Raw genomic sequence first — 144179 nt, 5'->3', positions numbered from 1 at the left:
AGCAGCCATCGCCTCCTGTCCGCCTTGAATCCCAGAACTTCCTATCCTGGCACCAGCCGCTCAACTACCATACACAAAAGCCATTGCACAGACTGTCCTCAGAGCAACACGTTTTCACAAGCCCTGCTTGTCCACCCTCCCCTCACTATCCGTGTTTCTCTCCCGATGCCCAGCTTTACCCTCCTAGTGATATGGCAAGCTCATCCAGGTATGGACGGATAGGTGATGTTGGGTCACATCAGCCAGGAGTTTGGGGCTCTTGTGGTTCAAATAATGTAGACAGTTACGGGGAACCCCTGCAGACACTCCCTCTGTCCTGGCACATGGGGTACCTACAGGACGCTGGGCCGCAGCACTGCCACAACACACTGTGATACACACTCATGGACTCTTGAGACTGTCAAAGGCAAAACTGACAGCAAGAACTGGGAAAATCACTGTCAACACCTGTAAACAGGTGCATTTCTGTGGTTTGGTTACTATTGGAAGAATTGTACATACTTTGAATGTAATTATAATTAGTGTTTAATGCATTAATAGAAACTTACATGTAAAGAGCCAATTATATGCGATTTGCAAACATATTGCGTTAGTAAACAAAGGACAAGAAAAGTTTGTTTAAAAAAAATCTCTTTGTGCATCAAGATATTTGCATTTTACCGTTGTAATAAAATATGCAAAACAGTAACACACAGTCTTCTTCATGCCAAAGTTAAGCATTTAGAGAGTATTTCTGTGTGCATATGTAGCAATTAAGTGCATTATGTGTTTGTGTGCATGCAGAGACAAAGTGTCTGTTCCCTTCTACTCATTTCCGAAAAGTGGAGCTTTGATCTTGTATGAACTGCTCATTCTTTTCAAAACAGGATGTAACACATTCTGACGTAGCAAGGATTAGCAGAAATCCCATTCATGCTTGAGTCTGGAAGAGTATGTGCACATTACCATGTAAGAATTTTCAGTAACTTTTATAATATATAGACTATGCATCAACATAATTGCTGAAGTACAAAATTGCTAAACTGACAAAAACAAAAAATTTTATACTCACAAAAAAGAGGAAAGCATACATAAAAAGAGGAAAAAAAGAGGAAAGTGTACAATCAGTTAAAGTGCATTTTTTACAATATTTCTTTAATACATACTGTACATGGCAATGCTAATATATATATATATATATATATATATATATATATATATATATATATATATATATATATACTGTATATATACACTGTATATATAGAATGTATCAACATTGCACATAGCAAATCTTTTATTTTGAATCATTTATTTGACCTATGTATCATTGCAACTTAGTTGTAGTTGTATTATTATTAGCAATATATTTTAAAATATTAGGTGTGATGTATTATATTTGCTATTTTTCAATAAAAATTTTTTTTTTCAATTAATGCCAAATGTCCCTTTTTAAATCTGTAGATGATTCTAAAGCAGTCACGGACTGTCCATTGTTCTTGTTGAATAGACTATTAACTATTAAAAAAAGAATATTAATAACTCAGTCAAGTGCTCATAGAAAAGGTGAGGGACTTGCCTGTTTGGGTGGAGTTGGAAAGATCATTCCACTAGCGAACAATAGTGGAGGTGGTTTAAGGTTTATTAGACCATTAGCTTGTGTTTAGGGAGAGATTTATGACCTCACAGGAAGGAAGTGCAAGCTCTGCCCATAGAGAGAGCGAGAAAATCCTCCCTGGTCTCTTTCCGGCAGCCCCGTGGCGACTGATCGTACACGTGGGACTTTTATGGGGAGACCAGCAGGTGTGTCAGATCGGGCTACATAAACAAGGTTGAGGGTGAGAGAAAAGAGGAGACGGATTGTCTTCTTCTTATTTCATCCACAGACATGAATCATGGAAATCCCTGACTCACAGCAAACGTGCTGAGTGACATTGACGATGAACGTGTTGAGTGATGGTGACAACATGTCTGTCGTCCTGCCTGCTGTGGCACTGGGCCAGTCAGGCTTCATTTGAGCACATCGGCAGGTTTATTTGTTGTTTTCTGCAGTGAGCAAATCTTTCCCGTCAATCCGGACATTGCTCATTTGATCCAATGCATTTATCATATCTGTCAAATAAAGATCTGTAAACAGTTCAATTAGCAGCAGGTAAAATAATCACCTGCTAAGTGGAAGCATTTGGACACTAGAGGGCAGCACGTTATTTGTGCAGACTGGACAATGGCAGGACTTTAATATAGATCAAAATGGAATCTTTATTATTAGCCTGAATTCTGATTTTCTGGGGGGTTCCCCCGTCTAAAGTAATTGATAAATTGATTTTTTTTTTTTATCCTGTGGTGGAAACAAGCTTCCATAAGAAAGAGTCAATGCCGTCAATAGTGATTTCATGTTGACTTGAATAGCTTTCTGATGCAGCTCAGAAAGATGAATGAGCTTATGAGCATTTTTAATGCAGAGATTTGAATGCAATGAGTCATCCATGGAACGATAACACCTCATAACACTCATAAACTTCACCAACTTCAAACCCACGCTGATCTTCCAGGCCAGGTCTGGCCGGGCCGCACCGCCCCCATGATGTCTGCGGTGGGTACTGTTGACAGGAGAATGTGCAGGAGAGCACATGCCAAGACACTGAGCACATGAGAGCGAGAGATGGCAGATGACTCACCTGCAGCCTCTCTGCTGCTTGCTAATGATGAAAGACACATTCACACGTACACACAAAGGCCAAAGCTAAAGTGTGATCGCGGAGGTTAGCATTTTTGAGCATTTTGATGGGGTTCTGGCATTTTCATGGACATAGATTTGGTTTTGGACCAGAGTAGATGCATGTAATTGGAACAATGCTCTGGGACAGTGTCTGTGATCCGCTAGTGTTGGCACATAACGTGCTGTTGATTTTGATATTCATGTCATATGCTATGATCTGCCTCCTGACTATCATCCACATACACCACCAGCAGGTGGTAACAGAACACCATAGCGCTGAAAACCAACCAAGCAAAACCAACTGCTGTATTGTGTTGATAGCCTAGAAAAATCAAATATTTTGAAATGGAAAATTTGTATAATTATTTTCTGTTGGGTATCATATTTGATACATCAGGCTTTTATGGATCATATTGTATGACATATGGTAGGGGAATATGGAGCTCACATTTGAGCAAGAAAAAAAAGCAACTTTTCACAGGCTGAAACATGTACTAGAACCTGAAGGTGGATGTCTTTAGAATTATACCTTTTGTATAAAGGAACGCCTCATTCTACTGCCAAAACCCGTCTTTTTTTCCACTGCTCTTAAAAGCATGAAATTAATTTACATTTAGCTGGTTAGCTTAAAAATTCTTTGATGGGGTGTCCATGAGCAAAGATGTAGAATTATAGTCTCGGAGTCAAACAAAATCAGGATTTCCCACCATCTGCTGAGCATTTATAAAGTTGTTTATCTCTCCTACTGAGTTAAATGTCAGCGGTTAACGCAGCTTTGAGTGTCAGGACTGAGAAGAGCAATAACTCATCTCTGCAGTGATTTCTGCTGTCTGCTCTGTTGAATTTGCTCACTCAAGTTCTGTCCACCTCAAGTGCTGCATCTCGCTCTTTCATCATATTTTCTCTTTTTTTTTCACATCATTATTTCCTCATCCTAAACTCTCAAATAAACTCTTCTAGTTTATCTCATCGTACTTAAGGTTTCTATATAAACTGATTTGCAGGCTGCAGACTGATGCTCTGCACATTTTGGTTCTGTTAGATAAATACAATAAACCTCAGAACTGATCTGCATGAAAATCTGTTTATCCAAAGAAAACTGACTGGGTTTTACTGTACCATAACCATAATCCTGACCTTTTGACCCCTTTGTACAGACTTTTATTGTAAAATAATCTGTATTTGGTTAGATCATAACTTTACAATTCTATATTCATAGTGTACCCCCCATCTGAATTTCTGTGGGTTGTTTGGTTTATTCTGAGGGTTTGATGGGGGTTATTTGAATTTATGAGTACATTATATAGAGCCACATTATGCAGAAACAAAATTTCACTGTTGTTTTTGTAAATAAAACTGTTTCAAAGATTCACCTTCCTATTACAGGGACTGATGGCACGAATAACTGACATTTACACATCAGGGGCTTATTAAATGGCATTCATTTAAAAAAAATAATAATACAATAAAACCGTAATCACCAACATAAATATGGCATATGCATCTTTTCAGACTGAGGACATTTGAGGGACTCAAACACAACTATGTAAAAAGATTCAAACATTCACTGATGCTCCAGAAGGAAACAAGATGCATTAAGAGCTGGGGGGTGAAAACTTTTGGAATTTGAAGATCAAGGTAAATTGTACTTAATTTGTGTACCGGGAAACATACAAGTATCTTCTGTTGCTTACGAAGGGCAGAACTAAATGGAAAAAAATTATATTTCAACAAAATAAGACAAATTTGGCCATCTTCATCGTGTTCAAAAGTTTTCACTCCCCAGCTCTTAATGCATCTTGTTTCCTTCTGGAGCATCAGTGAATGTTTGAATCTTTTTACATAGTTGTGTTTGAGTCCCTCAATTGTCCTCAGTGTGATAAGATGTATCTCAAAATCATAACGTCACTGCTGGAAAGGGTTCAAATATGCAAAGATGCTGGAAAACTGAAGAATCTGCCGGACCTTAAAGATTTTTCTGAAGAACGCTGCTCAGTTTAACTGTTCAGAACAAACAAGGGACTCATGCACAACCATCACAAAACAGAAAGACAGCTGTGGATCATCAGGTAACAGAACACAGTACTAAGAACCAAGGGTTCCCAAACTTTTGAGTGGGGTTATTTTAATAATTTCAGCATTTATTTTGTCTTGTGGACTAAATATTATCTTTTATGTACAATATCTTACTCAGGACAGTACTAAATAAAATATAACATGCATTTAGTATGATCTCTCTTATTTTTTGAAAATTACTCCCATTTTCACAGATTCTGCAAGGGGTGCCCAAACTTTCGATCCCCACTGTATATATATATTTATAGTTTAATAAAACAGTGAAATATGAAATTAAAGGTGCTGTACGAAAGATTGACTCTACTAAAGTATAAAAATACCATAATAAATTGAATGTCTGTCTCTGTTTTGGTTTGTAAAATCCGCTCAGTTGCCAGTTGGCGGAAAACATATTTAATTTAATTCACCATCAAGTGCACTCGTTCCTGTTTGTGTCGTCAATCTGGCAATCTGTGTGTGCTTCAAGTCTGAGGAGGAGGGGCCAGGTGAAAAAAAACCTTTTCAATATTTTGAATTTGGACTGCAATGCCTAGTTCAACCACTCTGTGTCAATCCTACCTTCAGCACCTTTAATTAAATTGAATACTAAAATATACTGTACCCATATAAATTTATTTATGCATTTTAAATTTATGCATTTAGCAGATGCTTTTATCCAAAAGTGACTTACAGTGCATTCAGGCTATACATTTTTACCTATCATGTGTTTGAACCCCCAACATTGCACTTGCACGCAATGCTCTACCAATTGAGCTACAGGAACACATTATATAGTGTTATATATAAACACTAGAAAAACTAAATCAGCATTTTATGTATATTAGAGGTTTGCATTATTCCTCTAGTGTTTGTATTGATTCAATAATCTGATGTGCTTTCCACAAGGAGCTCACTAGGTTTTAGAATAGAGCTAAAATGATCAAAGGAAAAACAAAGCCTGTACCTTTCCTAAAATGAGCATTCTGCATTGATTAGAACATTTATGGCCACAGCTTGTTCATGAATTTAGAATAGTTGCTCTTTTATCGACAACATGCTCCCAGTAAACACCACAACATGTCTCATTCATTGATTCTGTTCTCATAAGCTCTAATGAGGCACTAGATGTGAAACTTTATGGTTCCTTTGAGGGAAACAAAACAAACACGGTTTCTGAAATACGAACGGCCAGTTAGTGTTCCTCTACTAACAGATACTGCTAAAAGCTAAAACAGTTCTCAGATTCTGAGAGAAGAAGTAATATTGGATAAGCTGGCATACCGAGTAAAGCAGGGTCCAATGTAACAGAGAAAATGACTTACTGATTGCCCTATATTTCTACTTGTTTTATGTGTTGCTTGCCCACACAAAACTCACCACTACAATGCTAAAGTGTCTAGATGTTTGCCAGGAAATTGCCACATGCACTGTTAGAAATAAAAAGGTACAAAAGCTGTCACCATTTCAAAAGGCACACATTTGTATATAAACAGTCCATATTGATACCTTACATATAGTACCTAAAGTGTACATATTAGGAGGGGCCAGGTGAAAAACACTGAAACATGTGAAACACAAAAGTGTACCTTTTGAAAAAGGTACCGCCCCAGTGACAGATTTTGTACCTTTTTTCTGAGTTGCTACAGTAGGCTTTTTAAAGTGGTTTCCTGGTTGTTCAATGTTCAGAATGAAACTCTAATGGAAATAGCCATCCTAACTAAACCGATATGATAAGATTCTCAGTTAGAATGTGGTAATTCAACCTCAGATTTAATGTTTCAAATTGGAAATTGTTTCTTTTATTTTATTGTCTGCCAGGCAAATCACAGCAAAATTTGAGATATCATTCATCTATGCAGCATGGATATTGTTGGTGTGGAACAAGTTAAAAGGGTTTATAGGTTAGGGGTTTATATTTAAATTAGAAAAAGTAGCGCTGGCTTTAGCATCACTTATTAATTATACATGATATGTGAAAATATTATTAAGTATATGGTCTTTTTAAGAACACGCCTCTTCTGCAGCAGGTGAAATCACAGATCAGTTTTAACAGGTTCCTTCTAGACTCTCAAAGAGCATGTCTCATTAATGGAATGTGAAATGTCATGCTGATCTTTCCAGAGAACCATACAGACATTTTGGCACATACTAAACATGAAAAATCAAACATGGCACATTCCCCTAAAAAGCAAACAACCTACGAACGGTCAGAATAACAACTCATTATAAAAACAAAAATTAAAATGTATTTTTTTTTTGCCTCTCTGTCTTCTACAAACGATTAAACGCATTCGGTAATGACTTCACAGACAAAACAAGACTAGCAGTTGTTCAACAGACTGTACACTAAAGTTTCAAATAAACAAAACATTAACATCACTGTCAGGGCTAATAAATGGGTCTGAACAAACCACATGCGTAGATATAGTCTACTGCACACAAATATGGATGGGGACATCATCATGAATAGACAGTAATGATCAGCAAAAAGATGAAAAGTCAGAAGGAAGAATGAAATAGACCTGTGTTGAGGCGAACAGACTGTAGATAATTGAATCTTATGGGCTTTTCACACTTGAAACTGTCAAAAAGGGGTCATTTTAACTCTGGGCACAGTGTTCAAAACAATTGCACAGCATCCAATTTGAGTAAAAACTGGTTGCCTGGTAATGTTATTATAAATTGTAACATAAAACATTGGATTAAATTGAATTGCCAGAATGAAAGTGACATGCACAATTAAAATCTAAGAAATACAAATTGTCTATTAAAAATAAAATGTCATGATATGTGAGCTTTTTAACAGCTAAGTGGAAAATATATATGTATATACACAAATAACAGGTCTACATTTTTTCCTGTTATAAATCAACAAAGCTGTCTACACTGCAAGTTTGTGATGTTGCTTAAATGAAATTATGCAAATTAAAAGGTTTAATTATTTGGCAGGCATCTCAGTGAGTTTGTCACTTTGTGAAAGAAGATGTCAAAACTGGCATCCAGTGTGGATGCTAATTATAGGAGTCCTCATTAGTATTATGGCAGGGCTATTTGAATGGATAATTGGAGGCTCAAATTCACACAATATTCAGCACACTGCAAATACACATCTTAATTGCTGCTGTCACAATGTGTGATAAGTCTTTAGTCTGTGATTTTTTCCCCCCAGAATGTACATGCAAAACTGGGCTTTATTGGATAAATTTAGTTTTCTGACTTTTAATGTTGTGTTTTTGTGTCTTAACAGTATGAAAGCAGTTCTTTAAGAAAGGAAAAGGGAATGAGAGGATTATCTGTCATGGCTGACAACTTTCATGAATTCTCATCACTGTGTGGGATAGTGTCTGCAAACATCCCAGCAGCCCATTGTGATTGAAATTACAAAGGATGACAAAGAAGAGAATAATAAAGAAAAAGAATAACAGCATGTGTCACAGTTGCCGGAAATGCTGTACAGTTATGACTGAGGAAATACAGTTTTAATAAACTCTACCTCCACCCAATCAAATTTCCTTTAATAAAAAAGGCGAGTGAGATGGAAAATATTTATAGCTAGTTCCACGAAAACATAAAAGGAAAACTGCGTTTGCATGCAACGAGGTTTGAGCGCTGAGGTGCCATCGCCCTGACAGCCAAAGAATGATGGGAGATTTAACCTGATACTAATAACTGATTATGCAGTGCTTGTATTGTTGTAAAAATGGCCTGAAATGCAAGTTACTTGATATTTCAAGGTCTATAGTCAAATCACAGTTTAAATGTACAAGGTTTAAAGGTATAGTTCAGCCCATCAGTTAATGAATTATTTTGTGAAATTAAAAGCATGTGTGTGAGAAACAAATCCATTCATATAAAGGGATTTTTAACTTCAAACCTCTGGTACTGGCTAATATACATGTCCTCTTTCACCAGTGAAAAAAATTCTACTTATTTGAGTCAGGAGAGAAATACGGTTTATAACCTTTTTAGCTAAAACGGTTATAAACAAATACTGTATGTTGGTGGATTTTGATGTGAGAGGACAATAGGAGATAGACATTTTCACTGGAGGAAGAGTCATCACAGATATATGGACATTTTAAAGTTAAGACATTGAAAATAGCATCTTCAAATATGCATCTTTTTATTTTGTGTGGATTACTTGTGGATTATTGTGATATTTCTATCAGCTGTTTGAAATATCACTCTGACGGCACCCATTCACTGCATATGATCCATTGGTGAGAACATTTTCAGGTCAATTTAATTTTTGGATGAACTGTTCCTTTAAATATAAAGGGCTCCTCTTCAAATAAATATGTGGGCATGAAATATTAATGCGGTTTTAATTGTTAAATAATTGTAGTCAATCAGAATTGAGTTTTCTGGAGAGACATATAATAAATAATTAGTTTGTGATTATATATATTCATAGTAAGAAGTAGCCATATCAGGTAAAGATCATCTCAGTTGGCCCTCTTCTTCATAACTTTAGGTGGATTTCTCTGAAATGGATGACTATATAACATCTATCTAAAATAAATGAAATGCTGCATAATGTCAGAAACCATAAACCAGCAATAACAGGGTTGACTGTGGCTACTTCTTGAAGATAAGAGAGGCTATACATTTCCCCCAGATGACTCATGCTCAGATCACATATGTGAATTATCTGTTCTTCTTGTCATAACATTGAATTTATGATCTATAACCAATCATTAGCCGCTATCAGAGGACCTGGGTTCTTCTTCTTTCATGGCTAAAATGGATTATGTGATCGATGGCTTCACTAAGACGAGAAAACTACAACAACAGAGCAGACGATAGCACATCTTTTCTCCTGGGGCTTCTGCTACGTGTCCAGCCAAACTGCTGTAAACATACAGCTGAAATTATACTTTTTTTTTTGTTCTTGTACCAAAACGTATAAAACAAAATGAACAGAAAATAACTGGAATAAACACAGCACATGCATGGCATAATTATGTTCATTTGTAAATTGGTTTATTCTTCTTCTTACATTAACCACTCACTGCTTGCATGTTCCAAGTGATGAATTTGTGTGGTAATGCAATCTCTTAATTGAAGTGCACATAGTATCAATAAATCAATACAACACTGACAAGAGTGTGCACGTGTCAGCAGGTATATATATCATTTCACTGGTGTGCATCTTCTAGATGGTCCTCAATATGAGGCCATTAATCAGAGAGAACAGGTCTGTCAGATAGTTGTATCATGTCTATGTCATTCAATTCTCTGATCCAAGGTCACAGTCGAAGCAGCCAAGAAGAATAAGTGTTGAATTGAAACAGCGATGTTTAAGGTCACACTCAAGAGTATAACAATTGGCTTCACTATCACTGACAAAATGACAAAATTTTACTATAATATAAAAGGGATAGTTTAGCTAAGAATGAATGGTATTTCAGAAGGATTTCAGGATATTTCATAAGTTAGTAACCCAGGCTCATGGGAAAAATGTGCCTGTGGCGACATTTCAGTATTATTGCATTACTGATATTACGTTGATTTGTGCATATTTCACAACACTTTAAAAAGTGAAATGTCCAGGACTGTATGTGGTATGCTCATTTTTGTCCACAACAGATTAACATGAAGCTGGAAATGTTTTATAAAGCTGGTTGCTGTACATGGCAGTGGCAGTCTGAAGACGAAACATCTGTGGTGCTAAAAGGTTAATGTGGGTTTGCAAATAATGTACCACCTATACCGAACTCTAGTCTAAATGCTAATCTGACAGTGTTGTTAACAAACATAACCAACCATCCCATTTTTGCTTGCTTCTACAAACCTTTGAGTTTTTTTCTTTTACCATGTCTCATGTTATTTGGGACTTGTACCCTAGAGCTCCACATCAAGTGTAATGCTGTAGCAGGTGAGCTACTGAGCAAGTTTACATCAGAAAATGCCATAGATATGGAGCTGGTTATGTGATGTAAACATCAGAATGTGTTTGTTTACATATGATGCACTATGGGAAAATGTTTTGAGGTCATAGTTCTGTGCAAGGAACTACATGAAAAGAAGTCTTTATTAATGAACAATCTGCCCCTGTAATCATTCCTCATCAATTTGTGAGGAACAGAACTTGATGTATTGCCAACAGTGTTCATTTCAATTGGAAACTACTGTGAATTGTATATGTTTTTGGAGCTTTACAAAAATGTACTGTAGGTAGTAGCACATTTCTCCAATGAGCCTAGATTGGTTTATTCACAATACAGCACACTCTTATTGCATAACTAGATTAATGTTTTTTTGCGTGAACTACAGCTTTATCACATCTGAAATATTTCCTCACTTTACACTCATAGAATTTGTTGAGTGCCCACAGTGCTGCATATATGGATCATTTCACAGCAGATTTTTCACATCTTTGGCACTACGTTCATAACTTTGAGTTTTATACGTTGATAATCACTTGCATAAGCTGCTTGGTGAAGGTTAATGGCACCCAGTGACATCACTGCCGGTCTCATGCCACTTCATTATTGAACTAAGCCAATAAAACTCAGAAAGGCAGGAGCAAACAATTACAATTTACCCAGCTCAATCGTAAACCAGTCGTGCGTTCTCTCATTAACATCTTAGCTCCCAAAAATACCGTGTGTTAGTTTAATACAGTTTAAAGACTGAGGCAGCATCAAACAGAATTGTGGGGAAACAAATTAAAACGTGCCTCTACCTACATTGTGCAAAACTCCAAAGCACCTACAGTATACATACAGTTCACTGCAGTTTAAGCAGAGGCAGTTAAACAGCAACTTTTATAAGCTTTTCAAATAGTATTCTAGTTGCTTCATAAAATTCAGATTGAACCACTGATGACAGGTGAAATATGCTGACAATGTCTTTCATACTTTTCTGATGCACATGAGTGTTTCGCATAATACTTGTATATAGATTTGCTATAGATTTCATTTTCTGCCTATTTGAACTTAGCATTTTCGTTGATGTTTGTATTTTAAATTGCTTTCCTGGAGGACGGCAGTCCACTTTTAGTCTTTGACGACTTCAACATTAACCTGGACAAGCCTTATGCTACAGACTTCTATTCACTCCTTGCTTCATTTGATCTCAAATGACTTACCACAACAAGCACACACAAATCAGGAAACCAACTTGACTTAATTTACACATGTAATTGTAATGCAGACAACCTTCTGGTAAAACCCCTACATATCTCTGACCATTTCTTCATTATATTTAAACTACAGTTTGGTACCTGTGTGTCTCCACCCCCCATATCGGTTACTTTTAGACGAAACCTTCGCTCTCTTTTCCCCTCCCATCTTTCCTCCGTAGTATCCTCCTCTCTTCCCTCACCAACCCATTTCTAATCTCTGGATGTGAATGCAGCAACTGACACTTTATGCTCTACATAAAACTCTTGTCTAGACAATATTTGTCATCTCTACTCCAGGCCAGCACGGGCTACCCTTTCTAACCCCTGGTTATCAGATGTTCTTCATGAGCACCGGACCAAACTCAGGGCAGCAGAGAGAAAATGGTGCAAATCAAAAGATACATCAGACCTCAGGATGTACAAGTATCAGTCTTTGCTTTCATCTTTCTCTGCTGAAGTCCATACTGCAAAATCTTCATACTTCCACAACAAGATCAACAGCACTCCAGACCCAATCCCCTGACACCTCCTCCAAGCAATATCTCCTACACTTTTACAAGCACTCACACACATCATCAACACATCTCTCCTCACATGCACCTTCCCCACTGCATTGAAGAAGGCTCAATAACCCCACTGCTTAAAAAACCTACATTAAACACTACTCTTACAAAAAGCTACAGACCTGTCTCTCTCCTTCCATTCATAGCGAAAACCCCTGAAAGAGTTGTTTTCAACCAGATATCATTGTTTCTTTCACAGAACAACAAACTGGATGCTAAACAGTCAGGTCTCAGGAGTGGCCATTCAACGGAGACTATGCTACTGTCAGTCACAGGAGCCCTGCAGCTTGCAAAAAATGATTCCAAATCATCAGTTCTTATTCTGCTGGATCTATCTGCTGTTTTTGACACTGTCAATCATCAGATCCTTCTGTCTGCCCTCTCATCAATGGGCATCACAGGGATTCCACTTCGCTGGTTTGAATCCTATCTTACTGATAGGTCTTTCAGGGAGGCTTCGAGAGGGGAGGTATCCAAACCCAAACTTGTGAATGGGGTTCCTCAGGGATCAGTTCTTGGACCCCTCCTCTTCTCTATATACACATCATCACAGGGTCCCATCATCATTGATTCTCTTACCATTGCTATGTTGATGGCACACAGCTCTATCTTTCATTTCAACTAGATGATCCATCTGTAGCTGCACAGATCTCAGGCTGCCTGGCAGACATCTCCGCATGGATGAAAGAATATCACCTACAGCTCAGCCTGGCAAAGACTCTTGTCTTCCCTGCAACTCCAACTCTACAGTATGATTTCTCCATCCAGCTAGGCTTTTCTACAATTTCCCCATCAACTTCGGTCAGAAATCTTGGTGTAACCTTTGATGACCAGCTGACCTTCAAAGACCACATTGCAAAGACCGCTCGATCTTGCAGATTTTGCATTGCACAACATCAGAAAGATCAGGCCCTTTCTAACGGAGCATGCTGCACAACTTCTTGTCCAGGCCCTTGTCATTTCTAGGCTGGACTACTGCAATGGTCTTCTGGCTGGACTTCCATCAAGCACAATCAAACCTACTAAATACCTACAAAATGACTAAATGAAAGTGGTCAATTCTGTTTTTGGTCTCAATTATTTTGACATTCTCTTCCCATCTAATATACTTAGCAGATCAGATTTACTTAGCAGACACAATCTTTTTTCTACCAATGTTTAAATTAGATGCTTTTTTAAATTTACAGCTGTAGATTACTCTTATTTATGTTGGTCGGACAATAGTGTAGGAAATATAAAGCATCAAAACAAACACATGGAGATAAACAATTGAAACTGAAAATTACCAGTTATTTCCCCCCCATTGTCTCTATACAGAATCATTGGGAAAAGTCTTGAGCCTTTTATATCTCCAGCCAAGAGTTTGCCATCAGTATAATGAAGCTTACGGTTTCCATACGGCTTATCTCAAATGGAGGGCATGATTTTGGTATTAAACACAATGCAATTCATTCTGTTCCACAGTAAACAGCTTATGGATTTAGCACAGCATGAGGTCAAGCAATTAAATGACAGGATGTTCAGTTTTTAGAAGACTATTCCTTTAAGAAATTCATATTCAGGAAATGCAAATGAAAGTCCTCCAGTCCTTTGAAAAGGGGAGCTTATATTTACAGATATTAGAAATCACCTTGGCTCCGGATGTTTTGTTTACTTGCATGACTTTAAATCACATTTTTTGTTTGTATGCCTGTGTTTCCCAGGAACCCACATGAAATGGTTTGATTTTTTTTAAATGCTGCAGAGATAAAGAACAGCTTGTAGTGGTTTCAACTAGAAGTGGCCAAAGGCCTCTGCCTGTTCTATTGTAAATTCATTTGAATTCCAGGCCAATATTTTCCACAAGCCTGTGTGTGTGTGTGTGTGTGTGTGTGTGTGTGTGTGTAGAAGGACCTGAGGCATCTCCTCAGTAGTATAAAACATAGTCGGGGCATGACTGCCATCCAGATGAGACAGAGACAGCAGGACCCCTCAGAGTACAAAGAGGGATCTTTCTCATGTATAAGGCAGTCTGTCTGAAGAGTGAGCCCAAAACACAGATGATGAGATCTACTATGCAATAGCGGCAATCACTCTTTCACCTGAATTCATGAGGACAAAAGTCATTCTCCACAAATTCAGAGATGTTCACCGGAGCTGAAACCAATGAAGATCTCCTTCCAAGAATCTTTTGTCTGGGTGCAGGTTTAAAAATGATGTGACCCTAAATATAACTAAAACAATAGAAAACCACTAATATAAAAGTGATGGGTAAATGGGTAGAACGGATGAAATTCAGATATTATAGCATATTATATATTTTGGAAGTAGGCATATTTTGAGCTAGCAAAGTAATTTGTTTGAGAATCAGATCACACTGGTTCTTTATGTATATGATCAAAGTTGAATTGAATTGTACAAGTTGCGTCATCAATTCAGTGATGTAATTTAATAGCATTTTCTTCATTGCTAGTCTGTTCATTAGCATGGTTAGTGCTTCCAGACAGCAGACGCTCAATAAGGAATGAAAAAGTCAGAGAAAGAAACACTCCTCCACTGGCTTTATTCACTCTTTTCTTCTATTTCATTTACAGACAGACTTGAGCACACAAAAACATTGTTCACTCGACAAAACACCAACATGAAGGCAGTCTTTAACTGGGCTTTACGCATAATTACTGACACAAAAAGAAAAGGATTTTAAAAAAGTGCAGATAATAATAGTCCATCGAATGTTCTGGCCTAATAAAAGCGTTTTTCTCAGGGTCACTGGGTGAAATAATGCAACAGAAAGTCTGTTGTTAAAACTCTGTGTTCTGTTCACATTGTCACTTCAGGTGCGATTTACTTGAGCTAGGTAAACCTAACAGTTCTAAAGTGGAGCTTTGTTTACTGGATTTTATTCTTATAAACCTTTAAAAACAGATATACTGTTAGTAAATACTAAGTTTGTTAATCAAAGGTATATACATTTGTTGCATCCATCTGTTCACATTATTTCAACATTTTTAATATAATCATGCTTAACACCTGAATATGTGGTGAAAAACTACATTACCTTCATCATTTTCTTCATCATTTTTAATATAATTATGCCATTCGTAATGCTTCATGGTATTGTAGTTCTTTCCTTCACTAAAGCTGTCTTGTACCCATCTCTTTTTTTATTGGCTTTCAATTATTTTTTTTGCTTCAAATTAAAATTTTGTAATGTTGTGATTCACCTCATAGCTGGTTGGTTTGGTCCTTGGATTAAAACGCTTTAATGGAGAGGTTTTTTTTTTCTTTATAATTCTTATGAGAAAAAGGAATGGAAAAAAATGGACACTAAAGCACTCTATTGTACATGCATGTATGACTGGAAGGCTTTATTGGCCAATCAGCATCCAGGACTGGATCATATATTATATAGTAAGTAAAAAATTGTGTCAGTTATTTCACTTAGATTGTGACATCTGGAGTAAAGTTAACACATCTATAAATAAGAGCAAAACAGCAAATTTTCCAGCCTGAGCCAACAAGAAAAATTAAGCAGGTTATCAGCATTTTTGATGTTTAAAAATCGAGCCTAATCATTTCACCCAGGTCTAGACCAGAAACCATGAGAAGTGCACAGAAAATGATCTGCACATTTCTCGCATGCCTGAACACTAATTCTGTTTGACGGATTGTGAAAGTCACATCAGATGCTGTTTTTGAAACAGCCTAAGAAAATTAAACGGTCGCAAAAAAAGAGAGTGTGACAGTCAGAGCAAGACATACAGCCTTTTAGGGTGTGTATGGCTCAAATCAGAAAGGGATGTGCAGGGCAGCTGATTATCTGCGGTTAGTGCCTGGAGCCCTCAAGTGTGCGGTCATCAAGAGATTTTAATCTGTTTTTCCCCATTGGGCCAAGCTGCTAGGACCAAATGGAATCAATTTGTTGACTGCTCCCTGACCTTGAACATAAGTGCAATATAATTACTTGAAAACATCACACACTGCTCTGCAGTCAGTGTTCCTGATGGTCAAACCTCAAAAACAGATTAACAAAATGAGTGCAAGGCACACAAGCCCCTTGTGGACATGAGTCACTCATATAGATGACTGCTGCTCAAAATTACTCTAAATATCTCAAATTAAGGAGAACAGTTTTATGGAACGTACAATATTTTGACATACTACAACAGTATTGGGCAAATATAATTATGTGGCAGAAACTTACACACAGTACTGGTTGTGATGTCACAAAATTGCCAAGGATATTAAACATGCTCAAATATTTAAAAATGATCTTTTACAGTTTCACTGTGTGTATTTAGAATAGAGGAAGAATAGATGCATAAATTGCCAGACATTTATATAAGAGTGGGGACAGAATGTGTGAGTTGTCTTCATTTTGTTCTGAGGTATGATGAAGTGTCAAGAAATTTCATCTCAGTGAGCTGTATAAGAGTGTGCTTGTTTGTCTCCCTCTTTATTTTTAGGGTCTCTTTCTAAATTAAATCAACAATACACAAATGGTGTAATGCTTTACAAAGAGGCATTTTGAGAGCTAGAACTGTTTGAGTGGGAGGAATAATACAGAATGAGAATTGTAAAAAAAAAAAAAAAAAAAAAAAAATTACATTTTTCATAAAGCACCATTATGATTCTCATTACTCTTATGCAGAAATTAGAATCATCCTGTCCAAATACATTTTACAAAATAGATTTTAAGGCAATACAAACTATAATACTACCATGCCGTTGGAAACACATTTCCAACACATGGAATATATATATTGTGGTGGGAGGAGCAAACGACAGACACAGTGGGAGTGGCGTCAGGCTTCGGAGAGGCTTTTGTTAACAGAAAAAAAGTAAAACATGGGATAAAAGTGGCCAAATGGGAAAAGTGTCCAAAACAAACAGAGGATCTGGTGTCCTCTCCGTGCTGCGTGGTTCGTGTGGGTCGGGCAGTGTTCATGGAGGAAGGGTCCAGATAAGGGGCGGTGTCAGGCGGCCGCACATGGTCCCCTCTCCGGGCCGGGCTGCGAGGGGCGGCGGCTTCTTCTAGCTGCTGCATTCTTCTCGTTGGCCATGGCACTTGCAGGGGATAGACGGCCCAGCATCCTGGCACGAAGACCATGTAAGGTGCGGTTTTCGTCCGGACCGCGGGTCCGGCAGCTCACGTCCTGGTGGCGCGGGAGTCCCTCAACGCACACTTCCTGGACCCCCGAGGACACCAGTGTGCATGCACGGGGAAGAGACCAGTCTCTCAAGGAGAGGCGCGTTGGGCTTGTAAACAGCCGTGGTGATGAGGCTCCATTTCCATCATGTGTGCCCCATCACACGCCGCCAGCCCTGGCTCATTCCAGCACCCCTCCTCTCTCACACACCCACACCCAGGAGCCTGGTCAGGGATGGCAATTTAGGACGGGGTGCCGATGATAATCAGGGAGGAGGCAGCAGATTCATCACATTAAGTGTAACATGGAGTCAGAGACGTTCAGATCCATATAAAGTGGTTTATTATCAGAATGATCAAACAGGCAATGATCAAAGGACAGCGTCAGGTATGTCAAGGGATATCCAAAAACAGAAACAAGCTGAGGTCGGGGCAGGCAGCAGAGAATCACAGTCGGTATAAACAATCCAAACTCAAACACGGAAGGAACAAACACTAGGAAAACCGCTCTGCAATGCCAGACAGAACTAAACAAGACTTCGCACTATTAGAGAGTCCAAACACAGTTTATATAGGGGAGTGGTAATGGGGAACACCTGGTGGTGGTTATTAGCCCTAAGCATGGGATTATGGCAAATGGAGTTGGGAATGGAAATACAAGAATGTCAAGAGTCCAATACATTGTATTGTGTGTGTGTGTGTGTGTGTGTGTGTGTGTATATATATTTATTTTAATTTTTTTCTTTTTTTTTGCATTAATTAAAATTTGTTGGAAATGTTTTCTGTTGTTATGTTATATGACAATGCTACAACTATTAAAAATAGGTTTCATTTTCTCTATGCAAGATATAATTTGTGGTGAGGGTGAAATATGACATGTTTCAACAGAGAATCAAACTCGAATCATTTGCTTCAGTTCAAGGAATTGTTCAAAGCATTATTCAAATTCAATTTTCTAAAAATCTTGAACCATTATAATGTTATAGTTAATGTTCTTAATAGACATTAGTATGAAGTGCAATCAAGTAAATGAGTGTGTGTGCAGAGAGTCTGAAGCAGGTGTAAAGCTTGACATCAGCGCCTGCTCTGTCACGAGCTCATCTAATCGCAGACGTTCAGTCCATGTTTTACACGTTGCCAGGGAACAACAACGCAGTTTTAAGTCGGTAAATACTCGGCACGATTCTCTAATTTTTCTCCAACGACTTCAAAAGACGCAGAGACACAAAAAGTCGTCTCGAACTGCAGGCGATTTAGAAACCGGTAAACATGCGACGAAAACATTTCTTTGTAATCGACAGATAGAGTTAAGCATCGGGGAAGAGCTGGTGAGTATTTCCATCCAGTCAGTCAGGAATCACCGACTCTCTTCAGGGGAAGCGCGCGTCCGAGCGCGGGAGACGCACAGAGCGCGTGAGCTGGACACATTCGCGTCTGACAGATCCGAGGCAACACACTCACAGAGGTAAACGTCTCTTTTCTGAGTAAATAATCTAATACTCTTAGATGTGTATCTGAACGCGGCTTAACACATAATTTACTAACAAATATCGTACTGAATTCAGAAAGAGCACAGGGAAGTCTTCTCTCGCTCTATTTTGTATTAACGGTTGACATTAACGGTTAATTTAACGTTGTCTTCTGCTCACAAGGATAACGTCAGGTTAATGATCTGAAATGGCAGTAAATTAATAAAAGTCTATGTGAAGCTGTGCGTCAAACTCAATTGTCTAAACATTGAGTTTAGTTTCTCTTCAAGTTATTGACAGTTTGCGTCTGGACAAATGTATAGATGAATAGATGAACACTGATTCGTTTTTGTGGTCATAACTTATGCTTATTTTTAACATTTAAGTGCATTTTTAAATGACCTTATAAAAGAATGTTACTTTTTTCTATTGCAGACTGAAGAAATTCAACGTATTCTCTAAATAGATTGAAATTTCCTGCCTTACTAATATAATAACAAACAGATGTAGAGTTCTGCAGAGATAAACAAACCCTTACCTGACTAAAATATAAACTAAATAAACTAAAATAAAATTTAAATCATTTCTAAATACATGCTGAGTGATGTGTTAAGCAAACAGAATAAAGAGAAGGTGCTATAAGAAGAAGAAAAAAAATAATAATGTGCTGATTTACAAACAACATGTTTTTTTTATGTTGATCATCAGACAGACCTCTCATTCCCATCAAGAAGATAAAGGTTTTTCAATCAGAATGTAAATGATTTCCATTTCTATGTTAGGCTGCACAGTTGACTGCAGGGATATAACACAAGTCTAGAAACAAGTGCTATATTCCTGGAGAATCCTCTTGGCACAAAGACAGTTTTCCAAAGATTCTACATGACATGAACTCTCAAGCATTTCAGATTGGATGATTAATTTAAACAAGCAGTGCCATATGCCGTTTGTTTCGCTGTTATTTGTAGAATCCTGATGGAAATTAGTAATATATTAGGAGAGAATGCTATCAAAATGATTGATCAGTTTAACTTTAAACTTTACAGAATTAAAAGGAATATTCTGGGTTTAGCACGAGTTAAGCACAATTGATAAAATATGTGGCACAATATTGGTTACCTTATAAAAAAAAAAAAAAAAAAAAAAATTTTTTAAAAAAACTGCAAAGGTTTACAGTGACACACTTTTAAAATGGAAGCGATTTGAGCCCATTTCTGGGAGATTTAAAACAGCAATATGATGTTTATAATGTTACAAACGCAATTGTTCTGTTACAACTTTAAATAGTAATTTTTACAGTCATTTTGGGGTTTGATGATTATAGTGTTGTCATGACAAATAAGCTGTAAAATTGTTATAGTTTTTTTAACAAAATTGTTAAACAGAAAACATTTATAAGTGATTTATACACTGAAATCATGTTAAAATACATCTTGTGGCTATACTATTGCAACAATTAGTATTAACATTTAATTTAAATTTAATTTAACATTAACGTTAGGGTTAACATTTACAGTATGTAATTCACGTACAGTATAAGTGCCTCGCTGTAACATAGATTAGAGATTGTAACATAGATTCCTAAGTATAAAATGTTTATTTTTTTCCGCTAATCAAATACAGATAGTATCAGATTTGAGATCATTTCAGTTGCAAAGCATACGCAATTTTTTTTTAAATCTGTAACATTTACGGTAAAATATCGGCAGCTGTGGTCGCCAAATTTTACCCGCAAAAGATACATTTCAACATTTAGGTTTTACTGAAATGTCTTAAATTCACAGTAAAAAAAAGTATTCCATTAACTGATATAATGTTAATATACCAACCTATTGAAATACTAATATCTATTATGTACCATTCAAATACACTGACAACACCCAAAAACAGGTGGTGATGAGAAAATCACATGATGGAAGCTCATCACAAACAGAAGGGAAATACTGATATACAGTATAGGTGCACAGTGTCATTCACACAAACACTAAACACCTTCATGCTAAAACATAATACCGAAATAATGCAATAAACATTAATTTAACAACATTAGGTGTTAGATAAAACCTTAATGTACATAACTGATAAGAAAAAAAGATTTTTTTTTTAAACGAAAAAACCATCAAATGTGAAGTGTCATGCAAGGAATTCTGCATGTCAATTAATATTTTTTGACTTGTACTTTTTCACTTCCAAAAACCATCATTTTTAAAGTATTTTACTGTAAAAATGTTAACATTAGATGTAGACAGTTATTCACCGTTTACAGTATAGAAACTTAATGTTAACCAATGAACAGGTTTTTACTGTAGCATTTTACAGTTTTTTACTGTAACATGATAATTTTTTTCAGTGTAGGCTACTAATACTCTGACAAAACAGATGATTTCCTCCGACACATTACTTCATAACTGACGAATCTCGACATCTTCTCGCTGTCAGCAATATGAATGATCTCTATGATCTGTGACATGAAGTTCAGCTCTCCCCTCCCACGGGCAGAAATTTCATCCAACCCATCACTCTGATGGACAGACAACTCACATCCCATAAACCTCTAGGCACAAACAAATAACAAAACACAGACAATTCAGAGATTCCTTCTGTAGATGTTTTCATACCTCATACCTACTAGCAGGTTCTCTTCATTTTCCTGGTTGTTTCCGAACGTTTAAATAAATCAAAAGGGAAAATGATCATTAGACTCGATTCATCAACTAATAAGCAATTGATCACAAACAGCTCATTAGCCCCAGAGGGCTGAAGCCTCTTCTGGGTCACAACAAGCCTTATCAGCATCTTCTGCTGAGAACGGAGAAATACGACAAGTATTTCACTATTGTTTTATATTAAGTGTTCAGATCTGAATGAAGGGCATTAATCTAAAGAAGAACGTTTTTATTTGATTGTCTGATCTTGACATACTTTTCTATTTATTTCAGGTCCTGTGAACTCTTGATGCTGTCGAGACCAAGAGCTAAAGGATGAAGATCAGAGAATATATAATCTTGTATTTATTTGTCCTGTATACGTAAAAGGATCTTGTTTGACATCCATCCGGATGGTTTGAACCAGGATGGCCAAGCCGTTCTACAGACTTCAGCACTTTTTAAGGCGGGCTCAGCTGCTTCTGTTTTTTCTGGGTGTGGCTTACATCATGGCAGGAAGTGTGTTACTGCTTCAGCGCTCCATTGTGGTAAAATTTCAGAAAGAAACCGATACCGCGCCGCTACTTTCACTAGCAGCGCCACCTAGATCCATGGAGGTACCTGCTACCAGGTGGTTGTACAGGAGGACTGTCATCCGAGAGATGGACAACCAACCTCTTGATCAGACAGAAAACAGAAAGGACCTGAAGCACCTCAGATCTCGTAATCTAGAGATCAGGCATCTGAGACGTCACTGGTTCCATGGTTATGCTGAACAGAAAAGCTCTTCTGAACACAGTCTGTCACATAAGAAAGACAGACGTAAAGGTAATGGTTTATAAAATAACCATCTTAAACTGGAGATTTTTTTAAAAACGTATTATTCTAAACGTTTTATATTTATTTAAAAAATCTTTCTCAAGGGACCTACATCGGATGTTTTATAAACAATGAAACGGAGCATGCACTCAGTGGGACCGTTCTTTATGATTTCCGCAAAATGACCAGCGCCTTGTGTCAGGACACCTGCTCTGAGAGGTAACGTCTTAGAGAAAGTACCCAGAGTAAATGAAAGGAACCCTGTTCTTTTTGAAGAATGTGTTCAGTGTTTATCAACAGAAGCAGGTGGCAGAATTTGAGCCGGCTGACCTGGAATTCATCCAGAGAGTCACAGTCAGCATTAGAAAGGGTGTTAAAAACATGTAAATGCTTAAGCCATTTCAAATACAGAAATTCCATTCTAAAATAATCAACTTGGAATATTCAAAGTCAGAAAAAATGTAATCACTGCTCAAAACATGCTTCCTTCAGGAAATGCCAACAGGTACTTTGTGATGCTTTTCTCCACCTCATTCTTCAACGCAGAAGTATTTCCGACCAGATAAGACTGGTAAAGCAGGATAAAATAGAAAAGAATACAATAAAATAGCATATTCATGTGCATGTCTATGTGAATTCCCTCAATAGTTCACACAAATCAAATGTGATCATTTACTCACGCTTAGTTGCCCTAAACCTGTATTCTTTCTTCTGCTGAACACAAAAACAGACATTTTGAAGAATGTAGGTAACTGAACAGTTGATGATTCACTTTGACTTCTGTAGTAAGTAGAAAAAAATACTATGGCAGGCAAAGGGGACCATCAGCTGTTCAGTTACCCACATTCTTTCAAATATCTTCTTTGTGTTTATCAGAAAGACAGAAACTCATACAGGTTTGGAACAACTTGAGGGTGAGCAAATTACAATTATTATAATTGTTTTTTTTTAAGTGAACAATCCCTCTTTGCAGTGGGTTCCGGTATGCTGGGCTGGAGTATGGAGCAGAGTGCCATTGTGGAAATCGGGTCTGTGCCCAGCGGGCTCGGGGTGAGGACTGTAATCTGGATTGCCGTGGAGAGAAGGGATCCCCCTGTGGAGGGGTGGGACGCATGTCTGTTTACAGAGTTGAGGATCGACTTCCAGGACAGAGAAGATGTTAGTAACATCAAAACAGAACACGATTGCAATTGTGCATGAATGGGCCACACACATATGACATGCTTAATTATTATGATTATTTTTTTTGTAAATAATGAAGAGAAGAACTAATTTAAAGGACAGAACCCATGACCAAAATAGACCTGGATAGAGTATGATTCGATGAGCTCACCTGAGGCTTTGTGTAAGACGACATCTGTTTTCTGTTCAATGTTTCTTAGACAGAGCTGTTCACTACCATGGCTGTTACAAGAAGCCAAAGAACTCTACTGATAACTTCCTGATCCAGACCTCGGAGCCAACACACACACCTCAGCAGTGTATAGAGACCTGTACAGATCAGGTCCAATTCACAAATGCTTGTATCCATCCATAAAAGCGTGTTTTCTTTAGGGTGTCATTAGACTACAAAAACATAATATGTTTTACGAATAATACTACTAATACTACTTCTGCTACTACTAACACAGTGCCAACCACTAATAATGGCACCCTTGGTAAATATTAGCAAAGGTGAGAGTGAAAACAAATGGTTTATCTTTTTGATCTTGCATTCAAAAAAATTCTCAAAATTGTATTCCTGTTTATACCAAACACATCTGGTGGGTTTTGCTGTTTTTTTTTTGATCTGACCATAGAAGCCAGTCCCATTCAAAGTTCTAATCATTTCTGACAACTGAATATGCTAGAGTTTGTTTTTGGATTAGTGAAAACTTCCTGAACAACTGTTGTGTTGATGTGTTGATGTAGGGTCTGTTTGTTTTTTATTTTTAGGTTTTCTGACCCCAAGACTCTACTAATCTCTGCAATTCTCCAGCTGTGTCTTTGGCCCATTCAAAGTCTCCTCCCCACCGTGCATTAAGACAATATAACCAAACCTCTTCTTCCACAGACTTGTAATATCTTTAGTTGATTGGAGCTTCCTAATTATTGCTCTGATGGCGGAAATGGGGATTTTAAATGCTTTAGCTATTTTCTTACAGCCACTTTCTATTTTGTGAGGCTCAACAATCTTGTTCTGCACATCAGAACTATTTTCATTGGTTTTACTCTTTGTGATGGATGATTAAGGGAATCTGGCCTTTGTGTCCTATTTATAATCCTGTGGAACAGAAAGTCATGGCTGGAGAATTTCATGCTCGTAGTCACCCACACCATATATAAAGAAAAAAATTAAGTATGAATGGGAATATACTTTATATTTTACTCATGAAAATTTCTAGGGGTGCCAATAATTGTGGCCAATATGCATTAGAGAAAAACATTGATTTCATAATGTGAGTTTTCACCCCATTTTAAATTGTTTTAGTTCAATGATAGGATCTTTTGATAGAAAGATCAAAAAGAAACCATGCAGATTTATTTTCACAGCCACCTTTGCTCATATTTACTAAGGGTGCCAATATTAATGGTCAGCACTGTAAGAATATATTAATAATAATAATAATAATAATAATGATAATTTAATTCCTTTATCTGACACCTTTAAATTCTGTGTGACCTTATCAGGACCTGCCATTGGCCATTTTGAGAGGGCACGACTGTTTCTGCAGCCATGTCTCGTTTCTCTTCACAGTCCAGATGAGTGAACAGGAATACATGTGTGAGGGGGGCAACCAGACAAATCACACCTCTCCTTATGACCTTGACTACTACTGGGTGTACAGTACTCCTGTGCTAGGTAACCTACAACATGTTACTCAAACTTTATGTCTCTTTAAGAACTAATGCTGCAACAGAAACCATCTGTTCTATCAGATGCAATGTGCAAAGAAAGGAGATTTCTGCCCCAGAAGTCCAGCACTCTCGTGGCCCTGTCCAGCTTTCCAGGGGCAGGAAACACCTGGTTACGTCACCTGATTGAACTCGCCACTGGATTCTACACCGGCAGCTATTACTTTGATGGATCGCTGTACAACAAAGGTGAAAGTCAACTAATAACAGTTAAAAACTCATCACTTTCAGTTCTGAGATTTGTTATGAGTTTGAAGGAGTGAGAAAATGAACTCATCAGTAACGCAATTTTAGACATTGCCCATAAGAAAGACAATCAACAATGACATCTCTTTAACCTCTCCAATGGAGACTCAGCTCAGATTTTTCTGAATGGAGATTCAATCTCACGTCTCTGCAGGTTTTAAAGGAGAGAAGGATTACTGGCAGAGCGGGAGAGTCATCTGTGTCAAGACTCATGAAAGCGGCCAGCGAGAGATCGAAATGTTCGACTCAGCCGTCCTGCTGATGCGAAACCCCTATCGCTCTCTAATGGCAGAGTTCAACCGCAAGTGTGCTGGACACCTGGGATATGCGTCAGATGTTCACTGGAGGAGCAAAGGTGCTAATGATAGAAACTGCATTTATTTCATCCTTACAGTATATTCAAACATTTTAAAGCAATGGGTCTCATCCAGGGGGGCTTCAGCAAACTGACTTAAAATAATTTACAAAAGCAAAATAAAACATTAAAAATCAAGATACTAATTATTTCTCCTCCTCCACACCTGTTTTTATTTTCCGTATTTTTTGGACTATAAAGTCGCACCTGAGTATAAGTTGCATCAGTCCAAAAATACATCATGATGAGGAAAAAAACATATAAGTCGCATTTATTTAGAATCAAAAACCAAAAAAAACATTACCGTCTCCAGCCACCAGAGGGCGCTCTATGCTGCTCAGTGTAGACTACAAGAGCACTGAGCAGCATAGAGCGCCCTCTCGTGGCTGGAGACGGTAATGTTTTCTCTTGGTTCATTTGTCTTAGTTAATTTCTCTTGGTTCATGTCAAATTAATTTTGATAAGTCGCACCTGACTATAAGTCGCAGGACCAGCCAAGCTATGAAAAAAAGTGTGACTTATAGTCCGGAAAATACGGTATCTATTATATTTATTTTTAAATCGCAATTGCATTTTTTTATCATAAAATTCCCTATTTGTTCCATCCCCAATCCATGCAGTCCTAGATTTAAGCTTGTGGGAGATGCTAGTTTAGATCTAATAATTATGCTTTTTTTCCCCTTCACAGAGTGGTCAGAGTTTGTAGACAGCTATTCATCCTGGTGGGTGTCTCACGCTCTGGCCTGGTTGCGGTTTGCCCACCACCTGCTGGTGGTTCACTTTGAAAATCTACAGAAAGATCTAGTCCCTCAGTTAAAGACCATCAGCGCTTTTCTGAACACCAGCATTTCTGAGGAAAGACTACTGTGCACTGAGAGCAACAGAGATGGCCATTTTAAACGCTCTGGATCCCGCAGCCTGACATTTGACCCCTTCACCCCTGAGATGAGAGCTCGTATAGACAAATACATCCGTACAGTAGATAAAGCCCTCAGAGACAGAAACCTCAGCGGCCTGCCACAGGAGTACATGCCCAGGTGAGGATTTGGGAACGCAGCTGCTGTTGGACACAAACACAAAGTGCCTGAGTAAAAAAAACGGAGTTCTTGCTGTCTGTTTGTCTGTTGTTTTATTTGTGCTCTGTGTTTGATGTTGCGTTGTCACCAGATTTGATAGCATTGTTGAGACTGTGTCTAGTTAGTATGTTTCATCATTAAATTGATCAGCTTTCATAGTATCAGTTTCACTTTCAAAATTAATATTAACCTTAAGCAGATTACACTGTCCTTGGCATGACAGGTGCCTTTATACTTAAAATCCAAAGTGTATTTATTTGAAAACTGTGTTTCTGATGCGCGTTCGGAATCTCAAGGTCACAACATCTTCAATGAACACAGATGCATTCATTCCATCAGGGAAAGATGTTCCCTCGTGAACAATGACAAGACGAGATCTTGCTCTTGTGTGAGGAACAGTTTGTGTACTTCTGTCATTTTATTACTACAATGTAGCAAAACCATGAATCTTGAAAGGTTACAGCACTGGCATGAGCTTATTTAGAGAAACTGGAATAGACAGATAAGATGAGCAAGGAAGAGCAATCTTCCTGAGTGTAATAGGTAAGTGCTGGGTATTTATTTGCACACAAAACCAAAATTTTTTATTTTTAGCAGGGGATTGACTGGATAAATGTATCTGCTGATGCACTATTTTCTTCTTTCTCTATAGTGGCACTTAGGAAGCCATAAATCTTTCATTTTGACAGCTACTAAAGAGTGGTAGTGTGCTGTGATTTTTCAGAGTTTTTAGATTTAATTAGTTAGCACATTAGTCCTTTAGATTTGAGTGATTAACCAATTATAATTTGTGCTTAATGTCACTGCAGCCTGAAAGAAATACGCAGTGTCTGCAGAATTATTCTGTGCATGACAGGTTTTCTCACATCACAGGGGTCACCACTAGCTGCATTTGCAGGGGAGGCCTAAAAATCTGTTCACAGAGGACCAGCATGCTCCGGTGTTGATCTGAGCTATTACAAAGTGTTTATCTCTGAATACATGCCAGATAATCATATTTGATCTCAATGTTGCAAACTTGGCATCTTGATTTAGCTACATGCAAGTGTAATAATCCATTAGAGAGAATAATTAGTGCGATTATTATTCAGAAGTTTCAAATCTTTATGAAAAGCTGTGCATATAAAAATTTTACTCACGGTTTTTGAAAACCAAAATCACAAAAAGATTTATTACATTTGCATCAGATTTAATAACAGATGAAAAAGCTGCTCTAACAAATGGCACAGGGGAACCAATGGATCTTATTTTAGCTTCTGGATATGTCATACAGAGAAAAACAACTCCACGAAAAGGATATTAAATGTGCAGAATGAACCTGAAGTTCACTGATTTGAATTTGTTTTTGTTTTTTCTCTCTATTAGCAGTTCAACAGTTCAATACACAAGAGAACAGCAGTCATTTAAACTCTTGGAGAAAATCCAGCTTTCATACACAGAAGCACTTCAAAATTAATATTATTCAATATAATTAAAAAGCTTGATCAATCGGTAAAGATTATTATTATCAGCCTTTCTATCTATCTATCTATCTATCTATCTATCTATCTATCTATCTTAATCATTTCAATAATTACTTACAATATTTCAAAATTATATTATATCATAATCTAATCTAATGTAATGTATTTATATATTTGTGATTTAACTTTATACCAAAAACAAACATAACAGAGTATAAGTCAATGTAAAAGGTACAAAGCTACTTTAAAAGGCTTTCAGTGGAATAAGGTGCCTTGGATATTAAAGTTGCATATGAAAAACTAAATTTACACTGGAGCTTTTTATGGTTTTCAGTGCAAGCAAATTAATTCAGAGAATTCTGCCATTAAAATATGAACATGTTCCTGGTCTCTCTCCTGCGGGGTGCTTCTAAGAATCTGAGAGGCTGACTGAACTTTGGCATACGGCTGCTCTGTTTGGTCTCTGCCAAACACATCCAAGACACACTAACACAACAGTCCGTCCATCTGTTAAATATAGTGTGACGGTAAACCTGCTGGAACAATCCATCACCATGTGACACAATTCACTGATTTGATAATGTCCTGCTGGAATTTCCCCTTGCAGAGCACCAGTAGGGTCCAGGACTACAGAAACAATCTGTGAAGTTTGAATTACGTATTGTAAGCAAAGGAGCGAAAGATATACATAGAAATAATCGTGAAAAAAAAAAATGCAAAAATGGAGAATGTGCAAAAATAGCACAGAAACGTAGATTGTTACAAGGCAGCAACACAAATTAATATCAGTAATATTGCTAACTGCTAATGTTCTAGAACAGTGTTTATCCAATGAACTTATAAAATATGGAATTAAAATATAATGATAAAAATATTTTTATTGCAAAATATATATTTATATATTTTTTATTTCATGGTATTTAATAAGATAATAATTTTACAAATATATAAAATAGTAACATCTAATAAATATTTTAAATATAATAATATAATAACAATCTGAAATATAACAGGATGTCATGTTTGCTAAAATATTCTCTTTTAAGTCAGCGATATTACCGTATATTAATATTTTTCTTAGATCACATTTTGTTCATTCACACCCTATATTTCTTGACATACTGTTGTAGAAGTTTGGCCAACATACTTTAATATACTGTAAAATCACTGATAATAATATTGACTTTTAAAAAAAAACAATAGAAGCAAAAGTCATTTGGTTGTTGGAAATGGAGATACATGTGAATAGTAAGCGTATGAAATATTAAGATGATTTAGATGCTTTGAGTGTCTCTTAGTCAAAAGCAGCTCTCGGTTCATCCCTCGGTCCTTCAGTCTCCCATCCTGCCAGAATCAATCAGTCCTAATATGACTAATAAAGTACAAGCACCTTTTAGTCTAATATAGTCTCCTCAGACAGAAGCAAAGAACAAATCTGTCCAAACAGCACATCAGTCATAAATCGAGCCTGAAACTGGCAGCGTTCAGAACACACACAGTGTTTGAATGGCTGAACATTACCAAGAGCTGTTTAGAGAGGTAGAGGAGGGGAACGAAGAGACAGTGAGAACTGACACTCATTGACACAAGACTATGACACTTTATACTGAGTAAGGCTTATAAACCTCTGAGGACTGTGATGAAAGCCTGAAAGAGGCTACGCTTGAAGTCACCTTGATCAAGGGCACTAGATGACATGAGTGAGTCTTCATTAAGATTCCCGTCAGCTCAAAGGTTGTTGTTTTTTTTCTGCTCTCGGCTAGACTGTCCTCTAAACCATATCGGTTTTCATTCACTTTAAATGCTGCAAATATATTTGCCAACTAACAGTAATAATTATAATGAAATACATCAATGCAAAAAATACATACTTTGTTTATTTTATCAAATGTAAAAATGTTAATAATTATAGAAAATATTTTGGAGCCGATTTCATATTTTAATTAAACAACTATATAATTGAACTCATAAAATACAAAAAACAAATAATAATAATAAATTATACCAATACTGTGATATGTCTCTTAATTTTTCATTGTATTCCGATCTTACGTCTCATATTCTCAAACATGCTCTTTACTAACACTTGTCTCCTTGGTAACCAAGTATTACTAGGCTAATATTTAGGGAAATTATGCCGCAACTGACAATCACAATTTGTCATATTTCAAAGCAATACATACTGAAATGGCTTGTTTATTGAACTCTTGGTTTAGATCATCGTGTCATATTTATCTCTGTTGCCTCAGTCTATGCTTTTTGTGCTCGATATGAATGGTACCTCTATACAGTACAGACCAAAACATGACTATGAAAATTGTAGAGTCACACTGAAGGCATCAAGGGCTATTTGAGCAAGAAGGAGAGTGATGGGGTGCTGCGCCAGATGACCTGGCCTCCACAGTTACCGTCCTGAACCCAGTCGAGATGGTTTAGGGGTGTGCTGGACCGCAGACAGAAGACAAAAGAGCCAACAAGTGCTAAGCATCTCTCGGGGAACTCCTTCAAGACTGTTGAAGACCATTTCAGGTGACTACCTCTTGAAGCTCATCAAGAGAATGCCAAGAGTGTGCAAAGCAGTAATCAAAGCAAAAGGTGGCTACTTTGAAGAACCGACAATATGACATATTTTCAGTTGTTACACTTTTTTGTTATGTATATAATTCCATATATAATTCCACATGTGATAATTCATAGTTTTGATGCCTTCAGTGTGAATCTACAATTTTCATAGTCATGAAAATCAAGAAAACTCTTTGAATGAGAAGGTGTGTTCAAAGAGAGGAGTACTGTTATTGTTTTAACTGATTGAACTAAAATACTGGTGTAAAATGGAAACACCATCAAAAATAATAATGGATTTTGTTTGTGTTTGTTTGTTTCACTCGAGCAAGTAAATAATACAGTATTTCAGAAAACAGATCAGATCTTATCAGAGTAAAGCCTGTGGGACGAGCTGCAGCCTCGGAGACAATGCAGCAGGTGAGGCGTGAGATTCATCCAATCCATATTCATGAATACAGATTTATTTATTTACAAACATAAAACAAACAGATGGTGTGCCACTGAAGTGTGGTCGGTCTTAGCAAAAATGCAACAGTATGTATAGAATAATCTTATATAAGAGATGGATGATGAAAAATACTACTATTATTATGGTTTTCACTTGTAAATAGCTATAAGAAAAACTGGATTTCTTTTTAAATAAGCATGATTAAAAACCTCTTTAAAAAAAAGGCATATTTGAAGAAACTTCCTCTAGTTTTATGTGGCTCATAGTTTCATATTGGCTTACAGCCATTTCACGCACCGAGAGACAAGTTTTTTGGTCCACTAAGGTTATCTGCAAAGATCAAATGTGCCAAACTCATCTCAGATGAGAGCAAATGCAATACAGCTCAGAGTCATTATTAACTTTTAGTCACAATGACTATTAAAGAGAAAGAGAGAGAGAGAGAGAGAGGTCATGTATTAATTATACTGCTCCAGTCACTCTGGCAGTAGTCATTTTACAACAAGAGAGAATCCATCAATATTGTTGCTTTTTATCAGGTCCCCTGTAATAATGTTATTGATGTCTGGAATATTGGCGAAGTAAACAGTCCAGGAATAGAGCGTTATGATTCTCAAAGGCTTGGGATTTAGGCTGCATAAAATACAATTTTGTAACTAGAAATCCAAAAATCCACGTCTCAGATGTCTCACGTACAATCTTTGGGTGCAGGTATCTCTGGAAGCATATAGATACTGTAGAAGGAAATGAATATTCCTCTAATCTGCAGAAGATGTGAAGGGAAGAAATGGTTGGAGACACATGAACAAAAAAGCCACCTACGAACCAGCAGAAGATTAAAGCAATTCCTCTCGGCTCTCATAAAAGGATCAAGGGATTCTTAGCATCCCAAACATGGCTAGAAGATCTTGACACTGAGAAAGATTGAGCGAGCTAAGAGTCTAAGCTATTAGAAATGAACAAAATTACTGTTTAAAGGGATAGCTTAACCAAAAATATAAATCCTATCATCATTTATTCACCCTTCATGTTGTCCCGAACCTGTATGGCTTTCTTTCTTGAGTGGAACGGAAGAATGTGAAACTGATAGTCTGTGAAAATACAGTACATACAATCACGAGTTTAACACTGAGGTTCACTCATCTTCACTTGGAGCTAGAAACGCAGATATATGATAAAAATACATCAGGTCCAAACTTTCACTAGCTTGACAAATCCCATTTTCAGTTTTGAAAAGTTCAGGAGCGATGGAAAGGTGAACAGCAGACACCAGATTAGATGCTACACAAACTCTCAGAGCAAAGCATCCTAAAATCACCTAAAATCCCAACACAGGGACCACACAGTCATTAAAAGCAAGAAACAGAAGGGTTTAAATGACAAAATTGGGGAAAAAATAAAAAGAACATCTGTCAGCTTGTGTAATTTGGACCAAAGCATGTGTCTCGCCTGCAACTACGAGAGCTCAGTGGCGCTTCAGTCATGTCAAGCTGCCTGCTCTGTTCTTCTGTCAGAAAGCACCACAACGGCTGTTTGATCACCATGACAACGCTCATGGAAGCTGGGAAGCGTGCATGCAGCCCGCCGCCGAAGACAGCCGTCACAGGAAGGGAAGCCTGTATTGACAGTCTTCTCATTAGAAAACACACCCTGCTGATGATACGACTGAGATTTTTGAGAAGATTTCTAAATGAAACCTCTCTCTCTCTTCTCTGTTGTTTTGATGGCAAGTGAAAGACAGGCCATTCTAAGGTCAGATTAGGAAGCACAGTCGCTCATGAAAGACTGATCCATACAGGTTATCACATCTTTCTACCGGTTTACATTTCAAAGACGTGTTTACTTATGAGAAAGGCTACAAAACGGTGCACAGATCCATCCGAAAATCTGTTTCTTTCATAGAGGAGAAGAAAATAAAGCAGAATACTTCTAGATGACAATGCATGTGTGCTGGGACAGAGGAGAAAATAAAACTAAATCTTCTAAGAATCACTTAAAGGTGCTGTAGGGAACTTTTGTAAAAAAATATTTTTTACATATTTGTTAAACCTGTCATTATGTCCTGACAGTAGAATATGAGACAGATAATCTGTGAAAAAAATTAAGCTCCTCTGGCTCCTCCCAGTGATCCTATTGTCAATTGCAGAAACTCCATCGCTCCCGGTAAAAAACAACCAATCAGAGCTGCGGTCCGTAACTTTGTTTGTGTTCAAAGTGTAGAAAAATATATATAATAAGCGAGTATACCATGAATCCAGTTTCCAAACCGTGTTTTTGGCTTGTCCTGAATCACTAGGGTGCACCTATAATAAGTGTTTATATTCGGACTATTTTAGATTGCTTCGGGGATACCTGCGGCGGAGTAACCCAGTACCTTTGTGATTCTTCATAGACATAAACAGAGAGAAGTAGTTCCGGCTACGATGTTCTTCCGCAAGACGCAAGCAGTTCTGTTTGTTAACCGCTAGAGCGTCAAAAGTTCCCTACTGCAGCTTTAACGACATATAAAGCACAAAAATAATGTTACCATTACCGTGTTCACATGGTTTGGCCTGCTGATAGAGATGGGGTGCGAGTTTGCCTAAACGTTCATACTCCAACACCTGAGCTGTCACATGACCATCCCAACCTGAAAATGATGAGGGGTGTGTCTATATTAGCTAAGTGTGTTATCACACACACATCACTCAAACTCTATAAGGATAAGATATACTATTGAAAAAAAAGAGATGATATACCTGAAATGTGAAGGAAATATCAATGGTGATTTATATAGAAAATTGAATTTCTCAGTGTAACCAGTTTCCTAAATTTAAATGTTTAAGTATGAATAAGTGTATCTATCCTATAAACATTCAAGCATTTTTACCTTATAAATAAATAAGATTCATACAGGGAGCCATTTTTCACCACAAAATAAGTTAATTAGTAAAGGTAATTGTGACTTTTATGCTAAATAGACTTTTTCTGACAATTCTTGGAAGCCCTATTATTTAATTTTTTTCTCAGAACTGCCAACTCACAATTTGTTAAAATCAGGGATTCTGAATGTAACATGCAATTCTGGATGTTTTATTTTTTTTTATTTAAGAAAATATTTTTTTACTCGCAATCCTGGCTTTTATCTGTTGTATCTGTTTCTATAGCCTATGAAAAGTCAGAACTGTGAGAAACTGAATATGAATTGTGAGATAAAAATCACATACTGGACAAGATGAAAAGTCATATTCAGCTGCCCTTGACATTTTCTAAACATTTTTTCCTCATATATTTGCTATATTTCCTCTAATGAAGAATATTATTGGCTGCGGTGTGACACCTATGTGTGTTTGAAATCTGGAAACAGAACCAAACCAACACAGACACGCTTGTGTTCTCCATCTGCCACCACTTCAATCAGCCCGTATAATAATCATTTCCTCTTTGAATTAGAGCCATTAAAATGCAGCAAACTGAAGAGAAGTTGTGCAGCAGTTATTCTGAGTGCATCTGTCTTCATCAGACAGACTGACAGGCCGCATAAATCAGCACAACCGCTGGGAATGAACAACCCGAGAGATCCGGCTCTAATCAATTCCTATTAGTTTAGCATTTCTCATGCAGCCAGGGGCCTCATGGGATACATAAACGGCAGATCAAATCTGAGCAATATGTTTGATGAAATGATGAGACAGTGTGTGCGGTCTCTGAACTGCACGTGGCTGTGTGTGAAGGGTTGCTGGCCATTCATCACCAATTTCAATTTTAATTTAAATGTCTCATCCATACAGAGGTTCTGTTTTATCAAACCATCCTTTAAAATTAGTGTCACATTATCAACGACGGGGAATGAGGAACATGTTTTTCTTACCAGGTTTCTCAGATTAGACGTTATTCATATTGATATGAATTATTGCAGACTGACACACTTGCTGCCCCCTTCTGGACAGCGGGAGTTCGTGCGACACCAAACCAAAGCAGGCCAGACAGTTTATGTTAATCTACTAATAAAATAAAACATCGGCATTAGACTACTTGACAGATAACCATAACACTGAAACAGCAGCCCGTGCATGTTAGCCTATCAGAAAACCTGGAGGCGCCTGTCAATCATTTTACGTGCTCGGATTTGCTCACTGGAGGGCGGGGTTTTAGTTGAAGCGATGGAGATCTGGTTTTGATTAATATTAATAAGCATAATTACGTTACAAATTGTAATCAGTAACTCATTCCAAATTACATGACAAAAATTGTAGTTTGTAACTTAATCCGTTACATCACACATCTCAAGTAATATGAGACAACTTTTGACTTTACTCACTTATAACGTCTATTTAAATAGGATAATCTTGTAGGTACCATATTGATATAAAAATAAAAAAAAGTAAGAAAATGTATTCCATTCGTTGAAATTAACAACATAAAGTGGATTAAACATTACATTACAAAACAGGTTTCCCAAAATGGGGTTCGTGTATATATAACCTATATATAATATGCTTACCTGCATGTCATGTGACCATTACCCACCGTCAGAGAACCATAAACATGCAAACGTGATACTTATTAAATATTTATTTTTAAATCTCAGAGGTACTTTAAATAAATATAAAGAGGTTCAGATGACAAAAATTTCCGTTTGGAAATGCCTGCATTACATATAAATAAGAAATCATGTGAATTTGTGCATTTTACTGTGTTTGAAAGACAAATGCCTTCCAAAGGCATTGAAATAGGTGGTTAAATAAGCTACTGAGTTATAATTCGGATAAATATTAATGTAAACACTTTTCAATTAAATTATGAATGTATTGCTATTGTATGAATAATAATAATAATAATAATAATAATAATAATAATAATAATAATAATAAACTTAATTTGACCAATTAAAAACCAAGATCACAGGCCAGTAATTCTGCACGTGACTCATTTGAAAATCTTTAGCTGTTGTGTAGGATATTTATGGTGCTTAATATGAAAATGTCCACTAGATGTCCCCAGTGTTTCTTTTTAATAAAAGATGACCTCCGTCAGAGTGCCCTGGCCTGAACAAGCCACAAGAGAGACATAAGTTGAGCTCTAAACTTACTGACTCTCCCCCTGAACCAGTTTAAGTTTAATGTAGCTATTTTCACAGCACCATGTGAATAAGATCCAGTTTGGTCCAGACAGGGAGACCTTCCTTTCTCATTGTTATGTCCCATAGACATACACTCAGTTTGAACTACTTCAGCAGTAACATCATGGATTTTTAATTGTAATGTCTGTGACTTTGTTGAACTGAACACAGCACTACCATATGATAGCCAGATCACAGCACAGACTGCTTTATCACAGTTTTGCTTTGACATATTGATAAGCATCAGGTTATAGAACACGATCAGCATGTTTGTTTTGTTTTAAATAATTGCTGCATGCCTTTTTGTAGAAAGCCATATTCAGGTGATTGAGTTTCATAAACAGTGCATCACACCTGTCCAGTACATCCTTCTCAAATAGCAGGGACATCTGCGAAGAATCCTCCAGAGAACAGATTTCATGTAAATTAGGTTAAGAGATGAGGGGTAGCTATCTATAAGACTGATGTGTATTAAATGTCACTCCACTAAACAAGAGAATGATTGGGCTGTAATTCCATTTAACTGCTGATCTGCTGGCCAGAGGTTAGTGTTTCTGCTGGAGTTTGAAGAGCGGATTTCTCATCAGTATGAGTGGTCAAACAGAGCCTGGGGTCAGGTAACTCACCTGTGCTGACCATCATCGCTGCAGTGGTTCTGCTGCCATGGCAACACAAACTTCATAATAATAATTCTGGAAAAGTGGAAGCGTAGGCCAACAGTCTTCAGGCAATATCCCACATCTTGTATTGCACATTAAGACTCCTTTATCTTTTCCATCGTCTTAAGAGACAATATTTAAAAACATTCGTAATTGATTAAAACAGTTAAATGTATAGCAAATCTTAAAATAAATATCCATTTTTAATTCTGTATATAATAATGTTTAACTTTATTTTTTGTATCATTATTATTATTTTAAATTACTATAACGTTTTTAAATATTGGTCAACTCTTTATTGGTCAAAATAATTATCAATAATAAAAATTATTATCAGCTTATCGGTAGAAATGTAGCTTGTTCCTCTTCTCTCCGCGAAGGTGCGAGTCAAAACGATGATAGACTTAATCTCACAGACCATTAAACTTTCACAGCTGTCATGTGGACGGGACACAAGCCTCATGTTCGTCCGACGGTTCCCGAGCCGCCACAGCTGGGTGGATGCGTCTGTTCGCATGCTGTAAAGTTCTCCTCGTGTTCTGGCTGGGCTCGGCTGCTCATGTATGTTTAACACACAGCTGTATGAGTGTTTGTGTACGAGCTGAGCTCCAGTCCAGCAGAAGAACAAGGCATTGCTGCTCTTCTCCTCGACGGAACGCAGGAAAGCCCTCCTCCTGCCGGCTGTGACTATCGATGCTATAAACATTAACTGTCACACTGTTTTGAATGGAGAACCGTGTCACCTTACACGTGCTGTCGTGAGACTGGTGTGGTAAAATCACTTGCCAACACTGTATATGTCCAATCAAATCATGTAATCACAAAATGTAAATCTGCCTAATTTTGACTTGTATTTGAACGTCCAACAATATAATTGGTGCACAATTATAATATTAACTAATATTATTATTAGCACAACTGTGGGTAAAATGGCTTTAGCAAGTAGCCTAAATAAAACAACTTTTATGGTGACTTTAGCATCTAAACTGCAAATTATTACACAAAAATGCACCATTAGAGGTCTATAAAGGAATGGATTTTTATGGTATGTGGAATGTTCCTCATTAAGCTATCAAAAAAAAAAAAAAAAAAGTAAAAATGATCACATTTGTTGTCATACATAACAACAAAAAATAGTTAAATAATTATATTTATTAAAATGAACAAACAGTATATATAGAGCTCAGAAATAAATATCTATTTTCATACTGTACATGATATTGTAATAACTAAATTCACTTGTAGCTTTTAAAAATGATAGATTTTTTTTGTATGTTACTTTTTAATTTTATTGGATACAGTTGTAATCAAAAATGAATATAATTAAATTGTATATCTCTATATTTAAATATTTAAAATATTATAAATGAACAACATTTGAAATAACTGATGTAAGCTAAATAACAAAAAAATGCAAAAAGGCAGTTCCATATTTTCTGCTTTTAATCATTCCACTTATTTTTTTATTTTTTTAAGTTTAACACATGAAAGTTATTGTCTGATTGATTGTCAGTATGGTACATATGGTTATGTTGTTTTCTTACAGTAAGACCTGATCATCTGACATGTGGTATGGATTTGGACACTCAGGTTTAAGAGTTTACTATGTAAACATTTTCAAACATCCAGATAACACATGAAGAGCCGCTCTCATGCTGGGCTCTGTGTCTGAGCACATCTTCCTCCTGCTCGCCGCTGTCTACTTTGGACTCCAGGATTCATGCATTGGGTTTGTTAATCTAAGAGAATGATTGTTTAGTTTGCATAAAAGATAATTCAGTTTTCCTTTCCTCATTTTTCATGGGAGATCCCTTGAAGCTGAACTTCAGAGGAAAGGCCAGTAGATTTTGATAACATACGAGCAGAGCATTTGTTTTACTCACCCTTGAATCAAAGTTTCCTTTGTGTGTGGGACCGGATCTGTTCCCCAGGCCTGCAGACTCAGGAGAGTCCTTTGGGTTCAAAACAACAAAGAGGCCTGCGCTAGAACAAAATCGCCTGTCCTAGCACACAGAAAAACAGGCAGATAGATGGGCAGCAGCCTCTGTGGATCTATGGAAAAATAAAAAAAACCTTCACTTGCTCCAAAACAAGTTTCCAAAGCAAAGCTGGCTGGGGAGTGTCTATGTTTCGGAATAGTATGTAATGCTACCATTTACTGCCTATTACTTTTCTTTTTATTTTAATATATGACTCTAAACATTTCAAATCGTAATATTCTACACTGTCATGAAGGTTATTTTGTATTTCTAAACCTAATTTTGTGTACAAATTACAATTTTTGGCAGCCTGATCAGTTAAACACTCAAGAAGGTACAGTAGGTCATTGTTAAAGCACATTGCATTGTGGGAAATCATACTCGGTACAGTATTCTATGCCTGTACAGTATATTGCATTACTTGACCATCTGGGTATTCTATGCATACACAAATGTGCATATTCGCACAGTATATGCATGGCATACTGCAAAAACTTAGTATTGTACTTTAACTAGTATTAAGTAGTACTCCAATTTGTCATTTTGTGGCCATTCCAATGGTTTACAAGATCAGACAGAGAGGAAGAGTTTCTAACCGATAGGTGAGATTATCTTGTTTTACCGTCAGTAACTTGACCAAGGTGAGAGATCAGATAACCTAAACATTGCTCTTTGCTTAATGTCTAAAGGTAAAGATAAACCAAAAGCTGTAAATAACTCCTTAAAACTCTTTAATAACAAGACATGTGTCTAATTTGAGTTTGTCATTAAAGTTCAGTTTTATTTTGGATGTTTAGAACATACAGGAGCAGCAACAATACCTGTTAACAATTACCTGTGATAAACACATCAAGGCAGCATTTTAAGGATGTAGTTATGTTAATGTATGCATAGCTATCTTAACACACTTTTCCGTCTTCCAGTTAATAGCAGACTCTATTGAAATCAGTTGTGAGTCAAGTCTTTATTTGTGTTTGCCTTATATTTTTGTTCTTATTAGTGTAGTACACCATAAGTGTAGCAGCAAACCATTGAAATCAGTTGCAAATCGAGTCTTTATTGTAATTTGTGAGGTGCTTACTGAGCTGTCTTGGTGCATTCAAGTCATGTTCGACAGATTGCTGAAAATTGACTCAACCTCAGGCTATCCAAGTTGTTGATGACTTGATTTTGATTTAGTATTCAGCATTACATTACCTGCCCACCAATGGATCCTCTGCAGTGAATGGGTGTCAGTCTATCAAATAATGTCTTGTGCAGTGAAAAGCTTCATGTTTGTAAGGCATTTTAACTTTAATCAGTTGCTTCTGGACAAAATGCATAATAGTCCATAATCCATGATGGAAAAGTCCATTCCCTGTTCTTCTCTCACATATTTGTTTAGAAATCTTTTTACTTGTAAACTGAGCTTGATCTGTGCATATTTCTCTCCTGATTCAGAATACATTTTCATAGGAGGAAACAATATTATGGATGGAGGACTTGTCTGAGGTTAAAACATTTTGATGAATTTGTTTCTTACAAACACACTTCACTTCACAAGATGTAAATTGATGGACTGTAATGTGAATTACTTGTGAATTATTATGGTGATGTTTTTATCAGCTGTTTGAACTCTCATTCTGACGGCACCCATTCACTGCAGAGGATCCTTTGGTGAGCAAGCAATGTAATGCTAAATTTCTCCAAATCTGAAGAAAAAAACTAATCTACATCTTGGATGGCCAGAGTACATTTTCAGCAAATTAAAATTTTTGGGTGAACTATTCAAGTTTCTGAAACATGTTGGATACAGCACCTGAATGGACAGTAGATTTCCCTTTTTTTCCCATTTATAATAAAACTAAGTTGCAATGAAAGAAATGTTATAGTATTTTAAAATTACTATAGAATATGTAATGCAAATTTAATTTGCAGCACATTCATGAAAGAAAAACATAAAGCAGCAAAAGAAAAATGATGCACGTTCTTTAATCATCATTTTGTAAAAGTAGAATTACATTTTTTTTTTTGCCTCTGACCAAATTACCTGAATGCAGACTTCCTTAATTCATAAATATGAACTTCAAATCAGTCACTCATGATATTCCACTGTCTTAAAAGGCAGCTGACTCTGTAGGCAGCTCACTGGGTTTTGAAACAGAGCTATACTCTTCAAAAACCACAGAAGCTCTGAAGGATTTACATCTGAACATACTTTGCATGATTTCAGCATGTCTCTCTGAGACTGTGGTTGGGGCGTTTTGCGTTAACATCAGCTAGCTGGCTAAAGCTCTCTGCTTTGTTCTCCAATCCTGAGGTTAACGATTTTCCGTCGTGGGAGGCGGGGGAGAGCAGCGGCGGAATTAGGATTCAGCTCCCATCCTCAGCGCCGAGCGGCTGTCTGCTGCCTACCCAGCAACCCTGGCGCTTTGTGACAAGGAGATGGATGATATCTGCAGCCTGGCTGGCCGCTCTATGGATAAAGGCACACACACACGTCTGCAAGCACACCGAGTCACACACACACACACACTTCCCAAAGCCAGCAAGGTTTTACGCACACACTTTCACACATGTAACTAATGCTGTGATGCTGCTGCTACAACCTTTAACATGGAACACCGAACAGCAAAGCTACATCCAGGTTTCATTGTGATTCTTTGCTTAATTTGCACTTACAGTTATGGAGGGAGTACTGAAAATGTGTTAGGTTAACGATTTCATGTGTTAAAAGAGTTAAAATATACAGTTTATATACAGGAGAAGAGAGATATACCATAAATGAGACAATCAATACAATAATATCAACAATTTATTAGAAAGTCTTAAACATTTACAGCATTTAAATATACAAATGTGCAAGGGATAACAAGATTAATGTGCATTTGTGATCGGAGTGTGTGTGTCACTGGACTGTGTGTGAAAGCAGAAGGTCAAAGGATCTGTCTCTGTTCTCCGCCTCTTTTAATGCGGGAGCGGATTTGTGTGTCAGACTCGCCTGCTGAAACTGCATACTTATACACACACACTTGCTTCCTCGCACTGAATAAAGAAAGCTATAGGTTTAATCAGTACATTTCTCTTGTTTTCCGGTTCGAATATCTAGATGAACGCAATACAATTAAAATTTTACAGATAATTATATCTGTATATTATATTAAATGAGATTCATTCGATCAGTGTTATTTTAGACACTCATTCACAGCAGAAATTGAATGCGATTTTTATTTATTGTTTTTAATATGAGAGAAACAAAGAGAGAGACACTTCATTTTAGGATACAGATAGGTTTATATTTCCGCCAGAGCTCACTGTGTGTTGAAGAACAAAAGGAAGTCTGGGTAGTGTGTGTTTGTGTGTGTGTGTGTGTGTGTGTGTGTGTTTGAGGATTGCTGGAGTGCTCGCACAGTTTTTCGTCCAGGTAAAAGGAGCACCTGCGGCCACAGCTACCCGCCATCCGACGGGTTAAAAGCTCTGACTGGAGGAAGACGCTCAGAACAGAGTCCCATCGGCTGAGAGAAACCTGTGAGACAGAAGCTAATTATCCTCTAAAGCAAAAAGCCAGTTGTGGTTCAATAACTCCAGCGCGCTGCCAGCCTGCGTTTCCTTGGCAACGCCTCCACAGCAGTACTGCAGACATCACAGAGAAAGGGTACACAGGACAGGATGAATCGGGGAGGAACGACTTTAAGAGTGACGGGCCGTGTGGAGATACGTCCTCTAGACTGATGCAGGCCAATTACAGGCCATTACTCTGTTCTGAGATTGAGTTGCTTTCTTTACGCTTAGGGACCCAGAGATGTACTGTATGTATGAAAATAATGACATTTTCAAAAGTACTCCTTGTTTTCTCTTCAGATTCTTGTAATATATGTTTCTGACTTATAGAGTGCTTTCACACCTGCCTCATTTAATTAGTTTGAATCAAGCATGCCGAGACCTCCTTGAAGAGGTGGTCTCGGCCCAGTTGCAAACGGACTCTAGAGCAGTTCGCTTTTAGTGACCCAACGGACCAAAGAACCAAGCCGGATCATAATTCATAATGGGAAATATGCTATATAAAATGCAGCAGCCAGTGTCTGATTCTGTGAGTGATAAATAAATGCAGTTTGGCACGCTTTGCAATGTTGCCTTGTGAACGTGAAAACTGAACCAAGCGGAAAAATGCAACATTGTAACAAATGAAGTCCCCGTTTCAGAACAAAGCAAACGGTCTACAGGTCTAAAAAGAATCAAACCCCAGCAGACGGATATTATCAAAGCTTTAACTCTTGGATCACAAAGCTGATGAACTCTTTTTTGAAATATGATTATCAACTAAAGGGACACATGGCAAAAACACAATCATTTGTAGCTGTTTAATTAGTTTCATTTCTTCCATTTTGATGCTTGATGCATGTTAACAAGTTTAGAATCAGTTTTCAAATGATTGGGGAAAATGACGAAGTAACCACTCTGATAAATCAAAGCACATTTTGAGATGTCGGCATTATCACACTGAGCTCTTCCCTTTAAGATCCATGGAACCATTCCATATACACCTGGGTTTTTATAGTGTTAAAAGGTTCCTTTAGCTTATTTAAATGTTTGTCACATTTAGAAAATAACGCTTTTCTGTCACTGAAAGGCTCTTTGAGGAACCCAAAATGGTTGGCATCAATGCGAAAACCAATGCTTGGAACCTTTATTTTTAAGAATGTATGTTGGAAACCAGTATATCAAATGTAGGTCCATATACAGTAAATTAACACTGGGTAAAAGGATTTCTAACAAACTCAGTATGACTTATGCATGGCTTCCAGTGGCTAATTGCTTTAATAAAATGGTGACAACAAATAACGATGAAACACCCTAATGTTTAACACACAGTTGCATTTATTAACAATAATCTGAATGAACAAATCTTACGGGAAGTAGCATGTTTAAGTAATATGACTTAAAATGTGAAAGAGAATTGATCTATTTCACCAAAATATTTTTGTTATTGCCAATAACCAATATGATGCCTGGAACGGCATTAGAATCTCAAATCAAGTTTTTTACAAGTGTCAAGTGAAATCAGGAATTAAAACAATTTGAATGTACAGCACAGATTATCAATACCCCTTTAATACTTTTGAGGAACTAACAAACTAATATTGCCCACCAATATTTTTTAAATATCTATTATGAACAAGTGCATTTGTTCTAATAAGCTGAAGTGGCAGTATTCATCATTCTTTCGGTGTCTGGATGTACGCAGATATTCTGAGAGGCTGTGTGTGTTTGCACCTGTTATTTGTACCTGCACTGAGCAGTAAGAAGAACCCACTGTTTCCACTGACCTGCCCTGATAACATGCACCACAACAATCCCCGTCAACCAATGGAAGAAAGATTCCTGTAATCCTGTAAATTCACCGGCTCCTGCAGCTTCTCCTGCCTGAGCTCTCAGTGCTTAATCTACTTTCAGTACCTTTATCCCACACAAATGTTAAGTTTATTTAAACCACATGCGGTTAGCGAGAACACACACTCATACTCACACACCATCAGCGGGCTCTTTTAATTCCTCAGTGGCCGATCTTTATCTCCTGACATTTATCAAGGGAATCCTTCTAGAGGTCTATAACAAGGACAACTCCATGATTTTTGAGTGAACTAAACCATTCGATATCAGGTTAGTTTCAAAATGTTATATTTCAAAATGCTTGATTTACTGCTGAACATTGTTTCTCTGTGTACATTTCTATAATACACATTTCATATTCAAAGTACAAGCATATTTTAATACTGCGATACATTTCTTCAGCATTTAAGTCTTGCTGTCCAGTGAGATGAATTAAATATGTCTGAAAAAAATAAATAATAATCTTTCAAAAGTAAATAAACATTTCTTTTAAGGATAAATACAAAGTCAATTTAACTAGGTTTATGCACAGCTTAGTAGAATTATATGAATTATTACTTATCAGTCCATTAATAAACTTATTATAAACAGGTAATGTAGACATATACATTTTGTGTATAATTTTAAAAAATTTCACATTGACTCAATCATTGTTGGCATGTCTATTTGTGTGTCTGTCTTTCTGGACATCTGTGTCCGCCTGAAAATACTCGTCAGACCCGTCAGCCAGAAAACAAACCTTTTTTTGATCTGATACACACTAATGAAACTCAGTCCGATGTGCTGTCTGCCAAATATTTAAATATGAAACCATGTCAGTGAGGCTGAGACATCAGACCCTGATGTCTGCTGGACCATTCAGAAGTCGGGCCGGTTATTAAATAAAACAATATGAATTCCTGGCTGGATCCAACTTTTGTTCCTTTTCTCATCTAGCCGATTAATTGGTCTGTGAGTGTGTGTGTGTGTGTGGGTACAGATTTGTACAAAACCTGACAAATTGCCAAAAACCACCTTTTGGGGACATCCTAATTTTTTTTTTTTTAATTGTAAAAATGCAGAAAGTTTTCTGTGTATAACTGTCTGTATATAAAACAATAGAAGTCTATGTTATGTCCCCATTTAGATAAGCTAAGTAAACGTGTGTTTGTGAACGAGTGTGGGATGAGGGAGTATTTATGTGCAAGCTCTGATGAATAGTGTGAGCAGCACACAAGATTTTATCTGTGCGTTGGCACTGCCAGCCTGAGCCGAGTGTCAGACGGATCCTAATAAAACTGTCTGACCCCGCATTGGGCACCAGGCTGGCGCTCGCTGGTTGTGGCTGACTGCTTGGTATGCACTGAGCATGGTAGAGCTTCAGCTGTTGCTGGGAGCTTTGTGGCACAGACCCAGCCTGATTAGTTGGCATCGGCCATTGTTCGGAGTGAAACCAAGCAGGGGAAAAATATAATTAGAGAGAGAGAGAAAGAGGAAGAGAGAGAGAGCAATAGGGGGAAAACAATTGTTTTGAAACTACATTTCTAATGTGGGTAATTTAGCAAAATTAGGTTTTCAAAAGTTAAACACTCCAGGGAGATAAAGAACAAAGCCAGGCGTTAGACTTAATGAGTTTACCTCTTTAAAACAGGAAGGAGCCCACAGCTCTGTGCCAACCGGACCCCATAAAACTACCATCCGTCTGGAGTTCAATGTCATTTCTGCTCAAAAACAACATGACGACACACTGAGATCCATATCTCTGTGCATGCCGTGCCTATAAACGCAGTACTCTGCAAGCCGCATGTTCTTCTATCAGCAAAGTCTGGGCTTCAAGAGGTAATGGAGTCTATTCATAGAATGTTTTTTTTGTGTAAATGAAGGTGTCAGCATATGTTGGTTCAATATGTCGCTTGTTTTTTTTTTACACAGACTCTTTTGGTTATGAATCAGACAGATTTTATGTTATTGGATTAAACAAAAAATTACATCTGGTGGATACATGAGGATAAAGCCAAGCAGACTTGTTTAATAACAGTGCAGGTGCTGGGATCTTCTATCAAGGGCATCACTAGAAATGATTTACCTTCATTTAAAATAAAATCTTTGCAGAAACCAAAAAAGATTCCTGAATTCAGGATTTAGTGTGGGAATAACTGATAATACCGGCCCTTCCTTGTGTTGCCAATGCGATAAAGGTCATTTAGTGGCGACCAGACAGCCAGACAAAGTGAATAGCATGACGACCCTCTCCTGCACCCCTCATCCCAAAGGAAAAACACCTCAGCAGATGTGCATGGTCAAGTTTTATTTAAAAACCATTAGAAACCATCATCATCATCATCAGGCATGTGAACATATTGAACATTTAATCTCTCAGACACGCCAGTGCCGCATCCGCTCTGGTCCACCGTTTCACTGTCTTATCTCTCACAGACATCCGTCCCGCGTCCGTCTCAGTTGGGACACAGCCAGGGGATTGAGTGCTTTTGCCCTCTGCCCAGGTCCCAAGAGCTTAACCTGTGATTTTTAGCACACAAAGCTCACAAGTTAGGGTCTCAGGGACCAGGAGGAGTGCAGCGGTGTCCGCACAGGTTAGTCACAAACACACACAAACATGTATTGCACACTCACGTCCTCTTTCATCCAGCATAACGAAGATTATTCTGCTAATAACGTTCGGCCTATGAAAATAAAATGTGCCTTTTTTGGTCTTCATTGCAAAGTTTAGAGCCGCAGACACGCAGCGCACAGGCATATCATGCACCAAATGGCATGCACAAAAGCAGACGGAAAAAACCCATCAGGTAAGAGGAAATCAGGACGAGCGGTTGGATTTGAAGCTGCCCGTCGAGAGAGCCAACAGTCAGATGGTCAGTCTCTCTGTCCGTCTTTCTCTGTCTTGTGTTTCTCATCCTCAGGATCTCTGGTGAGCAGAACCGCTGGCCTCTGACTGCAGCTTCAGACATGAGCGTCTGTATGTGTGTGTGTGTGTGTCTGTCTGCGTCTCGTCTCCCACCACTGACTCCATTACATCGAAAGACATGTAGCAGCAATTGATCAGCCACTTTCAAGAGCCAGTAAACTGGCGTTGGGGCAAAATTAGCAGAAAACGGCTTACGCAGCTCCCTGCAAGACCACCCCACACCCACCCAGACACGCAGCGCCTGCGATTCCCCCTCACTGCTTTTCCAATAAGTTGTCTTTTTTTGTGACTTTGGGAGCACAGACGAGATCATGCGTCCGCAGAACACTAACTGCAAGCAAATCCGATAATGCACACGGCAGTCAAAACATGCATGTCATTTACACTGCAAACGCAAAACTGATGCACACATACACACCTTGAAGACTCCTCCTCCCCCCACAAACAAGAAGCATCGTTCATCCTCAGGGACCAGACGGTGTGGACACTCCCGGAAATGAGAGCAACCGCCACGTGCCTCACACACACACACACACACACGCACGCACACTGTCTACCTTCAAACCTGTGCCGACTTTGTTATCTTCAAGGAAAAAGAAAAAGAGAGAGAGTGAGAGAAAAAGAGTGAGGAAGGTAAAGCATCCTCAGACAGTGAGATGTCACTAAAAGAAGACACTCTTGAAAACATCATCTTCATTAGAACCACTGTACATCCTCTCATCACTGTCACTCTCCTCACACTCGTCAGTCTGACACACACCTTACACTGGCAAAACACACTCACCCGCACATCCTTCACTGGTCCGGACACCTGTCCCGGGCATCTGTACCCGTACCTGGGCCGTATGTGAGACCCGCTCTCGCTCTCTCGGTGTGACTGAGTGCCAGCAAACGGCAGATTCTGCAGCGAGAGTGATTCCCCCCACCCACCCTCCCCTCCGACTCTCTCCTTCCCTCCCTCCCTCTCTTCATCTCAGCTCCACTTCCCCTCTGCACTGATCAATCCCTCACTTTCTCTGAAGGCTCAAAAAAAAAAAAAAAAAAAAAAAATGCAGCCAGCCAGCAGCCATAAATGGCGTCATGCTCTCTGTTGCGCTCTGTGCAGCCACACAACAATCTGTCTGTCACAATATTGTGACAACATTTCCACAACTGACTGAGGAGGATCATCCACCAACCCACCGCAGAAGCTGCGGAAAAGTGTGTGACCGTCACAGTAAAGCATGTCATTTTTGTAAAATTACTCAATATCTAATGATCATCTTAAAAAATTAAACAAAATCAAAATAAAATAAGGAGATGAAACAACTTAATAATGAAATGATAACAATTTAAGAAGAACAAGCTGATGAAACAGAAAAAAAAATGGGGGAAGGCCATTAAAAACATCAAAAATCTAATAATAAAAAGCAATTTAAACAAAACGAGGAGGAGAAACAGCAAAATACAGAAAAAAATAGAAAACAAAATAAACTATAAACATGAAAATGTAAACAAGGAAAGAAACATCAAATAGTCATAAAACAATGGCAATTTGAAAAAGTAGAAAACAAAATGAAGAAAAAATAATGAAACTGGCAATTAAAGCAAGGAGACAAAAAAAATATATTTAAAATTTGACAAAATGACGGCCATTTAAAAAAAATGAGGAGACGAAACAACAAAAAACTATTGTAATGTAAACAAAATAAGGTGAAGAACAAAAAAACATAAATATAAACAAACAACAAGATGTAAAACAACAGCGTGAAAAACAAAGCAAATAATCATCACCATGCAGCTGATGGAAAGTCTGCAATGTGAATCAGAAATAATGGGCCTCATGAGACATTAGCATAACAATTTTTCTGCATAAACTGCTCTAAAAAAACATTTGACACTTTTGGTTTATTAGTTCCTTCTCATGTAATTCAGACCGAATGACATACACTTTGTATTTCATAAATCAGGTCCAATGTACACAAGCTCATATTAAATTCAATGCAAGCTTATTTGTATAGCGCTTTTCGCGATACAAATCGTTGCAAAACAGCTTTACAGGAAATGTAGTTTCTACAATATATTTAGTAATATATATATATATATATATATATATATATATATATATATATATACAGGTGTATCTCAATAAATTATAATGTCGTGGAAAAGTTCATTTATTTCAGTAAATCAATTCAAATTGTGAAACTCGTATTTAATAAATTCAATGAACACAGACTGAAGTACAGAAAGGTTATTTTAATTGTGATGATTTTGGCTCACATTTAACAAAAACCTACCTATCTCAACAAATTTGAATACTTCATAAGACCAATAAAAAAAAAAAAAAAAATAGTGAATTCTTGGCCTTCTGGAAAATAAGTTCATTTACTGTACATGTATTCAATACTTGGTAGGGGCTCCTTTTACTTTAATTACTGCCTCAATTCGGCGTGGCATGGAGGTGATCAGTTTGTGGCACTGCTGAGGTGGTAAGGAAGCCCAGGTTTCTTTGACAGTGGCCTTCAGCTCATCTGCATTTTTTGGTCTCTTGTTTCTCATTTTTCTCTTGACAATACCCCATAGACTCTCTATGGGGTTCAGGTCTGGTGAGTTTGCTGGCCAGTCAAACACACCAACATCATGGTCATTTAACCAACTTTTGTGCATTTGGCAGTGTGGGCAGGTGCCAAATCCTGCAGGAAAATGAAATCAGCATCTTCAGAAAGCTGGTCAGCAGAAGGAAGCATGAAGTTCTCTTGGTAAATGTATGCAGTGAATTTGGTTTTCAAAAAAACACAATGGACCAACACCAGCAGATGACACTGCACCCCAAATCATCACAGACTGTGGAAACTTAACACTGGACTTCAAGCAACTTGGGCTATGAGCTTCTCCACCCTTCCTCCAGACTCTAGGACCTTGGTTTCCAAATGAAATACAAAACTTGCTTTCATCTGAAAAGAGGACTTTGTACCACTGGGCAAGAGTCCAGTTTTTCTTCTCCTTAGCCCAGGTAAGAAGCCTCTGACATTGTCTCTGGTTCAGGGATGGCTTAAAAAGAGGAAGACGACAGCTGTAGCCAAATTCCTTGACATGTTTGTATGCTCTGATCCCAGCCTCAGTCCATTCCTTGTGAAGTTCACTCAAATTCAATTTTGCTTGCCCATCCTTATCAGGCTGTGGTTCTGTCGGTTGGTTGTGCATCTTTTTCTTCCACACTTTTTCCTTACACTCAACTTTCTGTTAACATGCTTGGATACAGCACTCTGTGAACAGCCAGCTGTCAGATCAGCAGTCTTCCCCATGATTGTGTAGCCTAGTGAACCAAACTGAGAGACCATTTTAAATGTGAGCCAAAATCATCACTATTAAAAGAACCAAAGACTTAAACTACTTCAGTCTGTGCATTAAATTAATTTAGTAATGAGTTTCACAATTTGAGTTGAATTACTGAAATAAATGACCTTTTCCACGACATTCAAATTTATTGAGATGCACCTAAATATATATATATATATACATACAGTATATATAATAAAATCATGAACAACATGCATTAGTGATTATATGAGATCCATATAAACATGGGCGCCTGTGCTAAAACCAGACGCATCTTTATGTGTGTGGCAGTGGCCTGAATGACCTCTAATCCCTTTGCTTGCACTGAGGGGTGTGAGGGAGATGTGACCCCATCATAGAGGGGTGCTGGGTGCCGACTACCCACCACACACATCATTGATTATGAGCTTATTGCAAAACTTGCCACGTCTGTTTAACTGCAATGCAGAGCTCCAAACACATAAAGCAGGAGAGCTCACAAATCCACATAGATTCAGTGTTTAAACTCACGCCATCTTGGGCAGCGTCTGAGCACAGGTTTGTTGATACGAGTGAGCAGCGTACAGGTTCAAGTCTATCATGCTGTAGGATAGAGAAGTGTGTATTTGTGTGTGTGTGTTGGGGGTGGGGGGGCTGTTGGGACCAGCAGGGACTGAAAGGGAATGATGGTGATCAATCAACACACACACACACACACACACAGAGGCCATCAGCCGAGCGCTGTCACCACATAGTACCAGGCAGCGCACACACATTTGCACAACAAGACACAATGAACACTTGACAGAAGGGAAAACACCATAAACCATTACACAAAAAGAAACATATTGGGTTTGATGTCCGTCTCTAATTAAACTGTGACTTTACAAGACTTCAGACATACTCAGAAATCTCTTATTTCTCATATCCTGGAAAACAATTCCAGTTATTTCAAAACATAACCATCAGATACAAAAATACAGACTCCAAAGATGAGGATCTCTGTTAATCACAGACAAACATTCTTTATCTACAATTTGACATTTTGTGAAGAAAACATGAGTAGCATTACGCAGTGCAAAACTCACCTCCAATATACCATTGTTTTGCTACAGAATGTGGTTGATAATGTGTTCTGGGTGGCTGCTAGGGTGTTCTATAGTTTTTTAGGTGGTTGCTTACTAACTGAAGTCAAAAATACCAACCTGAAGTATATATTTACAAGTATGGATTTTTACCCAAAGCAACTTAGGCACACATTTGATCAATCCTTGCTTTTTCAGGGAATCAAACCCATGACCTTGTGAGTGCCATGCTCTAGAGTTGAGCTACAGGAAGGCTATATGGCTCGGATCTCTTTTTTGACATACTGTATGTCTATTAACTTTTCAACCAATTTTTTGTCCGCCAGTTGAAAATTGTATATCTGATTACTTAGGAAAGGAAAACAGCATGTGTCTCCACAAAATGCCAATCAATGTGAAATGTCATTCGTACAAACAATACGAATAAACAATGCGGGATGAGTTACATGTTGAACTGTAACACTTAACATTAGCGGTTTGTACAAATCTAATAGTGATGCTACCTTATCAAACATCTAAAGACTATTTATCAAATTCATAATAATTCAGAATAATTGCATCGGTTTTATCAACAACTTACAATCGTGACAACCAAGAAGACCCTTACAGAGACCATCTGAGTGCACAGACATAGCGTTGCTGAACGCAGCTCTTTAACTGCTATAACATCTCATCTGACTGGCTGGTGGCCCACCTCACAGGCCCCTCCCATCTGAATCGAACTCATTGATCTCTTATTCAGGGTCAGGGGTCAAATGCGTATCGACTGGAAAAAGTGTCATCAGCAGCAGCGTGGCCCTGACTCCAGACAGATCAATAACACCGCTGTCTGCTACGCTTAGATTACTCTTATTCATCTGTCATAAATCTCAGCACCTCATCACCACAGTAACGTCTGGCGGCTCCTGATGCAGCTGTGGCCCTGTTAAGGTCGACAGCAATCTGGGACCGGTAGGTCATGTTCATCAGTGCTCCGCTCTCGTGTACAGGGGGCAAAAGGCTAGACGGCCAATTGCAGACCTTCTTATCAGAATCAATAAGTAAGGTTTGGTCACATGTCGGGAAGAATTGGACAGAATTGGATGACACAAGACATTGGGCCTCAAATATCAATCTAACGCAGAAACAAGCGCAGATCCGAGTGCACAAACTTATGACAGTGTGATTCATGAAACATTTGTATTCCGCCAATCCCATCGTATGAATGATTGTACGTTAATAAATGTAGCAGACGAAAACAATCGTCATTTGAATATCACGCCTCTAAAAACACCTCAGTTTAAAAGGCTTGTCCCTAGAGTTTACAAGATGTAAAAATGTAAAACATCTCAAAGAGAAATTGATCTTACTCCAAAAACACCCATTAAACTTGTAATTGTAAACAAATACATTAATTTATATGTATATTAATACCGGTAAATATAATAAAATATTTACACACATTATAAACACTATTTAGCTTATTTCCCCTCAGTCTACAACAAAATAAAGATAATGCAGTAAGAGTGTCACAAAAAGTGCGTGGACTGTACTTGTCACAGTTTTTTTTCCTTTAGTTAATATGTAAATTACTTAAGAGAAATATATTTTGCATAGTGTTATTTATTTGAATTTTATATATCCTTTCACAGAAGCATTTCTAGACTTTCTAATCTTACTGGTTAATGATCAACTAATGGGCTTCATGAATCATTCTTCAATTCTCTGCCAGATTTTCTGTGCTGCATGCAAGTTCAGGCTAATTCAAAAACTTGAAGAGCTGAGACCTGTCGTACGTTCATTTTGTAAGTGAAGATCATCCTATCTTAGATAACTGCACAACAGTGAATTTAAAGACAACATGAACCTATTTATCTTTGTTACTGTGCATCTGTGCATTATTTCTGGACTACACTGAAAAAAGGTGTTTGAAAATGTTTAACAAAGTACTTAATTTGCACTTTCATTCCTTTTGACTCAAGATAAGGCTGGGAAATTAACAGTCACTAATAATCATAGACTAACATATGATGCAATCAAATCCTGCCCTCCAAAAAGTCCTGCCCTATGCGTTTTTTTCCAATTGAATATTACAGAAGTTAAACGGATCGCAAATGTCACCGTGTTGTAAGGGAATCTATGAATTGCATATTTCAATATATCGTACACATTTGTTCACTTTAGAAGCAATTTGAGCATAAAGTTTACAATTAGTGTGTTTGACCAGCAAATGAAAAAAAAAAGATGAAAAAAAAATACTTACATTATAGAAACCCAATAATGCAAGAAAACCATGTTTATACAAGATATTCCACCATAAATTATCTACCATATATTACCATATATTAATTAATTTTCTCCTCAATTTTGGCACCATAACACAAACAGATGTGTGCAGATTGAATAAACAGACAGAATGGTGATAAATGTCTGTATACAGCCAGAGCAAAATGGGAGTAACAGAAATCTATGTGTGTTGGTCCATGGTCGTTTGTTTTTTTCAGATTAAAATTTTTTTTTTTTTTACATTTTATTATTGAGCATAATCAGTGTAAGACTTTGTAAACATACTTTGTCTATGGATATATGCCAAAAAAAAAAAAAAGTCAAAACAACACTTTAGCAGATGACTTGACTAAGAAAAGCCCTCAGGACACTGCCGTTCTTTGCCTTTCTGTGAATCCACGATTCTTCCGATCAAATTCACTAATTTATTTGTTCAGCCATCACATAAATCTAAGCACAGCTGTAACCAACGAGTTGCAGCTTGACTCAGTTGCCAGCTGGACTTGGTTTTGCTGAGCCAGCATGATTTCAAGCCGGGTTTGCTCCACTACATCTGCAAGAGTCATCCGAGAGCAGAGGTGAAAGCAGCTCGACTCCCTCTGTCAGTTTAAAACAGGAAACGATGGAAAACAAAACGAGGGGCTTTCCCTTCAATTCAACATACTGTGGCTAGTTCACCCAAAAATGTAAACTATTTACTCACTCTCATGTTGATCCAATCCTGATTGACTCTGTTTTGTCTGTGGAACGCTAAATATTAATTATTGATCCAGACTACTTTTTTGGAAATTCTGAAAATGAATGAGGACTGGGGTTGTCAAGCTTCATAATGACACACAAACAAAAACATCAAAGTACCATTAAAATTGGTTTATAGTCATATGATAGCTTTGTGTGAAGAACAATCTGAAAGTGAAGTCATTAATTGGTGAAAATCTCAATATGTGTCCTACATCTTCGTGGCAAATTCATGAGTTTAAGTATTAATGCTTAAGTTGTGAATTATTCACTTGAGTCAATCTTTTCAATAAATCAGCTGATCTAATTCACAAAACTGTTGCATGATTCATTCTCAAACCAGTTCTAAAATCCAACTGACTCAATGATCCAGTCACAACATTTAACATAAATAATTTAAATATCACTTTTATAATGTATAATATAAAGCCTAATGCACGACTTCAGAGGAGTTAGAATATAGCGTCATATAGAGTCATATTGACTACTTTTATAATATTATTTGGACCTTTTTTGAGGCTTGACAGTCCCTTTACTCGTTCACTTTTGTTGTATTAAAAGTTTCTGAAATGAGTGTAAGGGAATGAGTTTTTATTTTTGTGTAAACTTTCCCTTTAAGATTTTTGACTGCTGTTTTCTATAAATTAAATCCTAAGAGCCTAAATAGAATTCATATGTAAGCTGCATGAAGGTTTGGCTGACTGAGGAAGACAGCTGACACCCGACTAAAGGGGACTGAAGTGGACTTAAGCCTTGGGTAGAGAAGCCGTGTCTTTTCAAGCTTTAGAGGGGCCGCGCTAAGCCCGTTCCAACACTGTCATCGTGTGAGAGGGGAATCAATGATGGAGACTCTTTCGCTTGCCCATTGAATCCTCATTTATTTCACTGCTCATTTGTCTGTGCTTAATTGATAGCAGTTAAGTCCCTTTCACCACGTTGGCTGCACTGCTGTGGGGCCTATGTGTGCTTACAGATGCTTTCAGGCCAGACTAAAATACTTCATGAACACTGGGCCTCACAGACTGCAGGCATTCATGCTGGAGACCCACCAACACAAGATGTTGGGCAGGCATATAAGGCTGTTAACTGCATAGCTTCAACACACCACTGAAAAATGAGAACAAAAGCTTATAAAATAAATTTTGGAAGCATACTGCAAAAGCATACTTTCCTTGAGTTCTGAATGCCATAGAAATGCCTGCTACCGAGCAGTTCATTTACAAACACTACTTTGAGCTTGTTAACATTCCCAAACAAACAATTCTGAGTTTTAAAAGGTGCTGCATAGTGCATGTGTAAGCTTTTTCTTTGAAAATTTTATTCAAAGAAGTGTACATTTTAATAATGCTGTGCTTTAGAATTTTTTATTCATCAAAGGTTGTTCATCCTGAAAAAAAATATTTAAAAAAATTAAGCAGCACAGCTGTTTTCAACACTGATAATACTAAAGGTTTCATGAGGAGAAAATCAGCAAATTATAATGATTTCTAAAGGAAAATGTGACACTAACAACTGGATGCAATTACAGAATTTTAAAATTTTTTTAAAATAGAACACACTTGTTTTAATTTGTAATAACACTTTACAATATTACTGTTTTTACTGTACTTTTGATCAAATAAATGCAGACATTAGTGCTGATAATTAGAAACTCCACTGGATCTAGAAACTAACAAAACTAGGGCCTTTCACACCGCTTTACATTTACTCGTTTAGCTGATGCTTTTATCCAAAGCGACTTACAATTGCTATATATGTCAGAGGTCACACGTCTCTGGAGCAACTAGGGGTTAAGTGTCTTTCTCAGGGACACATTGGTGTCTTACTGTGGATTCGAACCCGGGTCTCTCACGCCACAGGCATGTGTCTTATCCACTGCGCCAACACCCCTTTAGTTCTAGAATGGATATGGAATGACGACGTATATGTAAAGTGATTGAAAGAATGGAAAGGAGAATTAAGAATCCTCAATGACAACTGGCAGTGCTACATTTGCTACAAGTGCCTGCACTTCAGTGTCCGTATATTTATCGCTGTTTATCATACTTGCAAAATAAGTTGACACAATGTTTACAGTATGTTACCCTGCATTTTATATCATGGTGGGTGAGGGCGTTTTTCGAATGCATCTGGCCAATCAATGTCTACTTATGTCAAGGTTTAGTACTGGTTAGACCCTGCTCCGGAATAGGAGCTATTTGGTTCTCAAAAAGGCAGTCCGGTACTAAAATTGCACCTAGTTCCTGTGGTGGGAAAACGCCCAAAAGTGGGTAGTTCCACAATTAGTTGTGGTACTATGAAATGTTCCTGTGGTGCGAAAATCCCTACTGTTGCTGTATGCTACAGTTAAGATATTCCATTTCACACTCTGTTTATGGCCTGGGCCTCTGAAAATCCCTTTAATCCTCAATGATTCAGGGGGTGAAATAAAACTTGGACATCAGGGTCTTTAGTAGGGCCACAGAAATACATCTCAAGGTGACAGATTAGGAAACCGATGACAGACATAAGAAATTAATTTCTCATGCTAACAACCGAAATCTCATGTTACAAACCCGATTCCAAAAAAGTTGGGACACCGTACAAATTGTGAGTAAAAAAGGAATGGAATAATTTACAAATCTCATGAATGTATATTTTATTCACAGTAGAATATTGATAACATCAAATGAGGAAAGTGAGACATTTTGAAATGTCATGCCAAATATTGGCTCATTTTGGATTTCATGAGAGCTACACATTCCAAAAAAGTTGGGACGGGTAGCAATAAGAGGCTGGAAAAGTTAAATGTACACATAAGGCACAGCTGGAGGCCCAATTTGCAACTTATTAGGTCAATTGGCAACATGATTGATAAAAAGAGCCTCTCAGAGTGGCAGTGTCTCTCAGAAGTCAAGATGGGCAGAGGATCAACAATTTCCCCAATGCTGTGGCGAAAAATAGTGGAGCAATATCAGAAGGAGTTTCTCAGAGAAAAACTGCAAAGAGTTTGAAGATATCATCGTCTACAGTACATAATATCATCCAAAGATTCAGAGAATCTGGAACAATTTCTGTGCGTAAGGATCAAGACCGGAAAACCATACTGGATGCCCGTGATCTTCGGGCCATTAGACGGCACACTATCACATACAGGAATGCTACTGTAATGGAAATCACAACATGGGCTCAGGAATACTTCCAGAAAACATTGTCATTGAACACAATCCACCGTGCCATTCGCCGTTGCCGGCTAAAACTCTATGGTTCAAAAAGGAAGCCATATCTAAACATGATCCAGAAGCGCAGGAGTTTTCTCCGAGCCAAGGCTCATTTAAAATGGACTATGACAAAGTGGAAAACTGTTCTGTTGTCAGACTAATCTTTTTGGAAAACTGCGACGCCATGTCATCCGGACTAAAGAGGACAAGGACAACCCAAGTTGTTCTCAGTGCTCAGTTCAGAAGCCTGCATCTCTGATGGTATGGGGTTGCATTAGTGTGTGTGGCATGGGCAGCTTACACATCTGGAAAGGCACCATCAATGCTGAAAGGTATATCCAAGTTCTAGAACAACATATTTTCCCATCCAGACATCGTCTCTTTCAGGGAAGACCTTGCATTTTCCAACATGACAATGCCAGACCACATACTGCAATTACAACATCATGGCTGTGTAGAAGAAGGATCCGGGTATTGAAATGGCCAGCCTGCAGTCCAGATCTTTCACCCATAGAAAAAATAGGTCCATCAAGAGGAAGATGCAACAAAGAAGACATAAGACAGTTGAGCAACTAGAAGCCTGTATTAGAAAAGAATGGGAAACCATTCCTATTCCTAAACTTGAGCAACTTGTCTCCTCAGGCCCCAGATGTTTGCAGACTGCTATAAAAAGAAGAGGGGATGCCACACAGTGGTAAACATGGCCTTGTCCCAACTTTTTTGAGATGTGTTGATGCCATTTTCCCCTTAAAATGAGAGCAGTGTTACTAACAATATTACAGATAAACAAATAAAAAAAAAAAAAAAAAAATTCTAAAAAGATATGAAAAATCTAGATAAACCAATTAGTGTGTTTTTTTTTTTTGTATATATCCGAAGCTATCTGATTATAAAAAGCCATGACAAACATCTCGAGGGAAAACTGACTGATATGCAGCAGTGATGACAAAACACAAGATAATTTGACATCACTCCGTCAGCTGAAAGGGATACTGGGTGCTTTCTGTGGTGGTTCCTGCTGTCATTTTAGCAATGGTGTATTATATCAGTAAAAATATGCTGCATGTCTTCTGTCCAACAGCAGATATGCACAACAGAGTAAATGACAATGAAACTGGCAGCCTGTCCATCCTGAAGGAACAGGAAACATTAATTATCTATATTACTCTGACTCATCTGTGTTACTGCACTGAAATCCTAAAAGCCTTCATCTATTTCTTGATTTCATGTATTTAAAGATGGAAAAAGGGATGTTCTGTAATAAGGTATCCAATGGATTGCATTTTGAAGGATTCTACTTTGTGACAAGAAGTTTTGCTTGATGAAATGAGTGTACTCCAAGGAAAGCTAGAAGGTTGTACAGTTAACTCCCATGGTGTCATTCGAAACCATACAACCTACTACCTCAGCCTGAATGCACACGTCCACACTGCCATTCCTCTGGACCTCCCGGAGCTAAAAAAATCTACTTCTGCTCTCTCACAGAATATATATATATTTTTTTTTGCATCAATGATTTGATGCACTTGCAAATTCTCTACGGATTGTCCATTTACTGCAGCAGTTCTCAAACCTTGAATGATTCCAAATGGTCCATGATTTGATTGGCTCATTAAACAAATAAAATAGATAAGACATGATTATAATAGATACTAACTGAGCTTACTGGCTGCTTAATCAACCCATTACACTAGGATAATGATGTTTCTGTTGTGTCATTTGGTGAAGTACATAAATGTACAAACATTTTTAGCAAACAAAATGTAATTTATTTAAATGAAATAAGAACAAAACAGCAGTCTGACAAAATTTTGGAATTGAGGAATATCCTAATAAACTAAGGTCATTTGTGCACTACTAAACCTGGTTATTGTTTCAAGGTAGCTGGTGGCTTCTGCATTGTTTATTTTGTGGTGCACCACCTACAATTTTTCGAGAACCACTGCTGTAGCAAGTTCAAAGAGTACGATGAGTTCACCACAGTGACAGAGACCCACAGAATCGAGCTTGGGTTGCCAATTATGACACAAGATCGGATCTACGGGTTTGTGACAAGTGGTCAGAGCTTCATATGAAACCCAATCCTGGGACATACTCATGTCTCCGAGTCTTTGTGGATGAGCTATCAGATCAGATAAACCACAGAAACATCCATCCTGTATGAACAAAACATTGTCATGGAGCCATGGTCAAAGGAGGAGAAAGACAAAAACACCTTCTACTGACCTGCTCAAGTTTCAGTGGAGATGTATCCATATCTGCTCCTGATTTTTGTGCTGTAAAGAGAAAGAAATGACAACATCAGGAAATACCTTAACAGTTAAAAGTCTATAGCAAATACAGTACATACAGTGATATAATTCAGCATTGAGTAAAAAAAAAGATTAAATGACATGCCGTTCACAATCTGATTTATCGTAGTTAAACAAATATTTGACGAGACAAAAGATAGACAGGGACTTATCCAACAAGAATAGACTAGAGGGAGAAAAGTGTTTCTGCATGACAGGTGGTTATATGGGAATAGACGAAAAGGGCTTGATGATGTCAGCTGGAAAGGAAAATCATTTCAGGAGCGGAGCAATTTATTACATTTTGATAAATGATTACAAAGATAAACGTTTTTCTTTAGAATAATGTGTGGTGGGGTACATCAAGTACAATAAGACCTGGATCAAGTTTCACGAAAGTAAATTAGAATAGTTACAGAGTTTGAACTATGTAACACAGTTTGAACAATATGACAAAAGTCCAACACAAAGAAACTTAAATCATTTTTTTTCACATGAATCAAATTCTAAGTTATTTGATGGCTACACAAACACTGTTGGTGGGAAATACGGAAAAGTTTGGCAAAAACAGCTTGTTCAAACACATCCCTGCCAGAGAACGCCATGCGTGACCGTCTGTGAGAACGGGGTGAGCTTAGACAAGATCACGGCGGCTTTAAAAGACAACACACAAGCTGTCAAAGCGGGAAAAGTGAGCATTTCACAAACAGCTCCTGTCCTCTCACTGCCTCACCTGCTTGCTGATGTTCATCGGACGTAAACGTTCAACCCACGGTACACTTGAGCCATTCCGAAGTGGGCGGTGGTTTTTGCACCCATTCATTCAAAGAATCATGACTTTTTTTTAGAGTTTCGGAAACAGTTCGAGCACCATTTTCACTCCGACTAAAACAACCCGTAAGATTAAAAATTAACAAACGGGGCTGCCATATAAAAGTGCCACCAATATACTTTTGTTAAATAAGAAAGTCAGTGTGGTCCGCCATTTTCTCAGCAGGGAAAAACAAGTGAAGGAAAAAAAAGAGAAAGGACTCTCACTAGCATCGCTTTCCAAGTTTCTCCTTTTCTGTTCTGGAACCTTCACAAAACCTTCACCGGTGGGTCACATGACGCTGCTCGAGCCCAGAAGCATTCAGCTGATGTTGAGTAGACATCTTTTGTCTAAATACAACCCTTTCGCCGAGCATTCCATTGAAAAAATATGCCACCTTCCAGGGGGGGCTAGAAAAGGGGTGGCGTTGGGAGTCATGGCAACCTCTACCTGGCACGATGCCCATCGTAAGGACAACAGGACATACTGTAGATATCAGCTGGATTCAAACAATGATGCCAAGTCACTCGGAAGATAAGAGAAGAGGAAACGTCTTTTAACGATGCATTTGGAGTAATTCTCGAGCAAAGCTGCACTGGAATGCAGCGAAGAGCACATTCGCTTGCAGGCGGTAGTTGAGAAAAAACCGCCCCGTCGGACTACGTGTTTCCCATTGCCTGTGTGTGTGAATGGAGTGACTCAGTGAAGCTTTATTTGAAACACACAGACGGCGATTCATCAATCCGTGAGTCATGATCGTAGTTTGTAGATTGTAGTGGGCTGATGAAGTTTCCCACTAGGGCTTTATTAAAGTGTAAGAACAGACAACGAGGAGCGTATGTGGGCGCTTCCTGCATCTTGTTAAAGCTGCGCACATGAGATCACATATGACCTCTGTACAGAATCTCCACAGACTCAGCTCAAATGATGTGAGAGCCAAACAACAAGAGGAAGTAACTATGGTTAACAGGGGAAACATAACTATTATTTTACCTCAGAATAAGGTCTGGATAACTTGATTTAATTAAATTTAATTAGAATTCAATTCCTCAAATTCCTGCATTTCAATTGAGGCAGAATGTAAATTGCAATTCAAATCAAAATTCTAATTTAAAAGTTCAAAGAAAAAGGTTTTTGAAAAATTATATAACTTATTTTTAACTAGAAAGGCAAAGATTGGCAAGACAAACAAAATTAGACAGACAGACAGACAGACAGACAGACAGACAGACAGACAGACAGATAGATAGATAGATAGATAGATAGATAGATAGATAGATAGATAGATAGATAGATAGATAGATAGATAGATAGATAGATAGATAGATAGATAGATAGATAGATAGATCGTTTGCCAGTTTAAGTGAAAGTAAATGGAACCAAGCGTTTTCAACTCTTACATTACACGTCACATCCTGATGTCACGTGTCATTACGGGAACTTTACAGGTTGTGTGTGAACACATGCACATATTCCGGGTAATTACTGGCAGTGTGAAAGGGGCAAAATCTAGCGACCCGGGAACAATTACGAGACACATTACCCTCGTGTATTTTGGCAGTGTGAAAGGGGCTTTATTGTGCCTTTAAATGTTTTCTGCATAGGAGAAAAAGTGAAAGATTGCACACTGTGTACATATACTGGCCATCTGTTTGCCTTGTAGTACATTATATTAATAAACCATATATCGATTTTGATATTTCAATACATTAAGCCATGTTAAGTGTTTATGGTTTTCAATGGGAGGAGTTCATATTCTGCTGTTCTGTGGCCACAGATTTGCGGGTCTTGTCTTTTTCTCCCACAGGTGACTTGCAGGGCCCTGTGCGTTATGATACTATATTCGTTTTAATTGGTTAATCACCACATCGCAGGTGCTGATTATAAGTCACACTGTCATTTTGTTTCTTTTTTGTCTTCACCACCTGGCTACTTTTTGAAATGTTGAGAGATTCAATTAAAAAAATAACAAATAAATAAAATAAAAAATCCAACAAGATTGCAAGAAGAGCAGGTGTCTGAGAGTGCAAGTGCATGTCTGCAGCCAGACCCTATTACTTTATGGGGCCACTTTAAGCTTCACCATAAACGTCAAGAACTCTAGATTAGAATCTGGACCTGCTGGAACTAATTTGGTTAAAGGCCATGTCACGGCTCTTTCGAATCTTTTCTTGGACACACAAGTGTACTTAAGAGAAGCGTCTCACTGAACTGAACACAAAATACGTCATGACATCCCGATGATCTCTCTGTCCAGAGCAAAACAAAAATTCCCACACAAAAATACACAGCCCCGATACTGCTCATAATACTAGATGTTTGGATTCGATCACCCTGAACTCATCCACCCTTGTTCCTGGATGGATGAATTTCCCAACACACTCTGACAGCAAACAAACCGTCAGCAGATCTGCATCAAACCACAAGAGATGATCTGTTCAAGCTGATGCATGTGAGTATATACTGGTGTGGCCCTGAGCACACAGGAAGAATGAACTGGGAAAAGATGATATCTAAATCTAATCCTTATCTGCAAATTGAATCTTAATTTATAGTATAAGTTCAAGGCAGAATGCACACACACATATATCGAGAAGCATTTCAGTACCACAGAATATACATTTTTGACTAGGCTGATTAGGCTTGCCAGAAGATAATTTTGAGGCTTTTAATACAAGGCAGGTCTGTATGTGCATGTGTGTTTCCTGATGGTGCATGCACAGCAGGCTGATAAATGCTCAGGAGATGCAGGCCTGCGAGGATAAACTATGTTCACGTCACTCTGAACTTGCAGGACCTATAAATTCTGCAACAGGGTGTGAGACGCCTCTCTCATCCTGAGTCAGACAGACCACAGCACTAAAACACAGCTCGCTTTCAACAAGGAAGGAGTTGAATTCATGCAGCGAAGCGCGTATTCTCCTCAGATAATTTAGTCAGGTGGTGTCAGCTCCATGCTTGATTGAAAAATACACACATGAGGAGGGCTTGTCTGTCACATGTCATTTAGGCAGTGGTATAGTTATATATATACCATGGTACTTACCATGCTATTTAAATGGTACTCTAACGTATGACAGTAACACTTACGGTAACAATAAAGTTCAGTTTGTTAACATTAGTCACAGCATTATATTTCCTACATTTTTCAGCGTTTATTAATCCAGGATCATGTTAATTAATATGTTATTTCGTTTTATTAAAACATTCACAATTTTACTGCTAATTTGTTCATCATTAACTATTTTAATTTATACTTACAAACTTAAATATATTTATAAATTAACGTTAATTAAGATTAACAAATGCTGTATATGTATTGTTTATTGTCAGTTTATTCTACTTCTTCTGCTATCAAATTGAAGTAGTTCATTAAAGATTGACATGGTATGTGCCTAAAAAAACAGTATCACCATGATACATTTCCAAAATACTATGATGAAAATGAATGGTGACCACTGCTGCTCCTGATCCCCATCTACTTTCACTGTTTGCAATTAAACATTCTGCTAAATGTCTCCTTTTTTGTTCTACAGAAAAAAGAAAGCCATACAGGTCGGGAATGACATTAAAGTTAGTAAATGATCAAAATTTTGGATGAACTATACCTATAAACGTTTTTTACAGTCATCAGCACAGCCTCGTCATCTCACAGAATGGCATTTCATATCTGGAGAAGCAGGACATTGAGGTCAAAGTTCAACTGAGACCGGCAAAAAAAAAAAAAAAACTGAGCAAAGAGAGGTTTTCCCGCAAGACAGATCGAACCACTAAAAACCAGACAGGGGGGAAATCAGACAAGACATCACAGTAATGTGAAACAGTCATAATGTGGACCCTTCAGCGGGGCGAACCAACTGCATTCAATGCTCGCAGGGGTGAAGGAACCAGATGGCTATGGAAAATCAACACTGGGTGCTCTTCTTCTTCATGGTAATTATTCATCAACTCTGTAAACAATGCCAGTGAAGGTGACGGAATATTCTGCCTTTAATCTTCCACATATGATATGAGAAACCAGAACATTGATGGTCTGCACTGCAGACCTCTCCTCTAACCACTGACCTCCCCATACGAACCGAGCCATTACTGCTGAAAGTAAAATATCAAACAAATATTCCAAATGCATCGTTAATGCCTAAGAGTTCAAGAAGCAGTTCATTTTAAAGACAAGAACAAGTGCAGCGACTCTTCATCAGCATCATTCACAAGCCACAAAAGCAGTCGCTGTATGTCATGTGTGCACACATAGGTTCTCTAAGAGCATGATTTTTAAAATAAAGCTTACCATTAAAAACTGTTAATGATTGTTGGTGTATGTTTTACAAGAAAATACTTTGTCAGTCTCCTTTCATGTTTAATTCAATGTTACTTGCCATTTCTTTGTAATTATTTGTGAAATGTATTACGATTTCGTAGTGAAAATTGAAAAACTTACACCAAATGACATAAAAAAACTGCAGGGAAATGCATATGCAAACATATCTGTGTGAATGTAATGAAAGGCACAAAGGCTGATTAAACCAAACACAACATACAGATCTAATTGCTCTCAATGCAGTTAGTAGTTTGCTTTAGACCCTTAGGAGATCGAGCCAACAGCAAAAATCAAAAACAAAGTTGAAGGCACAAATAGGTTTTGTGCAGTGAGATTTGAGGTTTCCCTGTGCAGAGAGGCCAATGCCTTCTGCTTTCCCTTAAACGTTTACAGAGTTCGCCAGGCAACGAGCCAAGAAAATGACTTTGTTTGACCCAACTGCCAATCAGTTTGGCTGGGTGGGTCCGTATTAAACGCCAACACCTTTTCTGTGAAGCTCATTGGCCGCAGCTGCCTCCGGTGGGTGGAGACAGGTTAGGAAACAAGGCTGTTGATGGGGAAAAGGGAAGCAGAGAGCTGGTGCAGAGCACACCGACAGCCAATGGGAGCAGAGCATTTTAACACAGAGAAAAAAAAACTGTTGAAGTAAATTGATCAAACTAAAACTCATTCCATTAATTTATTTATGGGTATAGGCTTAAACTTAATAATAATCTTTATATAAAGTCTTTACATAGAGTAAGAAATCATAACTGTTGCTAGGTGTATGTTGCTAGGCAGCCTTTATAACAGTCAGATGGGTTATCCAATCACAACACAAACTATAGTTTGCTGATTTTTTAAATGAAGAGATCACGCGAGATACATTAAAAGTTTTCCCACCTCACTCTGAATGATAATTTATCACCTCAAAAACTAAAAGTTGAGATGAAACATTACTCATTTTGAGACATCAGTGCACAAGCTACTGTAGAAACTTGAATCTCACTTGAGTGAATTCTCAAAAAACAAATACATTAAATACTGCATAGGGTTTGGCTGAGCTCTTTATTAAATTATGGTCAATAACCAAATCTTTGTCTCAGAGCCGTTCAGAAACCTTAAGAGGGCTTTTAATTAAATGACGTAATGCGTGAACAGCGCACATCGATTACCGAAACCCCGCTAACCGTGAGCGACAAGCAGACATAGATCTTGCTTACCATCACAAAGAATCAATCAATACACTGGGACTTCTGAATATTAAACTTGGGCACAGTCAAAAGTATTCCACATGTGACAACGCAGGAGCCGATCAATAAAAATGCCATTAAATAAGACTGGAGAAAGCAGCACGTTAATTGATGAAGACCATTAAAATGAATTCAAATGACTTCAGGCTTAATTAGTCTTGCTTACTCTCAGGACCCCCAGGTAACGAACCAGGGGGAAAAAATGAATCTCAGCATAGCTCATCAACTCTTCTGTAACTCACCGGACTGGACACAAATAGGATTTCATGTTCATTATAAGAGTTTTTGTTATACAAAGGAGGCTGTCAGACTGAATTGGCTGATCAGACACGTCCTGAGAACAACTTTTCTTAATTAAGAGAATTGTAAGGAATTGAATTATTCTGCTTCAGTTTTTGATCCCATTAATGGTTCAGTTTCTTAATTATTCAAATTCTGTGACAAAATGTGCAAAAATTTGTACTTTTTTAGCTTGCCACAGGAGCAGTATCCTCAAAAATTAAACCTTCGTGCCTTTTCTACCCCTAAAGGATAGATATTAGCAAGATACTAATGTGAAACCTTAGGAGCAGATAAGGGTCAACAGTGTACCTTTCATAGTTTTTGTACACTTTTTTGACAGTGCATAAACTTTTCTTTTAGTCTTCAAATACTTAATTGAATTCATTAAAATCTTGGTCATGTATTTTATAATCTTTCTATTATCAAAATACTATTAATCTTGCCAAATGTCATCTGAATTTGAACTACACAGCTCACAGAGCAACCAGAGTCTAAGACTGAAACAGAATAGAATAAATAAAACAACTGCAATGCTTAAAATGCCATTTGGCTTTCGGTTAATATTATTCAATAGACTGCACAAAGTGACATAGGGGCAATTTTGATTTCATATTGACTTGAAATACACACAACAACACAATAAAAGTTGGCGGTTCATTTCCAGTTGGACGCAATTAAAGTGTGTGAATAAATCAAGAACCACCCTTACTCAGTGAGTAATTACAGTGATTCAAACCTTTAACACATAATCAGCAGCTGGCTGGAAAACATGTTATGATTATATCAGTATGGTGTTTGTCCACACTGTTCGGAAGAATGCAATCATTTATGAAGCAATAACAGAACAACATGTCCAGAAAATCATTCCCTTTTTATCAATAATGCATCTTCTGAACGAATGTTGCATTCTATATATGTTTGTATTATATCCAAATAAAATCCTGACAAAATGTATTCTCGTGGCTTAATAAATGTTTCCAGCTTCATAATGTGACAACACTGTGAAATTAGACATCATTTTAACCTGCCTTTCTGCTTCCAGTCATTTCTGGACGCGTTCCTTCTGATTTCTTCCTTGGTCTGGCTTTTGTTATCTTAGAAAATATGCTTCAGACATGGACAGGAGATCTCAGACAGTGGTCAAATGTGTTGAAGCAAATGTGTTTTTTTTTTATTTTTTATTTTAATTCCACACTTAAAATAAACATTTAAGGCTCATTTGAGGCAATCATCTACAATTATAGAGGCCGGCAAAAAGCTAGACTTCATCAAATGGAATATATAAAATTTTGTGTTTCTAAATTCACCATGAAAAGGATGTTTTATTGAGTTTTATTGCACTCTGACATCTCTGATATCATCTCAGGCTTTCACTAACCGAGAGAATAAAGCTCTAGCTCTAGATGTTCAGCTGCGGGCTGACAAACAAACTTAACTGGGTAAAATTCATACAATTATATGGACTGCAGTGCAATACAGACCGAGGCACGCACTGCCTATCCTGTTCTTCAGCTCATTTCTCTGCATTTCTCTAAAAAGCGTTAAGCATGGAAATCAAGGCATTTTCTGCTGCCTGATCCATTGCTGATTCAGCAGAATGCTGGAAGGGCACAGCAGGAATGATATGGAAAGGCATAATTATCATTCACCCCTGCACCGCGCAGGAAATTGCTGAACCAAAATTGTTTTGCATTTTTGTGCAACACATAAACCGCCACCGTTGTCTGAACAAAGACAGCAAGGATAAGTGCTCGTTTGCATACAAAGAGTAAACTAAGTTCTTTAATAAATAGCAACATTTGCAAACATGACACTCTAAATTGTATGATTATTGATTATTAGACTGACAGAGCACTGACAATCATTGAGTAAGCCCTATGAAGGTGAGAGAAGCTTGTGTAGAGGAAATTAGAAATTCACATTCAGTCAATGAGATGCTCAAACATTCGGGCCAACCACATGACACGCTTTATTTAAACTCGTTTATTGCCATTTTTATGCACGAAAGTGTTATTTGTTGTTTCAAATCCATATGATTATCTTTCTTCCAAAGAACACAAAAGATAATATTTTACAATATAGGCTACATTAAAGCTGCTTTTTCCACAGTGCATGTAACTTGAGACTGATAGAAGATTGGGTGAACTATCCTTTGAAATTAAATGGCAATTTTTTTATTAGCATTCATATTTTGTGAAACATATCTGCTTTAGTATTCTTGTAGAACAACAAACTCTTCTAAACACGAAAATTAAGTATTTCACTCAAGTCAAATCCTTACAATGGTGCTGATAAATATGCTATAAAATCAACATGTGGCTGCCAACTCGAATCCAGCCCTGTGACAGACCCTTGATTCTGGGTAAAGCAAACAGGAAGCGACTGGGTTGAGATTATGGCAGCCTGGAGTTTCTACTGGGCCCCCTGCTGAGTTACATGTTCTCAGTTTCTTTTGTTTGCCGTTAACCCGTTAAACCCCTCATGAGAGGCCTTTGAGAAAAGTGTCACATACCCCGGGGGGTCATTTTGTTGAGAACAATGATCCTAAAGGAGTTACACACCATTGCAATAGTCCCCTTCCCAAAGGCTGAGACACTTGCGCTCTAAAACAAAACAGAGGTAATCCATTCACACGCAAGGAAGCTCTGGCTTCAGCTTCAAAAGCTTTGACTGATCAACACAGACAACCATCCACCTAAAGCAATAAATTGTCAAGACCAACCCTTCAGTCCGCCAAATCAAATCCTGAGTTTGTTTCCATCAGGACATCTGCATTTACATGAGCTTAGCTGTCAGCACTTAATGCTGACTTTCGGCCAAGGCAGCCAAAGGTAACCGAACAACTGTAAATCACAGCAGAGCTGCGTCTGTGTGATGGATGATCCTGAGCTCAGATACCGGTGGGAAATTAGTGTGCTAAAAATACTAACAGGTCAACAAAGCAACTGTTACACATGCATGGTGTATATTTATACATTAGCTTGTATCAGATCAAAGGAAACAAGGCCCAGCCAAGTTATCAGCCCTTATCTGGTCTCTCTCAAAATGAGAAAAATATTTAAAAAAAAATTCTAACTGGATTGAACCATTCAGAATTGAAATGAGAAATACTTAAATTCATGAATTTAAACTCAGGTAGCAAACATGCAGAATTGAAATACATTTTTTTATACAAGGAAGAATTTAAATGAACAGAAATTCAAAGAAATCCATATAATACCAGATGAGAGTGGCGCAATGCGTTGCAATTAAAGACAACAGAAGCCATTAATAAGTGATGCTGTGTACACTGGACACAACTAATCCCTGACAGTAAAATGATGCCTCGTTCTATTTACGAAGCGGTGAAATGTTTTGCAATGGTTGCTTTGTTGTGTCCAGTGTAGACAGCCATTAGCTGTTGCAGAGCAGTAAACTGTTGTGTCCGGTCTAGACACGGTGTAACTGTCATTTTAACTAGAAAACGTATGCCAAACTGTACAGTATGCCAAGATAAACTTCGAATGTTGGCTTGAAAATGGTTTAAAGGTTGAGGTTTAAAGGTTTACAGGCATAATAGACAAAATGAATGACAGAAAGAAGAAACAATAGAATAAACAATAGGTAGACAGAACGATAGAATGAATGATAGAACAATACGTGGATAGAACGGTAGAACAAAAAAATACAGACAGAACTAATGCTAGAATGAAAGAAAGAGGGATATAACAACAAATAGAATGACTGAATGTTGGATAGATAGATAGATAGATAGATAGACAGACAGACAGACAGACAACAACAAGAGAAATGCAGTTTAAAATAACAAATGGAAATGCTAACATTTCGAAGAGAATTTTTTTTTTTTTCACATTTCCACATTTTCCTCCATGTCAACAATGTTTTTGACAGTGAAAACCAGAATGCTAAAGGAATCATCAACTACAGAAGTCAAACAAATCTAACGCCTGTATGCCACAACTCAAGAAAGGCTTCTTAAACTCTCCCAAAGTTCAGAGTGTAAGTCGAGCAGTACATCATAACTCAGCATCATGTGGAAGTCTTTGATCTCTCAGCTGCTGGAGAGTTCTCGAGGCTGACCCACGATGCCCCTGTGCTGTCAGCAGGCAAACGCCCATCGCGGCATCTGCGTTCAGCTGCTTTTATGAAACACGACGGACTTGGATGAAACAAACAAAGATGAATGTCCTCACGTGGCTCTGCTAACACAGCGCTCTCTGTCTTCACCTCAACTCCCTGTTGGTCCAGATTCCTGACCACACGCCAAGATCCACCTCTCACTGTGAAGAACGATGGAGAACCCGGAGGAACGGCTGAAGAAATCAGCTTCAGCATGAGACCAAACAAAAGACACATCCTTGTATCTCCTCAGTCCAGTTCGCCGTTCACAACACAAACAGCTAATGGACCTGCTGCCAGACATTTTATGCAACCCTTGAACAACATGTTGGATTTTCTCATCTGTTTAAATATTGAATATGTGATCGTAATTGAATATTGAACCATGCTTCTGACAATACCACAAATCTCATTTAGGTTTTATGGTGCAATCAAACAGATGCTTAATTTCAGGGTTGAAGTGGGACAGGAAAACAGCTCATCTGGCTTTCAAAGTGTTAGTTTAAGCAAAAAAGAAAATTCTGTCATCATTTACTCACCCTCACCCTCGCATATGACTATCTTTCTTTTGTGGAACATGAAAGAAGATGTTTAGTAAAATGTCTAAGCTGGTCTTTTCCATTAAATTAAAGTGAGACAGGGACTGTCAAGCTCCACAGCGGATCATAAAAGCATGACAAAAGCAGTATTTTGCTATATTCCAAGTCTTCTGAATAAACACGATAGCATAGTGTCAGAAATTTGTTATTATTCATTATTATAAAATTAGTAATTATTCATTATTTGTCATCAATAAAAACCACAAAAATCTTGCTGGACGATCATGGTTATCATTCTTTTAATTGCATGGTAAAGCAGTTCGGACATTCTTCTATATCTTTTTGTGTATAACATAAAAGTTGAATGACATTAGGGTGTGTAAATGATGACTAAATTGTCATTATTGAGTGTACTATCCCTTTAACAATCAAACAAATGGCTGTGATATTCTACAGTTTCTATCTTTATGGTAGATAATATCATAAATCATAAAAACAACAAATGATAGTCATGCTGTCATAGTTGTATATACCTTAATTCTTTGACTTTAAAAACTGTTTATTTGTTTGGGAAATAGAATTAATATGCTTCCAGATTAACTTTACAAAGTGCAATTATTGCCAAAATACTTTTAGTTTTTAAAGGTTATCATTATAAACACAAATAGTTTGTATGTATAAGTAGGCATAAATTAAATTAAATGTCATCTACAAACTGCTTCTCTGCTGCATTCTGTGCACACACACAAATAGAAGCAAACAATAAAGCAAACAATCTATTACAATGCAAACATCAGTGTATTCCTTATTAATGAAAGAAAATGTCAGAAAAATGTAATACAAACTATACCAAACCTAATATATAGCTTTAATTTTATATATTAGAAATACCTATATTTGTTTAGTATTTTATATACGTATATTTAGATTTGAGCCATAAGATTTCAAAACCTAAAATTAAAGATTCAAAATGTTTCTATTAGTTTAAAGAAATCTGTAAGACATGGATTATATTACAAATCATAATTACTGTTGTTGTTGTTATTAATATACTGATCTCGCTGCACTTAACTTAATTCTTCACAGCATTATTGTGAGTCAAAGCAATCTGTTCATCAAATTTTCATAAAAAATACAGTTGGCATAATTTCAAACGGAGAGTAAATAAGACATAAATCCAGGTTCTGATTATCAGTTTGTGTTCAGGACTGCGGGTTAAATCTGGGCTGGTGTTAATCCTGATGCTGCTCTTTGAACAGGTGAACTCAGCCTAAGACTTTCCCACGGTCCCCCGACAAATCCTCTGCTCTGAACCCTCGGTAGACCGCTGCCATCTGGCCCCTCTGTGCTCTCTCTGGGAGAGCAGGCGTCAGCTGCACGGCCAAATTCAGCGTTCCTCCACAACCCCCACAGAAAGACAAACAGCAAACCATCCGCATACACCCCCCATCCACCATCATGAAACAGATTCGCCTGCCTTTCCATAGTACACAACCAAATGCTTTATAAATAACATTATAGACAAAAAAATTTAAGATGAAAATGAGATCGCAAATCTTTCTTTCTTAATATTCAAATGACCCGCAATGAAATCAAATTACATAAATATGACCCCTTCACAACAAAAGACCCCCGACTTCACAATATAAACCTTGACCTTTGGCCTTTTCTATGACAATTCATCATCACAACATGAGGCAGACCCCCACCCCCTCCGGATCGACCCCAGACAGAAATCCTTCTTCAAATATCTTATTCTAAAATAAGATTCTGTTTCACGATCATGTGACAAAATCTCTTCCTCTCCTCTCCCACCCTCCCTTCGTTTCTCGCGTCTTCTAAGCAGCCATGTGCAGTAGTTTGATTACATTCGGAAAGAAAATGCGCCTGGCTGACGAAGAGAATGTCCCGAACCGGCCGCTCTTAAAATGCGTGACATTTCTTTGGTGGGAGCATGAGAACCGATTCTCCACAATAGCGAGGTCTCCATGCCCGGCCAGTAACCATGGAAGCAGATGCTGTCGCTCTCCCCTGCCCCTTACCTCCCAGCGGCCACGGGCTGCTCCACACTCAAAAGAGGGTCCGCCTCAATTTCTCTTCATCCCGACCGAACTTGTGTGCTCTTCAAAGGGAGCTATTCAGCAGGTCATTGGTCTAGACTTGTTTGCACGGTCCACAGAGCAGCCTTGATGTAACCCTTGCTCTCTGCCTGCCGTGGAACTGCAGACTGCGGGGAACGCTGGGGACGTGGATTTGAAAAGAAGCCCGTCCGATTTTGCCATTGTGCCTTTTCATTCATCGATCGAATGCATATCGAACCTTCTGTCGGTGCATGTGTGAAACAGTTCGCTTAGCCAGCTTTTTTTTTTCTTCTAGTCAGACTCGATTTCTTCTTCTTCATCTTTTTTTAATTTCATTTAATGATCACTCATTTTTTTACAGATTTAACATTCTCTTTTTCAGTGTATTCTAAATCATTTTTAATCGCATTTTTTTATTCATTTGCTAATACTATTTCTCCTCCTCTTTCATGTTAAAGTAAAGAGGCTATTAACAAAAATAATGCCAGTAAGAAAATAAAATTAGATAAGAGTGACAAAAAATAAAAATGCTAAAATAATACTTTTAAATAATCATAACTACCATGAGATTTCAAGAGACTAATTGAGTCAAGTAACATACATAACTAACTAATGCCAAAATTAATTAACACATTTTCATACTAAATATGAAAAGTCTGTATTTACGAAGGTAGTAGGTCTTAAATTACTTCTTTTTGTCAACTTTTCAGACAGACACACACACACACACACACACACACACACACACACAGAATAAATCTACATTAAAAAATAAATAAATACACAACCATTCAAATGTGTCTCAATTCAATATTAAATGTGAGAATATTAAACATCTTCATTAATATGAAAAACAAAGCGAAAATGCATGCAAAAGCTTAAAAATGATATACTGATTTACTACACTCACAAATTTGAGCATTGTTTTTTTTAAAGAACATATCTATATCTATAAAACATATCTTATTAAAAATATATATATTTTAGCATTTTTCAATTGATCATATATTATTCAATAACATTAAATAATCATTGATTCTTCAAAGAAATACTTAATGCCATCAAATCCTTTTTAAGCTTTCTAAAAGAAATACATTTTTTGAATAAATTTCTAGGTTGCATTTCACGTCAAAGAATTTTAAAAAGTGAGTGGTTAAATGCACTTTTAGTGATCCATGTGTCTCTCTGTTCTTATTCAAATGATTTAGACACACCGAGATGAAGAGACTCGCTGTCCGTCTGACGCAGAGACGTGGAGGACGGACAAAACCACAGCAGAAAGTGAACAAATTCAAAGGCAAAGCAAGAAAAGAGATCAGCCAAGTGAGAAGACAATGTCATTGTTGTCAGAACACAGAAAATCAATGGCATAAAAGCAGAAAGGAAAAATGAGATCTGCTACAGGAAGAGACACACTACGAATAAAGAGCAGGGCAATTTTACCGCAGACGGCAGAATAGCATTAAAAATGTGCTCTTCTACATAGAACCTGAAGCTTGATGTTTCTGAAATCTGATTTAAAAGCTAAATGAAAAGGTTTTGCCTTCAAGACATAATGTAGATGTTATTAATAAGCATTTATATTTTCGATATGCAGTAACTGTTATTATATTGTAATTATAATATGCATATTGTATATAGATACTGTTAACAGAATATGCTACAAAAATATACATTATTAAAAATATATATATTACAATTACAAATTTGCATTTCAGACAGCTGTAATTTTACTTCACAATTATATGAAACATTTGAGTATAATTTCTAATAATACCTGAACATATAGTATAACAATTAGACAATTAAACATAGTATAACAATATTCTAATGCATTATCTGCTAATGCGGATTATTATTTTTAAAGAGCAATTATAAATAGTGTTTACAATTATAATATAAAATGTAGCACATTTAAAGATTAAATCACTTATGAAAATTCATATTATGCAAGGAAATATATATTTCTTATATGCCATTTTATATTTCATGTTTATATTTTTGAGATAAAATACACTTGAATTATAAAAACAAATACAGCAAATAATGAGGAAACTCATTATTTAAAATGTCACTCATACAGGCATTTAAAACACAACACACATTTCTGAACAAGCCTATAGACCTAAACAGAATTTAAGGACAATCTTGTTATTATTACTAATTTTCATATACATATATGGACATCTATTTACTATATCGAAATATTAAATCATTCTCAGTATGGATGTAATGTTGCATACAGTGAAGGTCAAGCGTAAAATTCAAAAAGCGAGATGTAAAGCTGAGTTCTCCTGCTAGTTTGTGAGAAATAAATGGGGCGTTCAGGAAGACCACATGCAGAGATCCACCTGGGTGGGAAAGACAGCAGAAAACACACTCTGTCAGCCTGGAGATGGAGAGTTTAATCTCGTCCAGAGAGCCACTAAACCCACACGAGCACACACCGACACAACCATTCAGACCAGAAACACATTCGAGTTTAACTCTGCAAAAAGCCTATTTAAAAGTAATTGATTTGTGGAAAGATAGCTAGAAATTAAACCAAAGATATGACACAAAGTTGCACCAGAGAGGCTAAACCCATCAGCTTTTCAGACCAAAATAATCCCCAGTCCGAATTCTGATCTACATCTTTATATGGGCTGTCATTCATCCATCACGTCTGTGCCGTAACTGAATGACACCAGGACGAAACTGATTAAATGGTGCGGCGAGAGGAGAGACAGACTGTCAAAGTGAGACATTTTAAATGGCACCATAAAACTGCTCCAGACAATGAGAGTCTATAGTTTTATGTTCGTTCACAATTCGGATTGTTATCTGCCTGCTGAAATAACCAACCCTAACGAATAAGACCGGTCAAATTCAGTGTATGCACAAATATTAAGTCTAAGCCACAAAAAAAGGTATTTTTTTTATTGCTCAGAAAAAAAAACATAAATTAAATTAATAAAATTAATAAAATTAATTTAACACATGCTAACCATGGTATGCGGTCAAACCAGAACCTGCTATTAAATAACCTATTGTAGAATTTTCAAAAAATAAATAAACTATAAAACAATTATGAAGCACAAACAATAAACCAATAATTGATTCATATCAAAACTATTAATATTAAATGTATTTTTTTTACATTAAAATACATTTATTTTGCCAACATAAATTGCAATTAATATTTTTTTAACATAAATTGCAATGAATATTTATTCATTGCAATTTATGTTGGCAAAATAAATTTGATATTTTTGCATTTTAAAGTTAATTTAAATGTAAAAATCCATCTGAAAAAATGCATTCATCATAATTAAAGGATGCTTATGCTAAGCTAAGAACAACTGAATGTACCTTGTCTGTTTGGGCTGGAAAGGGGCAACACTGAGAGCCCCTCGGCATCTCCTTCTTTTTATAAAGCTCTTGTGTTTGACATTTGAGAAGCCCTCCTACCCACTACAGGTCAACCATACACTCACCTGCTTTCAGACATTGCTGCCGCAGACTCATTGTTCTTTAATGCATTGTAAAACGACCCTATTGTTAACTTAACGGCGCACAATATCTAATTAACAGATTTTCTACCCATTACTGCTGTCAAGTTGCAAGTTGCAAGTGTATTAACCATCAAGCATTTTCTAATGTAAAGATTTACTGCAAATGACACGCAAAAACACATATATTAGATCCCTCAATCATGGCAGGAAAGTGCAAGCAAATCAAAGCTGAGATAATAAAGTCCCCACAATCCTGATCTCAGATCAGCTTAACAAGAACAAAAGAGCGGCCCTATCATTACAGAACAAAGAGCTTTTAATTATGTGCAGAGCAGTAAATGCTCGTCTGCAGGACAGCGGGATGCTAATGCTCCTGGAGTGTCTAAAACAGCCACATTTTAAAGATGAAGTAATGCTCTAGCACAGGTCTCTCCCTGGAGAAACACACACACACACACAGAGATAAAATGTGTTCATGTTCATGACATCTGCTTTTCTGACTCATTTAATGTTTTTTTTTTTAAACCCAACAATCACAGTGACGCAACCCAGATATCCTCTGCCAAAAGATACATATGATGTCACTGACATATTTAAAGGGAAATTCCAGTGATTTCACTTCACCGTCTATCAGAGCGTCTCAGAATACAGGTCAGACATTTCTCTCTAGCCAAAAAATAAAGATAAAAATAAGTCCTGACATACCGAATAATGTCTGGTTTGGCCCTTGGCAAATCCAACGAGAAGCAATAAGCAGTCTGAGCATCGCTGAGAAAAGACATGCTTAAAAACAAATCCACAAATACGTACATTACAAATGCTCCTTAATAGTTTTTCAAGCCAAATGTGTTCATTAGTTGAAATTTAGTGCAAAAATAACGGATAATAAATTACTGATAACAAAAAGATTAGAACAAAAATATATTTAAAAAATATTAGTATTGTTGTTTTGCTGAAAATTATGTTAAATGAAAATACAACACAATATGGGTCTAAAAAAATCTAAATGTAGAAAATATATACAAATTAATTTTCTAATAATCAATAATGATAATTTTGCTTAAATATGGAAAATATAAAAAGAAATGTAGACGATTTTCAAAATGTAAGAAATGCACAAATGCTTCTAAAGCTGTGGAGGAGACAACTGATTTTAACAGACAAAAAACAGCTAAGAGAGATAATGAGAACCATTAGAAGGGAAAAACCAAAGCAAGACAATAAAAAGAGTAACTGTGTGTGTTTGTATGGGAGGACTTTGGGTTAACACATAATCTGGAAATGTAATGTGACGTGGCAGACCAGAGCCGATGAGAGGACATTTCTACCAGGACAAATGCCGCAGGGAACATTACATATTCTGAAACACTTTTTTGTGCCAAAGGTAGAAACAGAAGAAACTGCCAAAGAAATTACATTTGTTTCTTTTATACCGGATGTGTTTGGAATAGTATAAATAAATAGGATGTTATAAAAATAAAATATAATGACTCAACAGTCAATTTATTTATTGTCATTAACTATTCATTTATTTTAAATATTTTATAAAAAATAAAAATAAAAATAGAAATACAATCTAATGTTTGTTTTATAAATGATACATTTTAATACAATAATGAATACTTATACAATTATACTTATTTATAAATGTATTTCTTCAAATAATTGAATAATTTCTCAAACAAAATTGACATGTAAAAATGAATTATTTTATAAAATTATTTATTAATTCAATCAATAATTCATAATATAAATCCTGCTGTCTCTTAGCATAAGGGGACAATTTAAAAAAGAAGCATCCGATTGATTAAGACCACAAGAGTGACGGCAGAACCATCAACAAACAACATGATCAGATCGCAGGAAACGTAAATAAAGAAACAAACAAAATATGAAAAGAGAAGAATTGTGGTCTGTCTTTGACAATGCTTAGCTGTACGTGTGTGTGAGGGTGAGAAGAAGAGAATGTGTGTGTGTGTGTGTCGGGAATCTGAACGGGTCAGGGTGGTTGGTGTCTCCGGGCAGTGGAGAGGTCAGGACAAACACAAGCTGCTATTCATGGACAAATCAAGTTGATGTGAGAATCTGCCCCCCTCTCTCAGCCCTCATTACCATCTGAATGCTTCATAACATCAGCGCCTGAAAGTGCAAGTTCCTGTCAGAGTGGAAGTCAACAGAGGGACTGAGAGTGGAAAAAAAAATCCTCTTTCCTTGTGTCTCTTCATATAGAATAGACCCCCTGAACCCCCTCTCTTAAACAACACCTCCGCCATATGTAAGCCTGCCGCACACGGGACAACCCCAATGTCAAGCGGAGCAGCATGGTGACACAAACACACATGCACACGTGTGCACATATGAGCACACGCATGCGCAAACACAAACACACACGATTAATATTCCACCCAGGCTGTACCATCACAGATCTGGGGTCATCCAAGTTATACAAAACACACTTCATTTCCTTTGACGCCATTCATAGAGATAAAAAAGAAAAGAAAAACAGCCTGTGCTCTATAATGTAGACCCAGAGAGAGGAGGCCATCCAGAGCAGGACGGGAACAGAACGGAGCAGGATAATGAGGAAAAAATAGGTGGTACTGAAAAACTGGATCCTTCCACAGAGACGACAAGCTGCCCGAATGCCGTTACATAGAGGATTTTCACCTTACACACACACACACACACACACACAGAGAGCTTGTACAGCAGAATTCAAACACCAGCGCAAGAGAGTTTAAGTATGTAAAATGCCTACAAATACTTAGTTTTATTCAAATATGCAAAAAAACATTTAGAAACTATAATTAGTTTTATATAAAAACAGTAGAATTTTATTATATCTCCTCATTTATATGTGTAGCTATTTTATCTGTTTTGCTTTGATTTAGTTTTTTTTGATTTTCTGACATAAGCCACATCATTTTAAGAAGGATAGCAATTATAAAACGAAGTTCTATTCTGTAAATCTGAGACATTCTTTTATTGATGTGTTCATATACATAAATACTTCAGTATCTGTCATATAGTTATATTAGGATAAGCCTCAACATTTACTGCTGTATATTTATTCAATCTTTAGTGACCAAAAATTCTCTTTGATGGCATTTAAAAAAAAAAAAATTATTCCCTCTAGAAAAATTCACCCACACAAAGGACATTATTATTCTAGACAGTGAGAAGAAAAATGTACTAAGCTAACCATTAAATAAAGAAAGAGTGAATTAAGGTGAACTGAGCAATTTGATAAAATTGACTGTCAAAAGTGTCCAGATTCGTCTAATGTGTGTGTGTGTGTGTGTGTATGTGTGTGTGTGTGAAGTAAGGAATAACTGATTTTGTCACATTATTAAATAATGTAATAGTCATCCCATTCAATTTTTTTGCATAGCTGCTGAATTTGTCATATTCAATTAGATCTTGCAAGTTATTTTAATAAATATAATATAAATTAAAAGTAATTTGACCATATTTGCACAACCAGTTTCTTGGTCTTTTTCTGGTCTTTTTATTTAAAATGAACAGATCGGAGAGAAAAAATGAAGAGATATATAACTTTAACAAATCTGGAACTGCTTCACTAGCATGCAGTTTAATAAAAAAAAAAAAAAAAGCAAAAATCACCTTTGCAACTGACATCAACCAATCAGAATTAAGAATTTACCAATCCTGTGACATAGACCTAATGACCACTTTCTCTTTCAGAACTTTAAGCAGGTAACACATAGCTGTGCAATAAATCTGTTTAGAATATTTATGATGATTTCATTTGAATTAAAATCCTGAAGCAGACCAGATGAATCAACATGAGATACAATCAAGAATTCCGTAACACAAAGCATGTCTAACTGAATTATAGTAAAGGATCCCAAGGGCAGCTCTGTGGTCTAGGGAACATTAATAACATTTGTGGATTGAACCAAAGATGCAGTTCCAAAAGAAAAAAAAATTCCTGATATTGTGTTTCTCCCCACATTGAGTCTTCTGCTGACTTTGTGGTGGAATAGGTCCGACATTGCACACAAACACAAAATAACAACATAACATCAGCTCTCAGTCATTCCAAAGATACACTCCAACCTCTCCCAGACTTATGCAACTGAAACGGCAGACAGAGCCAATATGGACCTGATCTCAAATATACCCTGACCACCATTAAGGTCTGATCTTATTACAGCGTGGTCTGGGGATTTCAACCAATGCGTCCCACCCCCCTCTGTCCCCCCGACACCAGGGCACAGAGTTCACCGCGCTCGGCTGCTGGCAGACGGCTCCGGTTCAGACTTCTGAATCCCTCAGCTGTGTTGCGCTCGCCCTCTGCTCCGGCGGACCCCTCGAGAGCTTTCTGTCTCATGAGCGCATGCATATGTTTGCCTCTCCGGCGGGCCGTAAGTGAAACCAATCACAGAGGCTGTAAACAGAGACCCAAGCCCACTCCCTAAAGACCAGTCCTGGCCCAGATCAGGTTCCCACTCACAGAGAAAAAGCCTTAATGTATCGTCCTAGTGGAGGGTTTTTAATCAACAATCAAATTTTGTTTACCTTTGGTAAAGCCAGAAAAGGATTTAAAGAGAAAATGTTCAACTGGAACATTCACCAGCTCTACAAATTTTACATGCAATTTAAAATGAATGAAAGGATATTAGGGCTGCACAGTGAATCAAATTAATACTACATATGGACTCATTTAAAGTTTATGTCTATTACATAAAAATATTTGACTTTGCATCAGCTGAGTAATGCAAATAATCACAGTCTTGCAATGTAGATGGTTTTACCTCCAATAACTAGAACATGGCAATTATAATAATAATAAAAAAGTATGTTCTATCAATCAATTCTATTAATGTAAATAACAATCATGATGAAAATAACATATTTTTATCAGAATTGCACAGCCCTAAATGGCATGAATAACTTGTGATATATTCATGTAATAAAATGTCATAATATAATAGCATACATAGTAATACATAATAATATATAGTACATATAGCAATATATAATATATACTATATAATAAAATATAGGCATAGATGGGTAAACTTCAATTTCAAAACTAGAAAAATAATAAAAGAAATCCGTTTTTTAAATCAACATAATAACCGTGATTAAAAGAACATAATGTTTTAAAAATTGTGCAGCCCTAAATAACATGAATAACTTGAAATTAATATAATATAATATAATATAATATAATATAATATAATATAATATAATATAATATAATATAATATAATATAATATAATATAATCTTAAAATTATGTCAGTACAATCAATTCAGTTGTGCCTTTTTGTAAAACACCTGTACTTTTTTATATTTAAAAAAAAAAAAAAAAAAAAAAAAAACTAAACTATAATCTCCGAGCTCCTGCTATTGCGACCTCAAGTGAGGGTGAAAAGAAATCAGAACGGGATACAGAAGGAGGCTGGTTAGCAGAGCGACAGCCTCATTTTCAACCTCCGTCTATTCATTCCCTGCATTTCAATTATTTTAGATGTGTAATCCTTTCATTCTCAATAGCAAATGTAATCGTCCCCTTGGCCACCGCACCAGACCGGTCAATATAAACCTAGACGACTCATTACTTCACAGGCTGCTGTCTACAGATGCTGGAGACTTCATGAGCATAATAGGAACACAAGCCCCTGCCGCTATTGAGTTTCCACTTCCCAGATCTCCCTTTATTCCCTCTAAACCTGCCTCTCAAGGGCGCTTTTGTCCATCGCATACACACACACTCTGTCAATGCATTCCCCTGCGTCTGCCCCAAAACAGGAGGATCCCTTTGTAATTTCAGGACTTGTATTCTCAAAAACTCTCAAATAAAAATATACTTGACATTTAAAGAATGTTAATTGTTCTCATTCCACAACTTGAAGTAGGTTTTGTAGTTAGAAAAGGAAAAAGAAAAGAAATGAAAGGTTATATAGCCTAAGAACTAAATACACACTGTAGTTGTACAAAAATAGAAATACGACAGCTTTGTCATTTTATGAAAACATGAGTCCGATTTCACCAGAAAATCTAAAGAATAATAAATCAAAGTTTGCATCATGACATTAATGTCTATTAAGAAACTTTTCTGCTTTCCAATTACTGTATTGCTTCCAGGCATTATACTACATAATTTTGTTTGCAATTCCCATTATTTTTGTGACTCTTATTATAGTAATTATGCATTTTATATAGTGGATCTTTTTTTTTTTTTTTTTTAATTACTAAATATATTTTTAAATACAAAATAAGCAGTACAACAAAAACTACCATTTTCTCTAAATATTTAACAATTCAAATATGGCAGTATTGTTTTCACATTATAGTAATGAGTTTTTTTCCCTTTGGTTTATAAAAAATAAAAATAAAGATTCTACTTAAATATATACGATAATTTATTTTAAACAAATTTTACCGTATGTGGTGAAATATGACCCAAACATGTTCTTGACCAGTTTCTTGAGTGTTCAACCCTAAAGTGTTGATGACAGGTCAAGACAAACTAATGATCTTCTAATGCGTGCAAACAAAAGGAGAGTTTAACCCCTCGCTGAGCTGCCCAGGACAGCCTTTGTCTCACACTAAATATGTGTGTTTGCCTTTTGTGTCTGAAATACTCCCCTCTCTTCAGACAGCAGTCAAAAGCCCTTGATGAAGAGTAGCTCTCAATACAGTCCCACCCCGTCCCTTTAGGACATCAGAAAGCCAAGAATGAAAGACTGCTGGACATTTAACAAGTAAACAAGGACAAAACAAGGACTCTGAGTAGCTGTAAAAGCAAGGAGATGCATTTCACCCTAGAGCCCTGTCACCGTGCACCTGCTTGTTAGTAGGAAATGATGTCACATGAACTGTAATGAACATTAACCAAACAACATATTTCTTTTGTTCTTTAATATGCACTCTGAAATATCAGTAAAAGGTTCAAGTCACAACCATCACACCTGCTAAGTTTGTCAAAATAGTTTGCAGAATATGAGTAATCAGACAAGATGTGATTGCTTCTCTGATTTATTATATTACCTTATGGATATTTTAAAACCTGCATAAAAAAAAAAAAAAAACCTCCATGAAAAAAATAAAATAAAATAAAATATTTTTATTGTTAAAGCTTTCCTTATATATAGCATACTAAAGTCAAATGTTGTCTTTCAATATAGTGAAATAAGTTAAATGTCAAAAACAAATTAAAATTAAAAACAACAACAACAACAGGTGTTTTGAAGGATTATTATGAAAAAAAATCAGTCCAATTTATCTTAGTTTTTTTTAGTTTTACAATCATCATAAATCTGCCAGGAATAGGTATAAACCCTTATAAAAAAAAAAAAAAAAAAAAAAAAAAAAAAAAAACATTTTTCTAGAAGATTGAGTTAAATGAAATGAAACTTTCAGGCCGTCTGCTGGGGATTTCAGAGCTTTTTTTGGTCCTCTTTCAGAGCGATCTGGCCCATTCAATGGTTCTGAATGAGAAACGGTTCAGAGCAAACACACACGGTCTCCAGTTCAGACATGACATCATCTCTTTTATGGCTCTCCAGGACACAAATTGTGTGTGTGTGTGTGTGTGTGTGTGTATGAGAGAGAGAGAAAGCTTCTTAGTGCCTTTTTCGATAACAAACCATTGTGTGTGTGTGTGTGTGTCTGAGTATGTGTTTCCTTCTATAAATCACACTAAACCAGGGATAGGAAACCTTTACACTGGCAACCGTAGTCAAACAAATAATTTGTGGAATGTCGGAATCCGGCTAAACTAAAGAACTAAAGCCCAAGGGAATGAAAGAAAAATTTATGCTTTAAACAAAATGTCCATAATACTCGAAATCTTAAATTAAAACGAAAAAAAATATATATATATTTTAAATAATTACTTATTTTTAATTTTAGCAAAACCAATAAATGCTGGATATTATATATATTAAAAAAGTCTTAATATTTAAAACAGTTCATAATGGATTTTATATATAAAAAATATAATAAATAGATAGGCCTACATAAAATAGTTGTGATAGAATCAAAGCTAGAGAAGCTGCCTAAAATTATTTTCATTTAATTAAGATAAAATTATTACTCATTAAAGAGGGATAATAATCCAAATGCCAGCTAAAAAAAAAGTGATCATATAATATGAAAATAATAATAAGTAGAGAGAAGGTAAAGTTAATCTGGAGATAGGTGTTTCTGTTCACAAGTTGGCAAAAACGTTTTTCAACTGCACAATCCTGAACCTTCCAGTTATGATCTTTATAGCTTCTGCAGAAACCTAATATCTAGAAAAACATGTTTCAGGCCCGGATCCTTACCACACAGCACCTGAAAACTCACAGCTCATAAAGCTCTGTGGCAAACCGCAGTTTTCACTCTCCTCCCGGCAAATGACAGTGTGACAAATTTACAGCCTGTGAGGCAGTTAAACACATTCGGCACTCGGCATCTACCTGTCAACCGAGAGCGAGTACGCATCAACCTTTTAGCCCGTTAAAACCGCAGCAGAATGACGAGAACAAACACACACACACGCACGCACGCACACACACACACACACACATGTATGGACAAAAGCTAGAAATTTCCTAAAACAAGAGCTAAACAAATAGACGGTTTCTACAGCCTAATTCAAGATATTACAAATCTTGCAGGAGCACTGATTAATAAGAGAGACAGGGACAGAACCCAACATAAGTATAAGCAGTTCAAGTTGATGGGACAAAATTAAATTGCTCAAGTAATGACTGTTTTGAAAAATATACAATGCACTATTATTTTTCTTTTCAGTTTTTCAGATCACAGGCAATTATGTCAACTCAGAAGTTGACAAAACAAAACAGTAAAGGCACTATACAGTATATGTCTATATCTATATCAAATACCAGTATCATCCTGCCATAGTTAGCCTATAGAGATATAGATATAAAAGACACAAACTGAGAGGAAAACTAAGATTTCCCAGGGTATGGTATGCCATATTCCATCTAAAGTTTCTTTAACAACAATTATACCTAAAATATAATTAAAAAAGAATGTGGTAACTATAGTTGAAAATGTAGTAATTTAGTAAGTAGACATTTTATGTGCAAATATAGAATGAGAGAGAAAGCCTAAAGAAACACCAACCTATAAAATATGTATATATGTATGTATATTCTTCGGTTTAGTTACTGTACAGATCCAGTACAGGGTTTCAGAAGTGTTTCTTTCTCAGATGACTGATGGGTTCGCCCAATAGAAACATGTTTTCCTCAAAATGAACCTCAAATAAGATGAAACACTGGTCTAAATCGAGGACTGCACACTCAAAAATCCTTGGTTATTAGATGATGAGATCAGAGACAAGATCTTTGTGATTTGAACAGCCTGGCCATCAACTTGATATGCCCTGAAGAAACTTTAATATAGAACAGCAAAGAGCCAAAAATAAACCATCTGCCACAAAGACTTCAGAAGCCCTCATTAAGAAGGTGTGCAGATCTGCTTCTTCAGAGGATAGTGACCTACATACCTAAAATAGAGAACTAGATTCAGCGGTGGCCTCTCGCTCACTTTCTCTCTCTCTCTCTCTCTCTCTCTCTCTTTTTCATTACTCTGTTGACAACTAAACTGCAATATCCCACATTACACAAAAAATGGTCTGGAAACCATAAGTTAAGCTAAAACTACTCGACTTCTACACCTTTATGTCCTCTACCTTTTTTTTCTTTTTGTGCATTCCCTCTTTTTCATGCCTCTGGCTGTGCTTTGAAACAGCACTCTTGAAGAGAAAGCCGTGCGATAATGCCAGTCCAAACATCTCATTCCTGTGACACAAGGTCATCTGAGGCGGCAACAGAAAAAGGTGAAGCAAGGCTTTTCCTAAAGAAAAGGACATTTTACAAGACTCAGGCTCTGGAAGAACGGGTCAAGTGCAGCAGCATCAGACAGACAGGTTGTCTAAAAAAACTAATCGTGAGAATAAAAGCAAACACCAGACTGATAAGAGCCAAACAGAATTAAAAAAAATATATCGTTAAAAATGACTGCATCAACAAGCCAAATACACTGAAAAATGCCTCAAATAATTTAGCAGACATTCGTTATTTCAATTATATACTGTATATTACAACAAAACCAGTTCTGATCTATTGTGAAAATTCTTTAATAAATTAACAATCTCGTTACTACACTTAGATTCTTTTTTTTTTTTGTTGGAAATAGTAAAACAATTTAACATTTTGAGCTAAATATTGCATATTAATTCATCCTCTTAAATGAAGTCGTAGATTTTAATGGTAAACAAAAGTGCCTTAATATAGGATTAGATACACTATATATTTTAATAAATTACATTGAATTTAATTAAAATTAAAGCTACTCCCTTAAAAAGTATTCTGGCAAAACAAAAAAAGAATGAATAAGTTCAGATATTTCCTTAAATACTGTGTGAAAGCAACATTGATTCAAAACCCGGCAGCCATGAGTGTTTAACAGGGCGAGCAAGTCTCTCCTTCAAACAGTTTACGCAAAGTTTCTCACTCTCCACTCTCTGTCGTGTCCCATAACTTCCAAAAGCGATGGCAAGAGGATTTAGAAACATTCATAAACAGTCTTTATCAGATCGTAGTCCGTATTTGATTTGTACATACACCAGTGTTGCACCAGTGCCTCTGGCCGTGACCCTTTAGCCCAGCTGCAATTCAAAAGCACAAAGCTCCCCTTATTTCACGAAACCTGCAGCTCAACGCGAGTGATAAAACTGCTTGAGTTGTTTCTCACAGGAAACCGAGTTCTTGACAGTTTAGAGAGGCAGAGAGAAGCCAAACAAAATAACACACGCAGGACTGTACGATCCTTTGTGTCCATGCAACTTTAGCAAAAAAACAAAAAAGAGTACTCACGGAGAACACGAGAGTCTGGCCTTGTGAGGGAAAGAATCCTACTTGCTCTGGTCCATTTTGTGTTGCGTCACCGCCGTAAAAATTCCCCTCCTAGCTGTGGAGGCTGGTGAACCAACCCGAGGGCCCCCGGGAAAACAGCCCCGGCACTGGCTGCCTCTCAGGCTGAGAAACCGGCTTCTGTGTGGGGAGCAGCTGTTCCCCTCCACCTCCTCCTCCTCCTCCCAACCGCAGCACTTCTGTACAACCACACAAAAGCGGACAGAACGCGGCTGCCTCCTCCCAGCAATCACACAAGCGCAGACGAGCGGGGCAGAAAGGCTGAGGCTGGTGGTCAGAGAGGCAGGTATTTAGTTTGCACCGTTTTCTAGTTTGTGGAGTCGCTGTTTTTTCGAGAGTGGGAGGGGACAAGCCGAAAGCTTCTGGGCGAGGAAACGGCACATAATCCCTAACGGCAGAAACTTCCTACTCGATGTTAATAAGCAGGACATCCCCCGTCTGACGGAGCAGGAATGCGAGGCCCACTTTCAAAGAGGCCCAGTTACAAACAGGGCACAAAGTCACTTCAGCGTGACCCGGGGGTCAGACATGGCAAGTGCATGTAAGAGAGCCTGTGTGTGTGTGAGTGTGTGTGTGTGTGTGTGTGTGTGTGTGTGTGTGTGTGTGTGTGTGTGTGTGTGTAAGTAGGCGTAACTACTAAACAGACATGTGTCTAGAGAAAGTATGACACTGCTAACAAGAGAAAAGAGACAATCATCTGAGATTTTTAACTATTGATTAGTATATTAATATCAACATTTGTATGTTTATATGAATTTGATTTACTCTTCTTTGATAACGTCTAAAAATTACCCTATTTACTTTATTCATAATTTTGGTTGTGAAAGTTTGTCATTATAATCCTTTGCAAAACAACCTGCTCCATCTCTGAATCTTTCTATATCAGCTGACACCATCAAGCCCTCTTATTTTTAAACTCCGCCCCTCCAAACACCTGTCAGAATAGCATACCATACTACTCCTACAGCTGCTTACGATTGCAGTTTGTAAATGTTCTTCATGCACAGTATAGTATGTATAGTATGTATCCCACAATGCAATGCCTTTAGGAACACCTTTCATTTCCAATGTGACGGATGCAGACTGTTTTGATTTTAAACTCCTTTTTTACATTATTTTATTAATAGACTGTCAAAAGGTCGGCATTTTTTTCACCAAACTAGATAAAAAATGCTAATATATATATATATATATATATATATATATATATATATATATATATATATATATATATATATATATATATATATATATATATATATATTTTGCAAAGAGGATCTTAATTTCACTTGCCGAACTATACATGCAATTTAGAATTTTGCATTTGGCAGAAACTTTTATCCAAATGGACTTATATTCCATTTAAGGTATACATTTCAAAAGTGTATGCATTCCCTGCATACTGAACCCATTACCCTGCACCATCTTCTACTGTCTGGGCTACAGGAACACTCTATTGCATTTTGATGAGGTCATATGATTACATTGTATCATACCACTGTTTGAAATGGTTATACAGAAATTATGCTTACTGTTTCATTAACTATTTAAAAAAAAAAAAATTAGGCTGCATGTAGTATTCAATATGCCAGCATTCAACTCTGAATACAGCCGCAGAGATTTTCTAAAAAACAATCAAGATTCCAATGGATAAAAGTTCTGCCCTACACTTTTTCCCTTTAATTTTGAAATACAACAAATTAAGAAATAAGATGTGCTGGCTTTTTAAGTTAACTATGTACATTTTTGTCACCTTCTCCAGAAGCTCTTAAACTCCAGATATCAGCTGCAGCACTGGTCGGGTCACATGAGGAGAGGCGAGCAGAGAATGTGGAGAATTCAAATCATGTTTAAAGAGGCATTGGGTCACTTGACTCACATCACCATTTCAAGTGTCTGCAGCGAAAAAAAAATTGTTAACAGCAGTTTAATACGTTTATAACAAATAATTCTAAGTGGCTTTCGAAATCATTTTAAACATTTGTAGTAACTTAAAAGAGTGATGGAAGGGATTTTTAACACTAAACATCCTAATATAAATATTTTGATTGACTTTAAACCTTTACCTATAAATGGTCATGTTAGAGACAATTACATTTCCTTATGAAGGCAGAACAGTCTGAGTCAATGCAGTTCAAACAAGTTGAAATGTGATAGATAAAGCAACATTTAAGTCAAGATTTATTTACAAACTAGGACATTTAGTAGGGGTCAACCAATCTAAAGTGGACAATGCTCTACATCCAGAGAGCAGTGTGTCTGATATATAACTTATTTTACACAATATTTACTTTAGGTCGTACCTAGAGTAGTATTTAAAGAAAATGCATATTATTCACTCAGAAGATGAAAGATCTGGAACTGACTCAAGGGATAACTACAACTTCTGTTAAGCTTCCAAACAGGCATGGATATCAATGATGCCAATACTCTCAAAATGGACAAATATATCTCAAAGAGTGTCTCTAAATTCTCCAGTGCCATTTGGGGAAGAATCGATTGCCATCTATGCATTTGTAAAAGAGAGGGATCCAGAGAAAGAAAGAGAGACTGACGGCACGTCAGAGGTAAGTGAAACTCTGGAACCCGTCCAGGGTTGAAATGACCGAAGAGCTATTCATCCATCTCATGGCATACTTCCTGTAATCAGAGAATTATGGTGATTGAAAGTGATTGGTCGGGGTCAGCACTAATGCACAGTAAAACCAAATGCAGAGCTGGGAAACATGGGGACCGATCAAAAGGCCCCAACCGTGCAATCCCATAAGCAGGACAAAGATAGTGAAGAGAGAGATGGCCTTCCATCAGAGATGCCGTTCCGACTCCTGAGGCAGAATCACTCATTTGGAGAGCCAATCAGCCTTAGAAAAGCTTTACGATGAGCCTAATTCATTATTGCATGATGTCACAAGACTGCTCACCTGTGATTGGTCGCAGAAAAGTCCCATTTGTCGAAACATGGCCACTGGGGGGACGCGATTGGCTGTCGGCTCCTGGTAACAGTGCAGTCCGTGTGGAGACAGAGCTCAGCTTGTCTCTTATTTGTCGACTGATGGGAATCTTTTTCAGCCAGCTGGGTTTCCATGGAAGAGGGACCTTGAGAGGGTCCCGAAACCACCCAGAGCCCCCCTAACTCTCTCAACCTGACTGCCCCCATCCTGACCCGTCTCGCTATAACCACGCACCCCGCTGAGCATCAGTGTTTGAGGTAAAATCATGGTTTCTGACACCCAGACAGCCGCTCGGAGAGCTTTTATTATTTAATTTTTTCCTGGAGGTGGCATGATTCTCTTCTCAAGCTTTCGTACACTAAAAGAGGCGACCGTTGATCGATATTCAGTTCAGGAAGGGGAATCTCCAGTGAATAGCTTTGAACAGAATGTCCTCTCTTGCCGGGTTCTCAGAGAACAGCCTCTGGCTGCCTCAAGGGGCTGAGGATATTTTAGGAACTGGTAACGCTCTGTATCCACTCGGTCCTGAATTTAGATGGACAAGATCATCCCGGACAGTCTGAAATAAAATAATACTGTAAAAGCACATGTAGAGTAAATCAAACACAGTGTGCTGTGCCAAATGGCCAATCACAAGGGACTCAGTGCAGCAAAAAAGACAATAGAGCAGCCATATTTGTTCAGTTCTTTTTTTAACTGCTGATTCAGAGTCAGATCATTCAGCGAATCTTAAGAATTCTACCTAAACAGTATTTTACAGCAAGAGAACAAAATAAGACAATTGGGGGTTGTGTTGCACCTATGGCACTTCTCAAAAAACAGCAATGCGGAGAAAGATCGAGAGTTGATCCACTTTTACAGCCTTGTTGAGTTCACACTAACGCTTTTGCAAACTCAAACTTTCCAACTTAAAGATTTGTCAGAATCTTAGTAGTGGTGACGGAATTGTGTTAACTTGTTTAAGTTTGTTTATTTGCCTAGCTTTTGGCAATTACATGTATGATGCAAAATATACAAAAGTTGTGATGATTATACATTAAAGAAACAAATAGTTTAAGTATCATTTATTTTCTTTGTCACAGTGCTTATTTTCTATAATAATCCAAAAGCCAGTGGAAAAATCTAATTTTAGGGGACCAGGGTGATGCAAACTTCCAGTTTGGTTCACAAACCTACTTCATCCCTGCAGCACTCTATTATTTTGTCATTTACTCATTTATGCTGTTCCAAACCCATATACTGTTATTATCTTCTTTGGAAAAATGCAGCTCTACAACAAGAGATGATATTGACCAGCTCAAAAAAGTACAGAAAACACCACCAAATATCATAAAATAACTCTTGTGACATCTCTGTGATGAACAAAAGAAAATGGTAAATTAAGTGAAATATGCATCAGGTTGGTCATCCATGAGATCAAACAACACTGATTTGAGAGATGCAACGTGGAGGAAGATTTTCATTGAAGAATTACTTTGGTGTCAGTCTGTTCAATTTACAAAGCTATTACATGACTTCAGAAAACTATAGACAGACATAAACATAAAAAAGACAACATACATGTCAGTTATAGTTGTTAAAGTTATTCAAGCTAATGGTAATTTCTATTCAAATACAAAAGAACAACCATGTCACTCGGTAAAATGATGACAAATGGCCTCACGTTATTAAAAGAAGCAGTGATTTAAACAGGCCCCTGCATTTTGTGATGTATTTGCTAATGTCTCTGTGGACCTCCAGCAGATGCAGAGGGCAGCTGAGCCTTCGATTTTTGACTCGCACGGCCAACTGCGACCCCCGGGCCCGACGTGTTAGGTGTCACGGGTGTCTAGACAGTCAGACAATGAAATATCACCATGGAAACGGCAGGATGTTATCAGCAGAGTGTGACAGTCAACAGTTGGGACAAGTCATGTTAAAACTAATAATAATAGTAAAAAAAGCCCCGAAGGCATCAGAAAGCAATGATTCATTGAAGTGAAAAAGAAAGACGAGAGGACAAAAACTCAATTACGAGGTAAGCAACAGTTCCGGTTGTCTGGACATGGTTAGATAATGAGACATAAGCAGAAAAATCCCTTCACAGATTAAGATGGTCCCAGTAAAGCAGCTCTGCAAGAAATTCATATTGAGGAATAATCCTAGGCTGAATGCACATATTCAGGATTGGGAAGGAACAAATAACAGAAGAATAAACTACTGAACCAATTTTGGTCCACGACCATTATGAATACGGGAAGAATAGTGATGCTCGGGATTAATATATTCCTAAAAAGGCAATAAGCTAAAATTTAAAATGGGGGGGGGGGGGGGGCTGGGGGGGGGGGTACATCAATTTATACATTTAGCATGGCTGCCACCCAGAAAAAGAGGAAAATAAATAATAATATATATATATAAAAAGTTATATTAATATAAGTTATAAGTTTTATATAAATATGTGTAAAATCAAAGTAAAATAATATTCTGTTCCCAGTACGAAAAGAAAAATTATAAAATATTTTAGTACATTTGGACCCAAACTAACCAGCTTCTTCTGAGTGTCATAATTTTCTCCTGATTCTTTAAGTGTCATAATCAGGATTCAAACTTGAGAGGATATAATATTATTTGTGATGTATATTCATCTTGTCAATGTCTCTTTAAATGTTATGATTGTCTCCAGTGTTTCAGTTATCAGTTGGTACGTTTAGTTTGAGCTGAAGTAAACAAACTACACAGATCACTCATTACCTTCATGTACATGTCAGGGGAGGACTGTCTCTCATTTAGCCTAAATATTATCTAGAAGAGATAAAAGAGCGTTTTTGTTGCAACAAAGTAACAAACGTCGTTGAAATACGAAAATGTAAGACTGACATGAATTCAGAGGCGTCAAATCTGCTGACGATCACAGTTTCGCGCCAAATTGACGTCACGCGGAACGTCTCCTGCATTCCGTATTACCTTATTCCATATGATTCACACAATATCATTATCACGAAATTATATGATCACTATTACTTCGCCTAAATCAGAATTCATGTTTTATTTTTATATTGCTATCAATGATAGTTTTTACCTGAATAAAATATAAAGCATGGTAAAATAAAAGACTACTAATACTAATAAGAAATAAATGCAACTTGATCTTAACAACACACATTTGGTCTTACCTTAACGTTAATGTACATGTACAGTAATGAGGTTTTCAAGGCTCGATCTGGGTAATAGATTACTGTATGCAGCTAATCAACATTTTAGAATAAATCTCATTTTTACCTTAAATCATTCCATTCATTACTTTCTGTTTAACGAACAAATATTTGGTTAATCTCATGATAAAGTGACTATTCTGCATCTTGCCATCAGTGATCTTATTTATTTCTTAAGTGGGTGACTAGGTGCACAGGAATCTAATACAATAAAACTGTTCCTAGAAAGACTGTTCCTGCTTTCAGGTTTTAAAGATGGCTTCTTGGAATTGTTCAAATGTATTGTACCATGATGTCCAGGAGAGCTATGAAAAGGAATTTAGAGAAGTGCAGTAACAGAGTGGGTGTGGTCAAACGTGAAGGCGTGGTCACACTCATACACCCCTCCCCCAAGCCACTCTCTTGTGAATCAGTGCATTAAAACAGAGAGAATCATGCATTTACAGTCAGTTTTGGTTGGTTTATTTGTGTCAGCTTTGTTTAATAGCCTTGAAAGTCATATGTGCTTAACAAGCTGCTCTGGTCAAAGAAAAACAAAACGAAAAACTTTTTGACACAAACATAAGGGTGTAAGTATGTACAATAATGATGCTGAGTGCATCAATTCGGGAATTTTCCACCAGTGTTAACACTAAACTTTCAGTTTTAGTTGATGCTTGGCATCAAAGCCCACTTGAAACTATCCTGAAACAATGCAACAAAGCATATTTACTCTGCACATTATACTACGAATGCACAGCAACTGACTGTGAAAGATTCAGTATAGTACTGTGTTCTTACCAGTTTTCTTTGGGAAAGCAGTAGTGTTTGCCCCTTAAACTCAATACCAGGCCTTTTCAGTTTCTATGAAACTTTTTGTGGTAAACCTAACCCAGGAAGAGTCTAAAAAGGATTCAGGTGCAGTCCATGGGGAAAACATACTCTGTTCTCTTTGAGATACCCAAAGTAGTACAGCACAGTTTCATTCAATGCGAAGTTCAATAAAGATTAGGAACATTTAAAAAAATATGTTTCTGGCCTAAAAGAGCCATAAATAAAATTTTATTCTCTCAATTTATTAACAAGCCACAGTATTTCCCATGGCTGCAAACCACAGCACTTAAAACTTGTATTAAAGTCCCAGTTGTCAGGTCCGCAGACCCGTCCGAGAGCTCCAGCTTTTTGACTCACCATCCATAGAAAAAACTAAATTAAACAAGACAATGAAGTAACACTAAAAAACCGAGGGCACTGCGGCAGGTTGATCCGGGGGAACATCAAATGAAAATAAAACAAATATTGAAATGAATCCTCAACCTCGTTTCACAAAGCTAAAGCTGCATGCGCCAATGTCTAAAACGCCATCATGATACCACTATTCGCTTTGAAGTTCACTCGAAAATAAAAACCATCATCATTTTTTTTACCCTGAAGTAGTTTAGAGCCCATATGATTTTCTTCTTTGCAACCACGGCTGTCCCTGGCACCAGCAGCTTGAACATTCTGCTAGACATCTCCTTCATATGGGTTTGGAACAACATAAGGTGAATAAATGATGACCCAATTTTTTTTTTTTTCGGGTGAACTATCCTTCTAATGCTGCTTCTTCGTCTCTGTACAGTTTCACACTGTTCTTACTGTTGCGTTAGCTTTAAAATATAACAGAATCCTCAAAATAATATTAATAATACCGATAAGGATAAAGATAAAATCTCTAGCAGCAATAGAGAAAAGAAAGGTCGGTAGATGTGGGACACCCCTGCTTTAAGGAAGGCGTGTGTTAGTGAAGGGAGACAAAGTCTGCGCAGCTCATCTGCCATCTGCGGGGGTTCGATTCAGGGTGAGCGACGTCATGACCTGGCCGTAACGCTCGCAAAGCTCCAGCGTGGAGTATGAAGGTAGTTTGGGAGGGTCATGAAAGCTTTTGATCTCTGTTGAGCAGTCGAGCAGTTTGGGAAGGAAGTCGGTGAGCTTCTCCTGGAGATTCGCTGGAGAAGAAAAGGACACAAGTTTGAGTTGTTATTTGTATCTGCAAAGTGGACTTACTAGGGGGAAAAATTTGTCTATATTCTACCAATTTAAATTGTTTAAAAAATTTTTTTTTAAAAGTACAAAAATTTCTCAATTAAATATTTACATACAGCGGGTACAGTGAAACTGGGAAAGGCTCATTAAATCAGTTATGGTCCCTTTGATTAAGTACCCATCACCCTGGTGGGGTTGACGCTACCTTACAACCCCTGCTCTGGTTCTGGAACTAAGCATTAACAGTGCATTAAAGTTAGTGTATTAACTAAGCATTCAAATATTTATTTGATCCCCTGCTGATTTTGTAAGTTTGCACACTTACACAGAAATGAAGGGTCTGTAATTTTTATGGTAGGTTTATTTTTAACGTATAGAGAAAGAATAGAAAAAACACATTATATAATGGTTATAAATTCCATTACCATCAAAATAACTGAACTTAAGTTCTGCAAAGTAGAGTGGACAAATATTGCAAAGGCTAGACGTGCAAATTAAATAAAGACATGCCAACAGACTAAAGGCTGTCATTGAAGAAAAAGGTAGTTCAACAAAATACTGACACAAGGGGGTGATCCACTCTCCAACTCCGTAATTCTGTTTTTTTTTTTTTTATAATATGTTTGTGTTATATCTTTCACTTGGAAGTTATAGGTTGCACGGAGTACAGTCGGATAAAACTAAAACCTTCATTTCAGGCTACAAAGAAACTAAATGTGATTGTTTTAAAGGGGGGTAATTCATGATGACATGCACCAGTAGCTTTGTGCAGCACTGGTCTGCTCACTACCACATTCAGCATGGAACTGACGTCACTCTACTACCTCAACAGTCAGTTAAACAAAGTAACTGCTCTTGAGCCCTTTGTCACTTTAATCAGACTGAATAAGCCTTTTTTTCTATCTGCACTGTTTGTTCACTTCACTAGTTTGCACTCTATCTGCCATGTGCCTTGCGCTGCTTTTTTTAACTTTATTTAAAATTTTATAAGATGTCCTTTTTTTACATTCCCTTATTGTACAGCTATATTTTATATTTGATCTAGATTTTTGGGCTCTACTGTTAGTGTTATCTGTATTCACCGGGGGTTTGAGAGTAACGTAATTTCGATTCTCTGTATGTAAGTACTGTACATGTGTAAGAATTGACAATAAAGCAGACTTGACTTGTTTTTTATACCCACTGTAGTACTCTTTCACATGCTGCTTACCACGGTAAGGAAGTATGCAATTTAAGACACAGCCTGTGACTGGCTTTGTTTAATGAATCTGCTGTTTTGAATAAATGGTTTGAATGAATGATTCAATGTCTTGCTTATTAAGACAAGGACTTGCGCCACCTACTGTCAGTTTTAATTTCATAAAGTATATCATTTTTAAAATAATTTAATTGTATTAAAAATCTATTTTTAAAACAATCTTATAGCATGATTTATGCAATTGCAAGTGCAGCATAAATGCATTTATGCCACCTTTGAGGTGCATTAAATTCTGTGCAAATAAATCTAAATGCCACTTCAGATGCAGCTTCTGTGCCAAATATGCTTATTTCGATAAGGATTTGATTTGATTGGTAACAGCCCTATAGTCTATAATCATTCTAACTCTATATACTGATTAAATATAAGAATTTGACATAAAAGACGACGCATAAGGACACTACTGAACACTATGATCTAAAAAAAAGTTTTAATATACTGAATCGAAATTTGATTTCTAAACCGAGAATCGATTTGATTGTGACCCAGAGAATATAACTGAAATTCCCACTCCTAAGACTTACGCTCCATTTCTTGGCCCAGGTACGAGCACCATCGGTTCCTCATGTCTTCGACAGCCACCATGTCTTTCTCCTCCATCTCATCCACCAGCAGCAGTGGAATACAGGCCACCACCAGCTCATTCATGATGCTCAGACCTGCATTCACTTCAATCTCCTCGCCTGTCTCAAAGAGGACAGCCGCATGTTCGTTCAACTTCTGCGAGACATAAAAAGAGCCCACAAAAATCAATGCATAGAAAAATGGTAAACACTCCTCGCTTTAATGAAACATCCTCCACATCCGAGACATTCTTTCAGTCCTCGCAAAAGGTGAAACAAGGACAACGACGTGCTTCCCGCTAATGTGTTTACGCAGTGAGTGCAACATGCTTCCTATTCCAGGACTGATGATTATATTACGAGCACAATAGCCATGCGGGGGTCACCGGGTACATAGATGGGGAGAACAGCAGTGAATTGCAAAGTCAAAGCAAATGTTTATTACAGCTGATTTACAACAGCAACAAATAGAAGCTTCAGCTTTCAGATTTGAAACCTAAAGTAAATCCAAATGCCATAAAAGTATGAAAACAGTCCATGCCCCAAGCAAAACTCTGACAGAAAATGAAAACAGGATTTTAGACTTGACAGATAAAACGTTCATAATTGTATTTGCAAAATCACATATATGCCAACTATTGCCCTTAATGCACTTTGTACTGAAATGCTAACCAGATTTGTTCCAGTCCCTGGTGTTAGAAACACTGTTTACAGGAAAGCATGTGCATTGGCATGAATAATACTGGTCTGAGAGCTGTTAGGAGCTCAGTTTGAGCTGGCTGTAGATCCGGGTTAATAGTAGGTGGTTGATTCACTCACTAGCAGGCACTCTCTGCGGTAATGTGTGATCAGCTCCTCATCGTGGCCTCTGTATGGCCCTTTTGCCAGGAGCTCTTTGTTGTACTGATAGGCGTAGATCAGGTACATCAATGCTTCCACGTAACTGCAATATAATAAAAAGAGCACATTAATATGGCTTTTTAACTAGAATATACATACATAGAAGATACATTTGCAATCCAAATAAAATATAAGGAAATTAGTAAAAAGCTGCATGATAAATGTTTCTTGAAGCAATAACTGTGGCAACCTAGAGTTAATCAAACAGAATATGCTGCCATCTAGTGGTGATATAGAAAATCAATGTGGTATGGTTTCCTCCTTTTCATTTTTTTCCATGGTTTTCATGTTCATCTTGAATGAAAAGAAAGGTCAAGATACAGAAAACTAAATCTTCACCTTTTCTTTAGGAATAATTCCAGGCCAATTAACAGAAGTACTGTCGTGTCACGGAATTTCCTGTAATCCTGATGCCACATCTGTGCCAAAAGCAGAGGCATTAGATTATTTTAAAAATACAAAATACAATTAAAATCGATCTATATGTGTATCTATCTATACACATACTTTTAATTATAATGTATATTTTTTATTATATAATAAAAAAAAAAATTTTTTTAGATACTTCCTTTTCTTACATTCTTACATATACATGATTCAATTGATGAATCTGTATCCTGCTTCCAACCTCAGTAGTTCAGAAACTGGCTTATCATTCACAATTCAATTTCAAACAGTGGGCGAACGTGGATAAGAAACACTTCGCTTACCTCGTATTCCTCCATGTTCACCTCGTCAGGCTCAATGAGCTCCAGTTTAGCACGTGCCACCTTCATGATGCTCTTACACCTGCAGGGAAGAACAGGGCCGTCACATTAGAGCTCAGGCGTGACTCAAGAGATGCTCTCAGGAACGAGCTGCATCCTCTGGCCATGAATCATACTTTATTATCCAAAACAAAATGGAAAGAGAGCGTCGCATCTGGGGCCATGCTCACATCAATCTAATTACCTCGCTCAAAATAGAAGAGAAAGAAATCAATTTGCTTATGAATATGGATCACGCTCCACACTGGAGAGTGCAGTCTGCTCTGGAGACACACGAGACTGTGTAGCGAGACACAAGACTTTCAGGCGCACAGACAGGAAGCTGTTTGGTAACACAATGATCCGAAACCACAGCGACTGCTTTAACGAGCTGATAATCACTGTCTGTGTCAGTCTGGAAGGCTCGAGATGGAACTGGCCTTTGGAAGTGTTAAGTTATCAGTGAGGCGGTCCTGTCAAGCATTGTGTGTGGCTAATGCTTGTCTTTCATATTTGTCAATTTGATGCTCAACTAACTGTATAATACAAACGCCTTTCGTAAGTGAAGTTAAAGAGTATTTCAGAGCCAAACTCGTTGGAAAGCTTGTTAAAAAAAAATACAGTGGTCCCAATAAGTATTTGGTACTTCAGCAAAAAAAAATTATGTATTATATATACATACATACATATATATACATATACATATATATATATATATATATGTGTGTGTATGTATATATAATACATAATTTTTTTTTGCTGAAGTACCAAATACTTATTGGGACCACTGTATTTTTTATTTTTATTAGTTTTTGCACAAAATATTAGTATTTATTTGTTTTAAATGAAGTTTCCCACAGCTTTTGAACAATGGTTTTCTGTTAATTTTAAAGTTGTTTTACTGTATTTTTAAAACTTTCTAGCTGCAGAAATCTTTTAGAGTTGAGCATAACTAGAAAAAAAAAAACATGGATCAAAATCAACAAAATCATTAATGTGAATTATTTTACATTTTCCATTAGTTTTACAGGCCTAGAAATCCCATTTTAAAACTGCCTTATTCTTCCAGGCTTTCTATGATGGGAACCCTGTAAAACAAATGCAGCTGGGCATTATAATATATAAATGACATCCACACAAGTGTCTTAAAATAATTACAAATTAAATTTAACAAAATTTAATTAAATTAAAACTGTAGTTTTGTGTTTTGTGTATAGAATCCTTACATAAAAACGATTTACTTAAAATTGAATATTAATAGAATAAAATGCAAAAATAAAAAAAGACTCAAAAGCAGTCCTTTTATTTTGCATTTGCTTTTTAGAGAGATGTTTTGCAGTTTGTAAATAAATAAATAAAATTACATAACAAAAACATAAACATTTAATTACATTTTATATAAAAAAAAAAAAAAGAAAAAAAAAAAAAAAAGAAAAAAGAATAATAATAATAATGTTTCATACGACTCATACCTCTCATCAAAGCCAAGGTTTCTGTCAGCGAACTGCATGAGCAGAGTTCTCTCCACAATCTTTTTGGGTGCCTGGTTGTGTACCAAGTAAACGATGACATGCTGCAGTCGGTAGTCCCTCTCGGGGGGCGTGTCCTCCTGAGCGAACCTCAATAAACGAGTGTACTCTACTTTCATTGCCTGTTAGAGATAGAAAGAAGTCGAGAGACAGTAGGAAAGAAATAAAGAGTGTCAGAGATATGCAGAGATGGATGTGTTTATTTAGAAAGTCTTAAAAATGCAAATGAGCTAGAAACAGGGTTTCTGCAGGTTTCACAAAGTCAAATTTAAGACTTTTTAAGACCTTTTTAAGACCATTATGAATGAAATTTAAGACCTATATCACGACATAAAAAAAACGTACAAAGGAAACGCAGTCTCAAAATTACTTGCAAACTAAATTAATTTATTCAAACTGAACATAGTACTGAAGACAGCTGTTGCATGCCCCATGAACTGGGATCCCAGGTATCTTGACTGCACCTGCCCGCCCTCCCAAAAACGTATGTGCAGGTCCAGCTGTTTCGTTTTGGTGGTGCGATTCAGACTTTCGTCGAACATCAGCACGAACGGTCCCGTGATTTTGGAAATTAGTTCTCTTTTTATAAAATCCGCTATTCCAAAGCGCGTAATGTATGACGTTTTATCTTTCCCGCACCTGAAGGATTTAGCGATCTCAGAGTCCGGAAACATCGTTTGAAACAATTCCCCGATTTCCTCATTCGCACTGTAGGACTGGTGTCTAGTCACCGTGTGGAGAACCCAGAGCACCTCCGCTTTTAGTGTTGGCTCTGATCCAAAAGCGACACGGAGGTCGATTGCGGGAGTTGCGGAGCTACTGTGTGGGCCTCGCCTAGGCAGTGTAGAAGTATTGCTGGAGCCGTCAGATACTTGCAAGAACTGGCTGATGGCTGTCGTTTGCTGGAGACCCTTCACAGCAGTTAGATGTTTATAACTTTTTGCATGAGACTCCAGCGCCCGTACACCCAACGTTCCCAATTTAATTGCTTTCTTGCATAAGATGCAGTAGGCTTCAAATACATTGTTTGCAACTGACTTTAACCAAGCACTAAATTCAGGTTTCTCAAGCCAAGTATCGCTAAACTTACACTTCCCCATAGCTGAATAAAAAATCCGTTTTACATCTGTCTGTGGTATCCAAGAGACTCGCGCCAATAACATGAAAGCTCAAAGCTGATTGGTGGTTGCATATTGGTCTCTTTTGTAGTCGTAATACAGCCAATTATATTTGGACTAGCGAAATAAGGAACTACAACACCACGGATTAAATAAAAAAAAAAACATTCCAAAGCGCTGCGGGAGCGTTTCAATGAGATTTACATGGACGTAGGAAAATTAAGACCTGTTTAAAATTATTTAAGACCTAGAACACAATACTCCAGCAAATTTAAGACTTTTTAAGGCCTTAAATTGTGATTTGGAAATTTTAGACTTTTTTAGACTTTTTAAGACCCCGCGGAAACCCTGTAGAAAAGAATGTAATCTTTCCATCTACAACAGAAGGTACATAAAGTAATGACTGATTTGGTGCATCTGATTGTAATGTCTGTGATATGACTCAAACATCTTTAGTTGTAGAAATAAGAGCTTGCGTGCAGAGTGAAAGTACACAGCTGGACAACAAGTGAAGACAAAAAAAAACAACGCCTATAGAGATCTGCCAATGAAACAATTACGTTAAGTTTATTTGCTTAAATAGAAATGCACATTAATGTGTGTCACAATTAGCCAAAATAATATTTTTCACCTGTAGACCCTTGACAGAATGTTAAAAAGTCTAACCGACAACACACTATATTCGCTTAGCACCTGCTGTTTTAAATGATTTTAATGAAGTAATCTTTAAAGTTTTAATTAGTACGCGACGTTTTCTGCCATGTTGTGTTACAGCTTAAGATACCAAAAACAAATGCTAGTTTATATAAAAATAAATAAATAAATAAAAAAGTTCTCTCCCAAGTGCTTCCACTGCATCCAGCATTGAGTCAGAGCATGTTTCAGAGTATGATTCAGTGGGCTTTATAACACTTTTAATTGGCAGGAAATTACTTGTCTTTAAAAGTTTTGGTTCAACATACTTACCTGTTGATCAAAAATAGCCTTAAACCTTATTATTTTTTATTTAGTAACTTTCAGGAAGGTGTACTGATTTTTGCAAAACAATTTTATCACTTTGATAAGAAAATCTTATTTTGCTGGATAATTTCGGCATTCTTCTTTGGTAATTGATCAAGCAGGTTTGTTGGAGCATACATACATCTCCAAAGAACCCCTAACGTTTCTTCAAGAAAAATATTAACTTGTTTTAGCTTTAGAGGCGGTGTAACAATTTATGCTGTGCACTGTATATACACACACATACATTCACACACACAATTATAATTATTGATTAATTACAAATGAATTGCCAAACCAACACATACAAATTATTTTACAAATGACTACTTTGTTTATTCGGTTTAATCTACAAAAAATAAATTTAATATAATTTCATTTTATTTTCAAAATACCATTATAATTGATGATTAAATAACTGGAGGCTGATATCAATCCAATCTTAGGTGTAAACATACTTTATACACACTTCTCTATTTACATTGGATAATGAATAATATAATGAATAAATAACATTAACAGCATAGTAAAACAGGATGCAGAGGGTTGTCACAGCCTGCAGTGTAAACAGCGAGCTAACAGAGATAATGAGATGCGCAGGGGGAGGAGGTGTGGTCAAAGAGCTAATGTGATGCACAGGGGGTGTGGCATGCTGCAGGTCATGTACCTTGAAGAACGCTGCTTCAGGCCCACACTTGTCATAAACACTCCTGGATTTGCCAATGGCCATTATGACACCCTGCATGTTTGGGGTCATCATCGCCTGCCCAAGGAGGGAAGGATATTACTACACCGGCTACGCCTCCAAAACTCTCATTGGCCAGTCCGCATGCCAATCACACGACAGCTCAGCCACCAGCGAATGAACTCAAGCCAACCCATTGAAGTAAACGAATTAGCTTTGAACAGAAAAGCTCATTCGAAGCCATGCCCACAGCATTAAAGATGTTTAAACATTCAAAACAGGATCATCATGCAAGTTAATGTGCCTTTGCTTCTTTAAATAAATAATGAACACCATAGTGAGCTGTGTAGACGGTACATTTAAGTGAAAATAATACTATGATCTCAAGCTTGCGCTTCATGAAGGAAAAATAAGTTGGGCAAAACAGAACCTTTCCTATTTTGTAATGTTTTACCAGGGGCAATGTTAGTAGTTTGGGAGTCCGCTGGGAGTAGCTTGCATATAAATGTTAATCTGTAATGGGTTTGGCATGTTTGGCAGGTTGTGAAAGGGATGCTGGGAGATTTAGGGCTGCACGCTCATGACCAAACGCTGCCTAGGACTCTACCTCATCATCATAACCTCCCTCCTTCGACTGAATGACAAAGGTTCCTACATTAGGAATGGCCACCTCCACCACCCGCTGAGGTGAGGGTGGAGAGGAGGCGGAGTTGTCCTGCTCAGGGTCAAGGGGAGGACAGGGGTCAGAGGTCACCTCGCTGTCGGGATGTGATGACTGAGACTAAGAGAGACAGAAAGAGAAAAAAAAAAGCTTTCCGAAAGAGAAAGCGGGCTAGAACTGAGAGAGCATGTTCATGTGTGTACTAATTCAGTTAATCTTTCTATTTATTCATTCATTCATTAATATTATTATTACCATTATTAAAATTATCTATATTATCTAGATCATGGATACAAACTTTCCTGGTTTGTTATGAACCAGATTTGGTACCATCTGCCATCAGTGTCACCACTTTCAGTTGGGATGTTCCTGATTGGCTGAACAAACGAATAGCTCTGTCCCAAACCGTTTTGCTTTTTCAAGGGAAATCTAACTATTGCTGCTCTCATTTTTAATTTTCTGAAATGAGACAAGCTCGATGACAGATGACGAATGCAACCTCCGAGACAGCTTGTGAATTGCTTAGAGTTGTCTTATGTTAAACTGGGATAGGAGAAAAGTATGTGGGTAGTAGAAAGTCCATGTACTCTTTTAATTAATATATTAAAACAAATAATTATTCATGAATTACAAATTAATTGCCAAATCCAACACAAATTAATCAGAACTCAATCTGTTCCACAAAAAAAAAAAAAAAAAAAAAAACTATTAAATATAAGTACAATTTTAATGAACAACATGTTTATATATATATATATATATAATTAATGATGAATTTCAAATGAGTTGCAAAACTTCACACATAAAAACGGTTTTATAAATTATTATTTTGTTTTCTGGCCTTAAACAGAATTAAATTTCACCTACAGAAAATATATATATTTAAAAAATTACAATTTTGTTTTCTCCTTAAAAAAACTGAATGTGTATGACCTACAAAAATAATTTCATCAGTATCAATACTGCTGTCAATCCAATCTTAAGCATCAGAAAAACTCACAGTCCCTCATCAGCTAAAGCAACGCACACTTCTCTATCTACAGTGGATAATGAGTAATGTAATGAACGAAGAACCTCATCTGCATAATAAAAAAATAAATGCAGAATTATTTGTAAAAAGAATTGCACATTATTCTGATGGATGAAGCAAAGCGCAAATCTGATTGATCAGAACCAAATAATAATGTGTTCCTAAGAGAGATGATGAAAGCATAAACAGTGTGACATGAAAACTAACACACACAATTTAAACCTACTGGCCTTTGTTCTCATTTGCAGACATTAAAGTTTGCCCTACATCCAACTACAGAACTTTCTAAACGCACACTTTGAAGAGTGTTTTGGTCTCCAGAACCGACTGACGGACTCAGACCTTGTTCATCATGTGTTTATGTATGTCTTACTGTGTTGAGCAGGGCCTCTGGACTCTTCTCATCATGCTCAGCAGCAGCTTTGCTGATGGCTCTCTCGGTGTCATCCTGCAGGTGTTTGGAGTCTCCGGTGGGCGACTGCTGCTCCATGTACTCTGGGTCATGCTGAGGGGCTGCTGAGGGAGCACAGAGTCAGTTTCCATGAGTTAAAGACACTTGTTTCAGATTCAGACATGTGAAAGGCTCACCGGTGTTGTCTGGAGGGCAGGGTTCAGTGCACATGGGTTGGGCGGCCACACTGGCGGCGGCCAATGCCAGTTTCTCCTGCTGGAGTTTGCGTGCTTGAAGAGCGTCCCACTCCTTCATCTCTCTCTCAAAGAGCTTGTTATCTGCCTCCACATACTCCTTTAGATCAGGAGGGAGCTTGTCCAAGCCGCTGAGCATCTGCCCTGTCTCTTTATCAAACTCTTCTGAGACACACAGAAGCACAGAGCCATTTCACAAACACACATGGATCGAAATGTGAAGACATTTTAACTGCTGTTTTATTTATTTTTTCTTAAATAAAGCTAATTATGACTGTCAGTTTAAAACGGATCCCAACAACGAAAATCTTAATTACCAAAAAAAAAAAAAAAAAAAAAAAAAAAAAAAAAAAAAAAAAACACTGCTTCTTTGAAAACACTCTGAATAGGGGGTTGTCATATTTTAATATTTAGCAGATTTCTAAAGATACAGATAAACATAGATACATAAATTAGGGAGGAATTGGAGTGTCTCTTAAAAATAAAGAATCCATTTATTAATTTAAAAATGTAAATTATTTTTCAATTTGTCTAAGAAACGCACATAAAGTTGTTCAAAATATAGTTAAATGAGACAATTTAACAAACTGACAAATAAAAACACTTTAAAACTGGTTTGTAACAATAAAATACATTAATAAAATAATTTGTGCTTTAAACTGCATTTTTAATAATACATTTATTAATTAAATACGCTGTGTTAAACATTATTTATTTTGCAATTTAAAAATATTTTATTTTTATTTTTAAACTAATAACTAATCACCGATTGCATTTTATTTTTGAGTGGAAAATAGAAGTTTTTAGATTTCACTACTCAGCTCATTACCTGTGTTGATAACTCATAAGAGACTAATAAATGAGTAAACTTGCATATGTGGATTAGGTTACCTTCGATAAGAAAGGGCTTCTTATCATCAATGTACATGAGGCAGTATGCACTGGCATTGCGATATCCACCGAACGAGTCTCGCACCAGCTCCTCCCAGGATGACTTTGTCACCGAAATATCATTGTATTTCATCCACCGCTGTTGATGTGGGTCAAAGATGTATGCCCAGTAGTGACCTGCATTAGCCTGACCCTCGTGGACTAAAACGGCATGCAGCCGGTACGGCACCTGAAACGCATCATCATGAACAAGATGAACTCATTCTGGGGTAATTTCCGAGATGGTTAGAAAATTAAATGAGATCTCAAAAAGCTTCTCACCTGCATCATAGACTTGTCAGAATACATAAGCTCAATGGTTCTGTGGATTCTAGATATACTGGCCTGCAGATCTGACACACACCAGACAGAAACATTGCTACAAAGCCCAACGCAGTATAAGCTTATGTTTGCCTGCATGCGTGTTTGTACCCCTGGTGTCATTCTCCACCTCGCTCCTCCAGCGGTGCAGACAGCCCTCCAGCACCCGCAGCTCCTCCTCTGTGATGTGCCGTGGGGCGGGGTGCATGGGTAGATCTGGGGGCACACGAGACTGAGTGAACGGTTTATGGATCAAAACCCGTTGATGTTGCTGTGCCTGTGGACCAGAGCTGGAGCCCTCGGCTGGGACAGATGTATCCGGCTGCTCCCCTGTGCTGAAGTCCATGCAGAAAAACACTTTAATATCTCACAAATGTATTAGAGAAAAAAAAAGAGCTATTCCAAATAAATGTTCAGACTTGGACCAGGTGAAGAAACTTGCCATGCAGAAGGTGGCAGATGTGCAGTCGTGCCAGCAGGTGGTGCTGTTTTATTGATGTCCTCCACAGGAGACGTGCACACAGGCTTGCTGGACGCAAACTCCATGGCATACTGAAGAACATCAGCCAGAGGAAACCGCTTGGGCCCTGAGCCATAGCTCAGATACCTGTCCCAGAGAACATTTTAAGAAAAAAACGGATCTCAAATGAGAAAAGGGTTAGTTTTCTATAACCAAAAGCAGAAATATGAAACAGAAAGTCAGTCGGTATCCTCAAACTCATTCTTCAGGAACATTTCAGCCAAAACTCAACATGTGACTTGTGTCTTTCCATTAACAATATAAAAGCTGCTTTCATGTTGAAAGCTGGAATTGTCCTGCTATGCAAGGTAACAGCAAGTTCTCTCTAGATCAGGGCAGAGGCTAAACAGAGTTAACAAACCTCTCAAGTCGCTGCTGGAGAACAGTCAGGTGCTCCTTTAGTCTTCTGATCTCCTCTCGTTTTATCCGTGTGATGTCTCTGTTCCTGTCCATGTACCTGGAATCAATTACACAAGATGCAGTTACACTGAAAACTGGAAGTATTTGGTGTTGCATATACAGGATCATTGTCATTTGATGTTTCACAAAACATTCAAAAACACAGACAAAAGTCATTTAAAAAACATTTACATACATTCATATATACTGAATTTTCTAGACTATAAGTCGCACGTTTTTCATAGTTTGGCTGGTCCTGCGACTTATAGTCAGGTGCGACTTATATATTAAAATGAATTTGACAAGAACCAAGAGAAATGAACATAGTACTGAACCAAGAGAAAACATTACCATCTACATCCACGAGAGGGCGCTCTATGCTGCTCAGTTCTCCTGTAGCCTACACTGAAAACAGAGTGCCCTCTCGCGGCCATAGACCGTAATGTTTTCTCTTGTTTCTAAATAAATGCGACTTATAGTCCAGTGCGACTTATATATGTTTTTTCCCTCATCATGACTTATTTTTGAAAATACAAGTATGAAAATTAATAAATTATTTAAAAAAAAAACACCATTACCTGTCCATGTATAGCATGGAGGGAAACTCTAGCTTGTTGTGAATCTTCTCAGGTCGGCCTAAGGTTTGATTAAACTCAAACCTAGACAGTTCAAAGGTCAAAACCGGTGGGAGTTCTGTGAACCAATGCTGAAAAAAAAACCCCACCAATGATTAGCATATAACATATAATGTCTTATTTGACCACACATTTCAACAATTAAAGTAGGAAAATTCCTTTGATGTCTTTAAATGAATTTGATTGATTTGATACAGATTTTCAGTTTTCTCCAAAACTAGAATTTCTTGCCTTAAAAGAAACATTTTATTTCCCAGAAATCTGTGTTTAGCAGTATTTGAACTCCAGCATGCTCCATGAAAAGCCATCCATGTAAGCCATCCCAACTCCGCCTCCATTGCTAGAATGAACACTGGTGACCTGATCACATTTTGAGCCCTGAGAGAGACATGATGTGCTGGGCTTTCATTAACATCCCAGCCTGTTGGAGTTGAGAATAAATGTACACCAGAGAATCTCCTTCTTTATTTGCACTCAGCTGAAGTAATTAGCAGGGAGCAGCTGCAAAGGGATCTGCCTAAGGCAGCACTGATGACTGAAAAGCCATTGTGTAACATCTCAGTCAGAGGTCATGTTTTTTTTTTCTTGCACCTCAAAGATTGTGATTGAAGGAGTAGAAGGATTATCTCAGAAAAGGGAACGGTTTAAAATGTTTGAGCACATCGTGGTGCACTGGGACAGAAAAAAAAAAAAAAAAGAGACCAGAGACAAGCTCTCTACAAACCTCTTGCCCTGATTTGGCAGAGTTCTCGGCAGAATGCAAAGACTCGATTTCTCCCTCTATCATGGCTGCCTCTAAACACTCGTGCAGATCTTTGAAGCCGTTCACCTGCAGAGGGTACTGTCCAAACATCTCAGTGTTTTCAAATTTCTTTCCTGTAAAAACACACTCAAGTTTACATCATTGTCTTTAGTTAATACCCAAACAAACATGCAAATTCTATGGTTTGGTCTTGTCCAGAAACATGCTACATTGTATGCAAAAATCAAAATGCTCAGGAAATGTAATAACCACACGGTCCCGTTATGCATATTTTACTTTATTACACTATATTTGTTATTATTCGGCTTTATTATTCAAAGCTTTAATTTTCCGCAGCCATTACTTCAGTTTTCAGTCACATGATCCTTCAGAAATCATACGATATGCAGATTTAGTGCTCAAGAAACATTTCTTATTATTATCAGTACTAAAAACAGTTGTTCTGCTGTAATACTTTTTTTTCTTTTCAGGATTCTTTGATTAATAGAAAGTTTAAAAGAACAGCATTTATTTAGAATAAAAAAACTTTTGTAATATTACAACTGTCTTTGCTTGATCAGTTTAATGCATCTTTGCTTACTACAATTATTATTATTTTTTTTTTCTTTTACTGTCCCCACACTTAATGTATGATTATCCGGACCATAAACCTTTGCATTTTAAAACAAGAAATAGTACATTTTGTGTGGTTTTACTAGGTTTGCAAAAATATTTGGATAAATTTGGTACTCAAAAGCCATCAAAACAAGTGCACAAGGTAAACAATCTTGACAAGGTAAAAAGTTAATCAACTTAACATGTCTGTATGTAACCAGTATGTTTGTACGTACGTTTAAGAAGCCCAACACCACTCTCACATCAATGACCATTACATTGTTTTAGAACTTGGGTTCTCCACATTACATTAACGCAAGGTCACTTTTCATCAACTAGGAGAGAGGGCTCATACAGCTGATGAATATTCACCTTCCAGGACGCCAACAGCCAGAAAACGGCCATAAAACAGGTCAACCATCGGGTTCTTCGGCTTCTCACCCTCTCTGTGTAGAACAAGAGCAAACATGGAGTCACATGGGGCTGGAAATGGTCTGAACTAGAGGAGTCTGTGTCCTTTGGCGGTAGGAGTCACATGAGGACTGTCTTCAGCAGGAATTTAACGGTGCTAATTGAAGTCATAAATATTAATGTACCACATTAATCATCATTAATGTCTGGTCCAGCTGAATTTGTGGTGCGCTCATACATCATTCTGACTGAAATGACAGGATCACAGAGATGCAGTGGAAAGCCTTGTGAAATTGTGATGGTCATCAGATATTCTAGGGGGACGTATATGGGCTTACCTGTCCTCCTCTGCCTTTATCTGAAATGCATCCTCTAGCCAGTCCAAGAGTTTATGGGTGAACTCACTCACATCCTGCTGTACAAACAAACACCCCAACTCATATCCCGAACAAATGTATTCTTGTTTTAACTGGTCTCAATTTTTCCCTGAAGCTCACTTATGAGTTTACTTTTTATATTGCACCAAAAAATTTCATTTTTCATTTTACCCATTCAATGATCTTTGGAATGAAACCAACTTTTTGTTACTAAAAGGTGTACTTTACCTTTAAGATTATATATTTTGTATGTAAATGACAGAAACTTACCTGCTGAGATTCACTGGACTTAAAGGCGTCTTTGAGGATTTCCACGGCCCTGGATGGGTCCACATACTTTCGCTTGGAACCCACCAACAAAGAAAAGAGGTGCCTCAGCTCCTGCATGAAGGGCAGGTTCCTGTGCTCCTATGGGAATGCAAATGGAGACCAAATTAAAAAACGGCGGAGCGTAGCACCAGCAAAATCAAGGTCATGGATTTGATTCCCAAGGAGTACATGACTGATATAAAATTTCAGCTAAATGCATAATGTTAAATGAAACACTGGTTTTGGGATGTTGTATATTAACTTAACATTGAAATAGGATATGATGGCAAATTGTTTAGTGGATTTGGATGATAAGAGTTGATTAGTTAGGTCTGTCTGCTTTCAAGTAAGGTCATCTTTACCTGACAAACATCTCAATAATGTCATACAAGGTCAAAAACCTTCACCAGATCACATTATCTGGATTTTCTTCTTCGGAGGACACTTTTAATTGATATTAGATTAAAGTCTAGCAAGAGCTCAGCAGATGAAAGAAAACGAGCAATAAAGAGAGAGGACATGATGAATTCAGGGCTCTGTGGTCTTCTATCAGTAGATGAGGTTAAGCTCAGATTAGTGGCCATGTCTGCTGACCCTGTTCACAGGCTCAGGGGCCCCAGAGGAACATACTGAAGAAAGAAATCACCCAGACAGCAGCCAGCCTGCTGAGCCAGACACTGTCCACTACTTCTTTCACTTTTAAAAGCAGTCCGGAAAAGCGAGTGTGACAGTTTAACAGCTAGAATATAGGGACCTTGAAAAAGCACTTCCTCTGCTTCAGCTCATCTGGTCAAAGGCCAGTCAGATGGATGAAAACCAGTGCTTGTAAAAGTACGATAATGTCACAGCATTCAGCTGAGGCTCAAACAAGGTCACAGTTGCTGGAAGTGTGTCTCGGTGAGAAATGGATTCTTATGGCATGTGAGCTGGGTATCGGGTGGCAATCTCACCTTCTGAATGCGGGGCAAGTCCTGCATCCGTGCAGGGGGCGAATAATTCAACACCAGCCTCTGGAACTCCAGCAGGTTAAAAAGAGACTGAAACATATAGATAAAAAGATAAATATCAGTATTTGAGATTAGTGCGTGCCAGCTCTAATATTAACGCAACCCTGAGATGATCCGTTGGACAAAATAAAAAGACTGCATGCGTTTCCCCCTAAATGCATTTGGCATTTTTCTCACGCTTTGTTGAAGTGTGACTCCAGTTTCGTTGTGTGAATGACTGACGGACTGTTTTTGGTGACAGATTCACACATTTAGTGTCTCGTTGTCCAGATCTATAAATCCACAGAGCTGTGAGTGCCAGAGCAGCTGCTGTTCTTCACGAGTCGGGTTACACACAGGAGGTAAACAGCATGTGACAGTACTCAGCGATCATTACTCAACTATCAACATGGTTCATGTTCTGACATCGCATAAGAGACACAAACAATCAGGCCTCAGTAGAACCTGAAGTCACCTTCAGAGTTGTTTTAATACATACAGACAAATAGGAGTACAATATTAATGTTGTTTGGTAGTAATAAATAATTACAGGAATAATCAATATTAAATGTAATAAATGAATAATATAATAAAAAACAATAAATTTGCAATTGCAATTACCAGCGTCATATAAAAGCAATTAAAACACTTAATTCCAAACCATACAATTTCACCACTGTGTATTTTTTTAGCTGTTAACAGAGAAAACAATATACTCATGGATAATTTTGTGTGTGCCGAAAGTGGTTATTTTAATATTTTTAAACACCCTGTACACACACGCACACACACACACCAAAAGTTTGAGGTCGGTAAAATATATATATATATATTTTTTAGAGGTTTAGAATGCATTTATTTGATACAAAAACATTTTTTTCTATTAAACTTAAAATAATTATTTCCATTGGTGGCAAAGTTAATATTTTAGCAGCCGGTACTCTAGTTTTCGGTGTCACATGATCTTTCCGAAATTATTCTTATATACTGATTTGCTGCTTAAGAAACATTTCTTCATTTTTTTCTATTCTTTAAAGTTGAAATTTTTGAAAGCTTATTTTCTAAGTTTAAAGTAACCTTGCTGAATAAATGTTACAAATGAATTTCTTTCAGAAAAAAAGTTTCTTTAGTTTCTTGCCATATTTCATCTACTCCAGTGCTCTAAACTTGATCCAGCAAAATCTAGATGCACATTCCATTTCATCTTCTCTGAATTAAATGTGCTGATGCAATTAACAGCACTGATACAGCTGTACCTCTGCATTAATAACCGCAAAACAAGGCCACTCGACTTCATTCAGATCTACAACACAGGCGGGACAACCATAATCGAATTGTCTGGAGTATTATCAAATTAAAATAAGACACAATTAAAATTAATTCATTAAACGGTCTTTTGTTGTTTTCCAGTTCATTAAAGAAGCAAATGTGTTTCCAGTTGTAAAGTAATCACAGCGGCTGACACGGACCTGTATAACTGCACTGAACCAGCACGTGTTCCCCACGTTCTTCAGCCCTACGGGACAGTTCTCCTGCCTCTTCCTATCGTGAGGGTTGGGTGAATCGCTCCATACTTCTGTGTGTGTGCGCTTCAGGCTGGCCTTGTTCTCAGCAATGCTGGCCTCCAGGACTCTGAAGCACATAGACACCAACTTTACTCCTGCCTCTTTACACTTTTCTGTATTAAAATGTACAATAATACTAAATATTCAGCAGGATAAAAGTTAAAAGTACAGTTAAAAGCCCACCTGCTGATAGCCTGCTCTTCATCAGTGATGCCCGTCTCCCTGAAGGCCCTGTTTGACTCCTCCAGACTGAGAGCGATCGCCCGCTGAAGGTCATCTTTATCATCTCCAGTGAGATCAATTACATCTGAAACAATCATAGGAACACTGAAAGTAAACAAAGTAGGTTACTAGCAAAATATTTTTATATATAATATTTATATAATATTTATATTATATTTCTTAAATAAATAAATTTGACTTGTTTCCACATACTGAATTGGGATAGAAGAAAAAATGTATAAAGAAATATTACAATCTTGACATCATCCAAAAAAAGAAAATTATGTCATTAATGACCCTCATGTCATTCCAAACCTGTAAGACCTCCGTTCATCTTCGAAACACAGTTTAAGATATTTTAGATTTAGTCCGAGAGCGAAGGAATCACTCGATGTAACCGAATCCTTTTGAAACAGTTCACCAAATCGAACCGAATCATTTGAAACGGTTCAAGAAGATCCGGTTACATCGAGTGATTCCTTCGCGCACCAGATATCACTAAACTCCTGTGTTTTGAACTCTCTCACAACAGACACGGAAGAGAAGACAATGCTGAATAAAGTTGTAGTTTTTGGACCAAAATGTATTTTCGATGCTTCAAAAAATTCTAACTGACCCTCTGATATCACATGGACTACTTGATATTTTTCTTACGTTTCTGGACATGGACAGTAGACCGTACACACAGCATCAATGGAGGGACTGAGAGCTCTCGGACAAAATCTACAATTTCTTAAACTGTGTTCCGAAGATGAACGGAGGTCTTATAGGTTTGGAACGACATGAGCATGCGTCATTAATGACATAATTTTCTTTTTTCCATGAACTAACCCTTAAATGAACATTTACACAATTTTCACTCAAATATTTTAAAGCCTAACAACTGATGAGGCATTTACTAGATTTTGAACAATTTTGTGAAACAGCTAATGTCAAGAACATCTAAATTGTTAAATATCATCCAATAAATCAGCATGGCCTAGAGGTTATAACACTGTCACATGAATATCTCTTAAGCGCATGTCGAGAGTTTCAATAAAAACATGAGGCCGCATGCCAAACTAACATTCCCTCCATCAGCATTCTCTCAGCAGTAGGACTGGAGATGGTTTCATAATCATCTGAAGCAAGCTGGGAGGAGTGGCAGGCTGGCTCTTTAAAAGGTCTGGCTCTCTGAGATGACATGCATGTAGTTATAAGAGAGCTGCCAAAACTCCCACTGTTACGGGTTACATGATGTTTCATCTCTTTCCTTTCAGCAGGACGTGTGGAATAAATATTAGTTCTCTGGTTTGACACAGCGGAGCGCATTTACTCCTGCACTTTAGAAGATAATGAATCAATCCTAAAATCAAACTTATTAAGTTCAGGCACTAAAGCACAGACTGAAATCTAAAGCAAATAAATCAGTTTTGCTGTCAGAAACAAAGCATTTACTGCTGGTTCTTCATTCAGATTGCATTGGCGCCATGGCATTTCATTGTACTGAACCACAGAGCAGTGTAACCTTCCCCTGGATTCCAGCCCATCATTGTTCTGAGATTTAAATACGTACTTGTGTCAGCCTGGCTGCCCACACTGATGTATCGATCATTGGTGATTTGGGCCGTCTGGTAATATGTGGCTTCATCTTGCTGTGGGACCTTGGCGTTCTTCTCAGTGAGAAAGGCCACCGCCTCGGCTAGGTCACCATTACTGACCTGGACACAAATACAGATGTTCGAACAGCTTTCATTACATGCAGTAAGAAACTACTTGTCTTTGAGCAAATAACATTAAATTTGCATCTACCAAATCTAGTTATTTAGAGAGTTAATGAAACAGATGGTTCACCTGCAGTGCCTGCTGTAACAGCTGAACATCTGTAGTTCCAGTAACTTCCCTCAGCTGGTTCAGTAATGTCTGCTGGTGCTACGAGAAAAACACAAGAGAAACACATTTCTAAACATCAAAAACGGACAAATTCCAAACCAAATAAATGATTAAAAATTAAGGAACTGCACATTCTAATGTTGTGGTGCTTGAATATCCTTTCTAGTGCTTTATTTTTATTTACTTAAAATTGTATGTCATTTCAATATCCCAGGGGAGATAAATATAATATCCATGAGCACACCTGTTTTACCCACTACTAAATCTCACTTTTAAAAACAAGACAACCAGTATTGGTCATTTTACATGTCTCTTCCTGTCTAAGTGGGGTGTTTTATTTATTTTTTGGCAGAATAAGCTGTGAAATGGATCAAATGTTGAAGAGTCCGGCTCTGCAAGACCAGGATCCAAATCACCAGCACCACTCAGCAACAAACAGAACAACATCTCACACCTCTGGCTGGGAAACCGAGAGTACTGGCCCTTTATCTCAGTCCTGGCTGCATTCAGGAACGGCATGAGTCAAAAACAGACTTGTGCCAGGCTGAAGAGGGAGGAACGGCACTCCTCCCTAGACTGAAAAACAGTATGACTGATCTGTTTCTACTCGTCTAACCATTGCTTTGGGCTCTACCGAATTTTATACAAATGTTTTTCTGTTTGCTTCATAATAGGTCTAAGATAGTAACATCATTACATAACAAACTAATGCACTGACCTTTTAATGCTTTGTATGCTTTACGTTCAAGATATGACATGAAACGTTTTATGTGCGGTGCGTGCACGTCCCAACCCTCTGAAGGAGGCACACCCCTCCCTGAGATGGGCTATGCAACACACATTTCTCAACAGTAACACGATAAAGCAACACAAGCTTGTAGCCAAATCAGGGCTGCTGAAACTTACAGTCCGTGCACTTTCAGTTTATGCAAAATACATCGTTTTATATTCCCCACCACCTGCTGTAACTAGTTCAGTTTAATTAAGATCACTTCTTCAGTAACTGCATTATACACTGATAAATTATCTGCCTATTAAACTAAATTTAAATTATTCTATTAAAAACCAAAGCAGCCCCTCAGTGAGCACTTTACAACCACTACAAAAAAGACATACAGATTCCATTTTAATCTACAAAAACTAGACAAAAAAAGAAAAGCCTAACAAGAAAAGCCTAATTTTTACAAACAAATAACACCATAAAAACATGATATTAAATTTAAAAGCTAAAAATGACAAAACAAACATAATATAAACGTTTTAAAATAGATGAAATTGAAATCCAAGAAAGCCCTGATGTTTACAAAAAAAATGAAATAATGACATAAATCAACCAGACTAATGTTTATGAACTAATAAAACTGAGAAAAAAAACTACTGACACGTCTACTCAACAGCCTGTTTACAAACAGAAGAAATTGAAACCGACATAAAAACTAACAAGATACAATGTCAAGTTTAAAAACAGATTAACACAAAACCACGATTCAATCAACATGAAACGGCGAATGTTTACAAACATAAGGACGAAAGTATGAATAAATGTTATGAAGCAGCAGTGTGGGTGTCAGAACATAAACAAACCGCTAACGTTACACGAAACATAAACTCCAACGTCACATGAGACAACATAACACTGCTGAACACTGAGACTTCGCGGGGTATTTAGTGAGATTTAAGAGCGTTTTGATGGGGAAGTTTAGTAGCTTTAGCTATGTTAGGACAAAGGCGACTGATTAACGTTGAGTTTAGCAGATTTATGCTGTTATGTATAGTTGTTTATTGTTTTAAACTGTTTAACTGATTTAAAACGCATACGTGTGTAAACACAAATAGTCCAGCGTATAAAAGCAAAAACAGAAACGTGAGGCGCGGCTAATGTGATGCGAACACTAGGCCTCAGCAATCAAACCGAACCATTGGAACTTTCAACGCGCCCATAAACCTGTTTGTGACACCAAACTAACCGAGCCGAGACGAAACGGACTGGGCCGAGCCTGATATGTGTGCGCGCGCGTGCGTTACCTTCTGAGAGTGCTGCTGCAGGACATTCTGCTCCACGGTCATGGCCGGTTCCGATCCAGACGAAATGGACTCAGGTTAGAGGGAGAAATCGGAGCATACAGGGATTAGAGTAGTTTGAAATGGGAGAGTTTAAAAAAAATAAAAACCCTGTACTCCTCGGCGCTGCAGAGTACTCGAAGAGTACAAACAATGCTCACATCTCTGACATCCATTAGTTGGGTCTGAATCACATGCGCGCGCGACTACGTCATAGCGATGGATATAAACACACCCCTACTCGCACACAACAAAACAAAACAATGCACCCATAAACAATAATCTAATAAACAAAGACTTGACTAAAAAAACAGATGTTATTTCCTAAAAATAAAATACGATTGCCTGTACACGCGCACACACAAACACACACACACACACACACATATACAGTATATATATATATATATATATATATATATATATATATATATATATTATGAAACACAAAATAATTAATAAAACTGTAAGAGTTAATATCCAAAAATAACAAAACTTTGCTTTTGGTCAACATAATTTAGGGTTTAATTATTAAATTGTAGTGAACTGAAAAGCTATTTTAAACATTTAGCCCATATGGCAACATGCCCATGTAAATACGGTATGCAGTATGACGTAGGACATATTTTTGTCAATCACACAAAAAAAGAGGGGCTTAGATTAAGCCATATTTGTCCATAGATCATTTTGGACATTTAATTATATTTTATAACCGTGCCTTAGAAAAAAACATTAGTTTGTATCTTGAGACAAACCAATTACACTGACAAAGACCTATATTAAGGTCAGTCCTTTAGTTAAAACAGCCCAGATATGTTTAAGCCTTGTCTGTGTTATGTGAAACCGGGGATATATACTCTGTTTCTATCCCATTTTTATTTATTAGTATTTTAAAATGTAAGTATGACCCTTCACAGACTGAATATTAAAGCAATTAATTAAATAGAGTGTGCACGCTCCTTCATATGCATCAACATCGGTTCATTTTTAGTCCTTAGAACATGTATATGTCTCGTGTCCTCCCAGCAGGTGGCGCTCATGTACATGTTTTCAGTCAGTGCACCGTTGCATAAACTGGGTTGGTCTCTCATGATCATTACAGTGACTCATATTTCACAGCATGTGTGTATCTACAGTAATAATCTGAGGGATATCAAAACTGTTTCCTGTATGGTAATTAAGCACAGCTCTCTCTGATTACATAAAATAAGCCCGTTTTTTTATTTACAGGTCAGAGGTCACTAGAAGGTAATCATTCGGCTGTTATGTGAGTTCATATTACAGCTGTAAAATGTTAAATTAAAAATAACACTTGTACACTTGGCATGTTACTCATAAAGAATTCACAGCAAAGAATTGTGGCTTTAATCCAACTAAATCAGATAAATCTGACCTCCACCTCTGTACTAACTCTCAGCTCTCTTAACATGAAGTTCAGAGGTTTTCTGGGTCAGTCTGGGCAATTTCCTCAACTTTGAGAGTGGAAATGAATCTTCTGCAATATTCTGTAGAAATGCGTTACTTACGGCGGTCACTCTCTGACCTTTGCCCTTAGTACCAATAGTTCTAATCTCAATCTGGACTCAGTAAAGTAAAGTAATATTGTCACATATTTTTCCGTATATGAAAGAGGCAATTCCTTATGTATTATAGTTATATAATTACACAATATATAATTCAGTATAATTTCAAATACACCATTATCAATATATCATTTAATATATTGATCATTCATTATAGGTTTTCTTTGCACAAGGGTTTATCGTGCCATTAACCCATGATATGTTAACTCCAACATAAGTTAAGTGTGAATCCATTTTAAGCTCTTTTATGCTCTTTGGCACGAGGTCAACACACCACCAGTTACCCACGATCAACAACAGGGCTCAGTGAGCACTCTTAATGAAAGGAGAAGTTCTTCTGCCAGCTGTCACGTTTCTGGTGGCCTTTGAAGAGGGGGCTGTTGGGAAATGGGGGGGGGGGTCACAGCTGCAGGGCAACTGCAGATCAACCACAGTGAGTGAGCTAAAGATGTCAGAGAGAGAGAGAGAGACAAAGGTCACAACCCCTGAGGCTCTGGCACAGACTTCAAGAAGCTCACCTTCACCAGCATCCAGCACAGGGGAGCGGGCGAAACAATGGAAACAAAGAATACCTCCAGCACACAGAAAGAGGCTAGAGGAAGACGTGTTAGAGTGATTTTTAACGGCTGTTTATCTTCATACAGAAAAATGCCTTTAGTCTGGGTGAAAAAAAACCTTAGATGGGGAAATACTGCTATAATGCACAGCTTCTAGTAGCTTATTGGTACAATAAAGTTGATTTAATTGACAGGCTTTTCCCAGTGTACCTTGTTTCAAGCATCTTCTTGTTCAAAAACATGAGTAATTGCAATCAGGGTTGTGTTATATATGACTTTTACATTTAACAATTCAGATCTTGAATTTGAACTGAGGTAGCAAATAGGATACAGAATTGAAAACAAGCAGAATTTAGATTCATTGAATTTAAAGAACATCACATATCAGTAACTGGACTTGAATAGATAAATGGATAGATACTGAACTGAACTAAACTGAATTGATAGACAGAAAGACAGACAGATAGATAGATAGATGAAGCTTTGTCTCTTTAAGATCTTAAAATTAACTTCACACAATTATTTCCATGTCAAAGAGCAATTTGTTCATGAACCCGTGAGAATCACTCCAGCAGATCAGCTCGCAGATGTAATTAAGCACCTGTGAATGTGTGTTTTCTACACCAGCAGCTGTGGATTGCAATGGGTTTGGGTTAAACGTTGACCCAGGAGGCCGTGCTTCAATGCAGAAAATACACACAGCGGCTCCAAACCTCCATCTCAACCTGCTGAACCTTGCTGACCTGAGTACTTTGTCTTCCTAGAAGACCAAACCATTTCCTTTGTGTAGTGGGCTATAGTTAAATTGTAAGTAGCTTTCTTGGCCACCTCCCCATCCACCGGCACAGTCCAGGATATCAGAGGATGTGAGACAGACAAACGGCCGTTTGTGCGGTTTAAACGCTGACCTCGGTTCAGACGTGTGACTTGTGCCTTTGCCCTCTCCTCTGTTTTGAAGCCAAAAGGAAACCGGGGGTTACTGGCAGTTCAAGCATGATAAGTATCTCTGGATGGAGAAGTTCACATGAAGGAAAGGTTATGTGAAGTTGAAGAAAAAAACCTTATTAGAGGATCCAGAAAAGGGAAGGAAGGCAGACAAAAAGAGCATGCAAGTGGAAACATGCAGTGAAATGTAAAATCACTATTTTTACTTTTTTTGTTTTTCCTCCATCTGCCGCTAAATAAGTTTGACATTTTCTTCACACTTAAACATGGTAGCAAAATATCAAAGCAAGAGGAATCTGCACTAACTTCGCTTAAAGAGTTAATTTTGGCACGACTTTAAATATTATACAGTTCGATTGTTTTATATTTAAATGTGTATATATATATATATATATATATATATATATATATATATATATATATATATATATATATATATATATATATATTGTGAAATAGTTTTTCATAAAATTTGTGCTTGTGTAATTTTTCTTTAAAATAAATGCCTTTAGGTTTGATATTTTGTTGACTTTGTTTTGTCTTACAAATGCATCTTTCTGCAATCCTTATGTATGCAATGCAACAATTTTGTCTCATGATGTTTATTCTGAAGTTTAATTTAAGTGGCCAAAAGGAAGTAAAAAATTAAGATCAATGTGTTTCTCACAATGGTTGGACAAGGCACTTTTTAAAATGGAAGCCAACTACCTGTTTTCCCATGATTATAAAACAATGTTTTCCAATTTCTTCTTACCATCTCTTTCCTGGCATTGTTTAGAACTGGCAGTCACACAAATACCAGTTTGGAAAGTCTTTTTTTAAATACGACCACTGGCTTGGCACCAACATACCTAAACTCACTGGTTAAATCTTATGTGCCCTCCAGAAGTTTGCGCTCTGCAGGTGAACGATGCCTTGTGGTACCATCCCAAAGAAGATCAAAATCACTGACCTTTACCTGGACTGTGCCCAGCTGGTGGAATGACCTCCCAATCTCAATTAATACAGCGGAGTCTTAACTCATTTTAAAGAAACATCTGAAGACTCATCTTTTTCACCATCACTTAAAAAACTAATACTAGGACTTTTCTTATCTTTCATACATAAAAAAAATAAAATAAAAAAAATGTCATGGCACTTGTATACTTTTGTTGTCCTCTTGCTGATCTGATTGCTTCTATTGTTCTCATTTGTAAATCGCTTTGGATAAAAGCGTCTGCTAAATGAATAAATGTAAAATGTAAATGTAAATATATTGTGCTCAAGTATGTCTTCGAGACAAAGAAACGGAGATGACTGTCATTATGAATGCTGCTAGTTTAAATGTTAAGTGTTGGTTTACCTGATTCACACATCTAGTTGCTTGGAGATGCTCGGTGTACAGGGGCGGATCTAGAAAAATATTGATGGGGTGGCGAGAAGGGGGCAGGAATTTTTGAGGGGTGGCAACATATGGCAGACGTATATATACTGAATTTAGTCACAGTTATCACAGTTTGATGATGAATGTGCACACAACAAAAGGACACAGGCTGCCATTTACAAACTTAATCTCATGCAATCAATGTCTTGCATTTGAAACGGTTCATATAAGGAATAAGTGACCATACCCCATAAGCACCACCACACTCACTAATCCATACAGTATGCATCAACATGTGATTAAGAGCATTATGAAAGGTTCAGTGTTATCAATATGTCAATTTATTATAAGAAACACAAGATTTTAACAGCCAGTGACATTTACAGATGGGCAGACTCAACTGATTTTCTACTGTTTAGTGTTAATCACAATCTAACTCAACCAGTCAAGACTACATTTAGCCTTAGATGTTATATGAATATGGTCCCTGAAACATAGGTTTTATTAGCTGACAATAATAATAAATAAATAAACATTATAGGCACAAATACAAATGTACTTTTAGAAATTGTTTTTGAAAAATATGGTGTTATTGGCAAGCTTAAATTAAAGCTTCTATGAAAACTTGCTTGATATTCCTTTAAAATAATGTTTAAGTATATCTTTTAAGTATATTTTACTAAGCAAATAGCATAATCTACATATGATTTACAGATTATTTTAATAAATATCAAACATTTAATTCAATTGTGCATTATAGCTGACACCTACATGAACAATTACAGTTGTTTTTATGACTATAGGTCATTCTCCTCAAATGCTACTGACGTTAGAAAAGTGTATACCAATATCACATGTAACTTTAGAGACGGTCCCTAAATTTGATACTCGTCCAACGTCAAGCCAACTTGTCTTTTTTTTTTTTTTTTGTTTGTTTGTTTTTTTCCGCTGGATTGGATTCATCCATCAATTATGAACATTCAGCCGCAAACATGAGGTGCAAGCGGTCGCGAGCGCGGATGGGAGAATGGAGGAAGTTTTTTTTTTTTTGGAGCGACTGGGATGGTGGTGCCCCCTTCAGGGAGTTGGTGCCCTAGGCAGATTGAGTCAGTTCGGGAGTTCGGAGCGGGATCGCGAATCATTTGAGTCAGTAATGGGGATCGCGAATCATTTGAGTCAGTTCGGGAGTTCGGAGCGGGTTCGCGAATCATTTGAGTCAATTTGGGGATCGCAAATAATTTGAATCAGTTCGGGAGTTCGGAGCGGATTCGCGGATCATTTGAATCAATGCGAGAGTTCGGAGCGGGATCGCGAATCATTTGAGTCAGTTATGGGGATCGCGAATCATTTGAGTCAGTTCCGGAGTTCGGAGCGGGTTCGCGAATCATTTGAGTCAGTTTGGGGATAGCAAATCATTTGAATCAGTTCGGGAGTTCGGAGCGGCTTCGCGGATCATTTGAGTCAGTTCGGGGATCACAAATCATGTGAATCAGTTCGGGAGTTCGGAGCGGCTTCGCGGATCATTTGAATCAATTCAAGAGTTCGAAGCGGGTTCGCGAATCATTTGAGTCAGTTTGGGGATCGCAAATCATTTGAATCAGTTCGGGAGTTCGGAGCGGCTTCGCGGATCATTTGAGTCAGTTTGGGGATCGCAAATCATTTGAATCAGTTCGGGAGTTCGGAGCGGCTTCGCGGATCATTTGAATCAATTCAAGAGTTCGAAGCGGGTTCGCGAATCATTTGAGTCAGTTCGGGAGTCCGGAGCGGGTTCGCGAATCATTTGAATTAGATCGGGAGTTCGGAGCAGGATCATGCATCATAAAATTTCAAATTGGCCATAACCTTTAATCCGTTGCTGCCAACTGGCTTGGCAGCAGGGGTGGCAAGGCTTAATTTTAAGCCCCTTTCGGTGCACATCTGAGCAGTTTAAACCACTGAAGAAAAATCCCTTCTAATAAAAGCTTGTTTTCAACAGGTTCACTCATGTTCAGCTGTAAAACCGACAAATATCAAGGGCTAAAAACGAACTCTGGCCTCATTTAAGGTTAATTAAAAAGCTTTGTAACCTTGCATATGTAAATAAGAAGACAAACCTTTATTCAGTTGTGTGCATTTCAATTTTTTATTACGCTATCAGTGCAAATAAACACCAAAGAAAGAACAAAAGAAAACTGAAAGGCTCCAGTCATCACAGGAGTATATGAAATTTTTTTTTTCACAATGCAGAGCTACAACATTGCAGAGTGACTCTAAATTAAAATCAAAGCAATGTAGTTTTTAGTGTTTTATTTATTTATTTATAACCAAGAACAAACAAAACCATTCAGAAAAGATATGCACGTATTTCCTCAGGTTTGAACAGTCTTGGACTGCATTTGCAGACAGATTATGGTTTCAGTACCCATCTCTCCACGATAAAAACATCTATTTTAAGACTTGACATTTCCCCATAATACAGGGACTCCCCATGCATGTGCATGCTACAGGCAGCAAAGAGCCTCAGATAGAGCAGTAGATGTGAACAAAGATTATCGTTAGCACAACACAAGACATGCAGAAAAGTGTCATCATCCAGTACCAATATTTACATTATAACCGTTTTTTTTAATGTACAATGCAAGACGTTAAAAACTATTTTTTTTTCTCTTGAACAATACAAAATAGTCATCTTGAAAGCAATATGTACATAAATGTATCTAATTTTCAAAACATGAACCGTACATAGAATATGGAATAAAATCTGCAATTTTCTTGTTGGATAATGTTTAAGACTTGATGTGATTAAGTGATGTGAAGAGTGATGTGCCTTTATATGAAAAAACTAAAGATTCAGACTGAATTCCAATCCCTTCTCACAGTAGAGCATATGATTCTCACAGTATCCTGAAACATTTAAATTCCAGAAATATCATAATTACCTATCATGGCTTTGGTGGACAAACTGTATCATCTCTTTCAATATTCAACTTCTTGTCGACACTGTAAATATGTGAATGCTTCATACAGGATATTTAGATAAGATACAAAACAAATTATACAAAATTGTAAAAAGACATTTAATTGGATAAAAATATGACACTCAGGTTTGTTCTGTTTTTTTTTTAACTTCATGCCATTATCACCACATAACAGCTATAGTTTCATTCCTGATAAAATAAAGCACTGTAAATCTAAGCTACGATTATAGAACATTCCAGTAAATCACGATCGCATGTGAAAACCCTCTTGACCTCAGGTAGCTTTCCAAGAAAGATACCCGATACATTATACCGATGTTTCATTAAATTTCGCTGTAAGAAAATATACTTTATAACTGGACATTTCAATGCCACAAATCCTATGTTGTGCTTAGACTATACAGTTTTCTTTGCCTCAATAAAATGGAAGGGGTTCTGATTTGGCTGTAGATTAATATAGTGTGAAATTAACAGTAACATCAATAATACACATACAGTAATGGGATGTTCTTCATAAATGTTTCAGTTGTGGAAAAAGGAAAAGCTTTTTGTGGTGGACATTTTACATAGTATGGGAAAAAGAAGTTAGCTCAGCATACATTCATAAAAAAAAACAACAACATTCCAATATGTGCATACAAAATAATTATGTCATGGAGAATCATATCATTAATAAAAATAACAAAAATCAAACAAATGTACAACTGAAATAATTGAAAAGCCAATGTTTTAAACTGAATTATCATGTTCCATGGTTAGATTTATTCAGTTTCTGCTTCAAAACGAAAAAAAAAAAATGACCATAAACACAATTCTTAAGCTTCTCTCTGTCTTTGGCAGTTCATTTCTACCATTTTTCCACGAAGCAGTTCAGGCTCTGTTTTCTCTAGCTGTGAGTCTGTCTGTGGACTGGAGAGTTTATCCTGTGCTCATAATCAATACGCGGCTCCACTTTTGCACCCATGACATGGTGGGCGGGCTCCATCTGATCCTGCATCTCAGGTCTGAGCTGACCGTTTCCCCTCTGAAGCATGTAGTAAAGAATCGGATTAGACCTGGTTAAAGGGGGTGAGTCTGGACTGGATCTCTCCTCTCTGCTAAAAGTTTCTCCATGGAATCCCTCAGTTTCATTTTTAACAGGTATAGGACTGGCTTTGGGAGAGCCCTTATCCCAAACTAGCGACCCCCCAGTGGTATCAACAGAAGCAGGTGCTGTCTTTGGATTTGTATTGAGATAACAGGGGTACCACGGTAAGTTCGACAACTCCTGAGGGAAACTAGACTGGGTTAAGCTTCCATTTGCTGCAGAGTTTGCCTGAGGGATGAAGGGACTTGGGGTCCCTCTGGGTTGGGATAGCTCTTTCAGACAGTTTTCTGACAGGAGGAGTTGCTTAAGAACATTGAAGCCTTGGCTTTCTCTGGAGAGAGGGGTTTTACTCCTAGGACTTCCTATTAACACTTCTTCTTTTGGCTTTACCAGCCCTCTACCATTCAACTCAGGTGTTCCAGACACCAGATTGTCACTAATGATATCTCGAGATGTTTGACAGAGTTTATTACTTAGGTGCTCTGCTAGCTCAATGCAGAGTTTTCTTTTTTTAGGAACAGGGCTCTGAAAATGCACTGGCTCCTCTTTAATGGAGTTCCTGAGGAGCCTGGTATGTGGGTTTGAATGATAGGTAGCAGTCTGCTGTTTCAAAAGCTGGCTGAGAAGTTTAGATTTAGCAGCGGTTTCTGTAGGACATAGTTCAGATTTTGTGTCCAGTGCTTCAGCAGCGGGTGAGTGTCGTGATGATCGTCTCTGATGGTACACCCCATCATCGGAGCTATTGGATGAAAGATTTTCCTCTACTGGCTCGGTTTTGATTTTAAGGTCTGGAGAAAGTCTATTTGAGCTATCACAGTTGACAGAGCCCATCTGAGGTTTCTCCAATCCCCCCGAGGTTACTTCCAAGACTCTATGCCCACTGGTTCTTTCCTTCTGTGAAGCTGTTCCCAGCAGAAGCTGCAGCACAGTGCGCTTCTCGAGAAGGTTTTCTATAGGTGTTGATGCAGAGGGTGATCGCTTACATTTGTGAGCTGGGAGAGCAGGTGGGGAACCTCCATCCAGCATGGAGTGTCTGTTCCGCTTGTGTGGAACAACAAGTCGATCCAAGAGGGCCTTCTGCTTGTCAAGCTCAAGTTCTGGGCTTTGCCTTCTGCTTGTCGGCTTGTGAGAGTGTAGAGGAGGGGGAGAAGGGGACAAGTTGTTTATACCACTCTGGGCCAGATTCTGTAGTAGCTTGCTGGCACTAAAAGGAGGCTCCAGGATCTTTTCACTTGAGTGAGGTTTAGACTTACACAGATCTAAGGGACTGGACTGGGCATGGGGTGAAGGGAAGGAGTATGAAGGGGAGATCGAGCTGTAGGTAGCTGTTTGGGGGTCCAGAGGACTCCACGTTCTGCTGTCCTCAGGTGTGCCAATCAGTTTAAGCGGGCCTGCAGTCAAGCTGCTGATTATTGCGTCAGGCCGCAAACTAGGATGATCTGAACTTTTGTTTACCTTCTCGCTATTTCTGCGGTCCAGCAGTAACTGCATTAGAGTGACCTTATCATGGGATTTCATGTCCGGGCTGGTATCCAAATCTGTGGCCTCAAGGACCTTCGGCACAGAAGATCCCAGCTTCCATTTGTTTATGTGAGACTCTGTGAGCTTATCCACAGAGGGGGTTAAGGAAGAGCAGGCCTCTGAGTTTTGGCTAGGCGCTCTGCTTTTCATGGAGAGGTCGATGGGGGAACAGCTGGAGAAGCTCTCAGCATCACTGCTGTCTTTGGTCAGGCTGTTATCCTGGTTGGAGTACTCGCTGTCAGACTGCAGGGAGGAGGCCCGGCTCGGGAGGATGCCATTGTCATCCTCCAGGTGTCCATTCCTGGTGAGCTGCTGCTGGGAGTTGTGATTGTTCAAAAGTAGAAGCAACAGGTTGCTGCAGTTTTGAGGTGTTCGACCATGTCTGTCGAAGGGCCGTCTCTCTTTGGGGGTTCTCTTGGAGGGAGAGGAAAGGGAAGGGCTTTTTTTGCTGGAGTTTACCTCTGGTGGGGGGAGTGTTCCGTTTTGAACATTTAAGGAGCTTAGCATGTCTAGGGCAGTTGTTGGCTGCCCCGTGCTGGGAGGCCTCTTATCCTGCGTTTGTTGAGTAGCCATGGCAGCTAGCCTCTCGCTGGCTGACCGGCTGGTTAATTGTGCTTTTATGGCCTGCTCTCTGGAGTACTGCTGAAGATGAGCCTCACTGGACAGCAATAAGGCCAGCTGACTGCAGGCGACACTGGGCTTGGGTGAAGGGGCCGGACTGGACCTAGTCCATACCATATTGGCAACAGCCTTGAGTCGCTCTGTACAGGACATGGATTCAGAGCTAGTGGGCTGGGCAGAACTTTGAGAAGAATGAGGAGAATCAGAGCTTCGGTTCTGGTTGCTCTGACGACAATAAGGCACAGTGTTATGGTTGTGTTGCTTGCTTTTCCTCATGAGGCTTTTTAGGCGGCCTGACGCGGTGCTGTAACTCTGGTAGGTTTCCTTATCAGCAGGAGCACTTTCTCTGCTGTCCCTGTTGAGCGGTTTGTGGCTTTGAGAAATGTGCTGTGACAAGTTGACACTCTGCAGCCGAGAGCTGAAAGACTGCAGCAGAGAAGCCAGCAAGGTGCTCTCCCCCTGGCCAGAGCCATCCAGGCCTCCTTTATAGTGCTCCTTTCTCTGTCCATTCACTTCCACTACAGTGCCTGTTCGTTTCTGGCTGTCATCTTCACTCCATGTTCCTGAGCGAAGCAGCCTGGCTTTTTTAAGGTGCTGTGAGGCAGCACTAGGTGGGCTACCCTTGTCTGGCGAGGGGGAGCCATGGTTAGGAAGCTGGAACACCCTAGTCACCCTGTTGGCATTCTCTTCATTGTTGTGGACCGGTTCTGATCTCCGTGTAGCAGTGGCAGCAGGTCCAGTGGTGACCGGATGCATTAGCAAACCTTCCAGATATGTTAAAGCAGCAGAATCCTGGTGAGTTTCAGGGACAGACTCCACCCCATGAGTCATGTTCAACAGTAGGATGCCCTGATGTGATATTTTACAGCTAATGAAAATGTCTTAAGATCTGTGCCATAAGTGAATAGAGCAGAGAACTCCAGCAGTACTTTGGATTTTGTTTCTTTTCAGTCAAAGAGCTTTACATACATGACCAGTGGGCATTTTTGTAATGTCAAGCACGAAAACCCAGCTGGCATTACGGTGCGTTTTATGAGTAAATCCACACTGCTTTAAAATATGTTGTAAGAACAGTCAGAGGAATTAAGTTTCTCTGTCATAATGAACCATAAGCTGTTTGGGAGATCTTCTGGGAGGAAACAAAAGGCTCAGTGATATCGGTTTGCTCTTCTGATCTCAGATGTCGCCACACAGGAACCTACAGCACAAGAAAAAAAAAAACACTAGATGAGTGACAGGCATCAACATCCCAGCATCATCAAAACAACCACTCAAACTTTATTTGAGGTCTCTGTCAAAACCAATTAGCACAAAACGAATTAAATAAAAAATAAAACTTCAGAGTGAACAAAAAACTTCTGTTTGACACACTTTATAGGGACTCCAGCAACTGTCAATCAAACTGCTCTGACACCCAGCTGAGATTCCTCTTAAAGGCCTCGAAATATTGGCTCTCATGTGTAAAGAAGGTCTTTAAACATCCATTATTTCTTATTTTGCTGAACATTTATGATAATTATCAGTTCACAGATTAAAGGACAGTCAATGGGCATCTTAAGGTTTCTTAAATCATGGACAGTGTTGTTGGTTCATACCATAAACATCCAAAATAAAGATATGTGCTTAAACTTTGTTAGTATGATGAACAACTTCTTGTTTGCTATGTTTAAGCATTTTTAAATGACCACTAAAATGTAATTCACAAAATGTTGCAATGACTTAATTCACTTGCAGCATTTAATACTGCTCTCTTTCACATGTGTGCAAATACAAAGTTATATTATGACAGAAAAACAGTTGAAAAACTAGTACAATAAGACTACATCATAAATAAAACCGATATGACAGTCTCCCTGGCATAACAGGATTAAAGAAGTGAATACCAATTCAAAAAAGGTTGTCAGCAGCCCCTCACGCTCAGGCCAGTAGTTGCTCGGCAGGGCTGGCAGGTGTAGAGGGACACACATGGCACACCTGCCAGACCGCTCCTCCAGAGTCACGGCATCAGATAACATGACAGCACCACTGGCTGCTCGCTCGACGGGTCTGAACCCTGTCAGAATTGCTTTCATAAACACTCCCGACTTCCTACTGTCAGGGCCGCCACCACAAAGGTTAATTAATACAGGATTCCAGCTCCCCTAAAGCAGTGCTCAGCTGCCAGAGAACATCTTACCCTCCATGTCCTGCCCCTTCAGCAACAGAGTAACATGTTACAGCAGTTTGCTGAGGAGATAAGCTCGACCTTGAGCTGGGGATGCTGTTACAACAATTCAACAGCTCGCTCACGCCTGGAATATCCTGAATGTGTCGTAGTAACTTAAGATCCTTAAGATGACGTGACAGGAAAATCTTGTGAGAAGCAGCACAAGGTCAGATGCATTTACATTTGATGCAAACTGCATTAAGTTGCAGAGGTCAGGTGCAACAGGTTATGACTGCATGGACGGCAAGGAGGAAAACAAATTTATTAACTAAGTCAGTCTCAGTTACATGAACGGGGCCATCTGATGTCTCCCGCTAATCTAAATGGGCCAGATTAAGATTTGTTTCCCACCAAAGGAGGTGCTGCTACCCCACAATCTCAAAACAATTTGGACCGACAGAGAAAGAAGACAAAAAGACCGGCTGAAAAAGTGGACCATAAAAACAATATAGTAAACGTATCATTCAAGACAAATCAATACTTATTGACTTCTCGTCAATGAAAACAAAAGAAAAACATTAAGGGATAGTTCATCCAAATATGAAAATTCTGTCATCATTTACTCACACTGATGTCACTCTAAACCTATATGACTTACTTTCTTCAGAGTTTCAATCCGGAAATTAAAGTCATTTAGGTCCAAAACAATATGAGTCCAACAAGTAAGACTTATATGAATACTTATAATTTAAGTCTTATTTCCTGAGAGTCTATTTTGGGAGGAAGCAGGCATACATGGGACAGGAATACAGGTTTAAGGTCCGATCTCACAGAATACCCTCCATTTGCCCCTTGCCTCACATGACCCTTCTGCACAAGAAACACAAAATAAGTGATAATCCATTATATCTCTGACAATGTCAAACATTCACTAGCCAGTGGTCAAGGGAACAACGGCAGATAGGAAGCTTTATCATGGCAGGGTGTCTTTCTTTGCTCACCCAGACGCCACAAGCAGGAAGGTCAAACCATCATCAGTGGCTGAGAGGCAATTTCCCTTGAGGAGCTGAACAAAAAAAAAAAAGGCCTTAACTACGAAACGCCAGACTTCTTGACACAAATGTCAGGGATTTTATATGAAAAGCCAATCCGGCGATGCTCACATGTGGGGTATGGAATTAAATGGAATTCAACCAGTCCCACAAAGTACCATAACAAAAGAAAAAGGTTAATGAATGATCCCCATTATAAGGAGCCTTAATCCATTTGCACCATTTAAAATGCATGATTAAAAATAGGATGAGCCGCAGGAACTGCGCTGCAAGTCAAGGTCAAGTACGCCTGAGTCTTGGTGCACCCAACAGCTGAAGTCCATGCAAAGCGCTCAGTGTTAATAAAAAGTGACAACCCAGTCCTTGCTGTGCATATCACTAATATCTGACACCAGACTGGCAGACGCTTCCCTGGCATTAAAGGTAAGCCAAGGTTAAAGAAATTTTAAAGGAAAGGGAGCCGTGTGAATCACTTTTCATCATGTTATCGTAGGCAGCTGGTGTTCAGCCAGGCTACGGGAGCTCACTCAGACACACAGGACAGAGTTTGTAAATCCAATATGGCTCAAGAAGATTAAATAAGAGGACCGACATGCCACCTAAACAAACACGACTTTAATGGCCACGACTCCACACCAGTGAACTTTTGCTTTTTTGTAGTACAGTGCAAAGAGCAAATAAACAGCTGCTGCAATGCCATGGAGCTCTGCAAACGGAGTCCGCTATAAATCTAAAACCAAGCAAATCAGAACAAACAAACTTAAAACAAACAGAAAAAAAGAAAGAAAAACAGAAGTAGAAGACTAGGACTGCACAAAAAAAAATTGCATGTGTTTATCATGCGCATCTCGCCAGTAAAGCTGGTTCTGTGATTTGAAATAATTTATCGTGCAGCCCTATAGAAGACACACAAAAAATGGCATAGTACATTAATATAATCAAAAAATTAAATTCAAGTCTAAGATTTATGTTATTCCAATAATTTAATACAAAAATAATCACATAAGATCAATATTGCTTTTCAGCTCATTATAATTTTGCTGCTTGGCTCATAAGAAACTCCAGAACTTTTAACATTTATAAACTTCAGTGTACAGCTAGAAATGACATTCAAAATGGAGATTGTATAAATAATGTATTAATTAAAAAATGCACTTTAACAATGAAAAGACAAAGTACCTGGGTTCCTCCTCTTGGCACATAATTTCAACTGGCAATAATGCTGGTAAAACATGCCAAAGAAATGCCACCCGAGTGTGATTACAGCATCTCATTCACTCTCCTCTCTTATCACGGGCTGTAGAGCATGCACTCTCTCCTGCTACTCACAGAAAACACTTTTGACTCCACTTGCAAATTCCTCCATATCTACTCACCCACTGTCTTCTTAAATCACAACACAGGCAGTTCCAAATCGATCTTACTCTGCTCCTCCTACTACTACACCACAGATCCTGCTACACCTCGAAGCTTTGAATCGATTTGGGCATTCCAACAAGTTGTTGAATTGGAATTTGAATTGCAAATGATAGGAAGTGGAATTTACTGAATAGCAATTCAAAGAAATTGTAAATGGAAGAGGTCTTCCATTTTGATCCAAACATGGCCTTTAAACTGTCAAATTTTGGTAAACGTTTTCCCCAAATGTTCTTGACAAACATTTTTATTTATTTTTTGCTGTTGAAAATGTAGTTTTATTTTTTGCAAAGGTTTTTAACTCTACTATTCAAATTTAAATTTCGCTTTTAGTTCAAATTTAAACATCAGTCCTAGTTCAAATTCAGATTTCAGTTCTAGGTCAAAGTCAAGTTGGAATACTGTACTAAATGAGGTGCAACTCTCGTGCATTCAGGTTCATTCCTCAGCAAAAGTGTTTAGCACAGATATGAATTCCCATGTTACTGCTGTCTTACTTCAAAAGGTCATCTAGACCGATGAGTCAATTTAAAGCACACACAAAAGCACAAACAATCTATCCCTCTGAAGAAAACACCTTTAACAACCTCTAGAAATCTCCACTTGAACAAAGCCCTCAGGACTACAGGAGCAATCTTTACACTTGCTAGAACTACGTAAAACAACAGTGTCCCGACTATAAGCTTCATTTTTAATGACGGCTAATGAGAGCAGCCCTCCGTTACGGAGGCGACGGGAGCGTCTTCTCTGCAGATCTCGGGAGGCTCAGACAGGTGAAGTGTGGTAATCAATTTGCTCTACCGGCAGGACTCCTCAGCAGAATGCTAATAAATCTCTCTCTCTTCGCACGCTCACACATACAAAATAATCCCAGTCACGCTCTCACACATTCACTCAAACACAAATCTTTCCTTGGCTGGAGGGAATGAGAAAACAGCTGGGCTGATTACTGTGGTCTTCAAGGCTGTGCGTGAGCGTCAGAGTACAGATGATATGATCATTCCACTCAACACTTCGGGGGAAATTAGGTGAAAGTCATACCTGTAGTACAACAACCCCCGCTGCACGGCCCCGTTTGAACACAAACACATGAAGGTGGACACATTTACAGTCAGGAATGTACAAAACAGAAACCAAACACACACCTGCAGCTGCCACACACAGCTACAGATGCGTCTGGGGTAAACGGAAAGAAACACGTGAACAGCCACGCATATAAACACTCAAGGGGAAAGGTATATCTTTTTATAATCAAAACAATAAAAGTGTCAAAAATCATTCTGCTTTTATAATTAAAATAAAGGCTGTTTGGAATTCAATCATTACATAACCCTGATAATTCAATCCCTGATAGAAATGGACACAGATTTTTTAAAGCTTTTTATAGGTCCACTACAATTAAAAACTTAATGAAATTCAAAACCATTCAAAAAAATGGTTAGTACCATTTTCACTAGTACTATTTTAATACTTTTATTTCATCATGCATATACTTTTCTTTCCAATAAATGAAAAAATAAATAAATAGGAATACATGCTAGGCCATGTCTCTTATCAATATGAAAATGAAATGATGAAAGAAAGAAGAAACAGGATGTGAAATGTTGACTTGATGTGCTGAGCTGGATTCAAAATCACATCACCACATGAGCTGTAGGCTTTAATGTGTGAGTGTGTGTAACAGATAGGCCACGGCTAGCCACTGTGCTGTTAGTCCCCTCTGCACTGCGGTCAACAGGTAAGCGCTACAGTAAAGCCATCAGCAGGAATAATTCACTTTTTACTCATAGAGTGTCATTAATCGCCTCTAACAAGAGGACACAACCTAACCTCGGCAGTTTAACACACAGCTGGAGAGTAGAAAGAGAAGCTGCACAGGAACACACAGGAAAATGCCATCCTCTACGAACTGACATGTGAAGACAGCCAGGAGCTATAAAACTAGAGTGAAAACCTCAAAACCAATGAACAGAAAAAACAGGCTGTCGGAGCGTTGTAATGTCTGCGCCCTTGACACACTGACACTGTCATGTGACACTCTGTCATCCGCCACCTGGCTGAACCCCATCTCACTTCCTCCTCATGGTAACCCAACGGCATTGAACTACATCGCAACGACATCACAACTACTCCAACGGAAGCTAGAGAGGGTCACCATGTCCTCATCTGTAATCCTCTGCCATTCTTCAGCAGCCCGGCTGGAGGAGGCGGCACCTACCACAAGGGAAGAATGCCCAATTAGGCAGCTGTCACGCAAGGCAGAGGATCCAAACTCATCCCTGTCGAACTGGAGAGCAGCTGTAGGTGCCAATTACAGCGAAACATTAACCACTTTGGTTCCAGGAAAAGGCAAGTGCCTGGGCAACACATGATGTTCGACGCTTCCAGGTTTCTAGTCTGGGGGCACTGGAACCTGATTACAGGCATTCCCTGTTCATCCCGAACCAGTCACCAAGACCAACACCTTCTCTGAAAAATACCCAACATGAACGGGGCTGATTCAATCATATATCAATATATAACAGGGGCTAAAAGGTTATTTTACATAATTTAGCAAAAATGCTAATCTAATATGAGAGAGATATATATAAGCTCCTTATATCAATATTTACTTACTCATTCATCATTTCATCATTGAAAACTCTGAAATTAGGCAAAAAGTACTGTCCAATAATATATTGATATATAATAGGGATTACTAACTGAACCACAGTTTCACTTCCACACACATGCTGTGGTTTCGATTATGAGACTGTTAATCACTGTGATGCATTAAATCAGGATTTCTGTATCATAATACATATATCGTGAGGTATTTTGTGGTACCTAACACTAATGTGGAGGACCGGAGGGCCAAATCATCTATTTACTTCCTCTTCAAACTTTCTCTGCCAAAAGAGCGACAGTAATGTACCATTTCCATGTTTAAATCAGATCTTCACAGGCCTGGGGCCTCCATAATCTCCCTACTGTTAATTAAATGACGAGGGAGCGTAGGCGAGCTGAGAGGAGAGAGGGACAAAGCTGCTGGGTCTCCTGCCACAGCAAGACTCATTAATATTAAAGATTTATGCTCATCCCCTGCCACATTCCTGTGCTATGTGTGGCTGTTTGGGTTTGTGTATTTTAGGACAATGCATTGCAATGCAACTAGATGATCGCTCTCAGTAGTGTGTCAGGGAGCACAGAAACTGTTGACAAATTTGTTCTGATTGTATAATTTATCATCTCAAACACATCTGTTTTGAGTAAGATGGAAAGTAATCTGCAACTGTGAAATGAAATGAGCCGGACGCCAGCCGGTGGAAGATTTACAACAGAGAGAATCCCGAATCATGACAGTGGTTATTTATCATTTGGTCTCCATGGTTTCTCGGTTTAATCGAAAAGTCGCGAAACTGTGATAACGGACGCTTGAGGGACAGATTAGATTAGCATAGATACCTCAAGCACACAACCGCTGCTCTTTCTCGAAGTCAACATCAGGTCAAACAGGGTTCACTCTAAAATTAAGAGATTCGAGTTCTAAGAAAAACTACTCTGACTTATTCAGAACATATGACTTACTTCTGTGGAACACCAATTGAGAAATGTGGAATGATATACTGATCAATAAACTGAAGCTTTCAAACTTCAAAAGGGACTAAATAGCATCATATAGGTAGCTCGTACATTTGTACAAATGCTATAATTAAAGTGCTCTGAAGACACACACAATTGCTCTATGAAAAGTACAAAATTAAGGCTGGTATTCACTGACTATCATCCAATACATTAGGCTGTTAACCTCTCTAACTGTATTATTGAGCCAATTTGAACGGTCCCATTTGTAATAGATTCATTCACAGCAGTTCTGTGAATTGGATCAAAAGATTCAGAAAGAAATACAGCTCAAAGAATGATTCATTCATGAATCCGATAATGCTACTTTTATTAGGAACTCTTATGAACATGGCAAGGCCGTTTATCACACAAAAGCAATTGTTCGCTTTAAGAACACCAGAAATACAATGCACAAGTCAAATGAACCGCATTTATTTATTTATATATTTGCATGTTTCATATTAGAGCTTGACAACCTTTAATTCTTATTCGGAGAAGTCATTAACTTATTCTTTAAATCAGAAATGCCCAAACCAGAGCCTGGGATGACCTTTGATTTGAGCTATGCCACATCAACGAGAGGGAGAAAAAAAACCCCATGCAATTAAATGCAATTTTAACGGAATACATACATTAAAAAGTTTGGCACCTGCACTTTAAATGCTAATATTAATAAAAACATATGTATATATAAAGCATTAGTATGATCCCTACAGTCCAAACTACTTAAACAGCAGTGACGTAAAATGGGAATTTTACACTAAGCTTATGTGTGACCGCAGGGCACTAGGGCAGCGAGAATGCAGACTTGACAGAGGTTTAACTGTTAAATCACCACAGATAAAAATGGATGCACGAGTTAAAAGCATGAGAGGAAGCAGTTAACATGCCCGTTTGAATGGCTAAGATACATTAAAATCTCTCCCACTCCATATCAGCCCCATTTTAAAACCGCACACACTTTTACTGGATGCACCGGAATATGTGGCACAACAGATTAGTTTCAAAGCATCTGAGGATAAATGAAGGCAGCCCTTGACTGGTGCCTCAACGCAGCCACAATATTCGTGTGGGTAAACGAAGGATTTTACAGTGCCCCTGATTCCCCCCGCTCCCCACTTTTCCTGTTGTGGCTGAGAGTCACAGGGTGAGCGCATGTGACCTTGAGATGCATCACTGGCACAGTCAGGGCTGCCTTGCCTGCAGGCGTCCTTGAACTGGATCTGCAAGACAAAAACCTTCACACTGCCAGATAGACATCTCAAATCCCCAGCCCCCTCACCCCAAACGTCTCTCTCTCTTTTCAATCTGCGTGCCTGTTATCTCCTCCCCAGCGGGGGAAGTCTTATCTGAATGCTGGATCTTTAACCTTAACACTGAACTCAGACAGAGGCAGAATTTCAAAATGTCTCACTGGTGTATTTTTAACCTTCTTTCAGATTGTTTGTCTCAGTTTCAGGGGATTAGATGACTCTCCACGGCATTTGAGACACTAGCCAGGCTGACTTGGAACACAAGGGTTTTTTCTACTTGACGTTCCCAGAAGCCCCCCAACAAACTCTGAGATGTCATCCACCACTAAGCTTTCATCGAATTGCAGGTTATAATCATCTTGAGTTCTACATGAGTGGATTTGTAATGAAACTAAAAGTGTCCTAGCATGTTGGCATCCACAAAAGGCTTCTTACAGGAATATTCTGGGTTCATTACAGGTTAAGCTCATTTGAAAGCATTTGTGGTAGAACACAGATTTTTAGGAAAAAAAATTTTCCTAGGGTTTTAGGAAATATGTTTTAAATATGAAAAAAGTTTTAAATTCAATATAACATGAACAAAAATTTATTTTAACATGCATATTATTTACATCTTTTGGCTAGAATTTGAATCATTATATAGATCAACACTTTTGCTTCAGTTGTAAATGTATCACTATAACCTATAGCTTTTTGCTTCTGTTATTTAAGAAAAGTAGAGAAGATGATTTTATTTTTATTGTTTTATTTTTAGGGGGTAATCAGTATTGCTATTCCTAACTAAAACTATTAAAAATGTTTCTGTTAACTGAAATAAAGCTGAAAAGAAATACACATATTAGATGAAAACTTAAATGAAAATTTGAAATATTGCCTTAGCATTTAACTAAAATAAAATATGCTTACTGTAGAAGTTGAATTACTAATATTACTAACAGCGAGAAAATATAAATTAAAGCTAAAAAGAAAAATATGAAAAAAAATATGAAAATGACAACACCCCCCCCCACACAAAAAAAATACTAAAAATGTAAATAAAACTTAAAATATAAAATAAAAGCCAATTCAGAACATTAATAAATACTATAATAGTATATAAATAATACTATAATAACAACACAGGTGGTATTCAACATTATGCAATAAGTGCGGTCAAATTAACCTGTTTTGAACTGGGTATATTCCTTTAAATAGCTAAACCAGTCCTTGGTGAACATGCATGTTTTGCTGCTGAACATTGCGCTTTTGCTGGTCCACCAGCGAGATCTGCTTTCTGGTATGTGTCATTTCACTCCTCTTCTCCCCATCACTTCAAATCACTATCATAAAAGTGCAAAACAGGAGAGCATGAAGCGGCTTTTATCATCATGCAAATGCAGTGCCCTTGGTTGCACAAAGTTCATCACTTTAAACAAATATTTGGACTGTCCTCTGTACATTGACACCGAGGTGGGGGAAGAGGGGAGAAATGTCATGTTTAAACACTAACCCTGCCTCGCTCGCAGCTAACAGGAACACAACGTGCACATGCATCCCACTGCCTTCCCGGGAACGTGTGGATCGTGTCCTTCGCTGGAGACACTGCAGTGCCTTGCCGACATGCCAACTGACCTTTCCTGACTGTAACGTTATCGAATGTCATAAGTGATCCTGCTGGAAACCATCTGCCATGGACTCCTCTGACAGCACGCAGGAGTCCGAGACGTCACTGCTCTCCTCACCTTCGCTGGAGTTCATCAGATTACCACGGGAACACCCACCTGGCCCTGTTTGGGATGTGATCCGCGAGCAACACGATACACTCAATTAGATCAAAGGTCATTCATGCCAAGGCATCAGTCCGTGGGCTATTATATCAGACTCAGAGTAGGGAAGTGTGCATTGAAGCAATATGTCATGAGAGACATTATAGTGATTATACCACGGTTTAACAGTGCTGAGCCTGGCAACATATACATGATAAAAGACACTCACTACAGATATTGACAATGGAATGCATATATATAACCCTAACACACACACACACACAAACTTGGAAAATAAATCTTAACTACACTGATTTTTTTTTAAACAATTCTCACTCAGAAATTGCTAGAAAACTTCACAAATAATTACAAAGAAGCAGCAACTAACACATTGAATTAAACATTAAATTAATAAGTAGAAATAAGAAGATAGAAGTATCTTCTTTTAAAAAGTACTCCAATAATCTTTTAAAACGTAAAACATTATAATAACAATTATACATATAAAGCAGCTAACAAGATCTGTCTTCAGCTAGATACAAGATATTAAGAATAAAATCATGTTTAAATCAAATCATTTCTGTCAATTCAATTCAGTGTTATAATTGCTCCCGACATGGATAAAATTAAATCCGGTACTGTATGTAACTGTATTAACGTTAACTTTTAACCAACAACCTAGTATATAACAAATAATTAGTTCATGTTCAACGTTTTTTTAAACTTTGCACCGTCTATAAACTATAAAAACCAGACATAAAAAAACAACAACATCCAAACATGTTTTTTTTTTTTTTTTTTGTCAAACATTTCTCACAAAGTTGAAGGAAAAAGGCAGTTCTTACAGAGTCATTTCTGGAGAAATGTGTCATTACTCTGAAACTACTATTGAGGTTGTTGCATTTGACATGTTTTACAGTTGCCCCCTACACTTCCAGTGCAAGCCGACCTGCTTTCCATTACTCACAGCACTCATGATAAGAACGGAATCTCAAATACTGAAACTCTGGGTCAGGTCAAAGTCTCCCTGTGCCTGTTAGATGCAGAACAGTTCGCCTAAATCAAATATTGAACTTTCTCTCAGCATGCTGAAGGATCCGTTGACCTTTTACGTTCCACAAAAACAACAATCTGTCATAAAAGGCCACACCCACTGGGATCTGTGTCCAAGAGTGTAATGATGATGCAGTGAATCTCCCATGACTCCTGGCTTTCACCAGTGTGGCGCTACTGATGTCATCTTAATTACCCTGTGCCATGGAAAAAAAACCTTGACCAGTGAGAGAATGATAATAAATAATACAAGTAAATGGTAAAACTTTATTTTAAGGTGTCCTTGTTATATGTTACATGTACTTACTATTAGTATAACAATTAGTTACATGAAAGTAACCCTAAGCCAAACCCTAATCCTAACCATATAATAAATACATGTAGTTAATTAATATTACTCCGTACTTAAATTAATAATTTAGGGTTGGGCCAACAGACGATGCTATCATCCACCGCCGATGGCTGATAGACATCACGATATATATATATTTTAATTCCACGTGATTAGAGTGATGACTGTATTTAGCCGTGATGCATGTACAGTATGCATAGCCACTGTTTCTGAAACTGTAACTGAGACTATGTTGTTGTTTTTTTGTTTCTTTTGTCCCAGTGGAAGCAATGGGTGTGAAGGCCCTGAGAGATTGCAGACCTCCATGGACAGGTTTGGGCGTATAATATGTGCTTCTTTGCAGCTTTCTCTACTGTTCGACAAGCCGTTCACAAGACACTGCCCCTGCCACTGACCCACTTCTGTGTGTGTGTCTGCATCTGGTGACAGCCCCTGCACCCCATCTGACTGACTGCAGCACCGCAACCCTCGGCCTCCCTGAACTGTGAGAAAATAGGTCACCATGGCCCACTTCTCTTTCTTTTTTTCCTCTCAAAGAGAGTGTATGAAGACTGCTGCAGAGTCTGATCAGGCAGCTCAGCAAAGAGAGAGAAAACAGTAACACTGGAGAAAGTCTACAGTAGGTTTATTAACCCCAGTATTCAGAGAGTATGTGCTCCTTACATCAGTAACATACGAGGGCCTTATCAGATGATGGGAACACATCCATCACATGCTTTCATTAAACATGGATGAAAAAAAAAGATGAAATAACACTGGAAAATCATTTGTAACAAATAAAATAAGTAAAAAGAAAAAATATATATATTATAAAATAAAAAAAGTAAATTATATATAATAAATAAATAAATGTGTGTATATATATATATATATATATATATGTGTGTGTGTGTGTGTGTGTGTGTGTGTGTGTGTATATTTATTTAGTAATATATAAATTATGTACTTTATTATATCATATGAAAACAATATTGTTCTTGCTCTATTTGAGATATATACATATTGCCAGTATTTTATGAAATACAAGAAAATATAAAATTGCTAAATATCAAATAAATATATAAAATGAAAACATATTTTATAAAAAATATTACACATACTAAAATAAATATTTTTATTTTATACCACATCTCACTGGAAGAACTTGGAGAGGTGTTGGGCTGACAGTGGTGTGGAAGTCTTGTCTCATTACTGTAAGGCGAGAACATACTTTCAAACACATACATATGAATAGATATCGATCAGGCTCACAATGACAACAACCCAAGCTCGAGTTTGCTCGTCTCTGACACAAACAAACAGTTCTGCCAGTTTTAAATTCAACAACCTAAACACATCTCATAAAAACCTGTAATCATATTAAATGTGCAAAATTGCTGAAAATTGCTCAAAATGTTAATGTTTATCCCCCATTAACAATTATTAGCCTTTTCTGCTAATGCCCTCCAAAAATAAAAAATAAAAATACTGGCCTGCCTAATATTTTGGTCCATTATCACCTCAAAAGACAAATGCTGCCCATAAGAAACACTCTAGAAATCATATAAGCACTTTATAATGGGTAAATGAAAATCTATGAAATCACATTACATCATTCAGCACACATTCACAAACAAATCTAAAGGACAACAACAAGCAGCTGATTCAAACTGATCACTCACATTTATTAAACCTGTTTAATTGTATTTAGGGCAAGCCAAACCTTAATATAACCAACAAGGGCAGCCTTGGACACAGAGACAGGTGGCTTAAAGAAAAGATCTGCTCTATTTGAGCCGTCTGGCCTTTGCGGACGAATCAGCCATGTAAACGTACTTACACAAGCAGAGCGTAAGCACGTGTAAACATCGACCACAGGTCAGCGGCCACAGGTGAACCAGCGTCTACATGACCCTCATCCAGGCTCAGGACAGACACACAAATATCCAGCATTAGCTGAATAATACTCAATTCTGGCTTCAGCTCAAGGTCCACTGAAGCAGAACTGATTTTGTTATAACCGGATGAAAAATACCAGCTCTCCACAGCAGCTTTGTGAAAAAGGCAAACTTTGCAGATCACAGTGCGCTGGGAGTACACGAACCTTATACCATGCAGCAGCAAAAATGCTGATCGAGTCGGGAAGTTCAATACATTTCGGAAAATGGTATTATGTTCTAATAGGTACTTTAAATATTTCAAATAAATAATTATATAAAAAAAAATGTATTATAATTATATATAATTAATTATAATTATATTTATTATTTAACTTTAGATTAATAATATGTGTGTCCATATATTTCTGGGGGTTTTAAAATGTTAAAATTATAATACGTTTTAATAATAATAATCATTAAATTTTATTAAAAAAACTATAGAATTATAACCACATTTAACATCAAACTAAAAACTTTATATCTTACATCATACTTTGCAACGACTATT

General features: G+C 37.6%; 4 protein-coding genes and 1 long non-coding RNA gene across 13 annotated transcripts in view; 2 read left to right on the top strand and 3 right to left on the bottom strand.

Moving 5' to 3' along the window:
- The window catches only part of LOC128020975 (class A basic helix-loop-helix protein 9-like), an 886-nt gene extending 487 nt beyond the window's left edge, over positions 1-399 (top strand). The window contains exon 1 of the mRNA XM_052607820.1: positions 1-399. This exon is cut by the window's left edge and continues 487 nt beyond it. Within this exon, the coding sequence (XP_052463780.1) occupies positions 1-374 (374 nt within the window). The 3' untranslated portion in view covers positions 375-399.
- An 18319-nt stretch (positions 400-18718) lies between these two features.
- Positions 18719-27112, top strand: LOC128020967 (WSC domain-containing protein 1-like). Its single transcript, XM_052607808.1, has 9 exons — positions 18719-19038; positions 21982-22515; positions 22611-22725; positions 23480-23664; positions 23889-24010; positions 25177-25348; positions 25426-25590; positions 25802-26002; positions 26691-27112. The coding sequence occupies exons 2-9, from the start codon at positions 22116-22118 to the stop codon at positions 27041-27043; spliced, it is 1713 nt and encodes a 570-aa protein (XP_052463768.1). The 5' UTR covers positions 18719-19038; positions 21982-22115; the 3' UTR covers positions 27044-27112.
- A 14957-nt stretch (positions 27113-42069) lies between these two features.
- LOC128020979 (uncharacterized) lies at positions 42070-88617 on the bottom strand. Of its 2 annotated transcripts, none has more exons than XR_008185451.1 (3): positions 88194-88617; positions 60383-60432; positions 42070-47162 (listed from the first exon to the last, which is right to left on the bottom strand). It is a non-coding gene; the product is annotated as an uncharacterized LOC128020979 (long non-coding RNA). The 2 variants fall into 2 exon arrangements; XR_008185450.1 differs by lacking the exon at positions 88194-88617 and adding an exon at positions 61181-61920.
- A 6217-nt stretch (positions 88618-94834) lies between these two features.
- On the bottom strand, positions 94835-118732 carry LOC128020964 (ubiquitin carboxyl-terminal hydrolase 25). Of its 7 annotated transcripts, none has more exons than XM_052607796.1 (26): positions 118463-118713; positions 116399-116476; positions 116121-116265; positions 114527-114650; positions 114248-114410; positions 112743-112829; positions 111754-111891; positions 111445-111521; positions 111068-111141; positions 110063-110214; positions 109282-109409; positions 108666-108761; positions 108227-108391; positions 107896-108119; positions 107746-107816; positions 107425-107653; positions 106477-106695; positions 106262-106404; positions 104805-104978; positions 104180-104275; positions 101339-101517; positions 99831-99909; positions 99460-99539; positions 99040-99163; positions 98182-98377; positions 94835-96362 (listed from the first exon to the last, which is right to left on the bottom strand). In XM_052607796.1, the coding sequence occupies exons 1-26, from the start codon at positions 118502-118504 to the stop codon at positions 96184-96186; spliced, it is 3462 nt and encodes a 1153-aa protein (XP_052463756.1). In that variant the 5' UTR covers positions 118505-118713; the 3' UTR covers positions 94835-96183. The 7 variants fall into 7 exon arrangements, with proteins under 7 accessions (XP_052463756.1, XP_052463754.1, XP_052463755.1 ...); XM_052607794.1 differs by having other exon boundaries at positions 106477-106698; positions 118463-118712; XM_052607795.1 differs by having other exon boundaries at positions 106262-106401; positions 106477-106698; positions 118463-118712.
- Positions 118733-125049: 6317 nt separating this feature from the next.
- The window catches only part of LOC128020965 (nuclear receptor-interacting protein 1-like), a 24090-nt gene continuing 4960 nt past the window's right edge, over positions 125050-144179 (bottom strand). For both annotated transcript variants that reach the window (XM_052607802.1, XM_052607801.1), the window contains one exon: positions 125050-130330. In XM_052607802.1, the coding sequence (XP_052463762.1) occupies positions 126790-129963 (3174 nt within the window). In that variant the 5' untranslated portion in view covers positions 129964-130330 and the 3' untranslated portion in view covers positions 125050-126789. The remainder of the gene's footprint in view (positions 130331-144179) is intronic.

The sequence above is a fragment of the Carassius gibelio genome, chromosome A10 (genome assembly GCF_023724105.1).
Source record: "Carassius gibelio isolate Cgi1373 ecotype wild population from Czech Republic chromosome A10, carGib1.2-hapl.c, whole genome shotgun sequence".
In the NCBI taxonomy this organism is placed as follows: domain Eukaryota; kingdom Metazoa; phylum Chordata; class Actinopteri; order Cypriniformes; family Cyprinidae; genus Carassius; species Carassius gibelio.
This window is presented reverse-complemented; position numbering and strand designations above follow the sequence as displayed.

Excerpts from the sequence above, each read along its gene's own strand:
- LOC128020967 (XM_052607808.1), top strand. The coding sequence starts at position 22,116 with ATGGCCAAGCCGTTCTACAGACTTCAGCACTTTTTAAGGCGGGCTCAG. Across the intron at positions 23,665-23,888 it reads ACTTCCAGGACAGAGAAGAT|ACAGAGCTGTTCACTACCAT; the intron begins GTTAGTAACATC and ends AATGTTTCTTAG. Across the intron at positions 25,591-25,801 it reads TGGATCGCTGTACAACAAAG|GTTTTAAAGGAGAGAAGGAT; the intron begins GTGAAAGTCAAC and ends ACGTCTCTGCAG.
- LOC128020964 (XM_052607794.1), bottom strand. The coding sequence starts at position 118,504 with ATGACCGTGGAGCAGAATGTCCTGCAGCAGCACTCTCAGAAG. Across the intron at positions 104,979-106,261 it reads CAGAGGCCCTGCTCAACACA|TCTCAGTCATCACATCCCGA; the intron begins GTAAGACATACA and ends TGTCTCTCTTAG. Across the intron at positions 98,378-99,039 it reads ACCGCAGAGAGTGCCTGCTA|AAGTTGAACGAACATGCGGC; the intron begins GTGAGTGAATCA and ends TATGTCTCGCAG.